This window comes from Trematomus bernacchii, unplaced genomic scaffold (assembly GCF_902827165.1).
Source record: "Trematomus bernacchii unplaced genomic scaffold, fTreBer1.1, whole genome shotgun sequence".
NCBI classification, from domain to species: Eukaryota; Metazoa; Chordata; class Actinopteri; order Perciformes; family Nototheniidae; genus Trematomus; species Trematomus bernacchii.
Genome location: NW_022987547.1, coordinates 10002754 through 10146932, shown reverse-complemented (window position 1 = coordinate 10146932; position 144179 = coordinate 10002754). Strand labels below are relative to the sequence as shown.

Here is a 144179-nt window from a genome sequence, read left to right as displayed (position 1 = left end):
GAAGATAACATGTTTAAAGGCCGGAGTAAATCAAAAAAGATTCACTCTTTTTTGGTCATTTTTTTATATGAATCTGCAAAGAAACTAGTTATTATCAAATGTGATATTTGTCTCAGAATTGTAGTGGTGTTGAAGTATTAGGTAGATACATAGTTAAAGTATCCCAGCATTGAGTAACAAGTAATACATTTAGTTACTTTCAACTATTGGCTGGTTGCCTATGGCCCCTCAAATATATATATCAATGTATCTTTTAAAATGTTCTCTCAAAGCCACCTCAGTATGCTGTTGGAAAATATTCTTTCGGAGACAACAAAAAAAGACTAAATACTTTAAAAAGAGATGATATATAAACACACACCCGGAAAGCGAAAACCCCAAAAAGCCAAATAAGGCCGCTTTTAAAAGGACCTGAATACTTCTCAGTGTTTCCCCTACCATTGTCTTGGAGGGGCCTGAAATTCAAGGTGTTTAAAAAAATAAAAAATTATAATATTCTTTTTTTTTTATATATAGCACCAAATTGCAACTAATCTATATCTACTATCACTTTTCACATTGAACATGTGCTCTTTTATTAAATAAACTAAACGCTTTCATTTTAAGTTGTGAGTTTAGTGTTTTGTTTTTGACCCTAAGAAACACTGGTGCACCAGGCAGCACCCCCCCAAAGCAGTAAACCTGGGGGAAACACTGCTTCTACATCTGACAACCCTCTAATATGAACATGGGTTCATTCTTGCCTAAAGTTATCCTCTTTAAATTCCTGATCATGGACTTAAAGCTGCCCTCTGTCCATTTTTTTCCACCGTATGGTCCTGCAGGCGCAGAGCGGACATGTTAGGCAGCCGATGGCCATCTGACCGGGAAACACTAAATCACAGATGAAACAGCGGGAGGGGGAAGTTGTAAATCACACAATACAAAGAGCTGGGTGAAAGAGCAGGAACATTGCTCCGCCATGACATCGTGCCTCGTAGCCTGCCTTCAAAGCAGGCTCGGGCAGGAAGCAGTCATTCCCACTTCCTGTCTGCGTTACCCATGGGAACGCCGGCACAACACTGAGGTGCGAAGGAAAATCATGTTTGGATATATATCTTTCTCTGCCCAAGGACATGTGAATCCATTGTGATAGGGTTTCTCGGAGCTGATGAAAAGAGTTTATAACGGCACAGGAATCACATTGGTATGGACGTGAACTCTGACCATGATGAAGCTGTTGTCGTGGAAACAGTGATGATGGGTTTGTTGGTGTCATGGTTGTTTTGGTTTAAAGTTGAACAAAGGAAGACAAAAAGGCTTTTTCCAAACTATAAACTCATCTCTTATCATCATATTGTGTACTTGTTTGTGTGTGTAAATATATACTAGATCTGTTTATCGTTAATGTCATTTTTCATTTAAGAATGTTAGAAAATGTTGTTTTAATCTCTCAAATGAAGAGAAACACATTCAAAAACGAGGGAACTGAAAGCTGTAGGACTCGTTCCTGTGCGACTCTATCGATATCACCTGCTTCTCTCATATGCAAACGGTAATAAAGGAAGTGCACTGAAGTTTTGTTTTTGCCATGGTATGATATGGTATCGACAATGACTGTTAAATCTGTGGTGTTGTGAGAACCCTACATTTTAAATAGGGCTATGAATTAAATCAAAGAAGCTTTCCAAATTAAAAAAGTAATGATTATCATGAGTAAGATTACAAACATGCTAAGAGCCCTGTTAGTATTAAACTAAGATACAAAAATTGCCCTGAATTTTAAGTCAACTGGACCAAAAACTAGACCAACATTTTACTAATAAGGACATTTGTACACAAAACTAAGACCGTTGCTAAGTGACAAATTGATATTAGTGATCTGTTTAGGGCAGAATCCCCAATGAAACACAGGCTGATTGAGGCCTAATGTCCTGCAATTTGTCTGGCAACGACTCACTCGACAATTTCAAAAATGTGTGTTAACATGTTGTGCAGGATCTGGCGTGGTTTCCTCAGCTTAGTCTCACCTGCTCCGCCTGTCACTCAGCAGTTGCCATGGCGAGTCAGCCGACACTTCCTGACACAGCGATGTGACACCGTCAACGTCACGCTGCCAAGTTCACCTGTCACCCATAGGCCCTGAGTGATTTGTCCCGTCAATCAATCCGAGGGACAAAGGAAGGTGAGGCCGCCTCTGTGAATAAACAACATCTCTATGTTAATGAACTCAAGTGCCATTATTTTAGTTTAATCCAATAATGTTGTCACGTCAGGAGAGTGAGGATTACTGTAGATCCCAGTTGATGATGATGCTCATTTGGGTGCGTTTGATTTGTCACATGCATTAAGTGAATGTGAACCCCATTAGCCCCGGATCAGCAGACTTGTTAGCAGCAGCACCTTCTGCAATAATTTACAACCCCTTCATCTCAACAGAATGTGTTTCTTGTAGAGCGTAATGGAAGTAATCCATTCTCCCTGTCAGCGCTGGAAAACACTTTGTTTTCTGTACAAATTGTGTTTGGGTGGAAGATGGTGGAGGGGGGGGCAGGAGATTTTGCCGTGGGTGTGTCTCATATATGCAGGTTTTCAGGACAAACGTGGCTCTATTTTTGTGCAGAAAGGAGGCGATCTATTAACTGTACTGTATTGACATGAATATGAGGGACTTATTTGCAGAAGACACAGCAATTGTGTTTGTTTGCCGAACAGTGGTTATTCATAGAGGGCGATATACTCATGTAATGTCCTTATGTACAGTAATAAAGTACTTGTCCCTTACTTGAGAGTTTCCATTTTATGTAATAGACAAATACGCTTGTTTTCTACAAATGTAATGTACGACTTTACACAAACAACACATTAGGAGCTTGTAAAATATAATGCATTCTTAGCATTAAGATGCTGCGTTCATAATACATTAGTGATAAAAATCCGATAAATAGAAAAGGTTAACAAAAACAACATAAGAGGTATATTCAACTTCAATAATACTACAATAAAAACAAAAATACAAGACTAGTTGCAAAACAAGGTAATGTGATGGTAATCAAAATATAATATAAAGTACGTAAAAATAGAATAATGTAACACATATACTATAGTTTAATGTAAGGTATTGTTTACACGATGTCTTGCGTTACATTTGAAAACAAGCAATTTACTCATGTTAAAAAAGCGGTGAACATCAAAAGCTACAGAATTAAAACATTTGGTCAAACATTTTTTATTAAAACTGCAGAAACTAATTAATTTCTATTTGTTTCCCTCTCAGACAAGTCAAGCAATACTGGTTCCTACAATTTAGATAACCCTGAAGAAGTTATCATCGGAATTTCATTTAGTCAAAACATCCAAGTTGTGGTTCGCAAAGACCAAAACAACAGGCTAAAAGACTTGACTGTATATTGGACTCGGATGTTTAGTGTAGTTAACTCCAACTCTATTAAACTGAGTATTAGGGCTGTGCTTATTGATAACTCAGAACATATTCATTTAGCTTGAGCAGTAAATGTATTTAATGCCCACTGCAGATGTAGCTCAATAGCTCTTTTCAAATATATCCTCTGCCAAATAAGAGCTATGGTATTGGAGACAAGCCTGGGTACAGTATAGTAAATGATGCACTATTTCTTGGAAATTAAAGTGTTCCCAAAGATTATATTTCAGCCTTGACAACAATTAATAATCACACAATTAAACAGTATTTGTTAACAAGACGAACAGCATTGATTTGCAGACTCCTGGTGTTTTTGTTTAAAGCCATTCAGCTAACTTTATTTGATCCTGACTTTCAAACCAAAGCACACCCCAAAAAAAACACAATCTATCTTTCATCCTCTCCCATATATCTCCTCCTCCTCTTCCTCTTCCTCACATCCACCCACTCTCCCCCTCATTCCTCTCCATACTGTATCTCCCTCAGCCCCCACAGTCTCCTCCATAAATCGTGGGACAGCAGCGCTTTAATGGATAATTAATTGATGCCGCTGCAGCAGAGTAATAAGACAATAAATTACGACACAGGCCGGTGTGCTGCGTCAGTGTGTGTTGCTAATGGCCCTTCAGGGCTGGGGCAGGAGGCTAATAAATGAGACAGGTATTAACTGTTGTGTGCTAAGTAGCCCTCCACTGCTAACTGCCATGTGAGGGGAGAGGAAGGAAAAAGAAAAATTAGACGAAGGGAGAAAGAGAATGAAGGAAGAGAGATTATGCCTTTATGTCGATAAGTTTAAAGTTAATTATAGAATTGTTTTGCCTAAGAAAATATCCTATATGTTTGTTTTGCCTTGTTTAGTTACCAAAAAGAAGATATTTAAGTTGTTTTTTTGTTATTCATAATTTGATTATATCTGTTTAACCCTTGTGTTGTGTTTGAAAGCTGTTACCGTTCATGGTGTTCGTGGGTCAATTTTGACCCATGATATATCTCAGTCCAAAACACTCAGAAATAATTACTATCATCCAATATAGTTTTAACATCATAACTAACTTATTATGCATTCATAACCGTACAGTTGTAATTTTATTTTATGCCCCCAAAAAAAATTACACCACATATTTAAAGTGGACCTATTATGCTATATTTGAAACATATATTGTAGGGCCATACCTATACAAAACATGTCTGTGAAGTTTTTTTTTCAAAATACCAAACCACCCATTCACCCATTGTAGCCATGCCTCATACTGCTCAAACCCCTCTTTTGAAGCCCTGTTAGAGAAACGCGGATCTTGGGTCCTTAGCTTGAAAAAAAAGAAAGAAGAGGAGGCGGAGCTAATGCCTGATCAGAATTCTACCGGAGATAAAGTTTAATTCTGCTGTGATAAAACGCCATCCTGTTCTAAACCACATCAAAGATTATTTCTGAAACAGTATGGAGCTCAAATGCTTTTTCTCTTGCGGGTTTATCACAAGGTGAGTTCCTTTTTTTATTTCCTGCTTTTTAAACACATGTGCTCTACACAGTACAGGTTAGCTCTGAGTGTTAGCGAGGCTTGCTAATGTAAACAAAGACGAGATTACGTCCAAAACACGTCAGGCATTGTTTCTGATAGCAACTTTCTGTGGGTCCGCTGACGATTTGACGTCAGTTCGGATGGAATCTGTATCCGCTCGTTGTACACCCGTTTTTATAAGATTTGGGTACGGAGGAAAAGAGAGAGGGTTTTATTTGCTGACGCTGCGTGAGTTCCCCGACGCACCGGGGACACATATGTATGTATAAAAGACATCACAAAGTGCATTTTGCATGATAGGTCCCCTTTAAGTAAAACATGTGATTCAATTCACTCATTATATTTCCTATAGTGAAGACAGTGGATCATTACGTTATCTGACTATAATAGACTAATATTAGAATACAATCTCCCCAAATCTTTCTAAAGTCAAAGATGAATCTTGATTGGGCCAAATTTGACCCCGAGTCACCCAAAACAATTCTGCTGGGTCTTCCCCGAACACCAAATTATACACTTATTTTTTTTAGAGACCTTCACACTTGGCTAAAATTGTCAAAATCAGTTTTTTAGTGTTTATATAGTTGTTGTGGAGGATATCATGAAGCCTTGTTCCGTTAAAAAAAACTAGAGCGTAGTTATTATATCATTTTAACTTGAAACGGGTCACGGGAGACCCGAACACAACATAAGGGTGGCACTAAAAATCGACCAATTGGGGACAACATTACGCATGCATGCGCTGTCAAGATTACCATCCCCCTCGGTCACTGTTATGTTAGATTTACCAAACATCGTGTTTAAACCATAAGATCAGTAAAACCAGAAATAAAAACCTAGCCCCTAATGATTCGAAGTCCAGCACACTATCCACTGAGCCACAGCCTCCCTGTATTGCCCGTTTTGCAGGAATTTGGTCATGAAAACAATTACAATTTTGATGGTTGTGCTATCAAACCAATGCTTTTGGTTTATTTTACGGCAAACCACCCATTAGATATTTGAGATTTTATGTTCAGTGTCGACATCGATTGGGTTTGGATAATAGAAAGCTTCAGCAGTTTAGATCTCACATTACGATACCTACACCTTCCACATTTAGACACAGCTCAGTGGTTAACCGCTTTGGTCTCAATGGTCTGAAGCTCTCATCATGTGGAGAGTAAGAGGTTGTGTCTCTTTCCAAAGAGGAATAACACAGCTAAGTAAACCAGGACAACAGCTCCTGCTTGGAAATGTGGAATTCCAGCAGAGAGTCTCTAATCCCATTTTAATGGTTGTCTGATTAGGAGGTGAGAAGGATTAGGTTGTGAGCATGCATGTGTTGTGTTGTATGGTTAAATGCATCCCATGTGTGCCTATTAGGAAGAAGCTGGTGGAAAACTACTAATACAGAAGATACAAAGAGAAAGCGAAAAATTGCAGACATTAGGAGAGAGCAGGAGAAGAAGAAAAATGGCGGCTCAGTTAGGTCTTACCAATTAAAAATGCTGCAAATCTCTCATCTCCTAATGTTATCCCTAACGAGCGGGGCTTAGTGGCAGTTATGTAGATACAAACTCTTTCTGATTGATTCCAATAGCCCATTGAAATTTGTTTCACTCCACCTTATTGATTACACCGCGCCTGTTGAAAACTGTTAATTAATAATGATAATAAAAGTGCCAGGGCTCATTAAAATCCACCACACAAGGCTGAACTGCAGTCTCTTCAACCATCCATGTGTGCTTTCACTTTATTTTGGCCTTTTATCCGTGGCATTTTTGTTTTGTTTTAACTATTCAACTTAAAAATTCTAACTTCAGATCCAGTGAAGTTTCCCTGCAAATATCAAAACATAAAATGTATTTAATATTAATATATTATACTTGCTATTTTCTTAACTTATTCAGTCTGATGCTGGCAGATAGGTGTCCTCCCACACACAAACACAATTTCACTCATATTAATAGTCATTTATAACAGTGTTTTGCTATTTTCTGCCCACAATCATTCCACTGATGGTGACATATTCATCATTTTATCTCATCACATTTTTTAAATACCCTGCTTTCAGCCCTATATTGAAGATAAGCTCACCCGAATTGCAATGTTTTACCTGCCTTTTTTTAGTAAGTATGTGACATAAACACAAATGTCATTATTTAGATCTGTGACAACCACAATGCCATACTGCATGGAGGCTACCAAAAATGCCTCCATATAAAACAATGTAAGAGACATTGCGCAAATAATCCCACCTTCTTTTGGTGTTGCAATGCCATATGACTTGTGTCTGTGTTAAATGTTTGGTAGGAGAAAATGCACATTAGAAATTGTAAACAAGTCTGTTACTGCACACAAAATACCTTTATTATAGTTTAAAGCATTCATGCCTTTCACTTTCAAATGAGTTGGCGTTTAGGATTTGGCTGCCATGGTCCAGGTTCGGGTCGGTCTTGGACAGAATCTCTGCAGGTTCAGGCATGATATTCTGGGCCTGACCATAGTTGGAGGCAGCCGCAGTGAAGCAGTGCTAACAGTGACTGTGGATGATGATAAAGCTGTGTGACTGGGCCATAGCCCATGCTCTGCAGAGAAGTGGAGCGCTTAATATATTATCAGTGGACATGACTGACACCACCAAAAGACAAAGTGCCCAGTGCAGAGCTTTCGCAGCCCGGGACCGGGAACATTCCTCCATATTTTTCGCTGGCTGTCAGGTCGTCTAATAAAGCGGGGCAAAATGGAGGCACGGTGTAGGAGCTGAGGGTGGATGAAGTATCTAGCACTGATGTAATATGGCTTATAAATCTAATTTAATTACCTAGTGTGGGGACAGGCTGTAGAAGCCATGACTGGATTTATTGTGTCTTAACTTGGCATCTTAACGACTTTGTGCTTTTAATATCATTACCCTGTAATTTATTATTTTTCGTTTGCGCACACACACACACTCTCACACCGAATAGCCAGTGCAGTCATAATCTTTTCAAGCAGGCAGCTTTACGGATCGTAGGACTCCTGAGCCGCGACAGCTATTGACCCATAAACTCCCACTTTGACTCATCTCATGCCTTCCCTACACTGTATGTCATTAAGGTGATATCACTGATACAAGCTTCATTTAGGACATAAAGCTACATTTCAATAGTGATAAGTTCAATAAGGATTACATGCAAAAGGCAAGTTGAAATGCATATCAGACGAACATCCACCTTTCAAATGTATGTACTGTTTCACTTGGAGCATTAGACAGTTGGACCTAATTTACACAGGACCATTTTCCATACCTTTTTAAAACTGTCCAATGTGCAATGCTAGATCGGTAGATATAAAATACTAATATAAAGGTGCTATATACTGAAATTTAGTGATTTTCCAATAATCTAATGCGGCTAAACACTCCTTCCCAACATCTGACCATTTTAGTAACTTTAGAAAACACTTATTTGGACAATTAACCCCTTTTCGCCCAGCGATTGCCCAGGGGTGCCAATCTCTCTCTTCTCATTCTCTCACAGCTACACTCGTGCTTTTTCCATTCATGACTTTTTATGTGCATCACCATGAATGCCATTGAGAGGAGATTGTCCGAAAGTGTGCACCATTAATTTTGTTCTTGGACATTTGAGAGGCAGTGAGTTGCAGCCATGAAAGCCATTAAATTATCTTAATGGTAATTGTATCTATAAGGAAACTTGAAAAATCGTGATACAATCTAGACATAAAGTTCTTTCTACATGGGAAAAACAAGCCTTGACATCTCCTCGGACACACAAATAAATACTGATTCACTAAAGGGAACTCCTAGCTTTGTGTTTTACTCAACACTGCATTCCTCTTTGTTTCCTCTCCTCCAGCAGTCATTCTACATTCTCATGTCTGTCATTGCAGCTCACCCTGCTGCTTGTCTTTATCTCATTTCATCTGTCTCCTCCCTTCTTACACTGTTCTCTCATCTTCATCCCCCCACTGGCCATCCCACGCCCTCCAGTTCAGCCTGTCAGCTTAAATAAAAAAGACAAAAAGGTGGAAAAATACACAGAAAGAATTAATAAGAGATAGAAAATGAGGGACTCAAAGGAGGACAGCTTCACTCCTCCACTCTGTTCTCCTCCGCCTCCCACCATGTCAGGCAAATAGTTTCCAGAGGCCCCTGTTCCACATTAGCTTAGTTTGCTATTCAGCTGATCCATCGACTTAATGCAATCCCCTAAATGCCTGCTGCATGGCATCACTGAAAGTGACATATTTGTTTTGCAGCCCTCTGCAATCTGATGTCTGCCACCATACTCAAGATTTCATTAATGCCTCTCCTTCTGAGTACTGTACTTGGCTGTGACTGTGTTGGCAGACCATCTCAAAGTCTTCCCTGCCTGCTATTTGTTGGCAAGGTGTTAGGGAACTAATAAGCCAAAAATATTATCTATTTGTTCTCGCTCAAGGCGATGTTTATGAAATAACAACTAGTCAGGCAACTACATGTGTTGCACACTTAACTGGTTGTTTAAATCCTGGCTTACAAACCTCAACTAGACAAGCTTTGTGATTTCAAAAACCAAAAACACAAGAGCAAAAGGTTAAGAAATGGATAAAACCGACGTCATGTAATCTGAAATTGTTAGCATGTCTGGCTTACAAAATGGTTTCTTCTAAGTTCGGGAAGCATGTCATCAGCTAATTACACTAATAACTGTCGCCAAATAAACGTTGGGAAAGCAGTCATTGTGCTATTTTTCGTAATGGAAAATGATGTCATCATTGCGAAGGGTGCAAAAATGATCAATATGACTTTTCAGCATCAGCCATTTATACACCAGCCATTAACTTGCTTATTTCAGACCTCTTTCAAACACATTCAGCTTTAAGTATTACAAAGTCAGCTGGCAAAGTCCTTTTTAACCAAATTATGGAGCTCAAATCAGCTAACTCCAGTTAACAAAATGTGCTAGCAACAGCTTTCATTAAATTCGGACAAATGAGAGGCATGGTGACAGGAACAGAGAAAGGTGGGGCTCTAGTTGAATTAACCTTACATCTATTCAGACTTATTCCAAATAAATCATGTCCAACAGGAGCTCTATGTCCTCAACCTTTTCCCATTTGACCCCTCTCTATCACTTATGTTCCTCTCCATGTGTCTGACTCGAGGCTTAGACTGATGTCAGACACAAGAACAGATCACAGCATCTGTCTTATGATTGAATCCTGCAGGTGGGAAGGCAAAGTTGAAGAGTGGACTCTCATAAGATTTGACCTCCCCGCCCCTGACATGACCCCACTGCCTCACATCTGGTGGAAGGAAATGGACGAGAGGTCAAGAAGGGAGTCATTGACCCAAATTAAAGACAAAGAAGAAAGACATTAAAACAGGGGCCTTGAGCAGCAAGCACTTTGTCTTCTGCGGGTCATTTTCTAACAAATCTCTGTGTTGCCATTATGGCATTGTTATGTTCTACCTGCTTGTAAAACTAACCGCCATTGAAATTCATACGTCCCCTCTGCAATCTAACTTTTTATTGCACCTTAGGTTGTTTTTTTCCAAGCTAATATAAAGATTTTATTCCACATTTGAACTCCATGGTGTATTTGTTTGTTTTTATGTTGTTGTATGTTACCGTTTTGCTCTGACAACAAGCAGATCGTAACTAATCGCCCCTTGGTGATATGAATAAAGTTGTTTCAAACTTGAAGGAATAACGGGAAATTACAACATGCCGTCTTGTTCAAGATCATTTAACATTTTTATGCATAGTATTTATTTCTTCTGCAGATAATTGGACACATATTTCCTTGTGCCTTTAAAATAAATCTCCCCTCTTGCACACATGTTGAAGAGAAGAGATGGATCACTTGGAGCTCAATTTATGAGGCCCTATCTTAAGACCCTGAGGCCGTAATGAGATTTATGTACAATTATGTTGTTTGGTCTCTTGAAACGTTGTTTTTTATTCTTAATTATAGGGGAACGTACTTTGGTTTTACAGCTTTTCTAACTTCTATTACTCTTAGTTGTATGCATTTATTGCCGTCACGCACACACACAATGCATGTGATACTTACACTAACAAGTACAGCACAATGTCCTCCACTGTTTTTCAGCATTGCTAATGTGAGTCACATTCACTTACACCCTGCTGCTGCCTATAGAGTTGTATTAAGGTGACATATGACCTGGGTCACACTAATGATTTATATCCTGTGGTTGCTGTTAACACAATGAGTGAGAGCCACCATGCTAGGCGCTCACACACACCAGCTCTGTCATATTTCACATCATTAAAACACCAGCTGTTACAGCACTGTCTGCATTCATTACACATAATAGGACCATTCAGCTCATATAGTGCACACACACAAACAGAAGCCAAACACACAATGAGTGCATTAAAATGATTGGACAAACATCACTCACTGTATGTGTCCGTGGATTTGCTACTAACATTGCTAAACTGTACATTACATATTTTGTTTATCCATTTCAAATCAAATTCATGTTTCCTACAAGCTGGTTTTCATTTTTGAAGCTGAAGTTTTGGCCATCATTACCTCCACCGAGGAGTTTCCAGCTGGGTTTGTTTGTTTGTTTCTCTGTCTGTCAGCAGGATTACTGAAACACTTCTGGCTTCATTTTCATGGAACTAGGTGGAAAGGTGAAGCATGGGTCAAGAAAGGACCTAATCTTAAAGCTGATTGGCCTTGCTGCAGGTCTTTGCTCTCTAAGTGCCCTACTAGATTTCCTCTGCAATATTACCACTATACTCAACACAATGTATACTGAGATTTGGGAATGCTTTGACAATAGAAGTGGACAAGAGACACGAGCAGTCAGATGATCATGCAGCAAGCGGCAAAGTTAGACAGACTTATTAAGATACGAAAGCAAAGATGAACTTCAAATTATATATATTTAATTGAAAAATGTGTTGTCTGCATGTTGTTGTTTTTTATATTTAGATGCTGCATGTTGATGGTGAAGTCTGCCTAATACTTAGGACTGGATTACATACATTTTCAAAAGCCCTATAAAACTGTTTTTCAGCCTGTACACGTTGGTTACATTTTCCCACGTCTCACATGATTCAGTACTTCTCCCACACTTTCATTCCTGGCAGGGTTGAAAAGCCTGAACCAGCACTAAACGTCTCCATTAACAACCGTGACGCTGGAATAATTTAAGCTGGATTTGCAGCTCTTACAGGCGAGTTAGTGCAGGTATGTTTTGTGCCACAGTGGAGTAAATCACATCCTCCCGCTGGTTAATTGTTTCTTCCCTTAATAATCACTGAAACAACAATAAAGAGAACATCAGGGCGGCCACTCCCCGCCCTGCCCGGCAGCCGTGGTCAACGCGTGGCCCGCTGTCAAAACACGGCCTGCATGTCAGCGCTGAGGTCAGGGCTGGGCGCAGAGGAACTGGCACTCCTCACCCTCTCTGGGCGGGGGAGGAAAGAGGGAGGTTTGTGACTGGCAGAACCCACAGGGAGAGAGTCCATCGGGGTCCAACAGAGCGGCCGGCCTTGGCCCGCAGAAAGACAGCGTGGAAGAACCGCCAGCAACGCTTTGCCGGACTGTGAGGGGAAAATAGTTTTTCTACACCGCACACGCTTCTGTTACATGTGAACAGAATGAGAGTGACCAAAGCAGATAATGTTCTTTAGTAACGTAAAAATACCAAACTGTAAAAAAGACCCTGTTTAGTAAAGTAAAGGTGCTGCAGAGAAAATGTAGCTTACAGTAAGTAAAAGTATGCAAGTAGAATAACGATTAGCACATTAAGTATTTAATATATTATTAATATGGTGAGCTAATTTTTACCATTTTTAAACTGCAACTCATTATTTTCATCATGTTTTTACATTTATTTTAACTTTTTTTATCTGTCACTCGACTGACTTATTGTAGTGGAGCAAAAATAAAATGTAAAATATTTCCCTCAGAGATGTTGTGGAGTACAAGTAGAAGTAAAAAAGACTTAAGTACAGTACATATATACTTAAGTACAGTACTGACGATAAAATGCAGTAGATTAGAAGTCAAAAGTATCAGAAAAAAAACTGAATAGTACTTTAGTCCTACAATTTAAATCATTGTACTCAGTTACATTCCTACACTGCACAAAGGGAAAAGATCCCCAGATGGTCAGGATGAAAGAGATAAAAAAAATAGACAGACCTTTTAAAAATAAGCTGTCGAGATGTGTGTTTTCTGTTCACATGTGGGTTTCTGCACGTGAGAGTGAGTGTGTGAGTGTGTGTGTGTGTGTGTGTGTGTGTGTGTGTCCGTGTGTGTGTGTGTGTCCGTGTGTGTGTGTGAGTGAGTGTGTGTGTGTGCGCTGAGAGTGATTTATGGGCCCTGTCTCCCTCTTGCAGCAGTTTGTCTCCTCTAGCATGGAGGATGAATGGCCCACTGTCAGCCCTGCCTCAACCTCTCCTACTGGTCTCTCTCTCAAATTACCTTTCTTCCTCTCTGTCCTCCCCTCTCTTTACTATCTTATCTCCCCACATGCTCTTCCTCTGCATGCACCTTGTCATCCTCACTTCCTCTTACCTCTCCTCTGCTCACTTGGTTGATTTCATCCTTTATTTCCCTTGTTTCGTGACCTCGGCTCTCCCATCTGTCACATCTCTCCTGTGTAGATCTGAGATGTTCTTCCACCAAATCCTCGACCGGCAATCTGATCTCTGATTTCAGGGACACTTCATTCCAATCGGGTGCATCCATTTCCCAAACTCTGTGTCCATATCTGCTTTCTGTAGTCTGTCTGATGATTCTCAGGCTACATGTTGAGTTTGCTTTAAGCTGACAGACATAAAAGCAAAGTGACACCTGATTATTTTCAGTGTGTTTTCTCCGACACACTTCCCCCCCCCCCCCCCCCCCCCCCCCCCTGCCTGAAACGCCCTTATTGGACTACTTCTGTTACACAGGGTATATGCAGGAATCCTGAAGTCAAATTTAATACCTTTTAAGACCTTTTTTAAGACCCTTTCCATACATTTTAAGACCTCATCGCCACTTCAAGATTTAACCGATTAAATTGGCGACACACTTCACCTCACATTGACTATATACAGTATTGATTGTCCTCCCTCCTTATCTTCCAACCATTTGGACGCAGACTTGCATTTCCCCATAACGATGTTGTTTAACAACCGGCGTAAACGGACCAGTCAGTGAGCTCGCGATGTCCTGTTCAGATGACGTCAAATCCAACGGGATGCCATAAATAAACTACACAGAATCACACTACACACCAACGCTATGATTACATTCAGGCAGACGTTAGAATACAACCTCTTTGGACAATTTATATACTTATTGAAAACAAGCTACAAAATGTAATACCTTGGAAAACGCTGTTTAATACTTTTTAATACTTTTTAATAGCCTTAATTTTCGCTAAATTGATTTATCAACTTTTAATACTTTTTAAGACCCCGCGGACACCCTGGTTACATAGTGACATCACTATGTAACACTTGTGCTTCTATTTGCTAGCGCTACAACACGTTGTACGTGATAGACTAAGGGGCCGGAAATCTCTAAGCGGTTGACCAATCACAACAGAGCCGGCCAGCTAACCAATCAGAGCAGACTGGGCTCTGGTTTCAGACAGAGGGTGAAAAGAGGTGCTGCAGCACAGGCAGTATGAGAAAAAGAAAGAGCTTTTTGAACATTAGAGCATGGAGACATGTCACAGGAGAGGAACAAACTACAAATATGAACCTGAAAATGAGCACAATTAATCAATAAAAAAAACTGTCTTTTGATAAATACATTTTTTTTTTTATTAGTGTTTAATACAAAATATATTTAAAAAAAAAAAGAAGGTCCATCCAACCAACTACAACAGTTAAATCCTGCTTCACATTAATATCAATCTGATGATGTAATGTTTAAAAGAATAACAGTGTTTTTCTTTCTGTATCTCTACAATAGAGGCAAGTGCAAAGTGAGCACGAACCATTGAGTCACAATAGCCACATTTATGGGAAATACTGCAGGTGAAATATACCAGAATTAACCTTTAACACTTCAAAAGGCATAATATAAAAGTTCAGATGGTATGAAATGGGAGCAAATGGCCAGGAAGCCTTGGTATTTCTATTCCTAATTCATCGTAGATAACCTTTAACAGCATCAGCACACTGTACATCTTCCAGCAGCTGCGATATGCCAAACGGCTGCAGAATAATGTCTCCCAGTGTCATTAATTGTGCTGTCATTATCATAATTTAACATCCTGCTCACCCCTCTCCATCTTTATCACTGCCTTTTGCTGTTCGGTCATTAATCACACTGAAAGAAGAGGGAGGGTGAGAGGCGGGCAGACAAATGAATAAAAAAAAAAATGACCTCTCTATCAATCCCATTTCCAACACATTAGAAAGGAAGCACTTTTTCTTCCACTCCCTTTAGCTCGCAGCCTTCCTGTGCTAATGGTAGATATACAGTGACACGGTAATGATCTGGCCACGGCTGCAGAGCACAGGCCGTATTGATCAGAGTCTGATTTATTGCAGGTTACGACTGATTATTGGGTCATTAATCAGACTAGGATTACCCTATCAATAAAACTGCTTACGTTTGTTTGTAAAGTGCTTGCCCGGGCACAGAGAGAAGGGCAGTGCGTGTCCAAGCATCGGTGACACACTGATACCATTTCAGCTCAAAGATTAGCTATTTAAAGAGAGGCATTACTCACCATATACTCTGAATTAATGTTTATATTGGCAAAATAAGCTCTTGTGTGTAAAGATTAAGCATTTAAGTCTTCTTCCTGTCTTTTATTAAGACGTTGAAGTAGTAAAAACATTCAAAACTAAGGCATCATGGTGACTCTGTCGAATGGGGTGCAAGGAATAATAACACCTAATTGAGTTACTAAATGAACTGTTTATGTTTGGTTGGGTTCAGGCACAAAAACTAATTGTGCAATGACTTTTATGGCCACTCTGGGAAACAAGTTGAAAACACAAATACAAATTAGCAAACAGTTGCTTATTTGCACTCCAGCAATCATGGACTAACATTCAACATCATTAATCATATTTTCTGACAATCAGATGAATGTCATACTAAAACGATATTTTTAAGCTCTGTTTTTGGTCTCAACCAACCACTAAGAATAATATCTGTCTTATTGTTACTAAATGCTTCACTTTGTGTATAAAATACTCTAACACTGTCCGTCTGCCATTTATAACTAGGTTTTTGCAGCTTTTTGCAGAAAACTACTGCCGACTACAGGGGAAAATGACACTGCAAGAGCAGAAATGTGAATTCAAATAGTAAAATGGTGCACTGGACAGCCATCTCACTATAAAGCTCTTTAGTGATTATTCTCTCAACCCCTTACACATGTTCTTATAAGAATATGATATCTGCTTAAGTATAGCTGTTAGGGAGTTATCACCATGGTCATGGTGACAAGAGAAAAGTGAGATATCAGCCCAGTAACTTTGGGACTACATTCCCTATACTACATCAAGCTTCAAAGCCAAACAACTCAATAAGAGGTTTTACGCAGCCTAATCGACGGATCATACTTCTGCCTTTGCTTTTTAACAGAAAACTGTCCAAATGTGCACAACGGCAATAGGTTGCTAGTAAGAAAACGTAAACAAGAGTAATAAGAGTTTGAATGAACAGCCAATGCAGTCATTTCTCTAATGAAAACAGCATGTCAAGTTTTACCTCTATTCTTTTTGTTATGTCACAGAAAATAATAATCCATTACGCCTTATAGGGCTTATATATATAAATATAAGGATTAATAGCTCAGTTACAAAAAATAAGCCAAAAGAATACATTTAAACGAAGTTAATGATGCATATCTAAAGATGAAGTGCTTTAAGAAACAACAACAACATTGAAAAACAAGGAAGAGCATCTCTGTATGCAGCACACACGCCTCAAACCAAACTCTTTGTCGGGATCAACAAACACAAAAAAAGCCAACACCATAAATGTAATTCACAACCTTAATCTCCTTCCTTAAATTAGCAGCCGGATAAAAAGATACTGCCACTGTCGGCCTGCCAACAGTTTTAAAGTCTGCCATAAATCGGGAGGGTGGGGGATCCTGTGGTGTTGCTTAACCCCCACCAGAACCCACACCCACTACCTGGAACACAACTTTTACAACAGCTAGCAAATTGACAGTAGTGATTTTCCTATAAAAGCCCCGAAGAACAGGGCAGCCTGGATTCGGAGAGTTTAATGAGAGGGTTTGATGGCCATCCGCCGTCAAACAGGCCGACTTCCCTGCCAAACGCTGTTCTCTCTTTTTATTTGTGAGTGTGTTCGAGTAACTGATTAAACATCCGAGAACCTCTTGGACGCGCCGCCAGCAGTCCCCTCGCCGCCTCCGAATGCCACGCTCGTAAAAAAACTGACTTGACAGTGGTCTCGTAAAGCAGACATAATGCCGTCGTAAACATGTCACGACACCTGCCATAAACATTAATGACTGTTTATGAATGAGGATGATGAATTGAAGCGCTATGGCCTTTTTTTTTCCGGGGGAGGCTGTTCAGCAGGTTTGAAGAAACACAAAGCTGTGTTATGATCCCAACTTTTGTCAGGAGACTCAAACAACTCGGTGCTTAGCAGGATGAAGTCCAACGGAAAGTCAAAGCAAAGTCATCACTGAGAAGTAATGTGATTTATATTACAAGCTGTAATTAATAATAATAAAGATCATTCTTGCTAATCTCACCATCTCCACAGTTGCTTCATGTTGAAAAAGTGAAGACGCCAAACATTTCATCTCCACACGAGCAGCTGCTTTGCGAGGTCAGACACCTTTGCATGACAAAGTGGCAGACAGCATGTGTGCTGCTGATGGAAACATGTAACTGCAGAAATCACAGGCTTGGCTCTCAGCACGCCGCAGAGGAACAGATAGCTGTAATCCCATTTTCCCACCATGCGGTCCGGCATGCCTGTCTGCGGTACTTAGAGATAAACATCGGCGTGCACTCTGCGTGACCCGGCACACACCTGCTGAGACAAGCTCTATCACACACACATAAATGCAGGTGCAAAGACAGCAAAAGACTGCTTTATGTTAACGTCAAAGTATGAGTTATGGCACAAGGCTTGACAGTTTGTGTTTAGGTGATGTCAGCAGATCCAATAAGGCTATGTGGAACAGATGTATGCACGCTTTATATACTTTGTGTGCTGTGCTGTCAGACATCCCTAAGGGGACAGTCTAAGACAAATGTGTTGGTAATTTACAAGTGTGCTTAAATACCCATTATTCTTTCCTCTGCGAGCTCTCTGAGAATCTGCTGAGCTCATTTATCATCAGCTACACATGAGGCATACACACACATAAACACAGGAAGAAAAATGAGCAGTAGTGCAATAGTTGTCGCTGTTGGGGTTGCGTCAGTGCGGAGGATTTAATGCAATATTATGTAGAAATCTGTATTTTCTTTATACAGCAACAACCCAAGACCTGGTATAGGTAATATTAAAAAACCATTATCACTGCCTGTCCAGCTCCGACATGACACCAGCACCTGAAAACACTCTCCTCCAAGTGGTCCAAAGATACTGTGCTAGCAGTGTAACAACCCAGTCTCACGGCATTTCGTGTTACAGTCACGACATTTAATCTATTGATTCGTGTTCACCAACACGATTTTCACCTTTTTTTCGTGTCACACAGAACGATTTTAAAAGCAATGTATTTCTATTGGTAGTATGTTTCATGCCTGCACCACGTCTTTTTGTCCGGTCGGGTCTTGGAAGCTGTGTGGTTCATAAAAACATAATCTTACTCAATATCATATAACGATTATTGTTTTTATTTTAAATCGTATAATGTCGGACTTTTTTTGCCGTCCGTGAGGAAAATAAATGGGGCTCAGAGCCTCAGAATACTGAAATCTGTATTTTTTAAATCTTTCTTTCCTTCTAATTTGTTATTCTTTTCTAAATAACACACTGTTATTTACTCAACAATAACACACAATTATCCTTGTTTTTATTTATTTGTTTAATTCTATAATCTCGGGCTTTTTTGCCGCCCGTCAGGAAGTGAATTTCAAAATAAAGTAACAGGAAACAGACGTAGGCCTATAAGGGACATTTTGAGCATCATTGCGATACACACCCACTGAACTGATTACCCAAGATCCTCAGCTATGGTTTAAGCTCGGTGATTGGATGTTTTAGCCGCAATGCACGTTGGGATATGGTGTTAATGCGATATGAAATCCGAAAAACATTTCGGAGTTTAGGATGGCCGAAGACACTACACTACCCATAATCCTCAGCTATCATTTGGGACTACAGTCCCTTTGTTTGACAAACCCCGTGATTAATCTTCAAGCTCTGGGATTGGATGTTGGAGTGGCAGTGCGCCAAGGTTACGCCGAGCGTCAAACAGCACTTTGAAATGGAACGAAACCACGGCAGACTTTCCAAAACTGGACTCAAACGGGCCGAACGGGTAATCAATAGATTAAATGTTGTGACTATAACACGAAATGCCGTGAGACTGGCTTGAGTGTAAACACCAACACTCCTGCTTCATGCATCCAGTCCTGGCCGAGCAGCTAAAGGCCCGGACACACCGGGCCGATTTCCGATTTCGGGCCAACATGTTGAATCGGGAGGCTGTCGGCAAAATAAATCACTCTGATTGGCTGTTCAGCTTAGCGAATCAGTGCATGAGAAGCGAAACGGAAGTGAAGAAGGCACACACAGATGGCTATTATTTTTCATTTTCCAGTACCGCACTAAACATGTTTTCGATTATAAGTCGTTGTGTGAAACAGTCTGTGAAACAGTCTGTGATGGACGAGAGTGAAAATGGAACGCACGCTATTTGTTGTTTGTATATATCACGCAGTCTGTCTTCCGGTTGCCTCTTTTGAATTAAGAATACACACTACCGCCGCTTGCTGGTAAGGAGAGTTATTGCCACTCACGCATGCGCAGTGCATACGTGCTACTTGGCCGGCGGCTGAAGTCTTTGTGGTGTGTTCCAGTGCGACTTTTTGGCCAAGACGCAGGAGACGTGAGGCGACACAACAATCGGGTCCGTCGGGACGTGTTCTTTGGTGTCGGTTTGGTGTGTCAGGGCCTAAACTGAGCTAAAGCTAACTGTCTAAGGGCAGCTACAGTTAGCAGCAGTTAGTGGTTAGCATTACTTTAGCCACATGTGAAGGTCTCTATCCTCCAGGAAACTCCATAAATCACAGACAGTCGTGGAAAAGTTGCAGGAGGACATCAGAGGGAAAACAAGATAACACATTTCTCCACATAATATGATCCAGTTTCACCAAAAAATCTACTAATAATGTAGTGGCCAATTATTTTGTGTATTGACCTAGATTTTCGGAAATGGCAGCAAGCTAAATTACGTCTTACACTGTTCAGGTGCACTCCACTACATTTTCCAAAGTACAGTGCCTCAGTTTGGTCGCCATGCAATGATTAGGATTTCCTAGCAGTTTTACGCAGTGGCATTACAGTAATAGGCTGAGAATCCCACCTAAACTGAGTTGGCACTATCAGCATTTTAGATTACTAGTGTAGGTAGTGAAGCCAATATTACTGCAGGTAGCAAGGTAGTTAGTTGGAAATACTAATATTTTATTGCACAATCTAAAACTCCATGTACGATGCTATAAATCTAAAATTAAAAGGGAAAATCCAAGTCTTTATAGGCCTTCTGTGTCTATTGACATGATTGGACAATCACTGTTCAGGGGAGGGGTTAAAGAATGGGTAATCGCCCTATAAACGAGACTGTGAGGCTTTTACTTCATCCTGAAAACTTTTATGCTTCTCTCACCACTGCCAAGCAAACATCCTCCATTGTATTCATCGCCGATGTCACTGTGCGGTGAGCAAAATAAAATGTATGATGGCGTGACAATGTGGCAACACGAAACGCTCGCTGGGAGCATCAATCAGGATGGGTGACGCTGTTTATAGCAAGGTTACAGTAAATCACACGGTGACGGTTTAATCCCGGGGAGAGTCTTACAGGAAGAGGGAGGGATTCAATTTCCTACCATGCCTAAGCCAAGGTATGCTAATACAATACAGCCTGCACAGAGTAGACGTGGGCTGGGGGGGTGGAGGTGGTGGTGTTTTCTCTGGGGTCTCACACCTTTCATGCTGTTCAGAGAGATTACATTTAAAAAATGCCACAGACAAGACAGACAGGATAATCAATCACGTGAGTGCAAAACACACAAGCCTGTGCAGTGATGTCTGCTGGCTGTGTCTGTGCGCAGGAGTCATAAATCAATGCTGTGTTGTCAGAGGGGTCTAACATGAGCTGGATGCTGAAACAGAGTCAGTCTGATCCACACATACTCCCTTTGCCTCTGAATGGATGCCAGGACCAAGTGACAAAAGGACAGATAATGCCGGGTGATCTAGTGTGTGTGTCCTTGTCGCTGGCCGCAGTGACAGACAGCCACCTCATTAATGTAGCACAGCGGCTCATAGGTGACCTCATTATTCCCGTCCACAATCTAGCTGATAACACACTACATTTGCCCTCAGTGTTTGTTTGTTTGTGTCTTGTTTTCAGTCATGATTCAGCGCTGCTAACCAACGCCACACTGTTTTGATTGCGGCTCTCCTGTTTAGCACAGTAATTATAGCGCTAGGGTTCGTGTTGCTCCAGTAAATCTCTCATCAAAATTCCAGCAAACGAGCGTCACAGCTCCAAGAAAACACAAGCAAACGCACAAGATGCCGTGCCCGTGAAACATGAGGATTATTACAGTAAAGTCTCAGTTGTTTCTACTGTAAAAACAAAAATGTTTCTTACTTAAGCGCTGGTTGTATCTAGCATGCAGATCATATTGGGCTTTGAGATAGAGAGCAGGTAGTTTTCATAGGGACTATTTCTTCAGTAGAAAGTAGTTCCAGTAAAAGACTCTTTATGCAGACTATAGGCCCTATCACACCAGTATTCATAATTTTATAGCAAAATAATTGTATTTCAATGGAATGAAATCAATGAATTGGATTGTGGTGCACATTCTTCTTTTGTCAAGGTCACCAACGTTGACCTTGACAAAAGAAGAACACGTGTTTTCATTTTCTGCTACTTCATACTTATATTCCCCTGCAATTCATAGAGAACCTTTTACTTTGGAGATTGAGATTATGTTACAAATTATTATTATCAAAAATATCATAACAGGTTAGAAAGCAGTATATGAAGGAATGAAATAGGGTCCAAGTTTGCCAGCTTTAATATTAAAGAGGACATGTATGTATTTTGATCCTCTACTGTAACATGTCTCCATGCTTTAATGTTTTCTCATACTGCCTGTGCTGCAGCACCTCTTTTCACCCTCTGTCTGAAACCAGAGCCCAGTCTGCTCTGATTGGTTATCTGGCCGGCTCTGTTGTGATGTCCCGCCCTTTGCCTATCACATACAATGTGTTGGAGCACTACTCAAAAGAAGCATAAGTGTTACATAGTGATTTCACTATGTTCCAGAAGTAAACAAAGGAGTCCAATGAAGGCGTTCCAGGCAGGCAGTGGGGGGAGAGTGTGGGAGAGACACTCCCTCTGGAGGGAACACAGGGATTTTAGCCTTTGCAGACCATTTACATTACATTACATTACATTACATTTCATTTAGCTGACGCTTTTATCCAAAGCGACTTACAATTACCAATTACAGGGACATTCTCCCTGGAGTAACTAAGGACTAAGTGCCTTACTCAAGGGCACACTAGTGGTGGTGTTCCAGGCGGGATTTGACCACCACTATCCCTATTTTCCACTATTCACAAACCTATAACACCTTAATTCATCACACATTATGCTATATAATCCAATAGTATGATGTACATTATTTTTGGATTAATTCATTCTGAATGAGTACTTTCTTTTAGTACTTGAAAGAAGCTTGTTTACTTGTAACAGTGATATTGCTGTGTTCCCCTACCTTGCACTCGCACATGCAATAAATGAAAATTACATTTTTTTTTGGTTCATTTGGGTATCCCGGCCCTTTAAGAACATACAGTGAAACAGCCACATGTTTTTTAATGCGAGACATTGAAGTGTGCTCTGTGTAAGTGCATGTTTGTGCTGTCAGGGTGATGTGGACAGCTGAGAGCTGTTGTAAGGGGATCTGCTGCTGATGACGGTGATGATAGTGTGGCTTATTGGCCTGTAACTCCGCTGTCTGCTGTAATAGCAGCGCTGACAGATACAGACCACCCACTCTCCTCTGGCCCCAACACATTCATCATACTCTGACTGGAAACATTTCTTTTTTTCCTTCCACCCCAACATCTCAGCCTGAGGCAAGACAAATATATATTCAGAACATGCACTCTGCACGTTCCACTTTTTGAAGCGAGGGGATGTTATAGATTTGCAGGAACGCCAGAATAATAAAGTATCGTGATTTCAAGTATCTGGTTCGTGTTGAGGAGTGGACCGCAGACCAGCTGGCCAAAACCGTGGTATGAAATGTGGGCAAGAGAAAGGATCTACCCTTATTCCCTTTAGCTCTTTATGGACTTATTTTTTCTTTATAATATATAACTGGAGATAAATTACATACTTCTTTTTCCTGCTATCTTCTCTGTAAATCACTCTTCCCGTTCTCTTTTGAGTAATACATCTGAAACCAAAGACATTTTATTTTTGGTTTTATGATAGTGCCCCCTATTTTTGCTTTACTTCATTTTCCAGAAGGAATGACTTGCTATTTTGAGATTCCAACCATAAACATAGCATGCTTCCTTACATTTTTTTGAAATATAAGAAACTGTAAAAGTAGAGTCAGAATTTCGCTGAGCAGTCCCCGGTCAACAAGTTGCTCATCATAGGCTTGAGACATGATACACCTACGAATATTAATAATGGAGATTTAGGAAAGCAAAACTGATTCCTTATTGCTTTTTTTTTTCTTTTTCCATTGCATTAGGTTTTGAAGATGCTAATGAATCTGAGCACAGCCCAGAAAAGAGGTATTGTGATTTGTTCGAACTGGACTTAATGTAATTGAAAGTTTGTAGATTATAATTTGTATTTTAGTGGAATGTGATTACTATAATTTCAACAAATAACATATTTCTTGGCAAAAGCCCTTGCATACATTAAGCAGTAATGTACCTACTACCTACAGCCACGTTATAGCAAACGTTATTTACCTAAGTTTATATGAATTTTGGATAATTGTTGTCAAAGGTCGTATCTGAGCATTGAAATGGGCAAAACACACAAGTCTATACAGTTAGAGAGAGTAACACAAAGCTGTCACGGAGGTGCAATTTACAAATGTGCCTGTGTTCAAGCTTTTTAACCTTTCTGACCTGTAAATATAGTATCTGTACTAGGGCTGGGCTATATTCATTTGATCAAATATCACAATATTTTTAACCATACATTTTACTTGGAGTTTGGTATTGCAACAAAAGGGTGGACTTTTGGTGTTTTTATAAAATATTTACACAATGACATTTTTGACAAATAATGTCTTATGTACCTGAAATGACTCATGGTGTGAAGGCAAATAATACAAATTATAAAAGACATCACTTTACTATAACCCTTGCCTTAAAACCAGGAGAAGACACTATTGATATTGTTTGTTCTAGTTGATTTCAATGGAATGGAGTACAGGGTACTTTTTTGAGAATTTGCCTGTTGTTTGTGAAAATGTGTCATAATGAATACTTTGTGTTAAACTACAAACAAAATCTACCTATAAGTATAAATAAATAACTTGAACCTGTACCAGAACTGAACCTGCTTCAAAATCTAACACATATCTAGTCTCATTTAACGATATTGATATAATATCGATATCTTGCCGAGCTGTAATCTGTACATGTGTACGTTGGGTTTGATAAGCTGCCTTTCCCACTGGAGTCTGAACATTTTCATGATCCATAACTCAGTTGTCTCCATGAGATATTCCGAGGCCTCTGGGAGCCGCGAGACTGGCAGTAATTCAATGCACAATCCATATGTCGGTCAGAGAGTGATGCATTTACTTCCACCTCCTTTTGACCACGATACTGATGCTTCACTGACTTGCAGCTCGAGCAGGATGTGATGTCACAGCCCCATATCATCAACAAAGCGAAGTCGCTGAACAGGTTTATTCATCTCATCTCTGGAGAGCGATTCCTGCCATGTCTGCTGCTGCTGCTCCATCTCTCATGTCTTTCATCCTCCGCCCTGACAGTGATTAATGACCCTCAGCTGCCGTGCGCTTCCTCGCTGACATTCCCATCTTTCTTCTTCTTTTTCTCTGCACAGCGTCTCACAAGAAGAGGGATTAAAGTGGGAGAATCTAGCCAAAAAAAACGATTGATGCCACATGTTCTCAGTGGGAAAAAAAGGTGGAAAAACCCCAAATGTTGGTCAATACTGAGAACGAAAGAAATCCAGGTTATTCCCAGACATGAATAAGTGTTCATACATGCCAGATCAACTCGAGGAATGTCTCTGGGCTGTGTTAGGACTGTGTGAGCATCAAAAGGTCAGCATGAGCACATCACTTCTACCTGATACTGTATGTCACACTGTATGTTAAAATGCATGAGCCTACTTAAAGGTAGGGTAGGTCATTTTGGAGAAACCAGCTCGAGATCGCTAAAATTTGAAAATACACAACCGGAGAAAATCTGCCACTTCCTTACAGAGCCCCTCCTCCAACACACACGAACGCGCACATGACCAATGAGGGCACGAGATAAGTTTGTGCACAGATGGAAGGCTGACAGGCAGGTAGGCCATCCAGTTATTTTAGCCTGGCCGGCTAAAATGATTGGTCGTGCTTTTTACAGTATTACGGCTTCCACAGATTACATTTTTTTATGTATTTGTTGTCAAAGCACTTAAGATATTCATTGCTATCGGGATGTTAAGAGCATTCCATGGAATATAACAAAAAGTGTATCTCGAGCCGGTTTCTCAAACTTACCTACCCCACCTTTAAATAATAAACGTGCAAAATGCACCAAATTACAGTATTTAGTTACATTTCACAAGTGGGTAGTTGCAAGAAAATTTCAAATAAATAGCTCGAAACTTGTACCAAATATACTTAAATTATTTTTGTAATACATTTGGTAGACTTCCCAAAGTAAACCTATTCACCTTACCTTCTGCAAATCTAACAAATTATTTTTAATAAGTTACTTTATTTACAACTCCATAAGGGCAGTTGTCGTCCCGATTAATAAGAGAGATAAAAGGCAATATCACCCATGTTCGAGGAGGACTAAACACCGGCAATGTAAAAATGTATTAGTGCCTTGTTGTTTTTAATATTCCAAGCAATAATAAGGGTTTTATTAACTGCTAATGAAGCTGTTAATTACAATTTGGTGAAATATTTCATTACATACAACGTGGTAGGGCTTGGTAATATATTGATATAATATCAATATCGTAATATGAGGCTACATATGGTCTTACATTTTTACATCGTTATATGGCAATTGTCTTCTTCTGGTTTCAAAGGCTGTATTACAATAAAGTGTTGTCATTTTTCTAATATTTAATTTTTGTCCCTACCCACTACGTTAAATATATCCATATTACTGATGATTATTTATAAAATATGTATATATATATATATATATATATATATATATTTTTTTTTAAACAATAGTCAACCCTACAAATCGTTAATGTGATATTTGACCGACTCCATAAGCTCCACCCAGCCCTACAGAGTGGTAATGGCTTTGTGAGAGAACACCCTGCTAACTGTGAGATGCTAACAGCACACAGTTACAGCTCATTCAACAGAGTGACAGTCTGGATTCCTTCAGTGTCCGACCTGTTCACTCTCAAACGAGAAGTTTCTCTCACACAGGATGTGCAGAGGATCAGCTCACCCTCCGTGTCACTTCCTGTTTCTCTGTCACTCTTACTCCTTTATTTCCCCCGATGTGTCCCGCTCCAGCTGATCCCAGGGTGTCTGACAGGGGACGGGTGACAGACAGCAGGGCAGTGAGGACGGACCACAGTGACACATCTAATCCATCTCGCTCTGTTTATCTCTCGTTATGCATTCTGTCCTGTGTTTTCTTTTTATTAGTAATTAAAATGAAATTGATTTGGAGGCAGTGTGTTAAAAAGTCGCCTGTTTTATGCACATTTTTAATTTGGCAGTAAAAAATCCTGATGGAAACCAAACAATTTAAGACCCTTTTGAAATGTCTCAGCCAACAAAATCCAAAATCAATTAAGTCTCATATTTTGATATCAATATATTAATGTATTGCCAAGCCATACCACTAATAGCTCAATTAGCATAAATAAATCCTATATTATTGTTTGATACATTCATAATAAGAAGGCATTTATACATGTTTACATTGCTGGTGTTTTTACGCCTGTACCTTGGCCATTAAATACAAAAATAAATCAAATTGAGCACTTAATGACCCCATTACAATGGTTTAGCTTATTTGAAGCAAATGTGCTTTTCTTGTTGCTCTGAGTTTGTATAGGTCTGGTTTATTGCACTTATAAGTCACTTTTGAATAAAAGCGTCAGCTAAATTAAATATCATTTAATGTCACTGAGAAGATTTGTGTGTGCAATTGAAACAAACTTGGGGAAATAAATCATTACATTACAATTAGCAGATGCTTTTACCCAAAGTGACGTAGGCTCATGACGTTGGTTTGACTTTACATCAGCGAGAGGACAGAGCAGAGGAAACGAGGGTTAAGACTTGCTACTAATGTCAGCACCTGCCTGCTGTTTAACAATCACACAGATAAATCATGAATAAATCATTGAGAGAGAGAGAGGCAGAGATAACACAGCTGACTGCGACCTCAGGATTATTTCAGTTAAAAAGCTCCCAATCAGTGTGAACAAGCAGTGTTAGGAGAAAGGGGTCCAGAGGAGATTAACCCCTGCTCCCCCCTGTATGTCTACTGAGATAGCATCACTGGGATGGTGCCACTCTTCAGGCTTTCTCACAATGCTGAAACAACAGGATTTACTCTGACTTGTGTCCTTATTTCTATCTACCACCCACTCCTGCTGGTGCTTCACCTTCTCTCAGCTGTTCAAACACAGCTCATCTATTTATATGCATTAGCCTGAGCATATATTTACTCAGGTCCAATGAAGCAGTCCCGTATGAAAGAGCACCAGTTTAGCTTGTCAAATTACCCATGAGGCCGTGCTGCGCTGCCTGCTAATGACAGATAATTGAGCTTCTGGCAGGTCCGACTGCCTGGTTTAATGTTGAGATCTGAGTCACATCGCTGGGACTTGGGGGTCATGTCAGTCTGCAGAGACTCAGCAGAAGAAACGCTGATGAATGTGTGTCAGTGGGGCGAAGTGCGCTCAAATGCATAACCATCAGTGAAGTCAGAGAGCTGCGGTCATTTGTTTCTTTAAATCAAATGCTCAGAAATTCTAAAAGCCATTTGTTACCCTTTGGATTTACTATAAAAATATTTGTAATACTTTTCCCAAGCTTCACGTCCTCTACATATATCGAAATTAAACTTGATTCCAAAATGTATAAGCATTTGTTTTGTTTTGCTACACAATATATTTTATTTGTTTGAACTTTTCCTGTCATTATAGATGAAAATGCTTGCTTGTGGACGAATATTTGACAATTATTATTTTTCTTTAGGTTGGTTGATATTGTACAAATTTGCAATATATATCTGAAGTGGACAATGAGTAACCTGCTTTTCCAAGATGTGGCTCTGTTTTCAAAACCAAAAGAAGATGGTAGCCGGATATGACATTTTTCCTAAATAAAAAAAACACATTGGAGTTCTTACTTATCATGCATCGGAAATTTTTTTTTTTATTTTAGATGCTTAGAAGACACTTGGAAAGATTTTTGAAATAACAAAACAGAGGTTAATGTTGTCAAATTCCTTCTAAGTTTTTCAAAGATTACCAGGAATTTATTTTTCAGAGCAACTCATTTTGAGCTCTGTGATATAATAATTGTACATGATATGCATGAACATGCAGGAGTCTGTGTATCAGTATTTGTATTTCCTGTACTATTTGCTGTGCACCTGCAGAACACTTCAGCTTTCTACCTACAGCGAGGGCAGAAAAGGCCGATTTATGGTTCGTTTGCTCAATACATCCAGTGTAATTTAATCCATTGCCAAGAACCTGTGAAAAAGTTTAATGGCGGTATAGAACAAAAAGAATTAGCAATACGAGAAGGAGATTAGAGAGGCATTAGGATCTGAGGGCTCGGTGCTTAACGACTCCTGTGTCCTGAACAAATCAGTTTTACAAAGCAAAGCTGCTCTCAGCAGAATTACAGCCACTGTTATCCACCTCTTATTGCCTGCGCCCATTAACCGGGTCCTACCTGAAGAGGGATTGGTGGAATAACACAATCAATTCAGACCGCTGCTTAACAAGTTAGTTCCTGGGATAAAGCTCTCCTTAAAGAGAAATGGCTTCTCTGGCTGCATGGTTTCAGCTCATATTTACAGAAAGGTGGCGCTGCAACATTGCGATGTCAATCGGTCTGTCTACCACTTTGGTCCAGACTGATATATCTCAACAACTTTCCCATGGACTATCATAAAGTTTTGTACAGACATTCATGGTCCCCAGTGGATAAATCCTAACGACTTTGACAAACTCCTAACCTTTCCTTCAGTGCAACCATGAGGTTGAAAAGGTGTGGTTCATTGTGAAATTCCTTGACAGCTTTTGTAATTTGGTGCAGACATTCATAGTGTTTGTGAACTTCTAATATCATTTGTGATATACTTATGGCCAATACTTGCAAACTAAAGTCATTCCCATCAGCCTTTGATGTGATTTGTGCTAATGAGCAAATGTTAGCATGCTAATACTCTTAACTTAGATGGTAAAAGAGGCAAGCATTGATAAAAACACAGGTGATCTGCAGAACTGTGCAGACACGTATTTGAAATATTTCACGTTTAAATGTTCAGTGATTAAGTAACGTTACCACTGCATTTACTTGAAACAGAGCATTTTTCCATACAGTTTTTCATACTAATTTGTAGAAGATCTGAATGTCTTCCATTACTGCAATAAAACACATGTTCACCTCCTCACCTAAAGATTGAATCTGAACTACTTAAATGACAGGCCAGTGTCAAAGAGGATGCTCTATTGCTGTGGACATATATCTCTGTTTTATGTTTCAGGTCCCGCTGTTCCACCTAGAAAGGGCTGACAGGCTTAGTTTCCTCACATAAACCTGGGCTGCAGAGAGCCAGACGTGAAAGAAATACAGTGTAAAGGAGGCGCGGAGGAGGAGGAGGAGGAGGAGGAGGAGGGGGAATATGTGGTGAGAGTAAAGGACTAAGGGGGGTGAGGGTGAGGCAGAGGGGGAGAGCTCGTATTGATCATCCGCCAGGTGTGATGGATAGCGCAATAAGTGGCAGCGGCCAGCGGACGAGAGGAGAGAGTGATTTCTGCTTTTCAAAGTCCTGATGAATGAGAGCGTCTGAGAGGAGGCCGGTGTCCAGAGCCCGGCACATGATGGACTGTTGTGTCAGAGGGAGAGAAATTGAAGGAGAAAAGAGAGGTTAGGGGGGGGAAAGCAGAGAAGACAAGAGGCTAGACTAAGGGATGGTGGGGGGTGGATATAAGACATCAAGGAAAAACGTAAAGAGGAAGATAAGTAGAACGAGAGGGGGTGAGATTTTAGGAAGAGGGTCAAAGGGGAAAGGAGACGAACGAGAGGGAGTTCATCTTTATTAATGGCCAAAGAGCAGAGAGGGAGTTATTAAAAAAGGAGAAAGATGAATGAAAGAACGAGTGTGAACGAGGGGAGGAGGGTGACGAAGGGAGATGTGATATATGCCCCCTCCCGGCTTTTTGAAATCCAATAACAAAACTGAGGAATGGGCCGGTTGGTGCACTTTAAGGGAGGAGGGGGGAAGCAAGTCAAATTCAGGCAGGGGCGATACTTATACAGTATATAAAGCAAGTTAGTTTCCTTAATAACCCTAATAATATGCTAATATTGTAGAAAAATACAAGAAATAACCCAGCAGCAGAAGTGAGGAATAAAACATTACCGGCTAGCATCAGATCCTGGTTCCATTTTACACTATTTCTTCATAATTATTCCCAAAATAACAGCCATGCTAGCAGCAGTGCTTTCAGCTAAATACTAATGTTAGAATGCTAATATATTCACAAAGACAATGCTAACATCCTAGAGATAAGCAGATATAACCATGATTCATGTCTAAAATGTTGCACAGTTCTACCAAGGCTGAAGGGAATGTCATTAGTTGTGCAGCTATTTGGTCATAAACCAAAGTGGATAAAGTATTTCTTCCACTGTAATTCAATATGTTTTTTGAGCAGCTTACATTTTTAAAAGGGATAAAACATTATCTGAAAGTCAGAAATTGGAACTGCAGGCTCAGAGATGTCTGCAAGAAATGATAACTGCTGCCAAATATTTTCTAAAATGTATTTGCACTTCACTTCATCGATAAAGAAATGACCTGCATCATTGAGCAAACACACATTTCAACACTGGTGGGAAGACATTCAAATCAAAGTAGAAGCTTGGAAGATTCAAATAGATGAATTGGCATCCAAAGACGTGTTTTTAAAAACCGAGGATACTGCCTTCGTCACTGCCTCTAATGGCGTTTGTGCAGCTCCAGCTTTGACTGTGTGCAGGAAGGAGCAGAACCTGAACTTGGAGATAGTATCCAGCCTTCAGAGAGGGTTAAAAAAAAAAATCACGAGAGGCAATTGCAGCACTACCAAGATTCCTGTATCTCCACTTGAAAAATGGCCTCACTCTTAGAGAAGAAGCAGTGGAGGATGACAGCTTGTCCTCACACTGCCAAGTACCGACAGACAGTCCTGAATCACCTCCAATGTGATGTGACCCTCACTGGCAACAAAAGAGAGCTTAGTTTGGCAAAAGAAAAGGTTTTACTGGTGATTTATTAAAAGAGGGATGGAGCAGTACATCACCAGAAGAGGAACTATGGGGAACATTAATCATTTCCTGAACTTGTCTGCATAGTCCGACTGTTCTATGAGCAGCTACTACAACACACACAAATCTCCACCAGTACTCCAGGCAGATGTATTATGGGTAATGTAGGCCCCAGCTTCTACCAAGGAAGAAGAATGCATAGAATGATACAAATAAAGTATCTATGAACCGATGCTACAAACATATGACATTCTTATAGAATAAGATGCATTGTTGTAGATAAAATCACCCAAGAGTTTATAAAGGAGTTCAAATAAGCACAACCTTAAAGCAATGAAATGCAATGAAATGCAACGACACTGCTGCACATGAATGCAGCCGTTTTGATCCAGAAACATCTACAATAGTAAAACACTTTACTTACATTTTACTGCACAATGACTGCTCTTACTTTTGATACTTTAAGTGCATTTTTCTGATTTAAGTATGGTTTTGAATGTTATGTATGGTGGGAGTACTTTCACAGAATGTAGAACTTATACTTAAGATAAGAATTGAAATACTTTCAGTGGAGAAAACAGTATTCTGGTGCAAAGTGTGAGTGTAAAAAGAAGAACCCTCGCTCTTTGTTTACAAGGAGGTGACAGCTGTTAATGTATTTGGTAGCTGGAAAACTGTTATCAAACTGTGCTCGAAATATCTCAATGTGACATCATGTCATGTAAATTTGATGCGGTGTTAGCCAATAAATATCAAAAAGGCTCCAGGAAAACTAGTTATATCACGAATAGTCTGTTTTTTAAAGAGCATTTTAACTAGCGTCTCAGGATGAATGTTCCCCTGAAGCCTGCCTCCTCTGCAGAGAGAGCATTTGGCATCCTGCTCTGCCGGTCTTTATGTATCTGTATCCACAGGACATCGTCCATTACAGCAGTGATTTCCAGCCTTTGATTCTCTCACATGTCTCATAAATCACTGTTTGGAACTCATTCTAAGCTGGAATGACACCAACGAGCATAAATACAAAAAGCTGCAGCTTTAAAAGCAGTCAACACGGATGAATCCTCCGTCAGTATGACTAGCCAGCAGCACAACTTCCCATGAGAAACACTGAGGAGCTGCACTGTAGAAGCATCACCTGTTTTTTCATACATTTGAACTGATCAGTTGTGTTTCTGGTTTGTCTTTGTTCTCCATGTTGACTCTTTACACAGCTGCAGAGGGCAAACTAAATATATCAAAACAACTCAAGGGCACTTTGAAAAGGTACAAATATGTGAACATTAAAGTATGTTTAAGTACAAGTTAAAGTACTCAGTGTTTCCCCTACTATTGTCTTGGAGGGGCGCTGCGCCCCGCCAACGGAGCCCCACGCCCCCCCTGAAATTCAAGGTGTTAAAAAAAAAGAAGAACATTTTTTTTCTTTTAAATGTGTATTATTTTTTTTAATTTATATATAGTTATATAGCACCAAATTGCAACTAATCTATATCTACTGTCACTTTTGAAATTGAACATGTGCTCTTTTATTAAATAAACTAAACGCTTTCATCTTAAGTTGTGAGTTTAGTGTTTTTGACCCTAAGAAACACTGATGCATTAATCAATAACAATAATCCACAGCTCCTCCCTCTGCTCCAGAGGATTTAAAAATATATATCCCAATGCCCCTCCCCGCTCAGGCAGCGCCCCCCCCAAGCAGTAAACTTAGGGGAAACACTGGTACTCATTTAGTTGGAATGCTGACACAGCATTGCAACTATCTGTTATGCTACGCACAAAATTCTTTATTATTCCGCCGGGTTATTTTACGGTTCTTCCACAAAACGTTCACATGTAACAGGTTTATCTCTCATTCAGAACAATGAAAATGCTTTCCTCTCACTAATCACCATGGAAACCTCTGATCTCTTTTATTTTCTTGTTTAGTGGGAATGCTGATACAGCAATTCTTATTATTATTCCGTCCAGTTATTTTTATTTTTATAACTTCACAGGTTTGCTAACACAGCCATCAACGCATCTAAGCGTATTATGGGATGTCATCAAATGCCGTTGGCATGGCGACAGATCATTCGCCATCAAGTTAGTTCAAAAGTTTGCATTTCAAATATTCTGCTGCTTTTCCAAGCCTTTTTACTTTCTTTTCTTCTCTCATCACACATTCAAGCCCCCAGTGTTCATGTATCATTTCAATCTAAATTATTCACTTTCTTCTTACAGTACACATTACATTTCAGCATAGCAGTTCAGCATCAGCTTTTCAGCATAAAGCATTCCCACTAGCAATTTCTTCAGGAATTGCATTCTCTAGTTCTTATTTCACATTCAAGTCCCCTCTATTCATGAACCCTTAAGTATTGCACATCTTTAAACATGACTCTTATAAATCACTTTTAAAACCAGCGATGCACTACAGTGTCAGCTTTTCTAAAATAGAAACTTCAATGTTCACATCTTTCTAAATGATTCTACTTTTCAATGACCTACAAATAATCCTAATAATAATCCCATTTTCAATCTTCCAACTGTTCATATTTTTTGGTCAATTAACAAACCTGTTACAAATGTGTTGTTCAACAAATATGAGCCTTTGCCACATTTATTTGATCACCATGGAAACCTTTGATCTCTGGACACGTCGTTAGCTCAAATATAAACACCTGTGTCATGGAACACAATGATGTCGTAACTCCAACTGACAATGTCAGAGCAGCAGACTTCAGATAATGGTTAATGGTCCTGCCCTCAACAGCTCTACGTCAATTATGGGGTGTCATCATATGCCGTTTCCATGGAAACGCATTCCTCGCCATAAAACACGATGTCGCTGTGACTCCAATGGACACGGTCCGATCATCCCCCAAACTTCGCTTGTATATCACCGGTCCAGCCCTCAACAGCTCTACGTCAATTATGGGGTTTTATAATATGCCGTTTCCATGGAAACGCATCCCTCGCCATAAAAGACGATGTCGCTATAACTCCTATGAAAATGTGTGTGCTAACAGTCCAGCCGTGAAGACATCTACGGGACAGTTTTGAGATTTCTTCAAATGCCGTTGCCATGGCAACACAATGTTCGCCATGAAACACGGTTTTCTCATAACTTCAGTGAAAATGCTCCAAATGGCCCAAAACTTCACAGGTTTGGTAACGATGCAGCCATCAACGCATCTAAGCGTATTATGGGATGTCATCAAATGCCGTTGGCATGGCGACAGATCATTCACCATCAAGTTAGTTCAAAAGTTTGCAGTTCAAATATTCTGCTGCTTTTCCAAGCCTTTTTACTTTCTTTTCTTCTCTCATCACACATTCAAGCCCCCAGTGTTCATGTATCATTTCAATCTAAATTCTTCACTTTCTTCTTACACATTACATTTCAGCATAGCAGTTTAGCGTCAGCATAAAGCATTCCCACTAGCAATTTCTTCAGGAATTGCATTCTCTAGTTCATCATTGAACCTCCCTCGTCCATGGTTTATATATTTTGTTATTGGATTAATGATATATGATGCTGCTTCTATTATATAAGATCATCAGATGTTTATAGCGATGTCATGCTGTCCTATGAGAACCAAATCATGGTGGTTTTCACTGACAAAACTCAGACCTGTTTTCAGCTTTGTGGGAAATCAGCTGACACAAAATGCTATTTTGAATAGTTTATTTAGCCAACATAGTAGGAGAATCATCTCTAAGGAACACTCCTCCCTTAAGTGTATCACAAATATAAATGTTAATGTTCAAAAAGCTATTCATATTTGTCTTTTCACCCTCTGTCTGAAACCAGAGGCCAGTCTGCTCTGATTGGTTAGCTGGCCGGCTCTGTTGTGATTAGTGAACCTCTTAGAGATGTCCCACCCTTTGCATCATAAACAATGTGTTGGAGTAGAAGCGCGAGTATTACATAGTGATGTCACTATGTAACAGAAGTAAACAAAGGACCACCAATAGCCTTTAGGCTATTAACATAAAACCATATATAACACACCAGAGGAAAGGTAAAACAGGTAGTGCTTTTCAGAGTTTGGACTTTAGTAACTGCACTTTCCATCACTGGTGGTATCAGTAGTTTTACCTAAGGAACATCCTCCACCACTGCTCACCGAGAGGTAATAATCTCCTCCCACTATGAAGCACACTCCCTCTATCATTACCTAAGCAGAGAAGAAGTGACCTCTGTCAGCGGGACAAGTAGGAAAAAAATGTGGTCGTACATGCAGGAAAAGATGGAGGCAGTCAGCTGAACGAGGGATGAGAGGTGAGGAGGAAACAGAAGGAGGAGCTGAAGCCAGACAAGCTCATTAAAGAGAGGGCAGCGGTGTGACAAATGATGCATGGAGCTGGCGGCATTGATCTCCCCCCTCCTCTCACAGGGTGGGGGTTGTCTGGGCAGGGAGATGCATGGAAAAGAGTGTGTGTGTGTGTGTGTGTGTGTGTGTGTGTGTGTGTGTGTGTGTGTGTGTGTGTGTGTGTGTGTGTGGACTGAGAAATACTCAGGTGCCACTGCCCTAATGGAGAGGCCACAGCCGCCAGCCTGTTGACAGATGACTTGTCAGAAGAGGGGAGGAGGAAAAAGAGGAGAGGTAGTGATTAGATAGTTGTGCTAATGCTTGACCTCCTCTACCCCAGTGCCTGTCCTTCATCTCCGCTGAAGAAGAGGGGGAGAAGGAGAGGAAGAGTGAAGGAGGGAGAGGATAGAGTGATAAAATAAGTGAGGGGAGAAATGCTGAGAAGGGGGGAATAACTGGCTGTCTTGGCGAGCTTCATCAGCACATTGTTCAGTGGTGAGAGCTAAAATAAATGTAAGGGGTTTTGTAAGCGTGACAGCACAGGCAGCTTAAATCTGGACTATCATTTAAAATCATCCTACATCATATCCTGTCTCATGACTCTTGCCCTTGAAGGTTTTATTAATCATTTCCGTGTCAGTGTCATTGCTGAAGAAGGATTTTTTTCAAGAATTTCCCCAAAACTATAGCAAGTTCCCAAAAAAATGATGTCTTAACGTTCCAGTGGCAAAGCTCTCTAGTGGCCGTTGTAGTTATGACGAGATCAAATATGATATAGTGTCAAAGTCAGCATAGGGAGGAGGACAACAACATATTGGAGTTAAACCTGGGAGATAATGTTTTAAACCAACAATACTCTGTGTTCTTTAGTTTGTTGTTGTTTTTTCTGACTTTAAAGCTGATAAGGACATGAAATAAGGAGAGAAGGGGGACTACCTGCAACACAAGGCATGCTCAACGTCTTCCAACCAAAACCAAAATATTTAAACAAAAACCGTGATGTTTCAATTTCCTAATATTGTTCACCTTTTTTGTCATTTCAGTTAAAAGTCCCCGATCATACTGTTTTTCAGCAATATATTACAGGTCTCAGATATATACAATCATGTCTGTGAAGTGGCTGAAATACCAAACATGTATTGTAGCATTCCATAAACCCCACTGTTTCAGAAGTGCTGATTCTGGGCTTTAAATGCTAATGAGCTGCTGCTGGTCATGCTCCCTTTGCGAGACGTTTGGTTTCAAAAGACAAAATGGTGCTCTAGGAGGAGATTCAGGTGATAAGGTGGCGGGTGTTACTTGGTTGGTTATTGGCTAATGGTTGCACAACCCAAAAAAACATTGTGACATCACAAAGTGGACAAAGTCTGATCAGCTCATTTTCAGACAGGTTTTTATATAAATGAATCAGGACCAGTGTTTCCGCCAGACCAGGGCTGAGAGGGCGTCCACCCCGAGAGCGGAGGGGGGGGGTGACGTCACGTCATGTCACGTGACTTGAATTTTGAATTGAGCCGTCCCTTATAGATACTATCTCTTTACGTATGCACACACACATCATAGACAATAGTAACGTTTGTCAATACATGATACATAATTTACCTAGTATCAAATCACCGCTGCCGACAGGGACAGCCCTCCTGGCATGGTCCTTGGAAAATGTGGCGGCGTCACAGGAACACGCTTTGCTGGCGGCGAGAAGAATCCCACCAGACTGCTTTGCCCCTCCAACAGAGGGATGTCCTTGTCCTTTTTCCTTTTCGTCATTTCAAGCGATAGAAACTCTCTTTTTTTTTTGGACGCCCTCGGCTCGAGTTCAGGGCGTTCCGAGCTGAATAAGGGCGTCAAATGATGGCAAGACGCCCGCCTGGCGGAAACGCTGATCAGGGCAAAAAGAGAGAGAATATTTTTTCCACAACCTTTCTGAAATGCAGAGGGGACACATACTGTACTTATGTATAAATAGGTCAACTTTAAGATTACAGGAAACTGTCAACCAAAGCCAGTAAAGAATAATTACAGAAGAAGAAAATGTACAGGGTATATGGGGAATGAACATAATAAATATATAGAAGAATCAATAGTAAGGGATTGATATGAATATGCTAGGAATTTGGAAGTGATAATGAATATTTTTCTGGTCATGAACAATGTTTTCTGTTGTTTATTATCTGGATGGACTCTAGAAATCAGGCGAATCTCAAGGTTTTTCTAAACATATAATTGATCTATAAAGTTAACCACTTAAAAAGCCATGAATGTCCAATTGAGATCACAGAGGTGCTAATTAAACTCTAGTAAATCCTGAAGCCAGAATCTGTGAAGGTATTGCATCGGGTTGCATTGTATTGGAAGGTATACCTTAACTATAGTCCTAAAAATGTGTGAAGACATGTTCCCGGCTCAGTGCCACTGTGGCTGGCTAAGAGGAAAACAGAGCAGACTCACGGTTTGGCAGCAGGAAGAAGGCAGCTGCTGTGAGGAACATCCAATTTCTGTAGAATATCAAAATAATATCAAAAATCAGGTCAAATGTATTACTATAACAACAAAGCACACTTCAATTTAACCCATGCGTTTATCTATAAGCAGTACAGAAACTCTGCACTTGTAAGAACACAGTTTAGTGTTTATTCATTTATTTTTCCACAATATATTATTATAGAGAAAGTTATCCGTTACTACAGGAAATACTGAATGACAATATTTTTGAATATATTGTATAGAAATTGAAAGTCAATGAAAGGAATGTTAATCTCTTCCTGTTACGAGAAATAAATCATTTTGGAAATGCGTCCTTGAAAGTAAGCAGCTTGTATAAAAGACGACTAAAAACACTGAACTACTATTAAATATTTCGTAACAAATACTCTGTAGAAGATGCATATAGTATGTATTTTTCCAATAATAACCACCAGCCAAAGAAGCTGTAATTTACCTAAAAGGAACTGTAGTAAACATGCCTGTTTAAAAAAAGTCAATGTTATTATAGGTTGCAGCAATGGGATTTCCAGGCAGACAATTGTATGTGTTTTAGTGGAAAGATGCAGTATGTTTTTGGGAGATGAGCCAAGACAACTGCAAGGACAAAGTACAAAAAATAACAGTTTGCAAAAGAAAAGCAGCCGTGAAGAGAAGGAGGGAGGACAGAGGAGGAAGAAGAAAATAAATGAGTGGGTTTGTTGCGATTCAGGCAGCCGCACCGGGACTATCATTACCATACATCAGGACAATGAATGAGGCTTTCAGCAAGCGGTAATAAGAATTTGATAAATCATGAGCCGAGAATTAACTAGACGTCAAAACAATGAGAGCACCCTGATAGATGAAGAGAGGATGATGGCATAGATTAGTCAGAGCAGAGCATGAGAGAGGAGAGAGGGAGGAGAGGGAAAAAGAGTCCAGACAAGGTCAGGAAAGGGTAAGGAGGGTCTGCTGTAAAGAAAACTGTATAGAAAACTAATGGGAGGAGAGCAAAGAGACAAATGGGACTGAGTAGGAGTCAGGGAGTGTTACAGCGGAACAAAAACTGAACACGTTTGCCTGTTGAGACGGGACTGGATGATACAATAACAACTGTGAACACCTGCACCATCCCTCAAGAAGTTTTTTTATTAAAAAATTGCTCTTTCAAAACATCTTGTAGCCTCGTGTTTGCAGATGGTCTTAAGCACTGACATGGGTGTAATACAAAAATTAAAAAACTCAACATGGCTACATGCTAATGCAGATAAGCAGATTCATTGTTAAGCATGCTAGTTTACAATGTTAGCATGCTATCACTTGCTTAAAAGCTATAAACGCAGTACAGTTTTGCAGATATTTGGTTATAAATAGAGCAAAGAAACATATTTGGACTTGGGCTGCACGATTTGGGGAAATAATCTAATTGCGATTTTTCTGACAGATATTGCGATTGCGATTCGATTTGCAATATTTGTTTTTAAGCGACCCAACATAAGTTTATTGTAAAATGCGGTCATATCTCCAGCTAGGAAGGTCGTATCAACGTGCTCCCGTCTCTAGCACCCCCGCAGCCCGAGCTACGAGTGAAATAACTAAACTTACATGAAACTTCCGTTGAGTTGCTTTAAAGTCAAGCTTCAGTTTAAGATTCACCCTGTAATAGATAACATGTGATGGAGCATTACTAACCTGACTCAGATGCTTTGTTTCACCAAACCATCTAGGAAAGCTCCATTGGAAGCCATTTGGAAAGGGCAGGCACTTTCAAAAATACTTGGCAGGTGATTGGATCAATCTGTCTATCACCTTCTATCATGGGCCACTTCTGATTGGTTAACAATGGCTGGTACATGTGGAGCACAGCACTTCTGATTGGTGTGGATGACTGACACACAAGAAGAAAAAAAAAAGATAACTTTTTTTTTTTAAATCGCAGGCTTTGCGATTTGATAATCGCATCATTTCAAATCGCGATTTCGATTTAAAATCGTTCAGCCCTCATTTGGACCTGATGGTGGCAGTGAGCTCAAAGTAAAAAGGGTACTCCACTGATTTGGCATTGCACCTGGATAACATTGTCAGACTCCATGCATAGTTTCTTTATTTAAAATAAATGCAGATATACAGGGATATCATCTTTTTGTATTCTGTGCATTCGTCTGCGTGGTCAAAACCTGGCGGCTAATGTAGCCTCAAGCCATTGGGCTACAGAGGCCTGGTACACCCCCAGATTATTTTATTTTCCAACATGGAGTCCTCAGAACCAACCAATACAGACTCACTGGAAGCCATTTGGTAACTTGTTCAACTATAGAGTAGCACTCCACAAGACAAGTAGGTCTAAAAAATGACCAATTTTCTAAGCATTCAATCAAAAATGTGTCAATATGTTTAAAAAATGCCAACTTGGAGGCACAAGGGGAAATGTCATGGAATCAAAGTCAGTAGGTTTCATCGGCTGGGCATCATGACTGTCTGCACCAAATGTAAGATATTTCAGTCTGGACCAGCAGACTGGCATAGCCATCCCTGCAGCCTCGCCGCCAGCTAAACAGCCCTGCAAGCTATTCGGCAAGAATGTCAACACAAATTTTGCGACTGATTTGACTTTGATTGACAAGTTTTCCATTAACATTCCACTTTATTGTCTATTTTACTCATGCCTCATCTCCTCTTCACCCCTCCTGCGTCGCATACTGCTCTTCTCACAGGGTGAGGGATGTGACAGGAGGATGTTTATTTAATGAGAGCAGTCTGGAGGGGGTAATGAAATCTACCCCAACACCATTAACAACCGGGCTTATCAGCTGGCGGGACACACGTCAGCATGCTGCAGCCTTTTGTTCTCTGGCTCCAGGCAGCCACCGACCTAAAGGACAGATTAAGGATTCCCTGAGCGCCGTTGACACCTACCTCCAAGAAATTAAAAACTGACCACCAATCTCTGTCGCAAACTAACTCTATCATTTTTCACTTAGCTCATTATAAAATGACATGGGTGGCATTAAAGGAGACAGGCTAAGTGGGCAGGTGTCTGACAGGTGCATGTAAGGTATCTGCAGTGTGTGTTCGAGTGTGGGAGGTTGGCTTGTTACCTGACCACACAGACACAATCAATCTCCCTCCATGTCGCCGTAATTGATGCTGATGGATTGACTTCTCTTTCTCTTACACAGACAAGGCACAAGACAGGAAGTCTGTGCTTGTATGGCAACATGTAGAGGGACAATAAACCCCCCCAATCTTCCTGCAAATATATCCAATTTCATCAGCCCTTTTTCCTTCCTTTAGATCCATGTTAGTACCATCCTATAGTGCCACTGTTCCACCCTTGAATCGTACAATTTTCAGTGAAAGGCTCATTTGCTGAGCATTACATTAGAGCGGAGCTGCTGATGGCCACACAAAAGCATGTAAATGAGCTGTGAGAGAGGCCCATCAGTCATCATGCCAGATGCGCTCTCCCATTATTATTTATGGCCATAATTGGCCCATGTTTCCTCAGGCAATGACTCTGCACTGATGGATCTGAAGATGACTCTGCTCAGCTCAACAATCAGGAGGAAGTCAGAGGAGGAGAAATGAGCATGGGCAGAGCTGATGCAAGTCTGAGAGAAACAGGAGGGTTGTGTTTACATGGTACAAAATGCCTTGGATGGTGAACTAAGTAAGTCTTGAGTAGTGGTTGAGCTGAGCCGTTGAGCCGAATACTGATGGATGTAAAAGGTGGAAAGTACTAATCCCTTCAGTTTATTCCTAATATGTATTGTACCTTGTCAAGTTTCTATTCAATGTAGCACAATTTTAAACAACTTTTACAAAGAAATCAACAAGACAATGCTAATGTTTCCATCCACTACTGTTTAGGAAATTTAGGATGCAAATATTACAAATTCAAGATTGTGATATCGACTTGACTAATGTTGATTATGGGTTTTTTCCGGGTTACATTAAACAAGAAGATTAAAAGTGTACCAGTCATATCTCAAATGAAACAAACACTTGGACATTGTTTTAACTGAGGTTTTTTGATTGTGCAATTATAAAAAAAAAATGCAGATAAACAAAATAATTGAACATCTAGTTTTTCTAAGCTAAGCAATCAACTTGATATCAAACACACTACTGCTATATCATCAAGTAAACGCATCACTGTTCACTCCACCACCACCACCACCACAACAATAGGCCCTGTTCACTTGGGTGCTGGTTCAAGCCATTGCATATAATCAAGTAGAAAAGTAGGCCAATACAATCCCTGTTTATATGGTAAATGGATCAGCAAACATTTAATGCAAAGGGTCAAATCAAGATTGTTTCTTTGGTTTTCACAGTCTTTCATTAAACTTTAAATCAGAAAGTTATCAAGTCTGATCAGACATATAGTCTCAGGGAAGAGCTTCACTGCCAAAATCTTCTGACTCTGTGTTTGAAATTCGCTCAAATATGTACTAAACATCGATACTTGGTTGTAGGTCTGGTACACAAGATACTGACACATTGCAAAAAGAAAAATCGAGTCCCTCCACAGAGTCATCCATCTTTCAAGGGTGATTAATTCCTCCTAAAACGTGGTTATCAATATGGGCTGTTGTGCGGTCACTGGCAATCTTTAAAGACAGTTTGGGGAATTGAGATATTGATTGTCAGGGGATTGACTTTGGATTTAGTTGTTTGACTCAATGATTGATAGGCAGGGCTCAGAGGTCTTTGGGTAAAGGGTCAGTATGATCTTTTTTCTCCATATCACTGTCTCTTTCTGGTGCTGCCTCAGCCATGCCTCTCTGTTGGGGCAGACTGAATGGAGTTTGTATCGAGGATATAGAAATGTTTCTTGTCAAGGTCTGTCGTCAGTCATCACAGATGTGTTGACAAGTCCTATCAGTCTGCCTCCAGCCATGCCAATTGGCAGGTGGACGACTTGTTGGCAGGTCTACTTCCCCCTTGTCTTACAGCGAAGGGCAGCATGTTATTAGAGCGTGTTGTTGAGTGCAGGTGCACAGTATGCATATCTAATATGTGCGACTGTGCCAGGCAGGCTCAGATAATGTGTTTTTGCCTTGTTCATTTGGCTCGGAAAACGCTGACCTCTCCAACTGATGATCGGCGTTTCCTCAAGGTTTTTCCCCTTTTAATGTTTTAGTTTCTGCTGAAAGACACACTGCATGGTCTTCACTTGTTGCGTGCAGATTGCCTTTCTAACCTTATTATCATTACACGGCTGACACATGAGGGGAGGGACTATTGCTGAGGACGTGGCAACAATAAACTGCTCAAATAAAAGTAGGAATAGCTTTCTATCTTCCAGAGTACAGTACAAAGCCAATGTAAGAAGCCATAGCTGTCCAAAAGGGCAGTAAAACCTGAGTAGCCTTGTTTCAGACCACAGATCTAAGAGAGAGCTGTCACCTCAGTGTGAGTCTGTTGATGACAGACGTGTAGTTGTTGTTGTCTCTATTTGGCTGCCTATACACTCACTCAGTCATGCGATAAGAGAGAAGGAAAGAGTTTTCTGGGCCATGAGCTTTTTCACATTCCTCATGCCGGGTGGTGGTGAGGATACTATACCTAAATGTTGTCTCTTAACCAAACTCATTTTGCGATGTCTGTCGGTGAATTACTGGTTCAGAGTGACATCTATGTTACCAGGATAATAAAGATGGAAGACTTTTGAGATCCCCTGACTTTTTCTCTAGTGCCACTAGCTAGCTCCAAGTGCTTTCCATTTGTAATAACTTTATTGAATGGTGTGCAATACTGAACAAAATGCCATGGGGGTGTAAACAAAATAGAACAGAGAAAAGAAGGTCAACGATCTCTTTTACTGACCAGGGGTCAGTTAGCTCACCAGCTATAGCAGTAAACACGTAACATCATGCTTCTAGATCTAAATATTTTTGAAAAGACAAATAGATTGACTTCATTTTACCCCAGATTGTGGGAAGTGTTAACATCGATAGTAAACCATCTTTAAAATAGGTTGTTTTCTTAAATACATTTGAAATATAGGAGTCACCATTTCCGTTAGCAGCACAACTGCTTTCTACAGACCCCAGCAATACAATTGTCAAATCATAGTTGTGTTTTGTTGGTATATAAATGAACTAGATGCGTTTAATGTGTGATATTAAATTATATCGTCTTACAATTGCAGGCGCCTGAATAACACCCAAATCTTTATATAATGTTGTATCTTGATGATGGTTCCTTCTTTCTGAAGTCATCGAGCTTTGAGCCATTATTTTACATAATATAAAATTCAACTTTTCTGCTTTCTGAACACTATTTGTTCTTCTCTCTTACTCCTCCCCCCTCCCCTCTCAGGCCCTTTCTGCTTCTGTATGCAACACATCTTTCAGGCAGCGGAGGAAGTCTCCCAGTCACAATGTGCTTGCTTTCCCTTCCAGCAGAGGATTGATGCATCGCTGTGACTGACAGACTACATAAACAGCTCAATGCGTGGCTCAGAGCTGTCTGGCAGCCGGGCCCCCTGTGCAGGCAGAGGCTGTACTCAACACTGATGTCCTGGGGGCCTGTGAGGGAGGAACAGGGCCGGGGGCTGGCACTGTTCTCTAACGCCTACACCCCTGATGTAGATACACAGTGTGCAAGCTGCTATTTTTGAGGAGTGCATATCATTTGGCGTAATGTTCGCATGGTATTAACTTGTAATCTTAATTAATTCATGAACATTTGGACACATTTTGGAAGCATGTGTGATGTTTCCAGTGATAAATCTCAAAGCACGCGTGTAATTCCTGCTTTGTGATGCCCAGAAGGGAGGAAAGCTAGATCCAGCCAAATTATGAGATGCAGATAAATGCAGAATTTTTCTTCTATATTTGTCAATTTCACAGAGTTTTACAAGGCACTGGTTACATTGATTTTCTCAGAGGAATTCCACCTCTTCTTTGCTTGCTAGAAAAGCTTTAACCCTGTTAGGAAAAGAGAAGGCTTGTGTCTCCCTCTGCTGGTGAAAATGTGTCATCAACCCATAAAAGCTGTGAAAGCATTACAGAACGAAGTCTTTCCATAATAATTGCCACCAACATTGTTTGAATCATTATAATGCTGTCATATTGGTTACGGCTCCCTTGGAAAAAACTATTTTGTAATCGCAATGAGACTCATTTGGTAAATTAAAGGGTAAATATGATAAAAATGCAGCACAAACAACAAGTCATATCTCAGCTCGTTGCATTAAACTTAATTTGATTGAATGAGTTCGTAATATGACCTCATGCAAGTCAGTCAGTCAGGACTGCAGAAAACAGTCAATTATGGTACCAAACTGCCTTTCGCTCATGACTTATACAAGTGTCAGCATAAAAACAGGCGGGTGTAGTGCCGAGAGAAGGGAGACGGAGGCGGTGCATCGGAGGTGCAAATCTCTCTTTATTGGGGAGCAGAAATCGACGTGCTGTCGGGTTGCAGGAAAGAAGAGAAGAGAAAGTGAAAGAGGAGGACACACAGTAGGTACCCCAGAGGTACCGTCAACATCTATGTCCGGGCGGAAACAATACCCCCAACCTGTAGTTCCCGGATTTAATTATGTAACCCCAGTGTATGAATCAGTGATCACTACACAAGCCCCCCCAGAATTCAACCATGGACACAATCCTCGCGTCGGGAGGAAGCACCACAGGGGCCGAGGAGGGCGGGGCCGCCGGCGAGGGCCGGGCCATGGAACGGGCCGTCGGAAGGGGGCCGCAGGAGAGGGTCGCGTCGTGGGGACAGGCGTGAAACACCCGGAGGTCCCCAGCAGGGAGGAGCGCTGCCCGGCCGCAGGCGAAGGCACAGCGGCGGCGGGCACGAAGTCCTCGGGAGGAAGGAGCCGTGTCCCCGGGAGGAGGGAGCCGTGGACAGGGGAGAGGCCAGACGGGGCGCCGTCGAGGCGAACCGTGAGCCGCAGTAAGAGAAGAGGCCAGGCAGGGTCCCGAAGCGCGCCACCCGCGGGCCGATGAAGGCACGGGTGACGTCCGAAACCGCCGAGGCGAGGGAAGAGGCGAGACGGGGTCCAGAAGCGCGTCACTGTGTGACGTCCGAAGCCGCCGTCGAGGTGGTGAAAACAGCTAGAGGGTCCACACGAGGCCGACCAGACATGGTCGAACCTCCTCTCAGCACCAGAAAAAGCTCAAAAATGGTCGTCCCGTCCACGAACAAAAACAGGTGGGCGAAATAGCGAGAGGATCCACGCGAGGCCGACCAGACATGATCGAACCTCCTCTCCGGCACCACAAAAAAACAAAAATAAAAATAAAAAAAACAGTCGGATGTCAGCCGCTAGCTGCTGTGGCTAGCCGTTGTTAGCTGTTGCCAGCTGCTAGCCGTTAGCAGTCGTGGCTAGCTGATCTCGGCGGCCGTTAGTCGCTGGCCGGACATGCAGCCGCATGTCCCGAACCAACCCGGCACGGCCGCATACCGGCCCCATGGAAAGCTTGCCGTCCCCCAGAGCCGAAAAGCCGTGGAAATGGCGAGCGTCGTCCGCGTCCATTCCGTGGGGCGCACCGAGCCACAGTCCGAGCGCACGTGGCAGCTACGGAGGTCTCCAAAAATCTCCGGCATTTCGAGAAAAAACAAGAGTCTTTTTGCCGTGTTCGAGTCAGTCCCGGATCCTTCGCGAGACTTATGTCAGGGTCACCAATGTAGTGCCGAGAGAAGGGAGACGGAGGCGGTGCATCGGAGGTGCAAATCTCTCTTTATTGGGGAGCAGAAATCGACGTGCTGTCGGGTTGCAGGAAAGAAGAGAAGAGAAAGTGAAAGAGGAGGACACACAGTAGGTACTGTTGGAGTAGAATACCTCTGCTACGCGCCGTTCGTTGGATGAGGCTGGATCTCTATTAAATTAAGAAAGGAATTGAAAACACCGGAATCAAAGTTATAACAAATTATCTGAGTTTACTTCTAGTAGGAAACCAAACACATATACAAGTTATACAGAGTACCCCGGGTACTCCGGGCTTTTAGATTTGTGATGCGATTCGGATAAATGCATCGGGATCAAACCAACTCATCAAACCAAAAAGAAATTGGACTTCAGGTCTGTGATGCGATTCGGACACAGATATCGGAGTCAACCAACTCACCAAACCCAAAAAGCATTTTTACACACACAAACAACAGTATTTCTATCTACTTTTGGGGCGGAGATTTGTCGATTCTTCCTTCCCACTTTTCTCCCAAGCGAACCAGAGAACGCCTGGGGAGGAGCTGTTTAGACTGCTAACCTCCCCCAAGTGTCCTGATTGGCTGGATTCGCTTCTGGCCGAGGTCAATCAGAGTTTCGAACAGAGTGAGACCCCAAACCACACTAGGTCAAAAGTCAATGTTTATCTTTACCTTATCTTACTGCTACATTCCTTCCCAGGGGATCTTTTCCTATTTTACGATGTCTTTAACGACTTAGAAACAGCATCTGGCTCTTAGTGGTGATAAGGATCAATGTTGGTGTATGAAACACAGAATCTCTGGGCCAGTGAATTTAAAAGTGAGAATAACATTCTTTTTCTAAGTGATTATACATACAACAGTTCAAACAATACATGTTTACTTCAATACAGTGTAGAATCATATCTTCTTACTTCAATCCCTCTTTTGATCTCACCTCACGAGATCAACATATAGCATTTGAAACATTACCACTGTCAATTTTCTTCTTACTGTGTCTGTTCCAACATTTATATAAACCCATCAGAAGTTGGGATATAGAGCACTTTAAACCTTTAGGAACAGTCCACAACAACAACTTATTATGACAGTGGAGGGAGAATAAAATATGTCTAAAAAGCAAAGTCCTTGTCAGCTGAGTCATCTTTACTCTTCCCTCAATGGTGGAACTGATGAGTCTAACACACAGTGAGCAGATACAAGGCACACAACAACAACCACATGTCACCAAAATGGCAATAAAAGTAGCCACAGAAATCAGAAAAGACATTATCATACTTTTCCCTCTTTTGGTAACACATAGTTCTGTAGAATAAAAAATACAAATCCCTTACATTATGGGATATAAAAATAAAGTTGAAAGTTCCTCAAAAAAATGGATTGTTCAGACAAAGTTCCACACCGGCTATATCAACCTGTTTCAGCGGGAAATGGAGTTCCCTGTGCCGTCTTGGTTTGCCATATCTTCGTCCCCCCAGCCCGCTGACGGCGGCTTCTGGGGTGCCTGCTAGAGAGATGTGGCCTGATTGTCCTCCCCCGGCCCGCTGATGGCGGCTTCCGGGTCGATGCTGGAGAGATGTCCTCCCGATCCTCCTCCTCCGGACTGCTGATGGCGCCTCCTGGGTCGACTGCTGGAGAGATGTCCTGATCCTCCTCCTCCGGACTGCTGATGGCGCCTCCTGGGTCGACTGCCTTGACGAGAGCCAGATCTGTTCTGATGTTGTCCAGGGTCCTCGCGACGAGGGCCAACTCTGTCCTGATGTCGTCCAGGGTCCTCGCAGGTGTTTTTCCCGACTGCACACTGGCTCCAGTGGTACCAGTTGTCTCCCTTTCCATCTAGGCGAACGGCATGGGAGGTCCCCTCCAACCAGACGTAATCTGCTGTGTTGGCCTTGTGTTTCTCGGGTCCCCCTTTTGACGTCAGCAGCCTGTGTGGAGAAGTCTCATACCAAGCCCTTAAGTTGCTGGAAATATGGTTTTGAAATCATCTCAAAAAATCAAAATCAAAAATCAAAATCAAAAATCAAAATAAAAATAAAAAATAGAACAAAATAAAAATAAAACAAAAAAAGGAACAAACTAACAAAACAAAAAATAACCAAAGCTAGATTATTTTAAATGTATCAATTTCTCTTAAAAGCAACAAATAAAACAAAACAAAAAATACCAAAACTAGTATTTTAAATTGATAAATTTCTCCTAAAAACGTAATAATCTCACATACATATTGTCTGATGTATATCCCATCCTTTTCCCCCCTTTTTCTGAAATAGAACGCCGTTAACGGTGTTCTTATTTTCAGAAACATCGAGCCTTATACATCAGTTATTTAATATCAGCTATATATTTATTATTACTACTACTTATATATCAGGCATTAAATGTCAGCCTTCTTCCATGATTGACCTCGTCTATATTATCTGACTTATATTGATACGTGTCTGTTTGTATTTATTTAATATACTGGGCAATTATTGATAACTTTTTGAATCTCCCTCTTTTCTTAACAACTTGAGGTATGGCTATTTTGAAATCTGACTTGGTTAAGAGATGATTTGTTTATTGGTGAAAGGAACACTCTTCCCCTCAATGGTGTGGGGGTGGATATTCAGGGAGAGTTCCTTACAATCTCCAGATCTTCCTCTCAGTGTAGAGGCCATAAAACCTTTTAATGGGCTCTGTGGTCTGTTCAGATTTAGATTTTCTTCCTCTCCAGAGGTCACGCCTGTCTTTGACCCTGTATGCTGCTTTGAGTCAGCAGCACCTCACGACAGAGAAAGGGAGATCTCTTCCCAAAAGTGTAAGTTCCCTTTTGAGCAACATAGCTCCACATTTAACACTCCCTGACTTGTTTGTAAAGCGTTCTTTAAGGCCTGAATTGAGTCTTCCGTTATGTAACGGAAAATCCCATTTCCAAAAAGGGTCAGTTCAATAGCCCTTATCATATTACCGCTCTGTGCTTGCATGCTAGGACCTATTGTCTTTGCCAGAGCTGCTGCTAGTCTTTCTACATGTATTAGCTCCATATTAGCAGGGTTCACTAACATGGTTGGTTGATCCAGTTTAAGATTTTCAATATCTTCCATTACTATTTCCAACATTCCTTATCCCTGAATAACAGGTCTAACAATGTGTTTTCCTTTAGGAGTATTAGATGGGATACTCATAAGTGGCATTTGTGAGCCCTTATCTCCTTAGGGTGGAGGTAGGGTCTCAGACATTATACCACCTTCTCGTTGCTCTCTGTCTCTCAAGTATTACACAGATTTGACTTTAAAAAAAAATCACACAGAGCTTCTCATACCTTATCATATCACATTCAGGCAAATTTTTATTGTGCGATGTTTATTTCAACAGATAGCGTGACTTCCAGAAGTAGGCTTCTACAATCTCCTCACGGTGATTGCGACTTCAGGTCAAGAGTTAAAAACTCAGTCAACAAAATCTCTTTATCGTCACGTTTAATGAGCCTGATTATCCCCACAACAGTTTTGTGATGAGATACGGTCGTTCCAAATAATTAGTTGGAGGTCGCGTCTCTCTCCTCCTCTATCACCCACCATATAACAATTACAGACATTTTATACATTTAAAGCACCACGAAAGGTAACCGCATTAATCAATCTGATCATGACCTGCGGGGAATGCAACCCTTTTTTACACCTTTTGTAGTCTTTAATTAAAGCGCTTGCAAGGTAACCGCATTAATCAATCTTATCATGATCTGCGGGGAATTTAACCCTCTTTTTCTAGCCTTGCAGCCTTCGTATTTAGTGAGTGAAGGGCTGGGATCTACCCGCCACACTCAAACACTATTTTTGCTCTAGATCCAGGACTGAATACCCTTCTCTAAGCACTAATAATCTAATTTAACTAGAATATGTATTGTATTTCCCACCGTGACTAAGAACACTGAGAACGCTGCTGACAACTCTACATTTTTTAGTATAATCAATCACAGATTTTTGATAATCAAAACAGGTGTCTGCTCACCTTTTGTATATGGCGCCTTGGTGTAGTTGTCAACAGTATCTCTGTGCCCTCCCCCTGGACTGGATTCTGTCCCCTGGCTGTCGGTGTCCCTTTCTAGAGATCAGCTCACAAACGTCGGGAGTCACCACTTGTTGGAGTAGAATACCTCTGCTACGCGCCGTTCGTTGGATGAGGCTGGATCTCTATTAAATTAAGAAAGGAATTGAAAACACCGGAATCAAAGTTATAACAAATTATCTGAGTTTACTTCTAGTAGGAAACCAAACACATATACAAGTTATACAGAGTACCCCGGGTACTCCGGGCTTTTAGATTTGTGATGCGATTCGGATAAATGCATCGGGATCAAACCAACTCATCAAACCAAAAAGAAATTGGACTTCAGGTCTGTGATGCGATTCGGACACAGATATCGGAGTCAACCAACTCACCAAACCCAAAAAGCATTTTTACACACACAAACAACAGTATTTCTATCTACTTTTGGGGCGGAGATTTGTCGATTCTTCCTTCCCACTTTTCTCCCAAGCGAACCAGAGAACGCCTGGGGAGGAGCTGTTTAGACTGCTAACCTCCCCCAAGTGTCCTGATTGGCTGGATTCGCTTCTGGCCGAGGTCAATCAGAGTTTCGAACAGAGTGAGACCCCAAACCACACTAGGTCAAAAGTCAATGTTTATCTTTACCTTATCTTACTGCTACATTCCTTCCCAGGGGATCTTTTCCTATTTTACGATGTCTTTAACGACTTAGAAACAGCATCTGGCTCTTAGTGGTGATAAGGATCAATGTTGGTGTATGAAACACAGAATCTCTGGGCCAGTGAATTTAAAAGTGAGAATAACATTCTTTTTCTAAGTGATTATACATACAACAGTTCAAACAATACATGTTTACTTCAATACAGTGTAGAATCATATCTTCTTACTTCAGTACCCCGGAGGTACCGTCAACATCTATGTCCGGGCGGAAACAATACCCCCAACCTGTAGTTCCCGGATTTAATTATGTAACCCCAGTGTATGAATCAGTGATCACTACACGGGAAACATTACAGACGTCAAACTCCGGATACAACCTGCTCAAACGTAAAGCCTCTAGTGGGCAACACAGAGCACTGTTCACCAAAACAACCAAACAAAGCAGTTTCCTTACAGAGAATAACAATTTGAGATAATTAACTGAAAACAGGTGATTTAATCAAACTTTGCACATACCTGTTCTCCGCCTGTGTATGTAGTCCGATGTGCTCGTTGCTTATATTTGAATTCATCCTTGCAGAAACATGCTTGAGTTCCTGAAAGTCTTTTTTGGACCGGGTAATATCTTTATACATCCATGGTAACATCCCCTCCGAGTATAAAACACATGGGAAGCAAAAAAAAAACATTTTCTCTGAAAAGCTGAAGTACCCTGGCCACGACAATATCCCCTCCAAATTCCTCAGAGACACAGCAACCGCCATCTCACCAGTCATAGCCATACTTGCCAACCCTCCCAATTTTCGCGGGAGACTCCCGATTTCATTGCCCTCTCCCGGTTTCCTCCCGGGGTCATATTTCTCCCGATTTCTGACAAAATCAGATTTACTCAGGACTGTTTCCACTCGGACTTTAATACAGCTACACCATTGTTTGCTTTCCATGGTAGCGTAGCGCGCGCAACTGAAAGTCTGAGAGGGTGAGGAAGATAGTCACAGCAAACAGAAGTGCACTTACAACTACAATAAGCATGTTAATGTTAATCTAATACAGCTCCGGCGATCCACTAGCACCCCCCCCGCGGTGGTTTTGGAAATGCTCCCGATTTCTGAGGTCTCAAAGTTGCCACAGACACATGCCTTCTTTATTTGAACGACCACATCAAACAAGAGGTGGACGAGGGTAAATACTGCGGCATGGTGATGCTGGACCTACAAAAGGCTTTCGACACTGTCAATCACCCCATTCTGATTGACAAGCTAAAAGCAATAGGTTTTGATAAACTATCGGTGAGCTGGATGCAATCCTACCTGGAGGGGAGAGAACAGATGGTGGAGGTAAACGGTACTCTGTCCCCCCCCCTCCCAGTGAGCTGTGGTGTTCCACAAGGAAGCATATTAGGTCCGTTACTGTTCCTAATTTATGCAAATGACATGTCATCAGCATGTGACTGCAACTTGTTCCTGTTCGCGGACGACTCAGCCCTGCTGGTCTCTGACAGGAGCAGATTGCAGGTTGAAAAAACCCTCAGCTCAGAGCTCGGCAGAATCTGCACCTGGCTCGCCGATAATAAATTATCATTACACCTGGGTAAAACAGAGTCCATTCTCTTCGGTTCGAAACATAATCTCAGCAAATCCGACGACTTCTCAGTTGCAGTGGGTGACATTATTGTCACTAGAAAGAAGGAAATTAAATACCCAGGATCTATTCTTGAGGCAAACCTCTCCTGTGACAAAATGGCATCCAATGTAATAAAAAAAGTCAATCAAAGAACTAGATTCCTATACCGGATCTCCTCTCTGGTAAACAAAAACACCCTGAAAACTCTGGCAGGAGCACTCATTCAAGGGTACTATGACTATGCTTGCACGTCATGGTACCATAGCACCTCCAAGGCGCTAAAAATAAAACTTCAAACATCGCAAAATAAACTGGTCAGACTACTGCTTGACCTTTCATCTAGAACCCACCTCACCTCTGCCCACTTTGACAACCTAGGATGGCTTAGAGTAGACGACAGAGTACAGCTACTTGCAATGGGCCTGGTCTACAAGATCCACTACACCTCTATGGTACCCATGTACATGTCAAAATTATTCCCAAAGGTCAAGGAATACCATGATCATAACACCAGAGGGAGCTCCACAAATCATGTAAAACCCAGATTTGGCACAAAAAAGGGGGAATACACGTTTCGCAATTATGCCACATCAAGGTGGAACGCTCTTCCCACAACTGTAAAGGAAAGTAAAACTATACTTACCTTCAAAACCTCTCTTAAAGAGCACCTTAGGGGGAGGGCATTGCAAAACTGGCCCCGGTAATGGTACAAATCTCAACCTGTCGTACAATGGACAGCTTCCCCCCCTGTCACAATCTTATGAAGGACCCAAATGCAGCACTCGAGAAACCAAGGAGTATTGGTAATGTACTTTATTGGTAATACTACCAGAGCAGAGGAATACCAGCAGAACAGTATCAGCCGGATGATGTGCAGGCCGACGAACCAGAGGACAGCGGGCAGAAGGTGAGTCAGGGCCGGGCAGAGGGTCAGGGAGCAGGCGAGGCGGTCAACGTAGGTACAGGCAGGGTCAGACAGCAGGCAAGGCAGGATAGTCCAAGGACAGGCAGGATCAGGGAACAGGCAGAGCAGGCAGGTCAGGGACAGGCAGGGTCGGAACCGGGTGGGCAATCTGGTAACAAACGCATGAAAGACTAGCATGAAGGCAAAGTACGATCTGGCAATGGGTGTGTGTCTGGTGAGGGTTTAAATACTGGCAGTAAAGCTAATGGGTGCAGAAGAGAAAGAGAGTGAGCAAAAACGTGGGTGTGGTTAACAGGTGAGACAGGTGAATGGAAAACTACTGGTGAATAATGGAGCAGACTGTGACAGAACCCCCCCCCTTAATGGACGGCTCCTGACGTCCCTAAACACTAATCTACAGAGGAGGGTGGGAGGTGGGGTTAGTACTCATCTGAAAAAGTTCTTTCGGCCTCCTTCTCCTGCCTCCTGTGGGAATCGGCGTCCTCATCAGAAGCAGGCCCCTCACTGTCCACCTCGGAAGAGCTGACAGTATGTGGAGAGACTCTCCCTGTGTCTCTGCCCGTCGATGTGATGGCCTTAGAAGGTTGCTCGGGATTGCGCTGATGGAACTCTCTGATGAGCCGGGGGTCCAACACATGACGAGCTGGAACCCAAGACCTCTCCTCAGGGCCGTAACCCTCCCAGTCTACCAGGTACTGGACTCCTCTCCCTCTGCGACGGGAACGAAGCAGTCGATGGAAAGTGTACGTAGGTCCGCCGTCAATCATCCGGGGGGGTGGTGGAGGAGGGACCGCAGGAACCAGTGCACTCTCTCGGACAGGTTTGATCCTGGAAACATGAAAGGTGGGATGGACCCGCAGAGTCCGAGGCAGTCTTAGCCTTACTGCTGCGGGATTGATTATCCTTATAATCTCAAATGGTCCAATGAACCTCGGTGCAAGCTTTTTCGACTCCACCCGTAAAGGAATATCCTGGGTGGACAGCCATACCTTTTGGCCCACCTGGTAGACGGGTGCCTTGGAACGTCGGCGGTTGGCAGAGGAGGCGTTATCCGGGCTTGATTCCAGGTCTGGCGACAGCGACGAATGAAAGCCTGAACGGACGGACAGGTAACCTCCCTCTCCAGGGCCGGAAACAGAGGGGGTTGGAACCCGTATGCACACTGAAATGGGGACAGCTTGGTGGCCGAACTGATCAAAGTGTTGTGGGCGTACTCGACCCAGAGCAGTTGTTTAGCCCAGGCCGCTGGGTGCTTGGAGGCTATACAACGTAAAGCCGTCTCCATCTCCTGGTTCTTCCTTTCGGTCTGACCGTTGGATTGAGGATGGAAACCGGAAGACAGACTGACCGTGGCCCCAATGAGCGTGCAGAATTCCCTCCAGAACACCGAGGTAAATTGGGGACCACGATCGGAAACCACATCGGTAGGTAGCCCATGGAGCCGGAACACATGGAGCAGGACCAGCTCCGCCGTCTCTTTAGCTGAGGGGAGCTTGGGTATCGGCACAAAATGAGCCATCTTACTGAACCGGTCTACCACCGTCAAAATGGCAGTGTGCCCGTTGGACGGTGGCAGACCAGTAACAAAGTCCAGAGAAATGTGGGACCAGGGGCGATGAGGGATAGGCAGAGGTTGTAGGAGACCAGCAGGAGCTTGGTGAGAAGACTTGTGTTGATTGCACACAGGGCAGGCATTAACAAATTCCCTGGTGTCCTCCTTAAGTGTTGCCCACCAGAACCTTTGCTGGACTACCTCCCGGGTACGTTGGATACCAGGATGGCAGGTGAGTCTGGAGTTGTGGGCCCACTGGATAACATCAGACCTCAACATCTGCGGAACGAACAGGCGGTTCGGAGGACAGGCACTGGGTCCCGGCTGGTCATCCAGGGCGGCCTTGACCCTCTCCTCCACTTCCCAGATAAGGGCGGCGACGAGCTGAGGAGTCGGAAGGATGGTGTCCGAGCCTCTGGGAATGTTACCTCCCTCCCCAAACTGACGAGACAGAGCGTCAGCCTTAATGTTCCGAGAACCAGGGCGGTAGGAGAGGGAGAAATTGAACCGAGTGAAAAATAGGGCCCATCTAGCCTGTCGGGAATTCAGTCTGCGGGCCGACCGGATGTATTCCAAATTCTTGTGGTCGGTCCACACCAGGAAAGGTTGACTGGTCCCCTCGAGCCACTGACGCCACTCCTCCAGAGCCAACTTCACTGCTAGCAGCTCCCGGTTTCCAACATCATAGTTTCTTTCCGCTGGTGTAAAACGCTTCGAAAAGAAAGCACAGGGATGGAGTTTTTGGCTGTTTGTTGCTCGCTGAGACAGGATGGCCCCCACCCCCATATCAGAAGCATCCACCTCCAAAACAAATTGTCTTTCAGGATCGGGTACTCGGAGGATGGGGGCGGAGGTGAACCTGGCCTTAAGGTTCTGGAACGCCTCCTCAGCCGAGGAGGACCACTGGAACATAACCTTAGAGGAGGTCAGGGCTGTGAGTGGAACGGCCAAGGTGCTGTATCCACGAATGAACCTCCGGTAGAAGTTGGCGAACCCGAGGAACTGTTGTAGCCGCTTCCGGGAGTCTGGAACCGGCCAGGAAGTGACTGCATCAACCTTGGAGGGATCCATCTCAATGCTCCCCTGTCCCACGATGTATCCCAGAAAAGAGACAGAGGATGTGTGAAACTCACACTTCTCCGTTTTAACAAACAGTGAGTTCTCCAGCAATCTCTTGAGAACCGCCTGGACGTGGTGCACGTGTTCTTTCAGAGTCTTGGAAAATATCAGGATGTCATCCAAGTAAATAAATACGTGTCGGTCCAACATGTCACGGAGCACGTCATTTACCAACGCCTGGAATACTGCAGGGGCGTTGGTAAGTCCAAAAGGCATCACCAGATACTCATAGTGCCCCGAGGCGGTGTTGAAGGCGGTCTTCCACTCATCCCCCTCGCGAATACGTACTAAGTGGTACGCGTTACGCAAGTCCAGCTTGGTGAATATGGTTGCTCCCTGCAGCAACTCGAATGCAGAGGAGATAAGAGGCAGTGGGTATCGATTCTTTACAGTAATGTCATTAAGACCCCGAAAGTCGATACAGGGCCTTAGGGTCTTGTCCTTCTTCTCCACAAAGAAGAACCCCGCTCCAGCGGGTGATGAGGAAGGGCGAATAATCCCAGCCGCCAGAGAGTTATTGATGTACGTCTCCATGGAAACTCTTTCCGGAGCAGACATGGAGTACAATCGACCCCTGGGAGGGCTGGTACCGGGATGCAGGTCGATGGCACAGTCGTAAGGCCGGTGTGGTGGTAGGGAAGTAGCCCTCGTCTTGCTGAATACTTCCTTAAAGTCCAGATATTCCGGTGGAACCCCTGTAACATCCGGAACTTGGCTGGGGTTCACCGAACGCTGAGGCGCGGCAGCCTGTTTCAGACAGATCTGATGACAAGAGGGGCTCCACCCCAAAATGGCTCCCGTCTCCCAGTCAATGTTAGGGTTGTGGCGGCGGAGCCATGGGTAACCCAGGATAAGCCGGATATGTGGAGACCGGAGAACATGAAACTGAATAGTTTCGTGATGGTTCCCGGACAGGAGCATGTGAACGGGTACAGTCTGATGAGTCACTGTCCCCAGCAGGTGACCGTCTAAGGCGCTGGCTGGAACTGGGCGAGATAAGGGAACCCGGTCTATTCCCAACTGCAGCATAAGCTCTTCGTCCATAATACTCGCGTCCGAACCAGAGTCAATAAAAACTGCAAGAGCCTGAGAGCTATCCGGTAATAGCAACCTGGCGTGACTCAATGGTCTCTGAGCGGGAACAAATCCAGGGGTTTGGCTCACCAGTATGTTCCCCATTACTGCTGAGCCTTGCCTTTTACCGGGCAGCGAGAAACAAAATGGCCGGCCCGGCCGCAGTAGAGACATAGGTTACCTCGTCTGCGATGTTCACGTTCCTCCAAGGTGAGGCTGGTGCGACCCACCTGCATGGGCTCATCACCCCCTGGTTGCGGCTCTGGAGTGAGGGGAGGAGTCCCAGTCGAACCCGGATGTCGGGGCGCCCAGGCATGTTGAACTCCCTCCGATCGTCGCTCCCGTCTCCGTGTCTGGATGCGCCGATCCATGCGGGAAGTCAGCTCAATCAGCCCATCCAGTGAGTTGGGCAGATCAAAAGACACCAGCTCATCTTTAATGTAAGCCGCCAAGCCACGCAGATAGGCGTCACACTGGGCTTCAGAATTCCAGTTGCTGGTGCGAAACCCAATAGCATAATCCACCACAGATCCATTACCCTGGCTCAGGCTCAGTAGTCCTCCTGCAGCGTCTGGACCCACAGACACGGGTCCAAACACCTTGCGCAGCTCCGCGGGGAAAGAAGAGCAGGCGGGTGTCTGCCGCTCCCATTCAGCTGTGCCCCACAGTCGGGCTTTCCCAGTCAGATGATTGACCGTGAACGCCACACGAGCTGCTTCAGAAGCGAAAGTGTGTGGCTGCAGCGCGAACAGGATAGAACAGTTAGTAAGAAACGGGCTGCAGCCCTCCGGTTCCCCGGCGTAACGCTCCGGAGTTCCCACCCGAGGCTCTGGGGTAAATCCCATCGGAGAGAATGCAGAAGCGGGTGACGGCGGCATGGGAAGAGGCGCTGGAGCAGCCACTACTGCCGCCGCTAGCTGCTGCACAGTAGCCGTTAGCTGCTGTAGCTGCGCAGCTAAATAGGTTAGAGTCTGGTCGTGTGTAGAGTTAGCATGATGAGCCTCGGTGGCCAGGGAGGCTATCGAGGCTTCCTGCATCTGGAGAGCGTCCTCAACTCTCTCGAAACGGTCTCTAGGTGAAGAGGAGTGCACTGGGTCCATGTTCTGGCCAGATCGTTCTGTCACAATCTTATGAAGGACCCAAATGCAGCACTCGAGAAACCAAGGAGTATTGGTAATGTACTTAATTGGTAATACTACCAGAGCAGAGGAATACCAGCAGAATAGTATCAGCCGGATGATGTGCAGGCCGACGAACCAGAGGACAGCGGGCAGAAGGTGAGTCAGGGCCGGGCAGAGGGTCAGGGAGCAGGCGAGGCGGTCAACGTAGGTACAGGCAGGGTCAGACAGCAGGCAAGGCAGGATAGTCCAAGGACAGGCAGGATCAGGGAACAGGCAGAGCAGGCAGGTCAGGGACAGGCAGGGTCGGAACCGGGTGGGCAATCTGGTAACAAACGCGTGAAAGACTAGCATGAAGGCAAAGTACGATCTGGCAATGGGTGTGTGTCTGGTGAGGGTTTAAATACTGGCAGTAAAGCTAATGGGTGCAGAAGAGAAAGAGAGTGAGCAAAAACGTGGGTGTGATTAACAGGTGAGACAGGTGAATGGAAAACTACTGGTGAATAATGGAGCAGACTGTGACACCCCCCCCATCTATGTATATACTCGCATTTTAGACTCTGTTACTAACTGTATATCTGTAGACTTGGTATGTCTTAAATGTCCGGTTAGGATGTATTAGAACGAAATCTAAAATGAAAATTGTAAATAAGCCATCTGTATGTAAAAAACCACCTGTATGTAAATTGTAAATAAGCCATCTGTATGTCAAATATGTCTTATATGTCTTAAATTATATGATGAATTGAAAATGGGGGACCCTGATGTAAACAAGACGAAAGTCTTTCTCTGGTCTGCATCCCCTTAACAATTGTATGTTTTGAGCTGTACTGTACTGTACCCAATATACAAGCTGTTAATAAACTTTTCAATCAATCAATCAAACCCCTCAATGCAGTGCGCAATGCCTAAATGTGTGAACGCGGCTATTGCTCAATGTGGGCGGGAGCTCAACCTTTCTCAACCATTGAGGCACGTGACGTCCCGACTCCCGTGTTGTGTACTTACCCAGTCACAAAAGTAACATATTATATCTTATATTATTAATATATATATAATTCTGATGTCTGTGGTTATTTAAACATTCCCTGATAAACGTTATTTCAGCGTCAATAAATTAGTGTTAATCCCAGTGTGTTTAGTGTACAACATCACATGTCATTTCACCTTAAATTCACGGTTTTCACAACGTTAGCCATATGCTAATGCTAACCAGAAATGAAGACCTTTCAGAATAAAAGTGTTAAAGGGCCCATGTCATGGCCATTTCCACTGATCATAATTACATTGTTGAGGTATACTAAAATAGATTTATACTGTGCAATTTTCCAAACTCACATTGGTTTCGCATACAGCATCTCTGTAAAGTATGTGTATTCAGCAGTATTCACTCTCTCCACTAAACGACTCGTTGGAGCTCTTGCCCCCCCCTCCCTGTGAGCCTAGTGTGCTCCGATTGGTCAGCTCGGCCACCACTCTGTTCTGATTAGTCAACCACCAGAGAGGCTGGTGCTTTTTTCGGCTCGCTCTCGGAACATCAGTCTTATAATGGCGTCGGTACAGCCGTATATTTTATACGCTAACTAACCGAACTGTACCTACAACTGTTGTTATAGAAGAGTGTGACGGCCCCAGGGCCTTTGTGCAGGTGTGTTGCAGGTCTTACGATGGGGTGGAGCTGAAGGCTAATCAGCGCGATCACGGACACCTGGCCGGAGCCGAGGTGCTATAAAGCCCAGCTGCCCGGAGTCACACGGCGGCCCCTGTCTCTCTCCAAAGCGGCTGCAGAACGACGAACTCGGCGATCCTCTCCCCTCTACCACCTATCTCTGCATTTACCACAATAAATGTGCCGTGGTTTTGTAAACTCGTGTATGTCTCCTTGCCTTTCCGTTGTGGCCTACGAGCCGGTCATAACAAAGAGTAAGTTATTTGTACCTGTAATAAACTACTACTGTTTGATGAGAAATCAAATCATGGTTTGCTATATATGAATGATATGTTATAGGAGCAAATAATTCAGGGAAGAAAGGATAGGCCTACTAAGTATTTCTATTAAACTTTATTTTTAGAAATGTACAAAATGAACGTAAATATACATATATACACGGTATATCATCAATTCCTCCCCGTTGTCGACATCTTGCCTATCGCAGCCGGGGCTTTTTAGGACGATGCATCAGTGTGGTAGTCCCGTCATGTATTGTCCGGCAGGATCTGGCTGGACGAAATCAAATGCAAATCACAAAATATTAGAGAAACTTAGTTGTTTTAGATTCGTTAGTAGTAGTTGTGGTAGGAGTGTGGATCTATCTAATCCATCTATCTAATGAACCAACACAGTCTCACGGCATTTCGTGTTATAGTCACGAAATGAATCTATTGATTCGTGTTCACCAACACGATTTCGCCATTTTTTTCGTGTCACACAACGATTTTAAAAGCAATGTAAATAATAACAAATTAGAAGGAAAAAGAAATTAAAAAAAATACAGATTTAAGTATTCTGACACAGAACGATTTTAGAAGCAATGTATTTATATTGGTAGTATGTTTCGTGCCTGCACCAAATAATAACAAATTAGAAGGAAAAAAAGATGACATAAAATACAGATTTCAGTATTCTGAGGCTCTGAGCCCCATTTCTTTTCCTCACTGACGGCAAAAAGACATTATACAATTTAAAATTTCATTTCATTTCAAACCTTTAAAATAAAAGGGATAGGGTTAGGCTTAGGGTAAGATATTGAGTAAGAACATGTTTTTATGAACCACACAGCTTCTGGTCTTCCAAGACCCGACCGGACAAAAAGACGTGTTGCAGGCACGAAACATACTACCAATAGAAATACATTGCATTTAAAATCGTTCTGTGTGACACGAAAAAAAGGTGCAAATCGTGTTGGTGAACACGAATCAATAGATTAAATTAATTTCGTGACTAATAACACGAAATGCCGTGAGACTGGGTTGAATGAACACAGTAAGCTTGCCAGCTAATATGCTAACCTAGCTTTGTTTACTTTGGTAGCTAACACGATATGAACGCTAGCTCGGAGGAACGGCAACTATAATGTAGTGTAATAAAACTACTATGAACAAAAACTAGTGGTTCATATTAGGCTAGCAATAACGTGTTTATAATTGCAATCTTATACGGGTAGTCTGCTACGTTCGGTCATTCATTGTAACTGGCATGAATACATTGTTTTGCGCTAGCATGTATAGCTAGCCTCGTTAGCTATACATGCAGTATGTACATGTACTGTCACAATGTACGGTAAATCACCCGGAGTATACTGTATGAGTATTCCGTGTGTGACTGCAGACATTCTCCTGCCATGACAAACATGTAAGGCCATCTGCTGACATTGTAGTTGATATATTTAAACGCTAGCAACGTCGTTAGCCCAGTAAGCTGGGCTTGTTTAGTGTAATAAAACCACTATGAACAAAAGCTAGTGATTCATATTAGGCTAGCAAGAACGTGTTTACAATTGCAATCTTATACGGGTAGTCTGCTACATTCATTGTAGCTGGCATAAAAAAAAAAAATTCCCGAGCAAACCCATGTCTAGCTCCGTTGGTTAGCTCGGTAGCATACACGCTACGCCAGCTATAATGTAATTACGTTTCGCGACTGACCGTACGGCAAATCACCCGGAGTATACTGTCTATGAGTATTTCGTGTGTGAATGCAGACATTCTCCTGCTATGAGATACATGTATGCAAAGCCATCTGCTGATATTAGAGTTGATATATGGAAACGCTAGCAACTTAGTTAGCACAGTTAGCACTGTGTCAATGGCTTAGCAGTCCGACACAGTTTACACATTTAAACAGTCTTGTTTGATAAATACACAAATAACAATGCAAATTTACAGGTTGTGTACCCAAATCTTCCCCTGCTCCAAACGGTCCAAACAAACTAGGAATAGCATCGTCCTTCAGTTTCAAATGCTGTGCATATCTGGCCTCAAACTGGGCAATGTTTTGGAAGCTTTCGTCTGTGAAATGCCGCGCACACAGTAACGTTCTTCGAACCTCTGAAGGAACAGTGTTAAAAAGACATTTCAACCACTGACTTCGTCGTGGTTCTTCCGTCGGTAGGACAAACAGCTCAGATTTCTCCTCACATTTCAGGAAACAGGTCCTTGGCATTGGCATGACTGGATTCCAACAGTAAATGTTAGGCTGGCAGAGGGTGCGGCCAGCGCCGCTGGGTGTGACCATAGCTCTTCCGGATTGGTCCATTTTGTTCCGGGTACCACATGACATCATGCGGTACCCGGAAGAATCAAATGGACAGTGACGTATCTCCAACGAGGCGTTTTGGGGAGGTATTTTCTGTGTTAGAGTTTTACTCGCTACAGGGTGTACTTTGAGGGTTTTGACTCTGCACACCGTTTACATGCATACAAACCTTCATAACACACAAGGGGACGGGTAATAACCGGAAAAGCATGACATGGGAGCTTTAAGTTAATAGTTAGTCTGAACTTCTGTTTTTTTCAGAATAAAACTGCTTTAAATTAAAACCCTGTATTTAATTTAAATTACGTCATATCAACATTGATTTTAATTTCTTACAGTAGGAGAGGTTTTGGGGTTTAGGTTTGGGAGGGAGGAAGGAAGATTAGGATTAGGTAAAAAGGTAGGGAGTGGTTAGGGTTAGGATGGGGGGAAGGGAAGGGTTAGATTGAAGGGAGGGAAGAGAACTGCTACCGGGAAACAGGATGCAACGCGTCATCTGTGAAGCTCCGCCCACGTTGAGCTCCCGCCCACATTGAGCTCATTGAGGCATTGCGCACTGCATTGAGGGGCTTCTCGAAAAGCTAGCATTAGCATTTCCTCCAGGAGAACCACTCCACGTCAAATCTTATTAGTTTACCGGAAGTATAATGTTTAAAACAGCGTACAGCGGTTAGTAGACCTGAGGTTATTAATATCAAGGCAATCTTTAAAATGCGTGCTGCTGTAGGCGATAATCCACGTGTTGGTGGCAGTGACTAACTTCTTGTAACAGCAAATCAGTAATTGGCAAACAGCCAATCAGATTTGAGCGGTGGGGCAACAGCCAATCAGCTTTGAGCATGCGTAATGCTGTATTCTCACGTTCAGAGCACTTGACGCTGTGATCGTGATTTTAGGCTAACTCAAGCCAAGCTCAATCAAAACACCATTTCTATTTGTTCATGTCTTGCATGAATGATTGGGATTATATATCAATATGGTACACGGCGTTTTACTAAAAACACACTTTTTATTTAGCATTACAAACAAAGTTCAGCCAAGGCTTATTTACCAATAAAGAGACATTTTATCCAATAAATGTGTTTTATTTCCTTTATGGTTTCCATAGAAACACAGACATCTTGAACACAAATACAGGTCAGTTAACCTTTAGGAAAGGTTAGGGAATAGTGAATGTGTGTTTTCCCATTGGAAGAAACATTTTCATCTGTAGTAAACTATCAAGTTCATTAAAATGTCTTATTTAGTTTTAAATACAAGGTATACGTTTTTCTTCTTTCTGGTTGTATGATGTGTCTTATTGTGTTTCAACAAAAAGGCATTTTTCCCAAAATATTCTTCCTTTTTGTTGTTTTTCTTTGAGTTTGATGTAATGAATACTTAGCATTCAGTATAAAAGGCATTATGATGAGTTGTGTACAACAGACTAGATTGTCTGAAAATACTAATGATAAATATCATACTGTCCTTCATATCAGTATGATATTTATCATTAGTATTTTCAGATTGCCATATGAATCATATGGCAATTGATTATCCATAACTTGCATAATAATAAATGTATTACATGCTGTATAAGTCAATGAGTCATATTAATCCATATCTTTAAACCCAGAGAGGCAGTTAAATGGATTATTGCAGGTTTGACACTGATTACTGTCACTACACAACCACCGGAAGGATTTCAGCAGCCTTTGTGAGTTTGGGTTGGGTTGAGTCCGATTTATTAGGACCTCCTTTCTCTGCCACACTCGTTTTGTCACAGATGTCCTGTTGGCCGCTCTGCTGGTGTCCAAATTCGAAGCTGATCCTGAGCTCCCCCATCTGACAGCGAGGCAGAACGTCAGGGATCCACTCGATCACAAACGGACTGGCATCCTTCTGATCCGCTGGTCCTGCAGAGATTTGTCAGTGTAAATATAATGCTTGCTTCATGGTATTATAAAAAGGCTGAAAACAAGCAACTCACCAACTTTGAGGAAGGTTCGGAGCTCCATCGGTCGTATAGCCTGCGGCCGATCTGTTCTGAATCCATCTGGTAGTTCTGGTTCAGGCGGAGGCTCAGGGCAGTGAAAACGTGAATACGAGCTGTCAGCGTTTTTTACAAAGCTCTGAGAGAGCTCCAGAGGCAGCTGATGGGCAGAGAGTGAAGGGGAAATAAAGAGGTGAGAAGACTGTACATTTGAATGTTTCTATGATATTAGCATGTCATATCTTCTCTGGTTTTGGCAGCAGGACAACAAGAGATCAGAGAGGTTTCGCTAAGAAAGTAAAAATGAAATTGGAAAGCGAGGGGGACAAAAAGAGAGGAGGAGGAAAGTTATATTTGTTACCTCTGAGGTGTCAAAGATGCGTTTGACCTGCATGAGATTGGTGATGTGCCAGGTGTACTTGGAGAAAGAGCCGAGAGGAAGTCCATCATTCCTCACAAACGCTGACATTCACACAGATAGGAAGAGAGAAAGAGAGTCAATACTTGATATTCAGATATTAGATGCTGTGAAGTAGAAGGTAAAAGACACAAACAATTGAAATACTAGGCAATGCAATATTAACTTTTACAGTACTCATTTCTGTCACTGTGTTTATTCTTAAGATATTGGGATGGGATGCAGTACACACACTTGTAGCACCTGTAGAGGTCCAGGTATGATACAAATAGCTTTCTTATAATAAATGTCACCTGTTGTGAAGTTGGGCAGCCTCCTCTTCTTGGAGCCCAGCGACAGGCGATGCTGCAGAGCGTTGAAGAACTCCTGGGGGACGTGGTACACCAGAGGCTGAGGTTTCCCTGTTGGAAACAACAACTTTTTACTGTGTGCAAAAAACGGAAAAAAGCCATTTGTTTAGCGGAGATTCACAGGTTTAACCAAGAATAACCAAAATAATTGTTCATTAAAGCAAGTTCAAAACTATGCATAGGACTACTTGACAAGGCAAACTGAAACTTTTGTTGAGTTGCAAAATAAATGTTTAAACTGACAAACATCATATGTGTACTTCATGATTTATTAAGATATTTTTCCCGAACGAGGTCCCATGGTAGTCCACTGGAAAGGAGGGGACTTCACCCATGAAAGTGACATCATCACGTCTAACTCTTGGCGAAAAGCAAATTAACGCAATTGATATACTATCTATTTGCATATACATGGTGAAATGATCCATAAACATGCAGCGTGCTAATAATACTTCATCTTTACCATCAAACTGGTAGTGCATGGTCTGGTGGATCCTCTCTGTGACGCTGGCCAGCCACTGCTGGAAGCCCATGGTCACCGTACGCTCATCCACAGCCTGCGTACTGCCTGAGACATGAAGACACACAGATTAGTAGAAAAAACACGCATACATTATCTTCTTTTTGTTTCTCAGTGGACCGCTCACCAACCAGATACTCAGTGTTTAAAGACTTTAGAGCTTTTGCCTGTCAACTTTCATTAAAAAGGCCTGTAAATGTTTTTGAATTAAACGTTAAAATATGCTCCTCTACAGTGCGACCCTGTTCTTTTCAATAGCAGATCAGGATTAGTGCTGCGGGATTAGACGGGGGGGATGATAAAGATGGAGACAGATGTCTAAGACGATGTAAGGCTCTTTAACAAACAGATTTAGGCAGCAGGAAGATGAAAAGGCAGGGAGGGGAAGTGCAGAGAGGCAGCACCTGGAGCTTTCAGCCCCCCAGCACCGGGGGCTTTCCTCTGAGCAGCTTTCCTCACTGACACTGCCTCCATCCCCAACCCAGAGAGAGAGGCCACTGAGGGGGCTACACGGAGGCAGGACATCAAAGAAACGCAGGTTGGATGGGACAGACAGAGAAGATTCAGACAACAATGCTTTGGAGAATCATCCTGCATTAATGAGTGATAATATGATATAAAGATGGTTTTATGATGAAGCACCAGAGAGAGAATCATCCAGGCGAAGCTTCTTTGTTGTGTGATGAGAGATGAAGGGTTCGACCTGCTGCAGAGGCTTCTCACTGAGACTGAAGAGCCTACTGGTGGCGTTCTGCTGCACACCTGAAAGGAAGAAAGAAGAGAAAAGGATTATAAGCACATTCGATATTAAACTAAAACAAATGAAAAGGAATATAAATATATCTTCTTCTTTCTTGCTGAGAGTAAAGCCAATTCGTTTGGCTCGGTATAAAGACTGGATACAGGGGTAAAAGCTAGGCTGGTTGTGTCTGTCAGATGAATAACAAACAAATGATAGACAGAATAGTACATGTTTGATTTTCTGTGGAACATCTTTGAAATGAATTCACTTTACATTTTTACCTCAAGAACTTTTCTGTGAATTATCTCGGGGTAAAAATCACATTACGGTACCATATTAAATCCACTTTTTGGACAAGATTGGGTTATTTGCTAATATCACACAATACAAATTTGATTTGATTTAAATTTGGGGTCTGCCAGGCATATCAAACAACATCATACGCCCATTTTAACATAAGTTAGATTTATATCAAATTGCAAAAATGCAACTGAAATATGATTTGACTATTTTATTACTGGGCTCTTTCAGACATAAAAGCAAAACAAATATATAAAAATTATAAAAATGAACCTATAGTGCCACATTTCTCATGACTAAGCAGCACTGTTAAATGTTTAGGGATAAGGCTTGCTTGGATGGAAATGTTGACACACAAGTGTAATGGGTTAGGATAGGGTTTATATCAACTCTTTTGCTTTGTATCAACGAATGAATTGCTGATCATTGCATCGATACAACTCTATAGACACCTGCAAACTATTCCTTTAAATATGTTGAACTGACAGAAGAAAACAGGCTCAGTTACCGTACCACTCGGGGTGTAGTTGATGAAAGCAGCAAACTCTGTTGCCAGTTTCTCGTCGCTTGCAAAGGCACACACACAGGCGTAGAAGTGAAGGCAGGGCTGTGAGCTGGGAGCTGGAGGAAGAGAGTTGGCGGACGATCCACCTGCTCCATCAGCACCAGGTTTACCTCTCCTGCTGCTGAGCTGACAGGCGCAGTGACACACCGTGTGCTGCTGCTCTCTGCCCTTCCCCTCGCTCTTAACCTCCGACAGTCCACCTGCTCCTACAGTGAGATGCAGCAGCCCCAGAGGATGCTGGGAATCTGTGTGGCACTTCACCACCAGGGTGTCTTTTGCCACGCGCTGCACCAGGGGGCCAGGAGACTCCGTGGCCAGCCTCCACAGCTCCTCCTTGGCTTGAATGGAGGCCTGCAGCCCCTCCAGCACGGAGCTCTTTAAGGTCAGTGGTGTTGCGCGACTCTGACACTCAATCGCTTGTTTAATGTGGACGCAGAGGCTGTCGGAGGACTGTTTTGAACCGGCCACCGCTGATTCTGTCTCACCCTGATTTGACCTTTGACCCTGCCTGCATGAGGGCAAGAAGCAGCGCCCCAGGTTGATGCGAGTTAGCAGGGTGGCACCGTCTCCTGTAGCTATAGCCGTATCCGTGGGGACGAGTTCAACAAAGCCCAGCTGCGTCGCTGTGGCTCCTCTGCCTTTGTGACTCACTGAAAACACCTGGACTCCTCCACCTGAGCCGCCACCCAGGACTCCTCCTGCACCCTCTTTCCCGACACTCTCCTCACTGTCTATTATCACTTTCACCACCTCCACTCCACATTTCTTGCTTTTCCTGCCCGCCGTGGTAGAAGCATTTCTGAGGGAAATCCCACAGGCTTTGTTCTTGCAGCTGAGCCCGCGGGTGCCATTGTAGACGCCACACTGCGGACACTTGCGAATCCCCCGCAGGGTGGCCCTCCCCAGGTTGGAGAGGAAGGGGGGAGTCGTGGCTGTGGGTTTTCGGCCGTCTCTCTGCTTCGATGCCAGGGTGGCCTGAGAGATGGTAGTCTGGGTAGCAGAGGAGGAGACCACGCTCACTGAGGAGGACACAGTCACCTCTGTTTCCATTTTCAGACTCTCCATTGGAAGGAAATTGATTCTAACCTGCTGAAGAGGGAAAAAAGAAACATAAATGCCATGAATATGATAGAATGAAGTTAAAGTTGTTTATTGACCTTACAGAAAATGGTTTGTGTGTGTGTATATTTATTCATATACAACACATAAATCACATGACACACATTAATTCACAAAAAAATATCAAATTAGCATGTAATACGATATTATAACAAAATGGATCCATACCATAAAAATTATGTCACTGGACTAAGTTTATTTGAAAAAATATCCACTTTTTCACATATCATATATAATGTAAAAAATAATGAAATACCAAAATATATTTTATTTCAACCTTTACCTTTTTTGACAGTTGTATCAACTTGAGAGCTGGTTTTAAAATGGGCCTGTCTTACTGAGTCACTCAGTTTTGTGACATTAACTAAAATAGCCTTGAACTTGCAGACTTCCTTTTTATATAGGAAGTCTGCAAGTTCTTCCTATATGAAAGAACTTGCAGACCTTGCAGCTGTGACCAGCTTGAAAACGGGTCACAGTAAAAACAATGGGCCTATATCTGTTTGTAGATTTAGTAGTTAACAACATAACAAATGGTAAAACTTCTTGAATAAATATGCAAATATTAATGTTGGTGAAATAGCCTACTAGCAAGCTTGTTCAAAATGTAATTAAACCAATAGTTGAATTACTTGTAGATCATTACTCTCGAACACTATTTATAAACATATACAGGCTATATATGCAAAGGCACTGTGATCCAGGTATGAACATGAGGAATTAAATGAAGGAACAAATAGGGAATCAGTAAGAAATCAGGTGGAGTAGAATATGTATAACAGTACAAGCATAATGTCAGTAATGGTATGAATTGATATGCATGTACCATACAGTGTTGGTAAAGGTCAGTTGAAAAATAGATATCAAAAATAAAAACTGCAATGTTTAACTTTATTTCAAATCACATTGCTTTCTTAAGTTTCGCAGAAAAATGTCAGTTAAAATGCTTTGCAATGCTTCAAATGTGTCGTGCACATTTTAAACTGTGCTCCACCTCGTTGGTAACACACCACCTGTGTCACTGTTATTTATCTGTGAGTGTTTTTTAGAGCAAATGTTCAAACTACCTGTGTTCGGCTTCTGTTTGGTCACATTCAGGTCTACTCTGGCCTCCAAATCCGTCTCGACCGTCGCCATTGCTCCTTACATCCCGAGAACCGCATTGCGCCTGTAACGACACTCCCCATTGGTCGGAGGCGATCACGTGGTCAAAAAAGGGGACGGCCTCTCTTGAGGCGCTGCATTGTGGGAGGTGTAGTTCATATCGGTGGATGCTGAATATTGCTTTTATATCTATATTGTAATGAGCCACTTCCACTGTATTTTAAGTGTTTATAGCAACAGCTAAAATCTCGATGTGTGAGCCTGGAGGTGCTCTGCTCTAAATACAGGAGGCTGACATTGTTTTATATGAGTTGACATGGATAACTCCTGACTATGTCAACATTGGACTTGCAATGTTTAGAGCTGATGTAAAACAGTAGCTGATGTAAAACAGTCCTCTTAATACTATTTCAGAATAATAAACACATTTTTATAAATAAGTTCACATTCTACCCGAGCAAAAAGTAAAATAAATGCTTAATATACCACCAATGTATAGACTGTTTATATTAGCTTTACATACAGAAAAATACCTAAATAAGCCTACATTATTCCATTATCTTCTGGTAACAATCTTACAAAGAACATAAAAACTCAGATTATCATATTTAAAGAATTGCAGTTTCCTTTTGCCAAATATGATTCATTCAAACATTTTGCACTAAGGTTCAAAATGAAAAAAAGCTATCAAATTGATAGATTATTATTGTATAATGAAGAAATTGGTTGTATCTATACTCAATATTGAAATACATAATATGCCACTTTTAGAGAACAGAAAAATACTATTTATATAAATGTAGATTGTAGATAAATCTATCACACCAAAATTATACTTTTTGTTAACCCTTCAAGATGCAAACAGCGTAACAGAGAGCAGTTTTAAGCATCAGCATTTTAATGGGACAAAGCAAAAACTCAAACCATGTTACTGAAGCATCAACAGAACTGTCCTTGCCAAAACATAGGTTGAACACATTCTTAGGCACCGCCTACTCTTGGATGATTTTTGGTTAAATTAAAAAGTAACTCACTGATGATAATAATAAGGCAACACAATGGATTTGTTTAACTATGTTAAAAATGATGGTGACCACAGTGCAAAAATCTGATCCTTATACGGTTGATTCTTAATCTATAAAAACAATTGTTTAGGTTTAAGACAGAATAACTTAAATGATGCATTACTTGTGAATGGAAAGGCTTTTGCATTACATAGCAATGCTGCTTGTCGTCCGAGCCTCTGGAAGAATCAAATGTTGCACCGTCTCTACTGTACACTGGACAGGGATGCTACTGTAGAACAGCCGTTTATGAAGTCCATTAGCCCAACAGGAAGCAAGCTCGCTCCCTTGATTAACATGTCGTCTTTATACAGATTCAGTACAATTAAACAGACCGTTTGGTTATTTACATAAAAACAGAAAACAACGTGGAATGCAAAAACATTTTAAAAACAAAAAAACTAGTAATTCAAATTTTGTGAAAAGATAACCTTAAGTATTTGTGCAATATTTGTCTGCCTATTAGTAAGATAAGAGTGGCAGTAATCCCTGCAATTGGTTTATTTGAGATATTGAAAATCCAATTTAAAAAATAAAGTCGACAGCCACTTAATGTTTTATAAACAAACATAAAAGGTCTCATGTGTCACATGATTTCAACGGTGTCACTGCAACATTTCTCTATAAGACAGTCCCGAAATTAAACACAAAAAAAGGCTCTTTATACAATGTCAGCATTTTAAATTTGCTAAAAATAAAAACAAATGATACTATTTCATCCGTTGCAAAAAAAATTATAATGGCGTAGTCCTTTCTGTTTCAGGGGGAGATTAATGGACATTGTTCTTGTGTGTAAAAGCATCAGTTCATGCACACACTCAAGCACACACATTTCTTATCCACAGACTCATCAGTCCGTCCCGGGAGATGACAGTCGAGAAGCGCTGAATTCTTACTTGTTTTCCCACTTTCCCTCAAACTGCGTACTTTATCTTCTCAGTGATTTCCTACATTTCACAGAATGACTTGACACACCCTGAGAACTTGCTTGGACTAGTTTTTCACTTTAGTAACATGTGGACAGACGTGAGAAATGAGAGCTTCAAATTGAGAAAAAATAAAAACAATGCACCCATTACTCAACACATCGCATGACTTCCTATGGACTACTGAGTGCTTTCTGTGGCAACGTTGGTAGCCTCTTCTCCCTGTATGATTGTTACACGTTGGTATAAAATTCTGCCCTTCTCTTTGGCTCTGAGGGGCTGAAAACAAACAGAACTAGGTGTTTTACTATCTTCCTTTTAAACTAAAATGTGGCTGTGCTAGAAATATCTTGACATGGTTATATAATTTACATTTGGCCAGATATCTGCAGGCATTACAAAAATACGCCAAACAATAAAATGGGCCCAAGAATGCAAAGGTGCATTAGCAATTAGCTGTTTTAAAAGTGTTTTAAAAGTGTCCCGGAGTGGATGGTTTTTCTTTACACTTGCAGATTTGGGCAGTGGGTGTTAAGTTATGGGCTGGTTAAGGTTGATAAAATGGCGTACCAGCCTTTCTAACAGAATTACTTTGTGTGGTTTCAGAGAGAGAGCATCTAATGCCCTCCCTCCCCCAGCAGAGTATCATCTTGTGGCTTCAGAGACTTCAGAGGCCCGCTGTGCTGAGTGATCAGTGGGTGTGGTAGCCGGCGGTGCTCATGCCGGCCTGGTTGGTCAGCACCGCCCCGTTGACGCCCTGCCCGGGCTCCACCATGGCCCCGTTGCTCACTGCGCCCACGCCTGTCCATCCGGCACCGGCAGCATGTAAATGACTGTAAAGGCAGACAGGTTATACAGTTAGATGAAAGCTAATGGAAGATGTCGTAGCATCAATGTGAACATTTCTGACATTCAATGTTGTGTGGCGCGAGGGACAGTCTGCAAACTGTGTCCTGCTTTTACATTATAGATGTGATTCAGCTATGTTGTGTTGGTCAATTTATTGAGGCTATTTCCCTACATTTCAAAACTTGTTTGTATTCAAGTGCAACACCAGCACCCTATGGACTGTTAAAGATTTAGCTTGCAGTCAGATTTGTATCAGGCAAACAGAGAGGCCAATATGTGATGAAAAGTAAAGAAATGTATTTTGTTCGATTTAGATTTGATCCCGTTAACACACATTTGCAGTGGAGGGATTTAACCAACAACCGCTGCTTTTCTAGATTCAGATGAATTCAAAACATTAATCAACACATACATTTAATTTATTATATGCATTGTATGTGTATTATATATACAAGGAGCTACAGCTTAAGCTGCTTAAATTAGACTTCTTGCAAATTAAGCTATAACTTTTGAACTTTCATTTACAAAAGTCAAAGGAATTTTCAGGACTTTTACATGTAAAAGAATGAACAAATAGGTGATGTTATGGGCAATAAAACAGGACTTATACTGTTATACTGAAAGAGATTGTCAACAGTGAAGACAACATGAAAGATGATGATAAAAAAGGTGCAGAAGTTTCTTCAATCACCAACACATATCTAGTGAAGCCATTTCCACTGCAAACCCTCTGCTCACCGTGGTAAATAGATGTAAATATTGTTATTATGTAGGCAGAACAAAATAGTCCCATATTCAGAAATTAAGCTTCCCCTGTTGCTCGTATCCCTAAGTGAGGGAGAGCATGTAAACCCGCTTTCTATTGGAAAAACAATCAAAGTGTGATATAAATAGATAACACCCATTTGGTGTTGCTGTGGTGATAGCAGACAAACTGGTTTAGAGAAAGAAATGAACAAGATGGCTGCATGAAAACAAGATTCACAAGAAATGATTTGTGCTGTGGTCACCTCTGGTACTCACTTGTAGCCCTGCTGATCCCAGGTCTGCCCGTAAACTCCGTAGCTGGGCACCTGCCATCCGTTGGGCACATACTGCCCAATCTGCTGTGCAGCTGTGTTGCTGTACCACTGACCCCACTGACTGTAGGGCTGCGCTGCGAAGCTCACCGTGTTCTGCTGACATACAAATTCATATTTCAGGAGGCAGAGTATCACGTTGCACCACAGTGAAGTGAACCAGCAGTGAAGCAGGGTTCCTTTAATGTAAGCAGTGCAGGATGGTGACTGCAGAAAAATAAATAAATGATGCGTGGGGGAATCTCCTGGTGCTTACCTGGGGCATCTGTACCTGCTGAATGGGGCTCACAATGTCTGTTGTTTCTTTGCCCCAATAACACTTAACAACATAGCCCTCTATGGATGTGCCGTTGACGGAGACAATGGCATGAGCTGCTGCTTCATGGGAGTTGAACCTGCGCACAGAAAGGAGATTAAATATATAAGGATATCTGATAAAAACATACGAGCATGATGACTTAATGCGAGGTTTTTTGAGTGACAGGTTCATCTGCAAGTCAGCTTACCTCACAAATGAGTAGCCTTTGTCTGGGAAAACACGGATTTCCATTATTTGGCCAAAAGGTGAGAAGGTCTGTCTCATGGTTTGCTCTGTGAAAAAGAGACAAATATTTAAAAGATGAGATTTTCACATGTGCCTCTACATAAGGGTGCTACAATCAATTAGTCATTAATGGTGCCAGGCTGATCATTTTCAAATATAACCAGTTATGCACGGTTTAAATCTTAATGGTAGATTTAGCAGCTTTTCAGAGCCTTTTAGCAATTATATTTCTTTAAAGCGACTAGCAACAAAATCAAAAGCAAAAAAAAACACTAGCGAAAAATAATAAATGGTTGAGTCTTTGTAAAAGGTCTACATGCACAGTAAAGAATAATATTGTTTCTGTTGAATATCTGTACATACAACTACATTTTTCTAAATTGTTTGTGCATGCTGTCAATTAACACCAAATATTTTAGGTGGGACCTGAGAAATATAACTCACCTGTGAGTCCTGTTGTGACCCCCCCGCAGTAGACGGTGCAGTTGCTGGGGCTGGACTGGTTGACCACCTCGTCAAAAGAGAGCTGCTTGGCATTGGTGGCTAAAAGAAAAGATTAGAGCAGTTTTTTATTCATTTGATGTCTTTCTCAAAATATGTATTGTACAATACAACTGTATGCATCTACTGTATGTGCTGAATTAACCATCTGATATATGGATTTTATTATTCAGACACAGACAAGTGTTCATTGGAAGAAAACAAATATCAAATGGAAAGTGGGTCCTTTTATGTTGTCAGGAGTAAATCTGGAAAACCTTTGGACTGCAAGGAGAGTTCAAATGCAGTCCATCGATTGCCTTTTATTTAATTCTAGTGTACTTACTCTCATTTGTAGTTTTAGGAGCAGGCTTCCTTGTGGCCCAGTTGGTCCTGATCTGCCGTCCTCCCAGCCACTGTCCTCCCATCTGCTGGATGGCATTCTCTGCATCCTGGTTATACAGAAAGAATACACACCAAAGTGAGTCAAAGACACCGAACACATAACGTCTCACTGTATGTAAACCCTGAGCTTCAACTGAGTCAACAATCAGAGCCTGCTAATGTTTCTCAGTCCTCTAACACATGGGCATTACTGGCACACTTACCCATTTGTTGAAGAAGGAGACAAAGCCATAGCCTTTAGATTTACCTGTGGCCATGTCTTTCACCACTCGACAATCCCTGTGACAAATATAAAAACACAGTTAGTCGAGAAATTCAGTGTATGATATGACTATCATGATATTATTTACCATTATTTTAGTTGTCTATATGGAAGGGTTTAGGGTCTATACCTAAACTGCACAGTAGCATTTCTTATGATACACTATACAGCATGTTATTGTAAATTATTATTTTTGGCAACAATTCCAATGAAATACAAAACAACAACACTGAATATTTCTGCTAACAAGTATATGTGTGTATTCATAGCCTGATATATTCTTTGTCCTTGCAAAAAATTAAAATACATTAAAAAATATAGCAAAAGTGGAATGATTAAAACCCTGCAACATAACACATTCATACACATTTACTAAAAATGCCAATGGTGTAGCCCGGCTGATCTGAATAAGCGATATAGAATAATATATAAAAGAAATTAAGAATCACACACACAAATAATGATCATGAGAATATACTTACGATATTTTCCCAAATGGAGCAAAAGCTGCTTTAATGTCATCTGTTGTGATTTCAGGACTTAGATCTCCAACAAAGACATGGAAGTGACCTAAAAAAAAACAACACGCATTCAAATTTGTATTCATACAAACAATTATTTAACACAGTAAAAACACACATAGTATGATGAGTAAAAGAGTATTGTTTTGTAGTGCATTACATAAGGAATATACAAGATGCTAGGCATTAAACAGAAATAAAAAACAAACATATTATTTGTGCATTTCTGTAGCTCTGAAAGACACGTTTTTTATTATAAAAAGTGTATAAGAACAGTATAAATATGTTCCACGTTATAACCCCTTAAACCTTGAAGAAGAAACCACAGTAATAAGGACTCACTGCTTGTGTCTTTCTTTTGGCTGGTTGGCGTCGTGGCCCAGTTGACCTTGACCTCCTGAAAGAGAGACAGAGCGAGGGAAGAGGAAACAAGGTGAGAAGGGAAGTTTCCTTGCAGAAGAGAGGAAGGTGCTTTTTCTTTGATGAGGTTTTGTCACACACCAGTTTTACTTTAATATTCTGTGATTGAGAACTTTTTAAAATAAGGTGGTCTCTGTATGCCATTAGTGGCGTTTTAAACCAACACTACAACTTGATTTATCTAAGTTTACAAACCTTTGCATTAATTAAAATAGCAGAACAAATACAGTGGAGAATATAAAAGGGATATCAAGGTTTCACCTTCATAATCAGGAACATTTCAGTCTAGTAAAAATTTGGAGAAAAACTGTAGGAAGTAAGGTCCAAATAACAAGGGACTTACAAACAAGTGATTTTTACGAACTTGTTATACTCCTCAAATGGTCCTTCAATACCTGTTGAGGATAAAATATTTTCAACTGAATGTATTTCTCTTGAAGTTGCTCTTACGTGGATTCTACGTGGAAATAACTTTGCAGAAGAACACATAGCAGTAAAGAAGTAAGGGGACAGAAGAGCATCCATTAAAGTCACATGTAGCATGATTACACAGCAGGGCCATGTTAACTCAGTCAGACAGATGGCAAGCTCACTCAAGGAAAATCTTAATTGAAACAGATAATAAAAGCCCAAACAGCTCCATGTTAACATCTATGCAAACACACACACATGTAAGTTATCAGTTTATTTGCATGTAGTGTTTAGTATTTGTTGTAACAGTGCGGTGACAACTCAGCCTAAACACACATGTTGAAAGACAATTTAAGCTTTAGAAAATGCTTTTACAATCTTATTTCTCTGTGTAAAATGTCAAAACTCTGAGTTATATTATGCAGCATCCATTCAGGTCATAAAATAAACATTATTTTAGCTAATTTTGCAAGTTAAAATGCCAGGAAACAACCAACTAATTTCAGCTTCTCTGGTGTGGATATGTGTTGGTTTTAGTTTTCTACAATCTAAAACTAATCATTATTGAGATTTAAGCTATTCATTAGACAAACAAGACATTTCAAAATGTCAATTTTGGCTTTTTCAATACTCTAATATTGATCAGACAATGTGCAATGAGAGCAATATAGCTCAAATAGATGTTTTTTTAAATATTCAGTTTTTGTGCCTGTTCAAAGCATTTCAATTAGTCTTAATTAAATTACTAATGGTGACAATATCTGCAAAATTCATAATTTACTTGTCCATTTTAAAAAGGTAAATACAATTCAAAATATATTTTTCTGAATCGTATAGCCTTTTAAAAAGGTAATCTAATGACTGATTATTTTAAATCCATTACAGCTTTTGTGTATTGAATCCAATCACTTTGTGGAGGATCTACAGACTTGTCTCAATTTGAAGTAAAAACAAAGGCTGACATTCTAGAGAAATTAGAAAATATGTTTTAAGGACTGAGATACTGCAATAACATGACAGAGATCGGTGTGGTCATTTCAGACTGTGTACAGTAGAGTAATGTGCACAGGGGACTAAACCAAATTAAGTGAAGTGGAGCAGGAACAGGGATGTGAGATAAGGTCTAAAAAAGATACAAGTTTTTTCCAGCTGCTTCATTTCACCCCTGCCCACCCAGCCTCACCGTAGTGGACTCACCCAGGAGATATGATAGCTTACCTTACCCAGAATTTTCCGACCGTTCATGGCTGCGATTGTGGCCGTGGCATGTCTATGCTCATAGAACTCCACAAAGCAGTACGGATCATGACCTGCTGTCTGGAGGGGGCAGGAAACAGATATTATTCAGAGGCATTGTCAATGTTTTTTATTGTTAAAAAGGAGGAAAACAACCACTTTTGTTGATTGCTGGAGGGGTGTGACAGTGTTTGATTGACAGCAGAGTCCCGGGGTTACACCATAGAGAATGTAAGACAATGTCAACAAACATGCACAATAACTTACATTGTGTAGCTAGTTATTGAAGAGCAGGACCAAATCAGAACTTATCAGACAAAAGAGACATTGCATCTACTTTAAAATGTTGGCAATAAGCTAACTAGGCTGCAAAATTATAGGTTTTATAGTTTTCCAGGCAGTACTTAATTGCATGTATCAAAATCAAAAAGTATCCGTCTACAATACCAGAAAGATAGTCCTTCAAACTAATGAAAACATTGTGGGCTCCATCATGAATAGGGATGCAAATGTGTGATACCAACGCCTTTTCCTAATTGAACTGATACCAATTTGATGGGTGGAAAAGCGGGCCTACACATGATTTACATCATAGATATGTATAATGTAACATACAAAAAATTGGGACTTTAAAGTTTCTTTGGCCATTATACAAGATGACAGAATTATATTTTGTTTATCCAGATAATCCCAGATGCTGGAATAAATGTGGATTTTTCGGGAAGAACGTCAGAGGAGATAAGGAAGCGACTCAATCAGATCATAAGGTCGGGGAGAAAAGTGTTGATGTATGAACTCTCATACATTGTCCGACAGTTGTCCTCGGATCGTACTACCAAATGTGTTATCTTCTCAAGCAAGCAAGGAAGAACAAGCACACACAAAAAAAAGAGTGAATAAGATGAAAAATTAACTCACATCTACTATCATTTTACAGCTCTTGCAGGGTCCAATCTGGCCAAACAGCTCCAGGATGAGGGCCTCTGTCACGTCCCGGGACAGATTCCCCACATACCTACAATGGACAGAAGACACAGACAATACTGTTAGTCGTTTTGTGATGTAACTGAAGATTTGACATCTGACAGCAGGGTCAAGCTTTTCCTTCAATTATTACTGTGGTGAGTGGTGACTAAATGAAAATCTGGCCTGGGACATAAATATCAAGTTGTTCAGCAGATCTGGGAGTGGGTTTGTTAATTGTTTTGGTTTTGTAGGTAAAAGGGTGTTTGCCTCCCCGGTGGCCAACCTAATTATTCTCAAACTGCGTTGAGTTAGTATCTATTACCCGAGTTTGCCTCAGTAGAATAAAGGGCTGGTGGTCAGTTTGTTGTATTGTATCGTGTTGTTGTGCTTTGGGTTGTAACATACAAAGTCATTTTTTAAATCCAATATCCCATAGAATCTTATCATAAGAAATGTATGGATGTGTGAATGCCAAAACTACACATTTACACACAAAAAATAAACAAATACCCAGAAGTAATCACTCCTCCCTCTGGATTCAATTACATGTCTCAAGATAATACAATTTCAAGGACGTTAAATTGCAAAATATTCTTTAGTCTGCATTAAATAAGCTATACATAAAGTGCAAGTAGGGACATCTAAGATATTTTAATGTCTGCGGCTGACCTTGTGTCACTCACAACACTGCTGGCTTTTAATAGATGTAATTTAATCCAAACCAGGTAACTAAAATAATCCGTTAACCAAATAAACACATTAACATCAGTATTAGATTATTTTGAGGAAGGGTACTGTGGTAACAGAGCTATCCATTCAAGTAGTCTACTAGGCCTGTGAATTTATGTCTCCCATGAAACTCTATGGATGATGGCACACCAAACTCCATAGAAAAATTAGGCAATTCAGTGTTCTCCTGTTCATCGTCCGACTAACAACAGTCTCTGATACATATGGCTACTCTGTGCAATACAAAACTGCATTCGGCATACATCACATTGTATCGAAAGGAATAATTATTGAATGTTCCTTTGTGAGCAGTGTGTACCCATGTACACATAGTGTATGGTTCCTACGCGTTAATTTGATCCATTTCTGGATTCACTTATGAATGAGCCGAATATTCCAGATGTGAGATAATTACGATGTATTAAGATGTTTTTAAGTCGTATTAAGGATACACCATATACACTCAAAATATATTTCTTATTGAGTATATGGTGCAAATCTCTCCGTTTTGAGACTGTAATACGCTGTATCGATGCTAATTTAGCTACGTGACGGATACAAGAGGCTAGCTAACGGTAACGCAGACACACATACACACACACACTTACAGGGTTTTGGGCTGGTCATCGTCCATTCTGTTTTAACTTGCTGGCCGAGAACAAGTCGCAAACCCTGAGAGCAAATCCACGACTGTCTCAGGCAGTTGCCCGCGACACCGTCAGGTTATTTTAATGCGCAGTATGAAGTGATAACCCGCCGATGTGTTAGCTCCGGAGTGAACAATGGGCAGCCGACAAAGATGGCGGAACGACCGGGGCCGAACCTCACGCGCATGCGCAGCTTCCCAACCAAACACAACATCAAGACATGTTACAAAATACTGTCAAGTGAATACAAAATACATGTTACACACGTTTCTTATGTATGCATATAGTACAATTTATAATAAAGTCTATTTTCTACGTTTTTTATAAACAATATGAGCAGTACATTAATATTGTACCATTAAACAGGCTAAAAAACAGACTGCTTCTTTATATTGTTTTTATTTAATTACCCACTCAAAGCATTATGTGGTTTACTCCCCTCTGAGATTCTGTCCTCAGGATGGTACTTCATTGTTCGATGATATCATAATTTTAACATGTTTACGAGAATCATACCTGCCCAAGTATTCTACTATATACTGTACTGTATACTGTACTGTACACTGCTCCTTGTACTAGGCTCCAAGTAAAAATGATGGGTTAAATGCAGAGTGTGTGCTGTGTGCATGTGTGTGTGACCATTAAAGAGGGTTTCATCCTCCAATTCTAATTCTAGTATATAATGCCACATCTATGTTTATAGACACATTTTTTCCCTTGTTTTACGAAATGTAAATGATCTGACCTTTTAATCTTTCACCAATAAAAGGCTGTTCATATATATAAATGTGATGTTTTTAATGTATGTATATATATATATTTATACTTTATTTTATTTTTTTCAGCGTTGTTTACTCTACATGGCAGTCAGTATAGTACTTCTTCAAGTTTAAGACTTGTAATGAAGACATTAAAAAAAAATGGTATGATGACTTTCTTTGACATCTCAAAATTAATTTCACCAGCTGTCAGACCAAACAAGACCAAAAATGTGTATTTTAACAGCTACTAATACCTGTTTTGGTAAGAATGCCACTATGTGTGCTTTGCTGTGTACAAGTGCGAATTGGATAGATTTAATAACCATGTATAGGATAATGGTATCAATTTATTATAGAAAACTATATGCATTCAGATTTACTTTTGCTCTTTCTGTGCAATATCCAATTACAAATCCTTTTAATTGAACTATTCACATCTTAAACTGCACTGTAACTTTTAACTTTTATCCATGTATTTTTTCTTTTAATGTTTATTTTTTTATCTTTTCTTTTTAATGACTGATTTTAAATGCCATTTTTAAAATGTCTTCCATTTTTGTAAAGCACTTTGAATTACCTTGTGTTGAAAGGTGCTATATAAATAAACTTGCCTTGCCTTGCCTTGTAGGTCTGCAATTACATTTATGAGATGCATTAAAATATATTATCGCTATACCTTTAAGTGTTTGCAAAGTGCTCACTTCATCAACAAACCTCCATACCTTACATAAAAACACAGTTCAATATATTTTTTATTGTCCCTTTTTTCTACTGTATTGTAGGTGTCTGGTATTTTCAATAAATATAACAAGTTTAAAATGTAATTTTATTTTGTAACATGTCTGGGTAAAGATTTTGCAAAAAAAACATCAGCCCTTCCAGATCAATCACAACAAAACCACCATAGTGTTTATAAAAAGATAGGAAGAACAATGTAAATTGTTTTTTAAAACAATAAAACCTGATTTATTGTCAAACCAGGACATTTAAACTACGACTTTAACCTGTCGTTATTTTTTAAAATTGAATGACAAATATATAAATTAAGTTTGCCAGCAATAAACACAAAAAAAGTCTCAAAAGGTCCAGTGGTTTCCACATGTGCGCCCTGATGCTGCTCTGATGAAACAGTCCTGAGCAGCATCAGTCGAGCTTCTCTGCTCAGTCTCTCCCTCATCTTGGGCAGACATTGTGGTCAGTGACGAGTTTCTCCATCCTCTTTATCTTGCGTTTGTTCTTGGGCATGGGTTTGTCGTACATGCCGTTCTTTAGTAAATGCTCCTTGCTATGGTGAACCTGAGCACCGTGCTGCAGCTGGAAGGAGCACAGAGCCTTCAGGGGCCTCAGCAGAACCTGGACACACAAATGGAGAAGGTGTAAAAAAAATGGTTTCTTGTTGGCGTTGCAACCTCTGTTTGTAACTCTCAAAAATAACCAAATCTATGTACTCTATTTTGATTTGGGTGACTTCTCACTGGTCAGTTTTTGACTTAGCTACAGTTAACAATGAATTAAACTATAACGTGTACGTGAAAAGGGTTGCTCATATTAATGAACCTACATGTATTTACAGCAGTTCCTCTCAGCTCTGTGAATCATTTGAAGGTCTTTCAACTAATTTATTTTGTTTTTACAGCCTGCGACTTTACTGTTTTTGTTCAGTGAATGCCCTCATTCCCAGACACAGGAAGCTGTTTTCAGAAACACAACCCCAAATAAATGCTAATGCTGCTCCATATCTGCTGGATGTGTTACTAAACAGCTATATATATTAATCATCATTATTTCATCACGTCACCTCTTGGATGTCGTCATTCTGCTCCAGTATGGACAGCGAGACAGCAGCACACTCCAGCGTGGACAGGCAGATGTTGGAGGGTTGTGTGCGGATCACATACTGACTGGAAAGAGTCCTATTGAGCTGCACCTGGTGACCCAAAGCAGAGGTGATCAGAAGGGTGAGAAATTAACTGATTTCTTTCAAATAATAAAAGTTATTTTGCCTGGAATTAAAACAGATACAATAGTTGATCTTCAATTATACCAAGTGTTTTCTACCCTTAAATTATGGGACATAAACACTTGTTACCACCAGTCCTCACTGATATCCCCCTATCAACCTGGACGAAAATGTTAAGGATTAGAACTTTTATATTTAAAATATGCACTTAAATAGTTGCACAAAATCAACTTTAAGGCCACTGAAGAGAAATGAACATTAGTCAAATGACACACTGAAAGGCAACGTTTGTTATCTCTTTTTGACAAAATGAACATCACATCAAACCTATTTTATTGTGAAAACACAGTTATACACACCTGTTTAGGCAGGTGAAACAGGCTGTTTTTTAGGAACATGTTTTTGGCCTGGCTCCAGGTGCCGTCTATAATGATCACATTGTGTTTCCCTGTGCCTACTTCCTGGTGTTGTACCAACTCGTCCAGGTTCTGGGATTTGGGACCTGGGTACAGGATCAGCGTCCTGCTGTCCCGACACACCGCAGCCAGCTCCGGGTGCCTGAGAGGGGAAAAATTGAAGAAAAAAAACTCAATATATCTGTAAATTCAGAGACAAAAGTGTTTCAATGGTGTGGCGGAGAGCTAAAATTGGAGAATGACTTCTTACTTTTCCTCATTGAATCTCCTTCCCACTATGACATTGCATTTTCCTTGTGGCAAACAAGCAGCAAGTAGTGGCACTGTGCGAAGAACTCTGCTCTCCTGAAAGTAAACTGGAGGTTAGAAAAGGCATAACCATGAGCCTCTTGTACAAATATGCCTGGTTTTCTTTAGCTATCTCATTGGAAGGAGCAGTTGATTTTTGGTTTTGAAAATTGGAAAGGACAACACATTTAAATTCATCAGCCAGACAAAAAAAAATAAACATGCAATGTAATAATACTGTATACAGGACTATTTGGAACTGGCCAATTATTAGCATTTGGCATCGCTGCTTCCATCTTTCTTATTACTTTGGACATACAATACCAGGAGCATACTTCATGAAGATGGTTGAGATAATGACCACAGTGGGCAATGCTTTAATAAAAACAAATACTATACAAATACTATATTGAATAATCAAAAATACAAAACATTGTTTGCCTTGAACTTTTTTTCCTGACCACGTATATACCTATTTTTGGTGTCTTGGGTATTCCCTTATGATGTACAAAATTACACTAATAAGAACACACTGAAAAATAAGGTATGCCAAAGCTTTTGTCTGGTACTGTATGTGCACCTAACCTGACTATTGTTTTTAATAGTATATAATGTATAAGCCTTTCAAACAGTAGTCATTGTGTGTTGGGCATGTATGCCACATTTTACATGTTAGTACTCACCTCTGCAGGATGCTGCACTATGTACAGACATGTGGAGACCTCCAGGGGTTGTGTTGGAAGAAAAGGGCAGAGACACACCTTCTGAGGGCGACTACATGGGAGGAAAGTTGAAGACTGTGATTGCACCATTACATCCCAGCCTATAAACCCACATCTCTCAGTTTCAGCTGGTCTTCAGCTTTTCTTTAACGACATTAATCTGCTCCCTCATTAAAGCATGCCAGTAACTTGAGGAGAATAAGAATGGGATGAGGAGGAGGAGGGTTTCCAACCAATCTAACTGGTTAGCTAGCTAGCTAGCTAGCATTAGCTTCACTTTAATTCAGCTCACCGGCACCGTAAACACGTCGGTCTTCTCTCGCCCACCTCGACCGGGAGGGCAGCCAGGTCGCCAAAAGCGTCGTTTAATCCATCTTCATTCGACGAGCTGTCACCGTTTTCTGCTCCGTTTTCTTCAGAAGAGACAGGAGAACAAAAACTGGGAACATTGTCCATGGTGGAGTTAGCAAAAAGCTAACTTATCACCTATGCTTATCCCATGTTGTAAAACACAGCATAGAAATACACCAACTAGAATGCCTACAAACCGGTATACTAAACTGATATGTTAGCTAACTGGTTATACGAAAAATATATAAATAAAACGAAAACTTATTTCATTAGTCTCTTTATTTTTATAATGATTACTGTATGCTTATGTATTTGGAGAATTTGGCCAAATAAAATATGTGTTTATTAGCTATGTGAATTAGCATATCTACTCTATCTACTGTATTTCTATGTCCTAATGGTAAACCATGAACTCAAAGCTGCCACCTGTCGATGTGGAGGAAAAAAGGTGACTGAAGTAAAAACTGATGGGAAATACTCATTCATAACACTGGATGTCTCCGATTTTTATTCAAACTCATAATTAGGACCATAACATATTTATATTCGGTTAAAATATTTAAAAGTATAATGCTTGACCGCACCTATACTTATCTTTGTTTCTTATTTATGAATTATTCCATGTGTTTATTTATGAATTATTCCATGTGTTTATTTAGAATTATCTGGTAGTTTCCTCTTCATATGCTTAACTAGCCTTTTATAACGATGTGGTATGATATTCTTTAGTTGTGTATTTTAAATATGTGCTGCTGCATGGCCTATGTTGTAGCTACTTACTTGTGACTGTAACTTAATAATTTTTTTTTTATCAAGTTCTCTATTATAAATGTTGAATTTGATTTATTTCATGTTGCTTATTGCTGCTCTGTGTGTTAAAAAGGTGTCGAAATACAATGAGTGCTCAGGAACACTGCAGAGCTCCAGATGGGAATCTGTGGACTCAGGCATAGGAGCAACCATATCTGCAATTCTTGACATAAACCGGCTTTTTTGATTATGTCGGGGCAAATACTGCACTGCCCAATCTTAGTACAGTCCTGGCTAAAAGAAACCCTCTATACACAGTCACAAACATGGTGGTGTAACATGGAATCAGTGACACGCAATTTTTTTTTAATTCAGCGTTAATGTTGGTTTTGGAAAACATTAAGAAGTAGAAAGTATAATGCACATACACAGGTTTTTGACTGTTTACAAGAGGTCACGTATACTCCTGGCTGAGACGAGGTGTCAGGTTTACAGCCAGAGAGGCCTATCTTTAGCTGAAGATCCCCCACTAACGTCACAACGACACATGCACTCTCACCTTTTTTATTCACACCCATGACCCTCACCTCTTTAAAACAAAACACTATAATTCATGCTCTATTGTCACAAGTCCACACTGCAGGGCCTGGGCTAACCTGGAGAAAGGAAGGAAAATGTCCTTCTCTGAAAATGTGTTCAATTACAAAAAAAAACTATTTTGCAGTCTTTATAGAAAGGTTTTTTAGAAAGTACCTCAGCTGTGATTTTAAGACATTGAATGAGTTCGTCAGGGTACTTAAAAACAAACTGGTTAAAGACACTATAGTTCAGTTAAAGAATAACACACTGTCCTTTATCTTTAGCTGGTTCATTTGACCTATCACTCAGTTTTTCTGGATTAACTTCTGTTTTCACCAATTCTGATGACGTAATATTTACTTCCTCTGGTTCAGTTTGTTTTGTAGCTGCTTCAGTTTCAGTTGTGTCCTCTTCTTCTACTGTTGTAGTGTCTTTTTCCTCGGCAGCAGCTGGTGTTGTGTCTCTGAATGTTATTTCATTGTTATCTTCTACACTTTCCGTTTGTGGGGACTCCTCAGCAACCAAGGCATCTTCCATTAGAGCATCATTGGAGATAGGTTGCATCATTTCCTCTCCATCCCCATCTCCCTCATCTGCAGTCTCTGCAGGTGATGCCGTCTCTTTCTCCTCCACCCTCTGTTCCTTTCCACCAGCCTCCTCTTTTTCCTGCATGATATCGTCAGCTGGAGTCAGAGGTGTGAGGTCGAGACATGCCTTAAAAGAGGATGTTGCCTTTCTCCTGGGAGGAGCAACTGGCTTTTGCTTTTCCAAATCTTGTTTCCACATTTCCTGATCTGTACTGACATCTTTCTCGTCCAGAGCCGCAGGATGTTCATCTGTTCTTTCCCAGAAAGGATCATCTGAGACAAACTCAAAGCTTGAGACGCTAAGTGGATCTTCTGGGACTTTTTCTACCTTAATGGAGACTTTCTTAGTTGTCTTCTGTTTGGTTTTTGTAGTTGATTGGGCTTCATCCTCTTTAGGTGACCGAGGGAAAGGATCTACATCACATGGAGAAGAGTTGTCACTGGCTCTGAAGAAGTCTGTGATTTCTTCCTCTGAATTTGGCACCCCACCTTGTTCTGGCTCAGGCAACAAATCATCAAAATCACACAGATCTTGGGCCAATACCCGAGAACCTTCCTCTGGGCTAATTACTTCTTCAGCTGGCTCCACTTCCAATGCAGGTGTCTCATCTATGAGGACATATTTCTCTAAATATCCCCTGGCTTCTCTGTCTGAATGCCTGCTGTGAAAAGACTTCTCAGATGTCATGCTTTCTGTATCCTCTTCTTTCTCCCGACAGCCGACTGCTTCCTCGTACAGGTCAGTGTAAAGGAAAGCCATGGCTTTGGGCTCCTCCAGTAAAATTTGGTCAATAATTTTGAGAGGTCCTTCTGGTAGAAAGATTGGAGTCAGGATGTCCTCTTGGCTTCCAAACAAAGTTGAACCGCTCGGTTTTGATGGGAGTCTAGAGGGTGGGCGTTCGTCTTCTTTCTCTAGAGGCTTCATATAGTTGTCTGTACCGCCGTAGAATACTTCATCTAGAAGCTCGCTGCTGATTTCCTCCAGGCTGATTGTGTCTGACTTGTCATTTTCTTTATTTGTTGTTGTGGTGGTGGTGTGGTCTTCAGTCTCCGCAGTGTCCTGGATCTCAGTCACAGCCTCTTCCTCTTCCTCTTGCTGTTCCTGCGCGATCACAGCAGGACCTCCTGGAGCCTCAGCCTCAACCAAGGTGAACGCCTCAAAGTAGTCCGCATTGCCGGCAGCTGCTCTGCCTGGAGGTCGGGCCACTGGAGCCCCAGGTGGATCCATTTTATTTGGACCAATGGAGGACGAGGGATTGACCTGGTCATCACTTGCCTCGTCCATTCCTGTAAACACCAGATCATCATAATGAATCTCTTCACTAGCTTTAGGAACAAGGCTGTCCTCTAGATAAGAAAGGTTGTCCACCATTACTTTGCTCTCCTCTTCATCCACAGTGGCCATTTTCGGAGGAACGACAATGTTTAGGATTTCAGAGCCCTCAGACACTAATCTAAACAGCATTTGCTCTTTATCCACCATTGGATCGTTCGCTTCCTCTTCTTGTCCGTCTTCAGTTTTTACATTTGGCTGTGAAACTTCGAATAACTCCGGTCTTCCTGAGATGTTCTCAGAACTTTCTACAACTCGTTGTCTCTCGGATTTTCTCTTCCTCTCTTTAGTTCTCTTCCGTCTTGAGAACAGCTCGTCGTCCATGACAAAGATGATTTTCCCTGCAGGAACAGACCCAGGTGTTGCAGGCCGCACTGCGACCGGAGAGCTCAGATCCACAGTTCCAGCTTCAGAGGTCCATGGCGTGCTGCTGCGACTCGGGGTCGTTTCCCATGCAATGCCGCTGTCCTCGCCTTGCATAGTTACCATGGAGAAGGAGGGGTCCATCATCAGGCATTGCATCTTAGGTTGGACGTTGTCATCGCTGACAACCTCTCGTAAACTAAAGGCAGACAAACATAAGATAGTCGATATTAGAGATAATAATGCACAATCAAAGCGGGTGTTTCTATCATTTCTGTCAGAAAGTAACTTTAAACCATGTTTTTTTTCTTGTGTTTTGAAAAAGTCAGTCCGGTAAAGCTAATAATGTTAGCCAAAACGGGAAGTAGCATCAGATGAAACCCGGGTGAAATGAACTTATTTTAAAATAACAGCTTTAAATGGCCTAGATTTTATAGTTTGAGCTTTTTTGTTAACTGGATTAGAACAATTTAAATATGAAAAAAGCTACAAAATGAATAATTTAGCTACACAGGAAATATTGGTGAGTATTTTTTCCAGAGTAATTACTATTTTGCTCTGAAATAGTGATATTTAATCATTTTGGAGTGTATTTATTACTCATAGTTTCTAGAGTGCGATCAAAAATGCAGAGTCAATTCTATTGGAGTTAAACCATGACCACGCTGTAACGGAGGTGATCTCTGGGGCCATAGATCTCTGGGGCCATTGATCTCTGGGGCCATAGATCTCAGTCTCCGTTACGGATTATATAGCTTCATTATTGGCGAAGTATATTCATTTGTTCCACGCTAAAACATTGCACAGGAAGCATGTATATGTAATTGATGCATATATTTGTCACGATCTGTCTATGTTTTAGTTTGTCTGTCTCTGTTTCCTGTTTTAGTTTGAAAAGTGTTCCCCCCCCCCCCCCCCCCCCCTCTTGTCTGTTGCTGGTGATTGCGTTCACCTGGTGCCCTGTGTTTCTCCTCCCTCCTCACCTGTGTCTTGTTGGTTTGATTAGTCCTGTGTGTATTTAGGTTCTGTTTTCCTGTGTGTGTGTGTGTGTGTGTGTGTGTGTGTGTGTGTGTGTGTGTGTGTGTGTGTGTGTGTGTGTGTGTGTGTGTGTGTGTGTGTGTGTGTGTGTGTGTGTGTGTGTGTGTGTGTGTGTGTGTGTGTGTGTGTGTGTGTGTGTGTGGTGTGTGTGTGTGTGTGTGTGTGTGTGTGTGTGTGTGTGTGTGTGTGTGTGTGTGTGTGTGTGTGTGTGTGTGTGTGTGTGTGTGTGTGTGTGTGTTCACGTGAGACAGTCATATTGAGGCTGTGTATCCTGTACCACAAAGAGGAATAAATGCCCACACCGGGTTGTATTTGAACTCTCTGCCTCTGCCTCCTTGCTTGGTCGGGCCGCTCAATGGTCAGCTTCACACACGCCCACTCATGTTCCTTAAGCACTTTGGTTTATTGACCTTTTTTATTGTAAAGATCATTATGGTTCATTTATTCTATTCTGAGTAAAATGACCTTCTATTATGAGTAAAATGGCAGTAGAGTTGTTTTTAATATACACTACATAGAGTAAATAACCATTAAGCAGAGTCAAATCTAAGCACATAATAGAGTAAAATGAACTCTAAAAATACAACTCTGAACAAAGAGTACATTTTACTCTATATAGGTTGGGACCAAATGTAATATTTTTAGAGTTACATTTTCTTCAATTTGAGTCAATTTTACTCAGAGACATGTACTGTGTTACTTTATTATCATTGTGGAGGCTTTGGTTTGAAGTGTTGTTGAACTGTATTGATTATGGTGTCTGTGTTTTGTCCACCCCTAGGCCAAAGGACAGAAAGCCCTCTTTGTGTAACACGATTGTAAAGTTAAATCAACACCATGTTATAACAAGTTCAAAATGTAACTTGGTAATGAATCCATGAAGGGAGAATTCATTGTAGCCTATTAGGTTACATTAATTTAAGCTAGCTGTTCCTAATAGACTGAATGTATACTAAGCACTTATGAGCGACACACGTACAGGTTAGTCACACTAAAGAAATCTCATATCATACGAAAAACAGATCCAATTGACTTGTGTAGAATGAACCTCTGGAGACTTGTTGAAAATGAAATAAAATTAACCATATTACACAGAAAACTTTGACTTTGAGCTGAAGTAATGTTTCCAAAAAACAATATTTAGAATAACTGATCTGTACCTGTTTCTAAGGTTCTCCACTTCATCACTGGCCTCGAGGTTTTGTCCGGTAAAATCTTCGGGTGTCAGCGCTGTCATCTCAGGGTCCACATCCGACGGTGCCACTTCTTCTGTCAGAGCATCCATTGTTGTAATATCTTGATTAATCTGCTTTCACCTCTCAACACAACTCAGTGCTGCTCTGTTGATCTCATTCTAAGCCAAGCGTGTTCCAGTTGAGACTTCATGCTCAGCGTAATCTTGAAATAGAAGACTGGTCTTCCAGTGTTTCATCTCAAGCATTTGTAACATGCATGGAAGTTAATTTCTGTTTACACAGGATGAACCCTTGCATTTGGCATAAACAATAAATAGGTGAATCTGGGTTAGTTAGTTGTGGCCTGTGACGAATTTGAACTGTGGAAAATGCAGCATCATGTAAAATGCCTGTGCTTTATGGTTCTTACCACGTCTAAATATAATGTAGCCTGTATCCAATGTCAGGAGCCTGTCTGTTATAGCCCCACAAGTTCTAATTTGTTTTTTGTTGTTGTTGTGCAAAACCAATAAGGGATAAAAAAAAAAAAAACATATTAGGCTTTAGCCATGTTGTGAGAAAAACTAAATGGGTAAATAACATATTTATCAAATTTGTACCCAATAAAAACACATATGAATGGCCTAATCTAATACTTTAATGTTTAAGATCAAATCTGCATAATGTGTTTTAAATTCTACTTTTCTTGACCCATGATTCACCCAAGGCAAATATCAACCTTGCACCTGTTTATGTCTATCCTGCTGCGTGTCAGGGAAACTGTGTGAGAAATGAAGGACAGGAAGGTTAGGGGGGGTTTACTCAACAGGTCGTATCTGTGCACAAGTTGTCTTCATGTGTAAAATACCTTCTATAAATCAAAGTCTTGCTCAATGGACATGACAAATGTGGGCTAAATGGTACCGTATTAAACGTGAACTCCCTTTAATACAAATCACATGCATAGTGGTAGATTACAAATATGTTGTTACAAGGACCATATTCCAAATCTTATAAAACTATTAGCAACAAAGTGCCAAAAGTAAGAAAAATCTTTAGTCAATCAATATATAACAAATATTTTCATCATCAATTAAATCGCCAATTAATTGTTTGGTTTATTAAAAATATTAAGGATCTGTGCATTTAAGTACTGCCAATATCAATATTTGTCCACAAGATGGCAATCATCAGTAGCATATAATGTTGAAATAATGTGTTTAATGCATACAATATACAATAATATAATGTGTTTCTGCGTCACTGATAACTACTTATCTCTCTATACTACATACATGTCCCACATTTTTATAAATTGATCATAATGCGGTCTTGTAATGTTTTTTGGACAAAACAAAGACATTTAGTGATGTCCCCTTGTGCTCTAGAAAACAGTGTTTGTAATTATTCATTGCCATGAAAACAAATATTTGTAAAGAGTAGGCCTACCAGGTTTTCTTAAAATATATAAATCCTTAATACAACTGTTTTTTCACAGATATGCATACATAATGAATGAATAATTACAATTCTTAGTGTTTTTTGAGTGGATAACGACATTGTGCTTCCATATACTGTATGCCTAGTTTGTATTTTTGGAGTGAAATTAAAGGATCTTGAATCCAATAATATAATGCTGAAATGGGTCATTCTGTAAAAGGGTTACTCTTATTTGTAACAGTGTATTTCTACAATGAGGTTTTTTTAACTATCTATATACTACGAGTACATCTTTCACCACTGCAACATGCATAGCTTTAGTATATTTGAAAAAGACACACCGGATGTGAGGAAACACTTTTGCCAATTACGTCAACATTTCAGCGGTGACGTGGTGACGTCGTACAGGGCAGCAGTGGTGGATGGAGCCGAGTTAAATGAATGAGATGCGGGCTGATATGGACCAGACAGGCGGATGATAAGAGGATGAACCGGCCGATGGAGCATCAGGATCATCATTTGAATCCCGGTTCAACATTTGAAGAAAAAGAACAGTAAATTGAATCAGCTATTTTTAAATCAGTGACTGCAGATACAGCCCTATACATTTTTCGGTTAACATTAACGTCGGTGAAGCTGGAGCTGTCTTCGTTGGTGATGATAAAACCCTGATTATGCACCAAGTGTTTTCTCCCAAACAGCGGGGATGAGGCTCTCTCTTGAAGCAGGATACCAACCATCGCAGAGCGGGGTTAATAGAGGAATGGGTTGCAGCAGGGAACAACTCTTTAATGCCAAACTCGGTTGAAGGAATTTAATTTAATGGCACAGCGGACTGCACGAAAGAGCCAGCGTCTGAAAGCGGGATTTATGAGAAGTCGGTTTATTGGACGTTTTTTCGGCTGAGGATAACTACATCTACATCTGTCATATTTCAGTGTTGTGTTACATTGTTGTTCACACAAGCAGCAGCTAACGGAGTAACGTTACTTTAATCCTGCTAGCAACGGGTGGATCATATTTTGCGCAGTTTTACCGGTTAGACAACATTTTCGTTTGTCTATTCCGAATAGTTTTTCTTTTTATTTAGGCAACTTTAACAGCCTAAATGATGTTATAAATCACACTGCCTTTCCTGCCTGTGTGGCCCCGAGTTTAGCCCGCTAATCGTGGTTTTATGAGGAGTTTTATTTAGCTAACGGTTGCAACTACTAGTTAGCAGTCAGTGCTGCCGCTGCTTTCATCATGCATGCACAGACACGTTTGCTTGGATGAAACCATCAGACAAAAATGTACTCAAACAAGGGCATGACAGAAACAACACCACCACCAAGCCCATGTCTGGACTGAGAGGAGCTCCGTGGCCGTGAAGCCACAACAACCACAGCGGCGTTAAGTTGGACACACAGAGAAGGGGCATCAAAAGCTGAAGCTAGGCTGTTCACATCGCCCTCAAGAGACCACCGAGAGGATCATTTTCGACTCAACGAAAGAGGCAGAAATACAGCAAAAATGGGGTATGTAACAGGCATTTCAAGGTGAAGTTCTCCACCTACATGTCAGTGTATGACTGACTTTGTTTTTCCAGATTTTAGCAGGGCACCAACGCTGAAACACTTTTAGCTTAGCCACCCATGGCTAACTAAATGAAGACTTCTCCTGTCAGCTCTTATGACATACTAAAGAAAATGCTTACACCTATAAAGAAAACTTACTTACAACAAATAAAACACATTCAAAAGAGGTTGTCCATCAGTATATCCACTTACAGCCTCCATACCAAAAGATAGAGGATTCAAAGGCTTTATTGTCATATTCAAAGTAGCTACAGTGCAGTTATGGCAATGGAATCTGCATGCTTCTCCAACAATGCATATATAAAACAATGCATATATAAAACAAATAAAGAAACAATAAAACAGATTAGAAATAGAAAAAGGTCAAGAGAATGTTTCAAGACTAATGTGCAAGTAATGCAGGAGAAGTGAAATACATGTAGAAAAGAGTAAGATGAGCTAAGGATTAGGCTGTAATAAAGCAGGCTACTATTGGAGAAAGGGTCAGAGGTCAGACTGTTGCTTATTTTAGTACAATGTGATTAAAAGGTTGTAACACAAAAAGTATGCTACTGTATGAAATAAATGCAAATAATTTATTTTGTGCCGCCAAATGGAAAGCAAATGTACTTAAACTAAATTATGGTCTGGTGGGGGAGCAGACCATAATGATCTCCTTGCTCTTGGCTGGTGTAATGCATGTGCTTGAACCTGCAGATGTATGGTGATTCTCCTGATCAAGAGCGACCTAGTTCTTACTCCAGAGGACAGCAGATGATGTAGCATGTGATTGGTTTGTTGTCATATTGTGGGAGGGGTGGGGTGGGGGGTCGAAGCACATCCTCTGTAATTCTCAAGGCCATTATAATCCAGTCCCACAATCAATTCCACAGAACCAGAGCATGTCCTATGTGTGCACTTACCCCTATAATTAGCAAGTCACACTTAGCTGTTCAAACAAGTACTGGAGCTTCAGTTCTTGTATAATAGATGACCGTAAACAAGCCGTCCTCCTCAGACTTGGCACTTCTGAATAAAACAGTGTCCGGGGAATATTTTCTGCTTAACCAGTTTGGAAAGTAAGTCAGAGTTCAACTTGCATGTTTTCCGGTTAACAGACACATATTCTGGAAGCACAGGAATTTAGGTACAAGGAACAAGCGATGATTTTATCAGATGGTTCTGCACTTGAGTGTTTAACTTTAAAACCATTTGATAATATATGATTTGTTGAAAGATCTCCAATTAATTAATGTAACAACACATTAAGAATGAAACATTTCAGAAAATCTAAAAAGAAAGGACACTTCTTCCTTTTTTTTTATCTCAGGAGTTGTGAGGGACCTTTTAAAGTTACACTTAAATTACTAATGAAAGCTGTCAATCATTAATAAAAAATGCCCTAGTTCCAATTACTCAAATTTAAATATATTCGCAGTTTCTTCCTCACATTATGATGATATAAGCTGACTTTTTTTTGCTTTTGGACTACAGGTTGAAAAAAACAAGACCTTTAAGGATAACACTATGTGAACTTGTGAGGGCCTTGTTTTTGCTATTTGCTGACATTCTACCACACTATATCACTATTAAACCAATGGCTCAAAAGAGAGAAAATAGTAGATTAAACAAATGAAATAATCCTTAGATGCAGCCCTAATAATTACTTTTACCACCAAGGAGGGTTGTGTTTGATTTAGATTTTCATAAAACTTGTTGTAAGGGTCTAGCACGGGCCAAGGAAGAACCCATTACATTTTAAAGAGCGGATTCAAATAATGCGACAGATACACAGATTATTTCTTACCTATGGAAGCTACTTTGGTGGAGGTAAGTGCTCTCTGGGTTCATTTCTGTCTCAAAGTGTTTCTGAGCTGATGTTTGCAGGATTGTCAATTTAGCTGAGTTGGTTTCTGTTTCTTGTTCACTTTCTATACGAGTCTTGTCATATATTACACATATTACAGTGTGGTCAAGAAGTTATGTTAAAAGGTGTCAGACATACTGTAACTTTATTTTACTTATACCCAGACAAGGGTCCAGCCATCAGTGCATCCCTGTATCTTGAGAAATTGTATGAAAAATAAAGTGTCTAATTTCTTTTTTTAATACACACACACACACACTTTCCTATGACTTCTTGCCGCTGAGAGCTGCGAGCCCCCGGTGGATGACATATGTGTTTTTAAACTGGAGGTTGTGCTCTGCCAAGCCCCTGCTGTCTCCCTCTGATCGAGGGTTAACCCAACAAGGGATGCTGGGATCGGATTGGGCCAGAGAGCATGTGCTGGGAACGAGGGGGGAGAGAGAGAGAGAGAAAGAGAGAGAAAGAGAGAGAGAGAGAGAGAGAGGAAGAGAGAGAGAGAAATAGGGTTGGAGGATGTTTGCAGCTCATGCCCAGCCGTGGGTCACATGGCTGTTACCATGACAACGCAGCAGCTGAGTTAGTAATGCAGGTTTATTTCTCTGCAGCCGTCCGTGCTCAAACACGGTATTTGATGAATGAATGTTAACTGTTTTCTATTGTTAAATTAAAATTCCCTTTTTGTGAAGTGAAGCGTAGGAAGGCATTCAATTGAGAATAAAATGAAATAAGGACGACATTTGTTTTAGAATTGTAAGAGTTTTGGTCCCAAAGATTTATTTAGCCAGACGTTTTCTGATGCTTTTTCATTTTGACCAATTTTCCTTCCTTTCTTATCTTATGAGTACATTTCTAGTGAACACGAGGTTGTTTGCAAGATTCTTTGTCGAGATTCTTGGATATTCAGATCTGTCGATTAAATCAATCGAATAGTCGTGTGTCAATAAACTAAGAGTTTCTTTAGTCAAAGACAGCTCTCACAATTCTTCCATTAATCAATAGACGATGCAGAAAAGTAATCAGAAGGTGAATATTTGTACATACAATATCTGGTTTTCTTTGTCTTTCATGATATAAACTATGTAATGACCTTAAGATTGTATGACACACAAAAAGTTATTTATGACTCTTTTCTGATATTTAATTGACATACAGCCATCAATCAGTTGATCGAGAAAATAAACAGATCAATTGATGATGGCACTTGAAGAAGTACCTGTATCAGTAACATACAAAACAATTAAATTAAAATGACTCTTCTTGGATGTTAGGATGCACTTTAATGTCATTAACAAAAACTCTTTTTGCGTTGTTTAGATAAAAACAAAAGACATTAAAAGACATTCAAAAATTAGATTAGTGTACAGGAAAATAAATGGTTAATTGCAGCCCTACTTAAAATGTACGTCATAAATAAATACTCTTTCACGATTCAGGTAAAGAGGTAGACAGAGTGCAACCTTTATCATAAATAAGGATAACATGACTTCTCCCATGAATCCAAGCTGACTCTAAATATGGCATCAACAGGACTCAATGTCCTGAGTGACTGATTTGCAACTGTCGCCATCAAATCTGAGCACATGAACTTTAAGCCGCAGACACTACATGTCTTTGTTTCCTGGTATGCAAACAAACATTTGTGTGTCTGTGTGGCTTCTGTTTGCTGCTGCTTCTAAGTGGAGAGCTGCTGATTTGATAACATCTGCGGTCAGATTCCTCTGTCAAAGCTCCCGTCATTGAGACATGAATGCCTCAGTATGTTTCATTGTGACAAGGGATTATGGGCTAACAATTGCCTCACACTCATTGACACACACATGCGCACACACACACACACACACACACACACACACACACACACACACACACACACACACACACACACACCATGAGGGCAGATTCTGATCTAGGCCACGCTGTCAGACTAATGACACCCTGAAATGTTAAATAACCCGCTAAATGTGGTCAGGGCACACACTCTGAAGTCATAGTGTTTTCCAACAATCAAATTAAAGAAATGACTGAATCTAGTAATGCCTCTTATGCTGATTCATGTTTTTCATCTTAAAATGATGCTAAAGCTGTGTTTTGTCTTACTAAACCCATGAAAGGACACAAAGTATTTGTTGTGATAAATTGGCCCCATACAGATAGCTGCGGTAAGAATGAACAAGCCTACCTGTATTGTTTTTGTTCGCCTGCCCCTGACGTCTTGCTGCATTTGTAGGTTGCCGTAGTAGAAGGACACTTATCTTGTTTGCATCATTTCATTGTGTTTTACCATTTTGTGGTATGAAGACAACTACTTCTCTAGTGGTTAAAACACACTGAGGCCACAAACATGTGTCAACGTATTACTTGATTGTGTGTTAACATTTGATATGCCCCTGTCGTGGCCAAAATCATAAATAAATAAAACGGATAAGTTAACCCAAAATATTACTGCCGCTAAGGCACCAAAAAACGAATTGTAAGTAGGAATGACCCAAGTCCAGACAAGATGGTAGTTTCGTACATTTATTTGTCGATCAAATATCATCCAAAGTACAACATTTCCAATATGTTCCCTGTGCCTTTCCTATGCCGTGCTTGTTTCGTCCTGGTAAAAACGATATGCCTACTGGTGCTCTGGCTCCCAACACCACCTGCCCCAATATATACTATTACACCAGGTGTAAGATGCCATCAAAATAAAAGTATTCAAAACGACTTTTACAAACTTAAATAAAATCAGGAAATAATAATACATTTACTATAAACAGAACAGCAAGAAAATACATTTGTAACTATTAAATAATATAAAGCAACTAAAGCTCTAAAATCCCCCTTTTAAAAGCTAAATATATTTATTTTTTTGTACCCAGAAAATATCCATATTGAATCCAAAAATATTTCCAAACTAGATCTCACGTTAAATTTGTGTTGGCTGAATTAGTTTTCACACAGATAACTCATTGGCTTTCTATGTTCCTTTTGAAAGAGAAGAATACAAATATATGCAAAATTGTATTGAGTCACCAACTTAAGGCTTCAGCTAGGTCTTCTACAGATATGAGAAATATCATTCACTCAAATCATTGTAGGAAGTTGGAACCAGCAGTCAGGGACTACACATAAGAATCCTGACTATTATTGACCTCTGTGTGAAAACAATAACCCATTGCATTTCAATAGAAAACCTGCCTCTGTTATCATTGGTAATGTGACAGGCAAGGTGAGAAACTTTTAAGCCAACCTCTCAAACTCTCCTTGTCTTTAACCTCGCTGGTTTTACATACCAACTGTGATGAACATGTCCTGATAGACAACATGGAAGACTGGTTTTAAGCAAATCATGTCCGAGGAAGTGTAATATCTTCATCATGCTCACACGGAAAAACCTCCACAGCAATGATGACACAACTACACACAAATTACATGAACTCTCAAAAGAGTGTATCAATGGGCAAATGACAGATCCCAAACATTTTATATTTTTTTACTTTCCTACTTTTATTCTATAATAATACATATTCATTTATTAATTCACCATATTTTATGTTTTCAAGTGTTTGGATCAGCAATGTAACTTAAGTTATCAAATCAATATAGTTGAGTGAAAGCATAATATTTCCATCTGACATGTAGTGTGGTAAAAGTATAACTTAGTATCAAAGTAAAGTATCTCAAAATTGTATTCGCAGTACTTACTAATCTACTTTTAAATTCCACCCTTGGTGCTGTTCTACTGAAATACTATTTAACATACTCTGTCAGATATAGTACAGTATTTCTCTCCTGCGTGTTTGAGCTGGTGTGAATCCCGTGTGCACGCCCTCGTGTTACCACCATCTCTTTGATTAACTGTGTCTATCTTTAAATAACATCTGCTGACTTAATTAACACACTGAGACGTGAGCACAAGATCCCTCAGAGGCTGAACAACTGCTGTGTGTCCCAGAGGGGAATGCCAGCCGACCAATCAAATGTACCTTTCCTGGACGACTGTATCATCTTGGGACCAAAACTAGATCATTAAAAGAGTTCAGTCTCAAGATTAAGTTGTTACTAATGTCCAGCAGTGGAATATAAATAAGTGAGTTTACTCAAGAAAATGACTTGGGTTTTTCCATTTTATACTACTATATAATCTACATCTCAGACTATTGAAGGTTTTACTCCACTACTTTAGTCTCATAACTTTAGAGATGTTTAGGTTATATTTGTTAACACCCTTAATGTCCAGTGAAAACCATGTGTGTAAGATATGTTGCATTTGTTTGTTTTTGATGAACTGAAATAACGCTTTTATATGGCCAAAATGTTCTTTTATGATTGGCTCATTAAATATTGAAATGTATATATCATGATATAGCATGTTTTCTGTTAATTCATGTCATTGATTTTGGACATTTCCAAACAAAGTCGGGTCAGGACATCTCCATGCATGAATCTGCTCTTAGTTTCTTATGGATTTATTTAGAAAGTTCCAGGATTCTTTTAGCTTTAAATCCAAGACCTTGCACATTTCTTTTCATTCATAACAATGTTTGGAAGCCGCCCAGAGCCCGCTGATCTCTGTCTGTCGGGCCAGGTGCCTCCAGGTCACCTTTACTGTCTCAACGTCAGTGTCCTGCTGTTCAGCTCTGGTCTGCACACATTCACACATACAAGGCCTCACAGGGGACATCCTGATGCTTCTTCCTTTGGCCAAATCATTGGAGCATGTCACTTTTTGCACTGCCTCTGTAGCAGGTAGAAAACAGGATCTCCACAGCTACATCAGCCACACAAAGAGAAGAGAAGAGAAGCATATCTACTCTACAGTATCGATCTGAGGCCATGTGATCTCAAATCAATTGACCCGCTGTTTTGCAATTAGTCAAATCTCCGTTTTGTCATGCGAGGTGTTCGGGAGCTGCACCAGCATTGAGACATGTAGAGCATTCACTACACATTTACCACCAACACACAACATCTCTAGTCTAAACTGTCATATAATTCAGGAAACAGTCAATGGTACAGTTCCTGATGGTTCTCCATGTCTGAAACGGCTCTGCTGCAATTGTTCAGAAACTGTTTCCAAAACCATCTAGAAGCAAATTAGAATGTCTGCAATTTTTCTTTCGATGAATAATTCCTGTTTGATTAAAGAAAGAAATCTTAGGACCAACGCACAAGGTTTATAATTTCTATTATTCATCCAAGTAACATCCTGCATTTCTTATTCAACGTTTTGTTCAAGTGTTTGATTTAACACAAGCATCAAAAACTAGAAATGAGCACACACCTACAAAAAACCAACGGTATATTAAAATGCTCCTCGGATGGTCACGTTTCCAAAGTCGGAAAGACGTTTTTCCGACCTGGTCATGAGCTTTAAGCCGTTATGTGTAAACCACATGGACGCTACAAACAAGATTGATGCTATGTATTTGCTCAAGGCATTTCAAAACACTTAGTAGAATTAACATAAATCAGGAACAACATTTTGCAATGTTTTCCTACACCACATAAATGCAGCACAAATCTTGGAATTGAAGTGTTTTATTTAATATTTTGCATTTCTTGTTTTACTGTAATTGTGATATACAGCAGAATAAATAGATTCTGATAGCCAAAATACGATCTTCATGATTGTTTGTATGACATTATCTTTGTCAAGCTTCAATGAGGCTTTATTTGAATCTAATTCATTTGTAATGACTTGATCCCCCCTGGCTGTAAAGGTTCATTAACTCTGTCTAATGGAGTGATCCTGGAGTTATTAGGAATGTATTTGGGTTTTGGAACAATACTGAAAATCTACATAATGAAGCACATTTAAATATTTGCAGATGTATTTGATTTTACACCATACATTCTTTAATGTATTTTTCCTACCAAATCACTTTTTGCAGATACAATGTGAATTGAGTATGCTTACTATCTGTCCTCATGTGCCACCTTAAAGTGGACCTATCATGCTATATTTGAATAATATAGTGTAGGACCATACCTATATAAGGCATATTTATACTTTTTTTTTTGTGCAAAATACCAAACAGATCATGCATTTTAGCCATGCCTCATTTTGCTCAATTTGACATTTTTTAGCTCTGTTTTTGCAAGGGCAGATTCAGTGAGAACAGCACCACCTACAGGCCTGGCATATGTACTACAGCGTCTCCAGCGCTTTCGAACGGCAATGGCCGTGGCTGTCTCCTCCTGATTGGTGGAGTTGGCCCAATAGCCGTAGCGCCACTGTCCTGACGTCAGGACAGTGTTCAAATCTGGATCAGTTTTGATCAGATCCGTTGCAGCCCCTTTTTTAGAGATTTGGGTATGGAGGAAAATAGAGAGGGTTGTGTTTTCTGACACTTGGTGAGTTCCCTGGAACACCGGGGACACATATTCATGTATAAAAGACGTACAAAAGTGCATTTTGCATGAAAGGTCCCCTTTAAGCTATTCACCACAGCCTTTTGTACATAAACCCACTTGTTCTTGTGAAGGCCTAATGGCTGTGTGTGTTCCCCCCTCGCTCAGTCACTGTTAGTGCAGCAACACAGCCAGCTGGTGAATTATGGATGTGCTGGGATCTGTGAGCTTTTTTCTCTCACCTTCCTCTGATTCAACACATTCCTCCATACTCTCAGTTCCTCTGGCAGGGCGGTGTTATTATTCACATGTTTACTGGTGTCCTTTAGCCATGTCAGCGATGCAACTCTAGGAATGGTCCTTTGGCTCTAACATCGATTGGATAGATTGTAATGACCTTTTTATAAAGACATGTTCATGTTCCCTTGAGGATAAAGCACACCCAATGTTATGATTCCCAGATGTTTCTTCTTGCGCCACCATAAGGTTGAATTATCCGTTTTTTGGTGAATGTCTGAATCAAATAGTGTAGCTACAGTTACATTTTCAACAGACATTCATTGTCCCCAGTGGATAAAGCCGACACACACTGGTGCTTCCCTGACTTCATTGTGAGGTGGACATTTACATTTTTCAGTGAAATGTCTCGAAAATAAATCACTAAATTGCCACAACATTTGGTTCAGACCTTCATGTTCCCCTTGGCAATCCATTTTATTTTTGAAATGCTTTGGTTTCTGACCAAATATCTGCTTAACCAATGACATTCCTGTGTGCTTCCGGTGCTTAGATTACTAATAACAGATGTTTGCTAAAATGCTAAACTATGATTTTGAACTTGGTAAACATAAAAAACGTAAACGTAAAGTATTAATCTGTCTACATGCACACAACCGTTTGCTGAAATGTGTCAGCAGGAGTGATTTAAGGGTTTCTAACTTTATCTATTATGGTGTAACCAAGCTTATTTCTTCTCTTTAAAGGCCGGTATTTAGTTACGGCATATTTAAAACTTAACTGCAAACTTGAGGCCCTATGCACAGATACTCTTACTGACTCTTCCATCTCCCCCTCCTTCCTCCCCCCTCTCCCACAGAGAGCAGCCCATCTTCAGTACCCGGGCCCACGTCTTCCAGATCGACCCTAACACCAAGAAGAATTGGGTTCCCACGAGTAAACATGCTGTCACGGTCTCATACTTCTTCGACTGTACCAGGAGTGTATATCGAATCATCAGTCTGGATGGATCTAAGGTGTGTGTGTGTCAAGCATTCACTACCGTGTGTGTGTTGTTCCTTCTTCTAATGCAGAACCAGAGAGGACTCAGCCCAACTTTACTTATCTGGTGCCATAACTACACGTGATATTCAATATTTCCCACGTCTGCTCCCAGTTCCTCTGCCTTGTTTACCTCGGCTCTGAGGCAGTGGAGGAGGCGTTGGGGCTGTCACATGTATCTTTGTGGCAGTGATTATTTTAGTCCTGAGCGGGGTGCAGGGGTGGGGTTAGCATGGTTATGTAAGAGCTTCTCTGGGTGACTACTGCTGTGGTTGGAGCAGCAAGTTTCTGCTGTGTTCTGCTGGAAATAGCAGAGATCGGGTGGGCCGGTGCTGGAGGACTTTTCTATCCAGACAAACAATACGTCCTCTCAGCAGAGAAGAAGAAAACAGAGACAGATGCCACACAGAGAGAAATGTTCCTGGTGGGACCTTTTTTGAAAAGACTTACCTCAGATTTGTTAAATGAAAATGCCTGTAGATTTCCTAGACCAGTTTAAAGTTGTGATCCCATAAAACAAAGCCTTATCCACCACTTGTTTTCAGTGCAGCCAAAGACTGGCTTTTTAATATCAGTATTCATTGACTGATTATTTCTTTGCACATGCATCACTGTTGTTGTTCTAGCTTTCAGAGATTTTAGTAATTTTTAGCAATATATAGACAAGGGATTTTTTCATGGAACCCTGAGACTGAAGTCTTTAGAGAACAGCCGAGAAACAGTGTCAGAGAAATATTGATTTGTTTTGTATATGAAGCTTCTTTATTAAGCATTTATACAAGTTTAAATATCAAAATCCTTTTGTTTTAGAGAACAAGAGATCACTACCTTCTCTTATTGCTTTGAATGAGAGAGCCCTGATGGTTGAAAACAAAATATTTCTTTATACTTATGGATTTGTTTTGTCCTCCGCAGGCCATTATCAACAGCACCATCACCCCCAACATGACGTTCACCAAGACGTCTCAGAAGTTTGGCCAGTGGGCCGACAGCCGGGCGAACACCGTGTACGGCCTGGGCTTCTCCTCTGAGAGCCAGCTGGCCAAGGTGAGAGTCTGGTTTAAATATAAGTGTTTATACTTTCCCATTTGAAAACATTAGCGTTGTGTTTTTGAGCGTCAGTTTTACCATCTCCTTATTTTTTAGTTTGCAGAAAAGTTTGCTGAGTTCAAGGAGGCGGCGCGGTTAGCGAAGGAGAAGTCTCAGGAGAAGATGGAGCTCAGCAGCATTCCCTCTCAGGTAACACCATCAACACCCCTGCTACCTCTAGCATGAAACACTGCTCACGTGTACAGACATATGTTGCTTCTAGCTAGCATTTATATTTCACTATGTAGTGTTTATGATTTTGTATCTTTTGAAGAACTGCAAAAAGGAGTCCAAAACAAATGTCCTTACAAGGATAATAAAGTGTTTTTTATCATAGCTAACATGACGATTAGTGAGTGAAAAATGGCAGCAAATAGAGATAATAATGTAAAAAATGACATGTGAAGCCCCTCCTTTTTACACAAGTAACATTAGCATTACAAAGTGTTGTGAGCATGTATGTATTCCTTTTGTTTCGGCTGCAACTGGAGTGTAAAGCATTGAGACATCATAATTCTGGATGTATTACGTCGGTATCTTTTGTACTTCCTGCTGTTAACCATCAAAATATACCAGACTGCTATAGAGCCAGATGTCTATGCAGAAGCTCATAAAGCAGCAGAAAGTTCATATGTACCTTAAAACAGATGTTTCTTGATCTTTATTTTCAGTGCAAAACTATCCACCACTTTATTCAAACTCTCTGCCCAGATAGCTAGTTGCTAACAGCTACATCTGCACACTGACACTGACACACTTCTTCCTGAGATTTAGAGGTTGTTAGTTTCTAAGATTTTGAAATTCAAGGCACAAAAACTCTTCACCTGGATCTCCTCTTTAGCACTGATTCTTTCTGGTTTAGTATGTTTTACAGTGGAGCACCTTTTCCTTTTAGAATCAGTGTTAATTCAATGTTAATAACCTTAGTAAGGAGTCTCAATTCGACATCAAAGCCAACCTAGAATAATTAGAAATGGATTGAAACTAATGGTAATGTCACATACTGTGCTGATTTGTTTTTCACTCATATCAGCATTAGCCTCACAGTAAAGCCACTACTCTAACACCTCTCTGCTCTCCCTAATGAATCCTCCTCAGGGTGGCGCTGTAAAAAGGAATGTGTTGTCAGTCAAACCTGGTAAAAAGAAGGTAAAGAAGAAATGAAATGAACCCTTTTCATGACTCCGATGGCCCTTTTCCCCCAAGTCTTACCCCCAGTTCATGATTCAAACTCCATCCAGGTGTCTCCCATGCAGTGTTATTACCAACAAATATTTATTTCTAAACGATGTGATGGATTTCTGCATATGTATTAAGTCCAGGTTTATCACTTGTTATTGTTTTTCAGGAGAATCACATTTTTAATGACCATGATCTCCTTAAGAATAACAGCCTAACTACCAGAAGAACCCAGTCTTTGTGAATTCATCCCACATAACCCTCCGGTTTTCCTTTCATGCTCTCAGAAAGTGACAGTGATCTGCACTAAGGGATGTTTTATCACCTGACACATGACAATTATATGACATTTCTTTAGAGGAATTCAATCAAAGATCTAATATGCATGTGCAAATGTTTCAAATATTCAAGTGTTTAGAGATGAACTGTAATGTTAGACCAGTAGAATAGGCACAAAAAACAACCCTAGCTTTAAGCCTCGCTAACTACATTCCCGCAGAACATCCTGTACATTTTTGAGAGCACAGAATGATTTACACTTTCATGATTGTTTGTTTGTTGTGTCTCATGATCCAAATTTAAAGGGATAGTTCAGCTTTTGTGAAAACATGTTTGTTCCCGCTTTTTGCTGATGTTTGGAGGAGAAGATACCACACCGCTATCTACATTAAACATGAAGCTACAGCCAGTTAGCTTAGCTTAGCATAAAGACTGTACACAGGGGGAAACAGCTAGCCTTGCAGTTTTTGATTCATAATCAGCTGGATTTGAAAGACCAAGGCTAGCTGTTTCCCCCTGTTTCCAGTCGTTGTGCTAAGCTAAGCTAAGCTAGCTCTCTCCTAGCTTTATCTTCATTTTCAGCATGGCAGCGAACACATTTTTTCCTCAAATGTTGAACTGTTCCTGGAACAAATAATAACATCATTTTCTTTTCCCCCCCCATGTGTCTCAGCAGGAGTCCATCCCGGGGGATCTGCTGTCTCCTTTATCTCCAGACACCATCAACGGCACGGAGCTGGAGCGTGTCACACCTGACACGCCTCAGCACATCGAACCCAGAGCAGAGCCATCCCATAAAACACTGCCTCCCTCACACAGGTGAGCCACAGCCAGGTTGACCCAGGATCAGTCAGAAACAAAGGGAAGCTAATGTCACCAAGTATTGTCTTCCTCTTTGTACAGTAGTGTGTATTTAACAGTTTTCACCGCTGAGTGGCAGTAGACAGTCGCAAAGACAACCACCGTTTCCGTTGACCTCAGAGCCGAGCATCTACCATCAGCACACACTGCATTTAGTTTTCTTCAGTTACTTTGGTTGATCCACTGTCCACCATTTTTGTTACTAGGATGGTGGCCAATAGCTACCAGCAAAAAACAGAAGCAAAACTCTACCCCTGCTTTATTTGCGCAATTGTTGGCGCACTTTTACTGTACATTTTCCTTGGAGGTCATACAGAGAAAAATGCATAGTAAAAGCTAATTATTATTATTAGGGAAACTAACCTAAATGCAGATGATGTCATTATTATTCAGACATTACATTGTGAAATCAACTTCTCCCCCCTATCTCATGACCAGTTTTAACTTCTTTCTGTTCCATAGTTTACGGTCTTCTCATTTTTCATTGCACCTGTGTTTTTTGTTTTTTCAAGAATGTTTTTTTATATGCTTGTAGGTTTCTTTTTTTTATTGTAAAGTGTCTTTGTGTACTTAGAAAATATTATTATTATATTCAATATATACTTATATTTACTTCACATGATACGTTCAAGCACAAAAATCGCCTATCGTCTTTTCTTCTCTTAATAACGTTTCAATTGTAATCCTGATCATATAAAGATCCCGTTCAGGACTGTGTGTAGCTTCCTGTCCGTTAGCGACTCTGTGGTGCTGATTTAAAATGGAATTGGCACAGAGCGCTGCGGCTCCTGTCGATTCCTGCATTCATTATTAATCTGGTCCCCGGGCCTCCGGACAGCATTAAAGCATTACATTAAAACACTACACATGCTTCCTATTAATTATAAACCACTGGATGAGTGGAGATAGTTTTGTCAGCTGTGCTTCAGGGGATATTAATGCAGCAGGAAGACTTTAGAAAGTTATCCATGTAGAAATGAAAGCTCTTTTTTCTCAAATACCCACGATAATCACACAACCTTTTACTCCAAGTTGGACATCAAATGTTAAAGAGCTTTTCTAATGGTCTCTCCCTCACATCCCAGTTCCTCCAGTATGAATAAGCACTGGGAGGCGGAGCTGGAGGCTCTGAAGGGGAACAACGCCAAGCTGACGGCCGCTCTGCTGGAGTCCTCGGCCAACGTGAAGCAGTGGAAGCAGCAGCTGGGGGCGTACCAGGAGGAGGCGGAGCGGCTGCACAAACGGGTAACACTGCACACATGATCCCATCCTTTGAAAGCTCACCTATCATGCTATATTTGAACAATATATTATAGTGCCATATCTATACAAAACATGTCTCTGAAGTGTTTTGCTCAAAATACAGATCACCTATTGTAGCCATGCGACATACCCCTCTATTTCAGCCCTGTTACAAAAGGGCCGATTCTGGGTCAGTAGCTTCAAATGTAACCGAGCTGCTGCTGGCCACGCCCCTTTGGAGCGTGCAGGCAAGCAGTGAGAGAGAAGAGAAGAGAAGGATGATAACTCAGCAGATACTCAGCTAAACTCTGCCGTGATTAAACGCCATGTTATGTTCCAAACCACTTCAACGATTATTTCGGAAACAGTATGGAGCTCAAATGCTTTTTCTCTCGCCGGTTTACCACAAGGTGAGTTCCTTTTTTTATCCGGCTTTTTGACACATATTCTCTCCAGTACAGGTTAGCTATTGTTTCTGATAGCAACGTTTCTGATAGGGCTGTGGGTGTAAAGCCAGCCCACATTTGAGTAATGTCGTCATGACCGCAGCAAATCCGGATCGGCTCCGTTGTTCCCCCCGTTTTTTAGAGATGTGGGTACGGAGGAAAAGAGAGAGGGTTTTATTTTCTGAAACTTTGTGAGTTCCCTGGCACACCGGGGACACATATTTATGTATAAAAGAGATTAGGTAGGTGACCTTTTAAAAGTTCATTTTGACTATGTTCTGATGAAGATTATTGTTTGTGTTCCAGGTGACGGAGCTTGAGTGTGTGAGCGGCCAAACCACAGTGATCAAATCCCAAAAGACAGCACTCAACCAAACCATCGAGGAGCTGGAGGCGGCGCTGAAGGCCAAGGAGGAGGTACAGGGCGTGTGTTACTAAGACATTCTAATGAAGTGTTACACAGCTTGTTTCATCTTTCATATTCATTCTTTCTCTTTATAACCTACAGGAGTTAGAGAGACTTAAAGAAGAGGTGGAGAGTGCCAATGGCTTTCAGTTTAAGAAAGAGTCCCTTTCACAGAAACTACAGGTGAGCAAAGCGTTACATGATAGCATGTGGCTGCTAATGCTGCATTCAGGTTCTTCTGAAAAGGCTATGTATAAGCGCAGCTAATACTCCGCCTTTATACACTTTGTGAATTTATAACTGCTATGATATCTCAAACTTTGCTAAAAGTGCTCAGAAGTCTTCACAAGCTGATGCTAAATTGGCCACTAAGCCACCATTTCCTGCAGTGCGTTGAAAGTGAAATACATTTGAAAAATCCATACCCCAATATTGGCTCTGTTGCAAATATGTTCTGTCTGTGTGTATCACCCTATGACAAGACATTTCAGTGCAACCTGAAATATCCAGTATCGGTAACGCTATTAAACATCAGACAAGCCATAGTTGAGAGTTCTATGTTCACACTTCATGTACATTTTTAACAGCATTACGCATTTTAAGATATTTTAAACTGTTGAAGCCTCAAATATATAGTGTATATCGATATAGATTTGGATCCTGTTTGATTCATTTTAAGATGTTCTGAGTTAAAGACTAGTTTGAAACTACCTTGATGCACTAAATCTTTAACATCTACGGTAAACCTGCCCGTGTTGTTTTGTCTCCAGGACACGGAGTCCAGGAACCAGGCGTTGGAGGCACGGCTGAGCGAGCTGGAGCAGCGCCTGGAGGGCCAGCAGCAGGAGCGCGAGGCGTTCAGGGACAGTCTGCGCTCGCTGCTGGAGCTGCTGGACGGGAAGATCTTTGAGCTGACGGAGCTGCGCGACACGCTGGGGAAACTCCTGGAGAGCAGCTAGAGACGAAACACTGTTAACACATTTCATCATCATCGTCATCATCACAGCCAGCGCCAGGAGGAAGAACACCTGCATGTTGGCCCTCACTGACAGAACTTGAATTAGTTTTCTCTCCACATGTATACGTGTGAAAGTTTACACACAACCTGATGCATTTACGGTACACACTTTTTTTGCTACGTCAGATTTGTACATGTTTACAAACCAGCCGAGCGAACGAGGCTTTGCTTGGATCATGCCTTCCCTCTGGAATATTCTTTACATAAAAAAAAAAAAATGGAATCTCCGTTTGCGGGGACATTTTGCTTCTTCAATCATGTAGACTTTTTATTATCGAGCTAACGAGCTGCGCTTTATTTTCCGGGCTTCACTTCGGTGCATTCAGCAGTCACCTGGAGCCGGGGATTGCTCCTTTTTCCTTTTCATCGTCAGCCAAATGAACACTAGGAGTCAGAGGAGAAGGACTCGAGCTTTTCTTCAACACTCTGATTCATTTTTAAACTCTTGAGGAATGTCATGAAGAGAAAACTACAAATGTTCCCGTGACTGAAATCCATCGAGGGACTGCCAAAAAAAAGAAAAAGACTTATATTCTTATACAATAGTTGAGCAATACAAAAAAAGGGAGCATCAGAGGGTAACAAACACTTTCCACTCTCACTTTCAGGTACTTCTACTCCTCTCTCAGACATGTTTAGACCACAAGCGATTTTATTCACTTTCTTTCTATACACTTTTTTTAAAGAATAGTGCACTTGTAAAAATGGAGTTTGTGTGTATGAGTGAATTCTCTCCTCTTGTTTCTGTTGCGACTTTAAGTGCAATGATTGAATCCTTTTTTTGTCGTTAATTATTACTAACTGTTACTGATGATGTACGAAAGCAAAGGACTTTATTTACATCTTGTTTTCACGTCATCTTTTTTTATTGTCTGGTACGTGGGTGTCGATTGAGTTTTGTTTTTATCGGAAAAAACTGGCAATATTTTTGAACTATTTATGAAAATGAAAGGAGAGTATAAGGAATGAAGCATAGGTTGGGTTTGCAGAGAATCTATTTTCTTTTGCCAAATAATGTTTTCCTGTACAGATTTGAATTGTTGCTGATGTTGCCTTTGACATGCATCAATGGTAGCAAACTAGCGGTACTTTCTTTTTTGTGGGATTTACTGTTGCCAAAAATTCAGCGACGTTAAGAGGAATGGTATATAATTCACCTGAAGAACACTATTTAAGGGCTTGTTGTTAGTTCGGGTACATTTGGGAGACTTGAATGATTTTAGCGTTGACTTTATCACGTTGAACATTACGAATATTGCAGCTTGAAAGGGAAAAAAAAACATTTGAAAAAACTTTTAAATGTTGACTATACCACATGCTTAAAAAACACAAAATTGTAATTTTGAGTTTTTAGTAAAAGAACAGTAAAATGAAACTAATGAGGTCGTGTCTTATTTTCACAAACTGGTCTTCAACACTTTCATGTTGCACATTGGCTCCTATTGGTGGAAGAAGTATGCAGATATTAACTTAGCTACAAGTAGCAATACTACACGCATTCAAAAATACTTAGTGACATCACTATATGTAACACTTGTGTTTCTATTAGCTTGTGCTTCAACACATTGTACGTGATAGGCTAAGGGGCGGGACATCTCTGAGCGGTTGATCAATCACAGCAGAGCCAGCCAGCTAACCAATTAGCAGGCTCGGCTCTGGTTTCAGACAGATGGTGAAAAGAGGTGCTGCAGCACAGGCAGTATGAGGAAAATAAAGAGCTTTTTGAACATTCAAGCATGGAGACATGTCAGAAAAGAGGCACAAAATACAAATATGAACCTGAAAATAATCATACTCTTTAAAACTACATTTTAGTGAGTTACAAAGCATCTTTTAAATAAGTTAAATGTTCAACCTTGATATAAAAAGAAACCTTCAAAGACATGTTGGAGCTTCATTTTATTTTGAAAGGAAAAAATATATAGAATTGGGATATAGAAAGCAGAGAGGAATGTCGTGATAGGAACCAAAAAAAGCAACAGAAAAGAAAACTTTATAAAGTACATTTACATTTGTACGCTTTTCAAAAATCATTTTAAAATATGAAGTCTCAATAAATACTTCAATACATTTAGGCATGCGGATATATCTTTACATTTCATTACAGTATTTGATTCATAAAAATTACTTTTTCTTCTTCATTATTGCACTTACGTTGTGATGGGTTCGTCCTAAAACCAGTCACATGCATAAGGTCATGAAAGGTCAAAGGTCAAACTAGTGTCTTGTTCAGGGTTAGAGAGAATCTACAAGTCTAACAGAAGGGTGTTTCTTTTTAAAAAAAGCACAAAGGTACCCAAGCTCAAATAGAAAAGTGACTCAGCAGAGAGGGAGTTTCTGCATCTGCTGCTGTTCTGTTACACATTATTAAAAAATGATTATGAAAGACTTCTGGGGAGGAAAGAAAGCAGAGGCTGAGCCGCGATGTCGTGGTGCTGCATGCAGAATGTTCTCAAGTCACACAGAGTTCAACACTTAGCAACAGTTTTCTGTTTGAGTGGCAGCTGACATTTTGGAAACAACGCTTATTTGCTTTCTTGCAGAGAGTTAAATGAGATGCTCAGACACCACTCTCATGTCGGTACGTTCAATATGGAACTGGTGGTTTATCAAGAATTACACTCCCAACATTAAAATCATCACATTTTAAGTTTTGAATTTCATATTAATGGTCCTTTAACTCTGGTTTTGGTCTCAACCACCTCCTGAAATACAGATAACCACAAAAACATGGTTGGCAAAAACTGCTAATGAAGCATAAATCTCAGCTTTGTGTCGTGTAATTGCATGTTTTCAGTTCTCAATACTGCCCCATGTGGCCAAAAGAAGGTGGTTCAATGTCACACCCTCCAAAAAGTAAAAAGATTATTATTGGAATATTATTAATCCATTTAAACAGCTTCTCTAGAAATATTGTCTTTTGTGGAATAAGGGCATAAACTCAATATTGTGTGCATGTAAATGCTGTCAATAAGAGTATTCCTTACCCGAAAAACACACGAAAAGGTTTGAGCTAGCCCTTTCCCCCGTGACCATCTTTATACTAGATAAACTAACCCTAGCTTCTTATTTCGTAAAGAAAGGAGTGGTCATCTTCTCATTTAACTCTCATCAAGAAAGCGAAAGGGCGACTTGTAGAAATAAGTCAAACTCTGTCTTTGAAATGGAGCCATGGTACTTCATGATTGACTGGTTACATACAGGAAAGTCAATGTGAGTTTCAGTTAAAAGACAGCTTTGACACATAATAAGAGACTGGTATAAAATCACACACACAACAAACTCAAACAACACAACTCCAGTGAGTAAATGAACTTGGAAAGCAAATGAAGGCAGTGGAAAGAGAAGAGACTCTCGGGTTATTAAGAAGACGGTAAAATAAATATAAACATGACACGTGATCTGAATGTTTTCAATCTGTCACCAGCAGAGGGCGATGAAGCCTCTTCAGCTGAATGGAGACACGTTTGCATCATGGATCCAAACTATAAATAGTATCTTCTTAGTTTGCTATCCATGTGTTTGAAGTATTTCAAATATTGGGTGTGCTTTTGCCCAGCATGTCCCCATGGAACAACTTGAAACTTAATATTTATCTGCACGTAGTTTTCTTTATGAATTATAAGGCTTTAAAATAGGGCCAAAACTGGAAGAAATTCTCTTTAAAGTGTCATAAAACAGAAAAGCAGTCAATTGTAACATTGGAAAAGCTGCAAACAGAGAATAAATTGCATGTTTGCTTTATAAAAAAGTGACTCAAACTATTAACCTATTGTTTAAATAATTTCAGATGTATTTCCTGCTGAATAATTTCACATAATATTTTAACAGTAGAGGTCCATAAAGTAGATTTTTATCTGTCTGAAAAACTTGTTGCAACTTGTAAATATACTATTTTAGTGTTCTTTTTGGTCGTATGTATTTGGATCTTGTAGAGTAATTTATTGGTAATGTGTTATAATGGATGATCAAAATGGAGGTTAATGGTATTCTTTAAGGGTGACAATCCTCTTCATACATTATATTCTTACAACCATCCATTCATTTTCACTCTCAAGTGTGACAGCAACTTCAGCCGATCACAGAGAGCGACCAAAGCTAGATTCAAGTAATCGTTATAGTTTAAATTGGTGCTGAATATATATATTATATATTTTGTCGAAAATACTGACTAGGTCATGATGGCATCGGTGGATGAGAGAAAGCAGAGGACGCACAAGTCAACAGATGCTTGTTTGTTTGTTGATTATCTGAAAACCTTTTTATTTCTGAGCCAGCTGAGCTTCTTAAAGTCTGCAGGTATAAAGTTTATTTGGATCTCATCACATGATCTCTCTCATAATCTACAGCACCATCAGACACAGCAGTTAAACTAGATCAGCTGTTTTCAAAGTGACAATAATAAAGTATACGTTAAATATTTATAGGATTTTTTCACCACTATTATTAGAACTATGCTCTAAGTTTTGGAATTGCATTTCCCATGGAGCCTTGGGGCGGTAAGTCAGTGAGCTGTGGGCTACAACTTAACATCGTGTTCTGAACTGAGCCTCTTTGAATTAGAGATATCCAGCAGATATATGGAGGTTTGTTGGCATTTGAAATGTATATATATATATATATATATATGTATATATATATATGTGTATTATGTCTTTCTGTTTAGATGAGTTGTGACGAGATTATAACTAACTTTCTGTTTTCAAAAACAGATGGTAGAGATTGAAATTGTAGTTTGATATCCTTCCTCCAAACTCCTTTGCTCTTGTTATATCACATCTTACTCTATATGTCACCTTTTCCATGTATTAGATTATTATTTTTATGTTTGACATGGTTTGTGTTCTCTTCTTGACAGGATGAATGTCCCAAATCAGCAAACTAAAGTATAAATGTAACGTTTTTGGGAATGACCTTTTTAGTATCTGTTTTTGCTGAGCTCAAGCTAGCAGTAATCCCTTCCAAAATGTCAAACTATTCTCCTTTGAAAGGTTTCCCATGGTGTACACGTTTAGGCATTTGAATGCACTGGAGTATACAGTACAGTACAAATGGTTGGAACTTAGTTGAATGTAAAAGTGTACAGCTCACATATATTCATAGAAGAGTCAGAATGCTTACTGTGTTGGTGTAAGCGTGAGAAAACGTGAAGAACTACTCACTTTCTAAAACAAACCCATCACAGCAAGCTACAGTAGGACTCTGCGAGAGGACTGACTTCTTGAGAGGTTAGAGGTTGTATCCTCGCCAAGAACGCCACAGCAACGACATACAAAACAAAGATTAGTGGTCCATCTTTACAAACAGAAGTATGAATACAAAAAACACATACTTCCGAGCGGTTTTCTGATATAAAAAAATGAAGGGTTTCTGTTCAAAGTGCACCAAGGTCTCTCCAGGTGGTTTAACCCCGGCTTGTCCGCTTGTTTTCTCCTCATTTTGGCTCCACGTATCCACACACGTCCAATGAGCTGATCTAGATCTCCCAGTCGGTGCAGGGCAGGCCTTCGTCCTCAGACTCAGACTCGGACTCGGGGGACGCCTCTTTGATCCTGCGCAGCGCCTCGTGGATGCTGCGGGTCAGAGCGTCGGCGGAGTGTGTGTAGCTCTTGGCCTGCCGCTGCTGCTCGGGCCGGGCCAGAACCTTCTTCAGCCGGACGCCCTGCCGGATCTGGGCCAGGATGTTGGTGCTGTCGTCGTCCGGGTCGGGGCCCAGCACCCGCAGCTCCGCCTTCCTCAGGTGGAAGCAGCCGCGCTTCAGAGAGTTCAGCACCTCGTCCATGGGGGAGCTCGCTGCTTAAAACGCAACGGTAACACAGTTAGAACTTCACAACACAAAGAATGTACTTTATTAACAGCTTAACAATGAACCCGGCCAAAGTATCTGTAAAGTAAGATGGAGACACCGGAAGAAATCATATGTTTCAGTTCTTTCTTAACTTTTTTAACAATAATTCCTAACAATTTACCTAAGAAGTTAAAACTACATGAATAACTGGTGAGTAAAGCATAACAAAAAGGTATACATTAATTAATGATCATTTTAATTGAATATTTAATTTTAAGTACAGTTTCTTCAAGAGACACTATAGGACAGACTTCATTTGAATAGTTTGTATCCTTGAGGTCATTGAATCTTTCTTAAAGTTTTCTTTATTTGTTTTAGTGTTCTTTTTTGTATTTTTAAAAATGAACACAACTTGATGAAGAGCACTTTAAACTGCAGTGTATGTATGACAGCTGCTCTACAAATAAATACTATTATTATTATGTATTTTATAAGATTTCCATGAAACCTAACCCTCTTTTTGATACCATTTCTTTTTCAGCAATAGTCCTTCTCTGTATTTTTCACAATAAAATAACTCTCCTTATATCAGTTTTCATTGTTAGCGGAGACGCGCTTTTTATCAATATTTTCTTTGTTATAATAAATGTCTCAAGAATGAAATGAAAGTGAGTCTCCTCCTCACCTCTCCACTGCGTGGAGTCCAGCGAGGATGTCTTCTTCAGCTTCTTCCTGGCCGTCTGCAGCTGACTGCTGTCGAAGAACCGAGGGGAGAAGGCGGCCAGAGGCAGAGACTCAGACTGTCGTTCATGACGCCGCACCGGGCTGGGGGGTTTCTCCCTGCCCTCACCCTGCTGCTGCTCCTCTGAGGGGGGAGTTGGAGGAGGAGGGGGGGGTGGGGGAGGAGGAAAAGGTGGCAGCGAGAGGAAGGGATGCGTGTCGAGGTTCCCCAGTGGAACTGTGGGTAGAGAGACGCTGTCGCAGCTGAAGGGGTCGGGGGGAGGAGGGGCGGAGAGTAGGGGGAGATTGGAGCAGTCCGTCTGGACGCTGGCTGAGTGAGTGCTGGCCGGCGCCCCCCCCCTCCTCCGGCTGGGAGGCTGGAACTGATGCAGCCGGCTGGACTTCAGGGTCACCTGGCCCGGGTAGCGCTGAGGGGAGACACAACAACAACAAAACAAGTGAGACACAAGATCAGTCACAGGCACGGGGAATACCACAAACTAAAAGATGAAGTTGAAAATATTGTCATAAACAGTTGGTATAAAACAGAACCTTAACCGAAACTAAATTAAACCCAAATTACCTGGTTAAAAAATTGAACGGAAAATGAACACTAATGACTTTATGACTTTGACCTAGATAGTTTGAAACTTGACCTTCCAGGAGATGGCGCTACGCTGTAATCGATTCCCAGTGAATCCCTATTGTTATTAACAATCCGTCTAGTGTGGAAATAACAAGAACATGATTTGAGTATTGTCAAATGCCTTTTAAACAAGCTATTCAGCTCAGGTTTTTAGTTAACATACTGTGGTTAGGATGACGTTTTTCTCCGAATGTGGTAGTGAGGAGTAGTCGAGTTTATTCCGAAGTATTTCAACATTAATGCCCATTTCTTACAAAGTTCTCCAACCATCTTTTTGGTATGTATATGAAGCTCCATAGGTCTGAAACATTATACAAAATAAATCAAACTAAATGTATAAACCTCCCTGAAGAAGTTAAACTAAAGTAAAACTCACTCTGAAATCTAACTAATACCAAGCTAGAAAAGTCAAAACTAAAATAAACAAAAACAAATGAATAATACCAGACTACAGACTAGGATCATTATGGGATGTTCTCACCAGTTTGAGGCTGCGCAGTCTGTCCAGAGTCCTCTGTCTGTCCTGACTCACTCTGGCGTTGCTCCTGGCCTCGTCTTCCTCAGCTTCTCCTCCCTTTATAGGAAGTGACAGAGATGACCTGATGTAGTAAAGTGTGATGGCTTGGTTTGGCTTGGTTTGGCTTGGTTTGGCGTGCTCGTCTGCGTAAAGCGGTTCATTTAGGAATTCGGGTGATTGAATCAACCACACCACAACCTCTCAAAAAAGGAGGCTGTTTTAGGTTTGTTAGTTTGTGGTATGAAAGCAAAGCATGCAGCATGAGAGGATTCTTGCTAATCAATCAGAAAGAAGCTAGTAGGTATTTGTTGAATTCTTGGCCTTTTTTGGTCCCAAGTGCTGGTTTGGTTTGACTCAGTTAGACTTGTTGCATCAGCCCAGCCCAACCCAAGGCTACGTGCTTGAGGTGTGTCTTAACTTTGGATATGAGCAGATATAAATCCATAGATGGGACAAGTGGTCAACAGCTGTGTAAACATCATTTCCCTTAAATTCTACTTGGCATGCTTAAACTGCAAAGGGAAACTGAAATAAACACAACATAGTTTGGCTGTAAAGGCAGAAAGTGCCAATGGAAAAGCTCCATTTGTGTTCTACCCCATGTATTTTGACAGTTCCTTTTTAATAACACACAATAACTCCGGACAAAGTGACACAGCAAGATACCTCTTTTCACTATTATTGTTCACAATGCATTTCTTGTGTGGGAAAAACAGCAGTGAGCTTTTATGAGGGAGACTGTGTTCTCTGTATGCCTGGAATGCGTTTTTTCACTGCGAATGACTAATATCTATTTCCTACACCAAAACCTTATAGAAATAAATATGAAAACTATTTGATATTGTGCGTACATCCTATCAGATGCAGCATAAATATGGATTCTTACGTGTTGCAGTGTCTGCGGGGAATCATCATGGCTGCCTCGCTGTTGTATCTTCTGGTTGTGATTGACAATACAGATTTCCTAGACAGAAAGAGAAGACATAAATGACGCACTGATCCAGCCTGTTCAGATAAATGACTCTCCAGCAGCCTCAACAACTGACCACTGTAAACTCTAGCTGTACTTCAGCTGTGCCTACCTTCTTGTTTTTGAGGTAGACCTTCTTGGTGGTGATGCGGCCCCTGCGGGCCTCCAGCTGCCGGGTCCTCTGCTGCAGGACGCTCAGTTCTTCATCTCGGAGGGGGGACGGGGGGGTGGTGTGATCGTCCTCACCCTTCATGGCATCTGGGCTCTCAAAGGCATCGTAGTACACCACCTCATCCTGCCGCTCTGATACAACATTAGAGCAGATACATTTGAAATGTTTTAGTAAACACTGATGGAATTACATTATAAGTGGTACAAGAAATATTTTCTCTTTGTTTGAAATTGATCTATTTTTTTTTCATGGGTCCTGATAAATAACCCACTGTACTGCTTTATATTACTCATATTATTTTCCTCTGATAATGTGTACAGCTTATCTCTTTTAATAATATTTACATCTGATAATATCCACGTTATGATCATTATGTGTATAACTATAACTGCATTTTTTGATATTTCTTAAAATGTTGAATTATTGTGTTAAAGTACTTCTCTACATACATGCCTCTTCAAACCCATGGGGACAAACTCTTTTGAATTGAATTGCAATGTCTTGTTACTCATTGTCATATATTTACGCTGATATCAACATAACTTCAATATCGCCTGTTATATCAGTAAGGCTTTATCAGAAATGTGCCATTTATAACCCTTCAGTCTGTCACCCCAGGCTTTACAAAGCCCTTGAATCCCAGAGCAGGTGCTCACCTGTCATCTGCCTGCGCAGACTCTGCAGCTGGGAGTTGAGCAGCAGCTCCTCGCAGCGCAGCACCTCCGCCCCGATGTCGTACAGCTGCAGCTGCAGCTCGTAGTACAGCGCCTCCAGTTGGTCCACTCGCAGCATGGCGTCCTCTCCCTCCTGCAGACTCTGCATCTACAAGCCACAGCACAACACACAATGACATCACTCTTCCACCACAGTCCAGAGGGCATATGCCTCAGGCTTCAGCAGCACTTCCTGTGTTCCATCTGTTTTGAACAGAAACGGAAATGGAACCAGACACAGTTTCTCTGTTCTCGCTCTCTTTGTGCTGTGCTGCACCACTCCTGCATTCAACAGGTACTTTCCACAATGTATTTACATTATGTAAGGCAAGGGTTTGACCCCAACAGTCAGTCCCATGAGTCATTTTGCTGCTGTACACCAGGATGTTATTCACTCCATTACAGGATGTCTGAGCCATGAGGTCACTTCACTAACATGTCCATTATCTGCCTTTTTCCTTCTCCCTCAACTTCTCCTAGTCCAAGTGTTTGTGTCACTCACTCATGTTATTGTCAAGCACATTTACTCTAGTACAGAAATAAGAGTAAGGGTACACTTTTGAAGTACTTGTACTTGAGTTTTATGCACATTTCTACCTCTGCTCCACTACACTTTGGACAAAATATTGGTATTTTTTCCTCCTACATATATTTTTATATAAGTTTCTTTACAGATTCAGATAAGTAAAACAACATTTAAATCAACAGATCAATTCTGATATGATATCGTAGACGAAGTAATACATTTAAGTATTTTTTTATGCAATTAATTAGACACTTTAACAAAGTAAAGTTAGTATTTTTAATAGTGGCATTTTCTATTTATACTGCATATTTCTTCCATCAATGGCTTCAAAAGAACCAGCGAGTCTCACAACCTTTGTTATGATGCTTTATGGGAGGAGCCTCAGTGGGTGTGTCGTTGTTTACCTCCTCTTTCAGGCCGTGTTTCCTCTGCTCCAGGCAGATTTCCTTGGCCCTCATCAGCTGCAGGGTTTCCTTGGAGACGGCGTACTGCAGCTGCTCCATCCGCTCCACCGCTGCTGCCCAAGCAGACTTCCCAAACTTCTTCTGGTCAGCACGCATCCGCTCAAACAAAGCTGCAACACAGATTATAGATAACTGTCAGAAATTGACTAAAGCTACGATTAATAGTTGTCATTACATCAGATGATTGACATAAGTTAAATGGGGACTATTTTCCTGATTGATACATCTTTAGGAGTTATTTCTAAAGAAAAATAAGCCAAAATTCCTTGATCAGAGGATTTTCTGTTTTTTCGCTGTTAATATCTTTTATCCTGAATATCCTTAGTTTATGACTGCCGACAAACAAGAGATTCAAGCTGAAACCTTTCACTTCATTAATTAAACATTTTATAGACTGACGATTAATCAATGAATCAAGAAAGTGATTAACAGATTAATCTAAACATCTTTATAATCAGTGGAAGGCCTAAACTGGGCACTTAAGCAGTGTTTTAGATGTGAGCATGAGTGCTTTGACTCGAGGTAAGTGAAGCCTGTTTCATGCCTGAACAGAAATCAGGTTGCATGTCTCCGAGCAGTTCATAGCTGAGAGGGTTTGAGGATTAAAATACTTTTGGAGGAGGGGGCCTTAGTATGTGAAAGGTCCTATATGGAGTGTTAACTGACCTGTATGGAGTGTTAACTGAACTTTGTTTTGGATTAAACACACAACACCAAGGTTCAAAGGTCACAGTGAGACGAAAGCTGCTTTAAAAAGAAAGGAAATGCCTCCACGCGTTTACCTTTCTGTGCGCGAGTGGTGGTCTCAAAGAACTTGACAGTCAGGTCCTGTATGGAGAGAACTGCGGCGTGGGCTTTCTTCTGCCACTCCTCGTCCTCTCTCCTCAGGCCCTCCAGCCGGCGAGGACCCAGGCGCTCCGTCTCCAGAGAGATCTGATGGGGTCAGAGCAGGGTGTCAGGAAGGGTAAACTTAGCATCAGCACAGATAACAACGTGCAGACAGACAGACCACATGTTATTTACTGAGTGAATGAGTGAATTGTGTATGTGTGAACAGAGTAATATGATGGCGCTACTTGCAAGAATCAGGATTGGAAATGCCTTTGTTAGCTGTGTGTCAAAGAGTGACAAACTACATTCAACTTCTAGCTGTTTTTAAAACACCAGCATGGTACTGTCCCTTTCACTTCACACACCTCTCTTTGATTGAACTCTCCCCTGAAAGCCCCTGGTACAGACTGCAGTGCTCTGTAATACCAGTAGGTTACAGCAGGTGGGGGTAATAGCGCTGTCTGGCAGCCTGTCCATGTTTATGTTTAGAGTGACACTAACCCAGTGTCCCCTACTGGGCTGCTGGAACAATAAATAAAGAACAAAAAGCTCTGAAAACAAAACAAGAACAATCTTGCAACACACTCTGGATGGGGTTCATATCACATGGCAACCACAGTTCACTTTTCACCAGCTCATGTTAGGCCATGTGAGAAAAAGTGAGAAACAGGGAAAAGCAGTGCCACGTGGAGTCCTGTCAAACCCCTCCTCCACTGAAATGTACACACACATTAACTCCCTCTGAGGGCCTCATGCACACACACTCATGTATTAATGTGTCAATGTAAAACAGATGTGTGTAGGTGCTTAAAAATAAACACCAACTAACCTCAAAGGCCTTGATTTACGTAAGCCATCAAACTCAGTGCTTTGTTGTGTGTGGATTCGTATGTGTGTATGTATGTATGTGTGTATGTATGTATGTATGTATGTATGTATGTATGTGTGTATATATGTGTGTATGTATGCATGTATGTATGTGTGCACGTGAGGCACAAGAACAGAGGAGTGGTTTTGGGGTGAAACTGCGAGTGAATGGGGGAGGAGAGATTACGTCACAGACGAGAAAGAAAAACAAAGAAAAGATGAAATCACTTCAGGAATGAAGGAAGTCGAAAAACAGAAAGAAAATATTAGCTGAAACACACGGTAAGGATACAGTACCAACATGTGAGAGGAGAAGAGCAGGCCTGACACCCACAGAGCAACAAAAGGTGGAGAAGTTTGTCCTCATCGGTCAGACCTGGTTTAAAAGCATCTGTCGTTCAACTCCTGCGTGTGTTGTTTTGTCAAAGTAAAGGAAAACATCAATGTATCAAGTCGCCCTTAACTGTCAGTCTGTTGGACTGGTTTTATGAAAAGCAAAAAGGATTTACACAACTGGCAAAATGCTTATTTTTGTTCTTGTTATTCTGATGAATGTTCCATAGTTTATCAAAGCACAACCTGGCAGATATTCAAATTGAGGGTGAGGGTCGTTATTAACCTTATTGTTAATCCAAGCCCCTTACAGATCTAAAAGTCTTTACGTTATAGTTGTAACATGTCCGTCTCATATCTAAATGAGCAACCTTTTCACTTTTACACACAGAGAAAATGCTGTTAACAATCATAAAGCACACTGTGATTCTTCTCATATCTCTAGCTCACAAGAGCATGTTTACAATTCCCGTACAGATTCAGTATGGCGTTTCCTTAGTACTATCAGTCTAACAATGACCAAACATGTATTCATATACTAATCTGTATATTTATATTAGCAATAGACAGGACATTTTGGTTGGGTTAGTATAGATATGAAGCTTAAACCAGAGTGAATCAAAAGAGAGGACGATAAAAGCCTCAGAATAACTCAATGTTAACACCACTCATCCATCACTTCTCATAATAACAGTGTGAGACAGAGAGGACGGATAAGGTCAATGAGGAGACACACTACACTTAATGTTGGTTTGTCACATATACTCGCTATCATATTCGACACCCTGAGCTACCAACTTGTCTTTTTGTTTTTACAACCTTTCTTATTTGCAAATAAAAGCAGCCAGGAAGTGATGGGGGAAGATGTTTCTGTGGTTGGTTTACTTTAACACCTCTGGTCGACAGCTGACGGTGACAAAACACTGAAGTGTCAAATGTGTGGGGATTACAGCATAGACACCGTCATGGTGGGGCCTTATCTCATTTGGTTAGAATAGTTTCAGATACTAGGCTGTGTTTATCAGGCAGCTGTGGGGGATGGGTGGATAAAACACTGGTGAGCTCAACAAACAAAAAGGTTTGGATGATGGACAGCAGACATTTAAATATGCTTTCTAACGAAGAGTCCATAACAAACAATGGTGTATTGTGTGTGTATATTATGAGCCTGATACATCTTCTTCCTCTGTGCCACAGAGTTCCATTGTAGTCCAAAAACTATTACAATCGCATCAATGACCCACATTGTTTTAATAAGTTTCTTTATCATCCTAACACAGCTAAAAAAGTTCCCAGGGAAGCACCATTTTTTTGTGCAAGTACATTTTGTTCAAATATACAGTTACAGGAAGATCTAAGCTTTTTACGAGATGTACAGGTGTAGAACAAAAAACTGTCTATTTGAAAGCTGTTCTTAAACAAATATGTCTTTTGTGGAAAGTATTGAGTCATTTGGGTTTTTTTGATTGGATATTATGACAAAAATAAAATAAAATCAGCCTTTTTATTTTTAAACAGTGGACTCTTGGGACAAGTGATAGGTATCACTAGTGGATACCTGAGGAAAGTATTCAATTAATCGATATGGAAATAATTGTTAATAGGGACCCTTGAGGAATAACTTGATTACTTATACACTATACTGTCAATATATAAATGTATTTTTGTAATTCATAAAAAGCTTGGGATACATCAACATTCAGACTAATAACTTATTTAAAATCTTGCAAATTTGCATAATATCTATCCAAATGTATGTAAGATTTGCCCGTCAGCTAAGGGTAAACACAGCAGGTGTATAAGTAACCGCCCCGTGACGACCGTTGCCATGTGATAATGCAGTCGAAACAGTAACTGGAGCTCACTGCGCTACAAAAGTATAACAAACCACATTTTTTATTCATGTCTGCCCTCTGACCTTCTGGGCAGCAGGACACTGCAGTCCTCCAACACGCATTAAGGCTGTCCAACAATGCTCCATTCAGCAAAATACTTGACACCTTTTGTTGAGGATTCATTCAGGTGAGCTTTCATTCACCGATCCATCTGCTCTCTCATTCATTGATTCAGTTGAGCTTAGATGTCAACTACTCAGAGGAGTACAAAGAGATAACGATACAGAGAAGAGACAGCTGATTATTTACTGTACACCGACAACACTTAGTCAATTAAACATTTATTCCATCGACAGGAAAGTAACTCTATTGACAATTGATTCATTTTTTAAAGGTCCCATGTCATGGCCATTTCTACTGATCATAATTCCATTGTTGAGGTCTACTAGAATAGATTTATATTGTGCAATGTTCCAAACTCACATTGGTTTCTCATACAGCATCTCTGTATAGTATGTGTATTCACTCTCTGTCCTACACGGCTTGTTGGAGCTCCTGCCCCCCCCCTCCCTATGAGCCCAGTGGCCGTCTGCGAGACAGCGAGACACAGCGAAACCCAGCCCGAACACACACACACACACCTGCAGCCTGGCTGGGAGTTTGTGTGTGTGCTCACACACACCGACTCAAAGCCTCGCCGCGTCCCACCGTCTCAGGGAGAAGAAATCGGCAGAGCTGCAGCTGAGAAAATATTGAGTGTGTGTGTGTGAGGAACATAACGGCTCCGCGGACGTAACGTAACGGCTCCACGGACCAATGGGTCCATTTGGGTATGGGCACGTCACTGTACCCAGGAAGAAAACAATGGAAAAAGAAAAATCTCCAACGAGGCGTTCTGGGGCAGCATAGACAGGTCTTTTCTGTGTAAAGGCCCTGACACACCAGGCAGTCACCAGAGAACTCGCCGACACCGACACCGACAGTTCCATCGACGAGTTCTCCTGCGTATTGGCCGTGTGTCGCACTGGAACACACCGCAAAGACTTCAGCCGAGCACGTACGAACTGCGCATGCGTGAGTGGCAATAACTCTCCTTACCAGCAGGCGGCGGTAGTGTGTATTCGTCATTCAAAATAGGCAACAACCGGAAGACAGAGAAGAAGAACAGACTGATATAAACAAACAAATAGCATGTGCGTTCCATTTTCACTCTCGTCCATCGAAAACATGTTTTAGAATATAAAAATACATGAATGATGAAATGAGCACATAAAGTGCAGACATACTATAAAATCACAGTTAATAGACCTGCATCTGATGATCGCAGTGTTCTGGCGGGTGTGTAGTTTATTGAGTCAGCAATGTAGTAATGTATGTAATGTAATAATGGCCACTTCTTGCTAAATTTACATTTCCATGTGATGCTTTTATCCGAGGCGACTCACAATAGGTAAATGAACAGCAGTAGACACTATCTCATTTACTTAGACACTGTACTTAAGGACAATGTTGAGGTACTTGAGACTAATCCTGCAACTTGACCAAACAAATCACGGAGCTCTCAGCAGAGGACAGCCGGGGACGCTCCCGCCGATATCAGAGATGTCCCTGCTATGTGTGGGAGGTAAGAGAGGACATTTAAGGGCTATGTTTGATGTCTTTAAGTATCACCTGCTGGGGTTTAGCTGCTGTCCTGTGCCTTAAATCGTTTGTTTACGTCCCTCACTTCCGTTTCGCTTCTCATTTGCTAGCTGAACAGCTGATCAGAGTGGTTTCTTGGCCCGATAGCTTGTGTCCGTATTTTGGCCAATTCAACATGTTGAATCGGCCATGTGTCAACCGTGAAAGGCCAAATTAGGCGTGTCACGGCCGAGGGTTCGGGACACACCAAATTGACTTTGGGCGACAAGGAACGCGTTGTCGCCAGACAACCGAAGACGGCCGAATACGGCCTGGTGTGTCAGGGCCTTTAGAGTTTTACTCGCTACAGGGTGTACTTTGAGGGTTTGTGACTCTGCACACCGTTTACATGCAGAAAAACCTTCATAACACACAAGGGGACGGGTAATAACCGGAAAAGCATGACATGGGACCTTTAAGTAATTTTCTAAGCAATATTCTCAAGATCCGGCAGGTCATTTGTGAGAGTTTGCTGCTTTTCTCTATTTAAGCCAGCGGTTTTCAAAGTGTGAGGCGCGCCTCCCCTGGGGGGCGCCAGAGAGCTTCAGGGGAGGCGCAGCGTGAGAAAAAATAATAACGAGAAAAAGACGAGTAAAGTGACACTTGCACACTTTTGGCTGTCTGTGGAGACCGAGTTCCCCCACCTCGCCAAAAAGGCTGTAAAAGTGCTCATTCCCTTCATCTCCACCTACCTGTGTGAGTACGGGTTTTCCGCATTGACTCTGATCAGAAGCAAGTGCCGGTCAAGGCTGCAGCCAGAGGATGATCTGCGTTTATTCCTGTGTGCATCAAAGACGCAGACTCATTGTTCCCACTAAAGTAGGGGTGAGTGTAATAAGGAGGCAAAGTTGACGTTCAGTGTGTTGCCGGGAGCATATAAGGATTTATCCACGATGTTGAAAATGTAAAACATTTAAAAAAAATATGTGTTGAGAACACGGCGTGCGAAAATATACGGGTCATGCTGCAGCTAGATGTGCCTGTCCTCTGTAAGAAGGTGTCGGCGACTGACATGCAAGGAAGAACGGCTGTCCACAGGCTGTTCCAACTTTAACAACTTTATTAACTTCCAGGGTAGTGAATTGAACATGCTATTGTAATTGGGTGTGTGGTATATTTTCGTGCACGGACACGCATGTTCCACAACACACAAACTGAACAACACTCAATTGTACGATGCTACCAGTGTCCTTGCGATCTTGTTATAACAAGTCAACAAGTGCACGTTACTGATGCAATATGGTTGAGACCATTCGGGCTTATTCTAGAGGGGTGCAAGGAATAGTCCAAGTAGTGGGGGAGTTTTATACAATATGTTTAAAACATAAAGATAAAAAGGTTTTAAAAAGTGATTGTTTAATGTTTTAAGGAGGTGACGCTACTCAGCCAATGAAATCGGTGCAGTCAGTGAGTCAGCACGATAGATTCAAACACACTCACAGAGACGAGACAAGAGGAGAGAAACAGTCGGAATAATTTCAAATGGCGGAAGGTAGACAGCGAAAACAGAGCATTTAATGACATGTTCTCTTACTGGACCTCTTTGAAATGCAATTTAATACCCCTGCATTATAGCAACAACAACAATAATAATAATAATAATAATAGCAATAATAATTGGGAGGGGGGGGCGCGGCTGTTCATATGTTCTCTGAGGGGAGGCTCACCTTCCCACACTTTGAAAACCCCTGATTTAAGCAATAACACAGTTTTTTTAACAGCACTTTTTTAAGAGTAGAATGAAAAAGAAATACCCCATAAAAACATGTTATAGAATGTAATGGAAAAATGATTATAAAACGGACAAGTAAAATCAAGCAATCTGATTGGTTCTTAGCCGTGGTATACTGAGCGTATACCACGGGTAGAATTGTAAGTTACTTTTCACAACAACTCAGTATCCCTCCGCGTCTGAGATAAACAGTATACAGTTGGGCTGCAGTTTGCTTTTCAAACTGGAACAAGAAAGCAGCGGAGAAGTAACGGGGCAGAAACCCTCCTTTTTACGCAATGGTCCAGACATAGACATCAAACGGCAAAAACATATTCAGTGTGCAGTTCCTTTGGCATTAGGGCAGGGATATTTAGATACTTTCCAAGGTTTGACATAATGAATTGTGCTACTTTTAAAGCGAGCAACGATGTTTTCAAATCTGTAATCAAAAAGGTCCGCAAAAACATTTAAGCACAAAAGCACCTAAACGACGACATGTAGAGCTACGTGAAGAGCAGGTCGACCAACTGGAAAAGTATCACCATTCAAAAGCTTTCTGATGCGGGTCTTGAAACAAAGCAGAGAAATTATGACCGTTAGTGGCCACAGGTGCGAAAGCTCTCTCCAGAGCTACTGGAAGCCGAATCTCGGGGACCGGAGAAAGTGGAGCAATATTCTCGCCACACCAAGCAACAGCCTAGAACAACCTCAGCCTATACAAGTAACCACGTAAGCCATGCTGCTGATGCTGGACAGTTTTTCAGTGGGTGCACAATAAACGGCAACATGACGTGGTGACGTGGTGAATAAACGGCAACATGACGTGGTTCGACCCTCCGCTTCGCGTCGGGCCGAACCACGCCCCTTAGCTGTGATATAATGAGCATATAGCACGGCCTGTCGTGAGCTATTGCTTAAATATATAACCGATCTTTAGGTTATTTTTTGTAATTGTATAGATCAAAATATGTTTTGAAACAATATAGTTCTGTAATAAAAATGTCCCTAATAGAACCCTACTGCTAAAGTCAGTCTGAGAAGCATCTGAATACAACGACAGCACTAAAATATCAACACAAGCAAACACAGAACTCCTCCACTACAACATTTGCTCTACTGTTTGACCCATTTGATTGCACTGTTGAGGCTTTGCAACATCCTCACAAATGTCCGTGTGTATTCACACTTGCAGATAAAGTCAGGAGAGCTTGTAACTCTATCAAGCTGCTGATACTCGGTTGCTCTGAGGCTTTTCACATCACCTTTGTGACATTAAGTCGGATGCAAACTGCATGTAAATTAAAGTACCTGACCTGCTCTACTTCCCTTTCTTCTTTCTCATTACGCATAGGATTTGTTAGTCTCCTGACTCATCAGTCTGGAAGAAACCAACCAACGCTGGCATCAAGGATTCATTTGCATACAGCTTTGTTTTCAGCCGTTGGATCGCCCTGAGGGGAGCAGGTGTTGGAGCTGAAAACGTTGGCAATGTGTGGAGTTCAGATTCTCAGACAGAAAAAGCTAAGGGTTGGGGGAAGGTACACCTCAGGTCTTCAGGTAAATGAGACTTCTACCATCTGTTAGGGGACCTACAAGATACGTAGGTCTGGATATCCTGCCTTGTAGCCTCTAGTAAGCTCCAAAAACACAGTGTACTAAAATCCCATAATGCAACTTCAAAGTATTTGACCTCTCTGCCTCCTAAAGGCCCACTGTTTTCAAATATGAATCCACTAGTTGGAAAGGGACGTCTGCACAAAGGAAATAAGATGGATCTCTGGGTGGTTTTCCATAAATTATGAATATATTTCTGATACATCTTTAACAATATCAGCATTATTATTAATATAACAAGATATTTCAGGATTATTCAGTTGTAAAATCATCTTCTTTTGGTCTTCTATGACAGATTTGTTTTGACAACCGTGGCTTTGGAAAACAGAAATACCTTTCTCTATTCTACTTTATAGTATATTATTATTATATATTATAGTACAAAAGATGAACTGATTAATTGACACAATATTCTGCAGATTTAATCATGATCAAAACTATTATTAATAACAGTCAGCTTAGTATATCTGATGCTTATTTTTTTTTACTGTCAGCAAATCCCAAGAAGAGACAGACACAAACAATGTCTCTAATATAAAACACACACACAAATCTTTATTTTAATTTCTTAATTAAAGGCTAAAACAGCTGGACAGTATTTTTAACAATGTCACTCAAAAGGAGTAAATAGTTTGTTGGGGACTACTTTAAACAGTGGAAGGATCTACATGGGGCTCTGGTAAGTATTTGGACGGTGTATGTGGAATTGAGTTAAAAAAGAAACAGTGTGTGTTCATAGTAATGAGAACCAGGTCACCCAGTACAACAGTGAGGCTCATTGATGTGGGTTTTTTGTAGTTTTTTGACAACAATAGAGCTCTTTGGCACAGACAAAGAAGATATGGCAGGCTTTAAGAAACACACAATTCCTGTTGGTCGGATCAATTCATTGATTTGGTGATGTTTTTAGAGAAAGATGATCCTTAAATGTTGGTGATTCAGTGAAAGGCCTAATTTAGATCAGCATCCACCCAAGAACCCTAATCCCATCCTACTGTAACCAACACATAGAACACACCCACACAGTGACTAGTGTTGGTTAGTGACACGATGCTGGAGGAGCATGCTGTGTGAGGAATGTAGTTCAGAGACGGGAAAGTTCTCACAACAAAACAGAGGGGTGAAAGGGTTTCTGAAGGGAGAGACCGCATGGGTCCAGTTCAACAGCATTCAATACTTTGTAACATAATATGAAGGCTTGCACAATCCACTCAGACTCAAACTGCATTTCCTCCCTAACGAGATGCAGACGTTCGGCTCATGTTATTTACACTTTCTCCTCTTGTGGGATTTTTCCGACACAATGGTTTGGAGGGGAAAGGACACACCTTTACGCAGTCAGTGGTTATTAGAATTACAAAGGCTGTGGCGGAGAATAACTCCCTATACTACGGAGCATCTGTGGAGGAATAGATTGCCAGGAAATCTCAAAATCGTAAGCAGCTTGGGAGGCTTCAAGCTGGCGTTTAAGAATTGGCTTAGAGGATATTCACAGTGGGATGTTTTGTCTGATAACAGGTGTTATTCTGTTTGTATTTGACTGGTTCTGTATTGTTGTACAGTGAATACGTTGTTGAAGTACTGAGGAGGAATTGGTGATGCAATGCTACCTCTCATTCATTTCAGTGGAACCTAATATTTACATTGTCATTAAATCGGTTGGTTGGCTAGTTAGTGCTGTGCTTTCATAACTCAATGAGGAATATTCAGATTAAAAAAAGCTAGAATTGTAGAACTTTTTCCCCTTAAAGTACGACTCAAACGGGTAGTTCAATCATTAATGAATAAATACATTAATTATGAATAGGACAGGTGCATGCTGGTCATCTTTAAGCAACAGGAGGTGATTCAGTCCTCACTAAGTTAAGTCTGAACACACAGACGTAAAGCACATATTTTTATATTCAGCATGACTCACTCACTATTCTGAGAATAGCATCGTCTCGGATGTGCATCACAAACAATCGTCTAATAAATCCGCTCCAGAAAATCCAGAAAGCACAGAGAATCCTGTTCCTTATAACTGCAGAACATTATATTTTGAAGTTCAATAAAAAAAATGGCTATGATTGGGACATTTCGTCAGCAATTATCAAGTGATGTTCTTTGCTCTCAGGAATACCCGCTATGATATCAGACAGCATACATTAAACGCCCAAGTAACTCAAGCAGCAGCAAATTGCAAAGACAGTAGTTGTAGTTCTGATGCCGTATTTCTGTTTATTCAAATATGTAATTTAATATTTGTATTGTAAAAGAAAACATAATATTCCTTCACCCAGCAGTTTTGTTTCAATATGATCATATAGATTTGGTATACAACATATTCTTGCTGAGCTGTTAAAGGAGTAGTCCAGTGTGTGTGAAGGACCCCCCTATTGACCCAAACCATGCGTGTGTTAAGACTGAACCCAGCTTAATGAGACAGTAGAGATTACCTTGAGGATTTACTTCCCTTTTCAAGCCTCTAATAAAGGAAAACAACAACAAGTGAGTGCAGAAAGAGTGTGGAAACAAGAGTGTGCTGAGGCTGCAGAATGAATGAGTGGTTTAGTGGCTGCTGTAATAATACTTATGCTGGTTGTTAAGCCGCTCTGGGTGGAGGGAAAAAAGCCTCTCTGGCTGATCCTCTGACCTGCGAAGCTCCCGGATGAAAATCTACAGGGTAGCACAGAGCGGCTACATCATCGTCATCATCATCATCATCATCATCGGCACATGTATCCTCAGCAACTAATGTCATTTCAGTGGGCTTAGTGGGCTCCATGAAGGACATTACCATGCAGCGGTGCTTGTTCCCAGCACTAACCATGGCTTTTAAAACCTAAAGAACAGCATCTAACTGGTGCAGTCAAAGTGTGTTCCAGGACAGACCAGTTAGCAGTGAGGTCTAAACCTACTTAAATGAAGCCCCAAAACAGATGGTAGTGGTATCTGCGTGTGTGCGAGTGTGTGTGTGTGAGTGTGAATTACCTTAATCTGCTGTCTGCGCAGCATGGCCAGCTCCCTCATGTCCCTGAAGGGCTGCAGCAGGTAGTGGTAGAGCTGGGTTGTTGCCTCCAGCAGCTCTCCATACGCCTCGTCCTCCTCCGGGTACACCTGCAGCAGCTCCACCATGCTGTCCAGGGCTTTGTGTTTATCCAGCACCTGGGACAAAACAAGAGGAGAAAAGATGTGGCGGTGAATATTGGTGCAGTCAGGGACACACATGTAGCAACATAGTCTTCTCCGACTTTAAAGGGCAAGGATGGTGTTATTTTTAGATGTTTTATCGTCTATAAATCCCATGGAAAGACCACAAATAATGATTATGCGTTAGTCCGCCTCTTAAAACAACTTCACCGAGCCCGTCTGTGGGATTTAGCCCAGAGCCTATTTCTGTCTAATGACATTCATTCATTTTGATGATCTCCATTTTAACAGGCTTCTGGTTCTCAAATGTGACTATTTGCTATATTTGTGAGACATAATTCAATGTAAACTCAATACATTTGGACGCTTTTTTTACAATTTATAAACCAAATGATTAATCTAGAAAGTAATCTGTTATTAAAGCAATAATGCAAATCATTGGCTGCCCCTAGCTTTAGAAAACTTAAACAGGGGTAAATAGTTCATTTGTTGGAGACTGTTTCAGCTGTTTTGTTTGTTTTTTTATAGGATTTGTTGACAAAAGAAAAATGAAGAACAACACCAAAAAGTTTCCTTTCAACGAATCCAACTAAGTCGAAATGTTTTGAGAAAAAGAGATACTTTTGATGTATTATCTCGACATATTGCCAGGTGAAGAACAAATAAGGCTTTTCCATGGAGCTAGTTATAATAAGACCATGGTTGTGACGCTAGCTTTGCTCATTTCACACAGGAAACTGCATTTTGTAAAGTGATTCTAATCCATGATTACAATGGGTCCTAAACGTAAGTGAGTTCCTCTGTAAAGATGTGTGTGGTCAGATACTATAAAATATCTTGTTGAGTGTAGTACAATGAGAATAAATTGTCCCCAACTGTTGCTTATCCGTACCATATGTCCTGCTATCCACAGACTGCTCATTGTTCCAGAGATAAACGCTGCTATCAAAACAGCTATTGTACACACAAATACAATTCATCTTCAGAAACCAGTAGCTCCAGCTTCATACAACACAATACTGCTCCTTCACTTCTGCCTCAGATAATATTGAAATGTGCCTCCACCCAGTCTTCGAGCAAAGCGCTGGATAAAGTGCTCTCCTCTCTGCAAGGAGCTATAGATATGAATAGAGACTCTTATATTAACTCCAGGCTGCTTTTCCAAAGCCCTCCACGTTGGGGAAAGACACTGCACGATTCAGCTCGAACACTGCGCCTACTGTTTACCTTGGGCCTGTGTCTCCGTGGTAACCACTGGCCAACCCGTACAGCGCCTCCCTGACCCTGCAGTCGCTGATAGCTCAGAAAACTGTCCTGCCTGGACTCTAGCTACGCAGAGCAACTAAGTGTTAGCTTTCTTTTGCTATTTCACTTACAAACCTTTAAAAGATTGCTGGAATAAAGAGTGGATGTTCTATTACTACTTCCTTTTAAGTCAGATGTTTCTTTAATTTCCTGATTTAGTTTTATTTACATAGACAAATCTATGTGTTGATGATGAAAGGAATGAAGCCAGAGGGTCAGTGAGTGTGAGCTAATGAGTCTGCACTTCAAGAAGCCAGCAAGACTCTTAATTAGAGACAAAACAATGAACTGAATAATTGATGAGATGATTGACAGTACAAGCACTTTGTAGCTATTAATTATTTGTATTATTTAAGTATTTTTAAACCCAAGATACCAAACAGTCCCCTCCTCACAGCTTCCCAATCTTTAGGGATGTTTGAGATGTTCGTTGATATAAGTGTACACTGATTATCTTTTAGTTTTGGATAAATCTCAGACAAATGATTCATTTATCTTTGGGCTTCAGGAAATTGTTACGGAGATATTTTTAAATAAGTTCGGACTTTTTAAAAACAAACAAAAAAAGATCAGTTACAATCAATAATTCAAATAATCTTTCGCTTCTGTCCCAAATTAAACTTTTGATTGATTTTGCCTCATGTGATGTTGATGGTTAACGGGTCAACGAAGTGGAAACAAAGTCATACATTGACTTTCAGTGAAGTTATATCTTCTCATACCATGTTATAATTGGTCAAAAGCAATGTTTCCAAGCAAATAATATACAGTATATACACTCACTGGCCACTTTATTAGGTATACTTGTTTAACTGCTCGTTAACGCAAATATCTAAATCAGCCAATCACATGGCAGCAACTCAATGCATTTTGGCATGTAGACATGGTCAAGACGACCTGGTGAAGTTCAAACAGCATCAGAGCGGGGAAGAAAGGTGATTTAAGTGACTTTGAACGTGGCATGGTTGTCGGTACCAGACGGGCTGGTCTGAGTATTTCAGAAACTGCTGATCTACTTGGATTTTCACTCACAACCATCTCTAGGGTTTATAGAGAATGGTCCGAAAAGGGGAAAATATCCAGTGAGCAGCAGTGCTCTGGGAGATAATGTCCTGTTGATGCCAGAGGTCAGGGGAGAATGGCAACAGTAACTCAAAGAACAACCAAGGTATGCAGAAGAACACGTGGAACCTTGAAGCAGATGGATCATACAGGGGCCACTCCTGTCAGTTAAGAACAGGAAACGGAGGCTACACTTTGCTAGGGCTCATCAGAATTGGACAATAGAAGATTGGAAAAATGTTGCCTGATCTGATGAGTCTTGATTTCTGCTGCGACATTCGGACGGCAGGGTCAGAATTTGGCATAAACAACAAAAAAGCATGGATCCATCCTGCCTTGTATCAGGGTTCAGGTTTGTTGTCAAGATATTGAAATATAAGTGGAGACAAACTGCACAACCCATCATCCAAAAGGCTTGTCTAGAGTCAAAGGCTGCATCCAGGCCCTGAGACAGTTATCTCTTCACATAGCTTATGTATAATTCTTAGTCTCATACCTGCTTTTAAATTGAAATATATTGTATTCTTTCTGTTGATGCATCAAACACTGCTTCCTGTTTTTCCCAAAAACCCTGACCTACCCTAAGAAAATTGACAGGACTAAAAAGGTCAACTACAAGATCAAATGCACTCAATTCTCTTCAAACCAATTTGAATGAGGTCATTAAAATATACATGAGCATGTGTATATACAATGTGCATCAAAAAGCAGTCCTAAGTGCAGTGATTCCGTAATTACTGGAGTGATATGAGCTCTATCATCAGGACTACCTCACTTTTCCAGTATGTCAGTTCTAAATGTGCACCGTCTTGCAGGAGTAATCTCTGCCTTTTAATTGAAATGTCTCGCAGAAGGAACACGCCTCGACTGTAAACCGAGCAGACGTTGTGTAATAGCTCTTTAATTAACCTGAATGCTAAGAAGACAAACATGCAAGATGGGTCTAAGGAAAACTAAACCCCAACTTGAATCATGCAATGTAAACACACTAAGCTGAAATGTTTTCCAACAAAGCCACAGTATGGCAAACTAATCCCACGATGCAGCTAGTGTGCACACTCACCATGACTAAACAAAAGCTTTGTGCGTAAACACATTAACATAACACAACTTACAGTACATAACCTGCCTATTATCCTTTTTGTGACTAAGTCAGTGTTAATTGAGTTAGGATGTAAAGGACATTAGAGCTGAACACATTGATCAATTAGCCAGAACATTTAACAGCAATCATTTTGATTTCCATCCTTTTTCAAACAACAATGCGAAATATTCTTTGCTTCGAGCTTTTCAAATGAATGAAATAGTTCTTATTGTCTTTCATGAGAAGTAAAGTGAATATCTGTGGTTTTGGAGAGTTGATTGAACAAAACAAGCCATTTAAATGGATCAACGCAAGGGTCAGAAAACTAATCAGCAGAGGAATTTAACTGCAGTCTTAATGTGCATTAGCAGGTTTGCATTATACTCAAGTCTAGTTTAATACCAAGCAATGACTGTTTACTTTGGCATTAATAACTAGGATTACCTGTTACATGTGTTTGCCAACGTAAACACAATATCCCAGATATGTACATAACCAGGACAAGCCTCCTCAACAGGTGATTCATGTCCATGTAAATGCACTCACATTAAGCCTGCTTTGACCATGCCGCTTAACTTTAACCACCCCTCATTACAAATGTAGTTCATGTTTAAACAGACCTCTTTACACTATCATCACACATAAACAACTACAAGGTGATGTCAATATAATGAAACGATTGGCTTGCAACGTGTCAGGTTGACTTTTGGCAACCTAATTCTGTCACAGTTAAGGAAAACCTAAAAGTCTCAGGTCAATGATTGACCGATACATGCCCTACAGCCGTAGATCGTTTTCCATCGGTCTGTTTTTTGGCATATTTGGCCCAGTTATCATCACACACCTGGCTGAGATTGGGGCTGCATCATGTGATACAAGGCACCACAGTGAATCTCCAGCTGCTCCCTACACAACATTGAAAAAATGGGTCCCAGAAAACAAACACACCAGTGGAAGAAATCTGCGTCACGCTGCGATACTAAAATATGTTGTGCTTCCCTTATCTCTAACGGGCAATACTCACAGCGCTTGTGAGTACCTGAGAATTATTTTCCGATTTGTGTTTCTGATTCTTTGTTTTTCTATACATGTAGATGCGTTGTACAAAATCCTGGAGGCTAGACACATTTTTTGTCCAACCAAAAGTCCAAAACCAGAAGATATTCAATGTATAATAACATTCAAATCCTCATATTTGAGAATCTGGAGCGAGAAAATGTTGCTTTAAAAATGTATTCAAAATGAATAATGTTATCAAAAATATTTGCAGACTCAGTTTCTGCCTATCCACTAATCGTTTAAATTGTATCATTTTAGTTCTACTGCCGACTCTCACTTGGACCTCCCTTATCACCGTGTTTTGACTTATTCTACCAGTAACACAGAAAGTCATCCCTCACTTGCAACAGAGAATCAATGAAACTCTTACATAACAATAAGATCCACCCGATTTTAGAGCTTCAGCAATTAGAGGATTCATTGATCGACGGAAAAACTGTGTGAACAGTTGGCCGGCATTGGTATACTTAATCTTTCATTTAGTAGGCAGAGCGTACCAATGGATGTATTATGCAGTATGCCATTTCAAACACAGCCTGTAATAAAAGAATGACTTCCTGGTTGGGCTTAACCATTACTCAGCTGTGTGTGTGTCATTCAGTTGAACAAAACAACAGGTGAAAGACCCTGCCTGAGGCATTGTCTCCTCTCCAAAACACACAGTGACTGTGATTTTATTCAGAGTTCACAGTAGTTCCACAATGCGTGTTTACGTTTATTCTAACTGCTTGGGGATATTTGCAGTGGTGAAATGTATCTTAGAACATTTCATCGAACTTGAGTTCTTGTATTTTACTTGAGTATTTCTAAAACATGCAACTTCAATTAAATTGTCTGACAGCAAATGCTCTTATCCTTTCTGTCCAGTGAAAGGCATTTATCTCAAGACTTGTTGATTTTGAAAGGTTGTAAAAAAAAGTGAAGGGTCACTTGTGTTCCTTTACAGGTTAAGAAGATGTCCTATTACTGCAGATACATAAACTTAAAACCCTTTTGGATCAGCTGTAAAAACAATGTCACAAAGATTAAACCAGAACAAACAGTATTTTAATTTAACTTTTACCACCACTTGCACATTCCCTACAGACTTAAATGAAAACATATGTTAGCTTCTTACATGCTTTTTTAGCTAAAAACACAACTTCAGCTGTCAGGAAACAATCTCAACAGCTGTGGTGACACGTCGTTTCTGTAACTCCACCTCCAATTGTTCTCCTATTTTTTTTCTAGGAGACTCCCTTTAAAGTGTTCAGCCAACTGGAGTGTGATGTGTGGCCGGAGCAGATCATATTACAGGCCTGAGACTGTGCAGCAACAGATGGTAGATCACAGGGGGACAAAGGAAGAGGAGGAGAATGAGCAGACCATGAGGCTCAATTATGCTCTCAAAACGACATGTTCTTTGGAGTCTGTGGTTGTTCTAAAAAAATACCTTCCCATGTAATATAAGGCTGGCTTTAATGAGTGTAAAAATGTGCTTTTCATAAAGTACAAACAGATTCATATCACAACTGCATCTCCTTCAAACGTGGTGGACGAAGTACTGAGATATTTTTCACTATGTAGAAAAATGTTACATAAAGTGTGAACGTTTTAGCTTTAAAAATGTACTTGAAGAACAAAAAGTACTTATTCTACAAATCGGCCCATATCAAAAAGAATACATGTTATATTACTGAATTATACTAATTGATGAATTATTGTGTTCATCACCTGTATGTGGCAGCTGGTAAAGGAGGAGTTTATTTAATGGTTTACTGCCAGGTAGCTTGAGAATCTCAACATGGGATTATTATCTTCAACCATAATAAATAGATCCTTGATTATATTGTGTATTATTAATCTGAATATTCAAGTTTTAACATAATGTAGTGGGGGAAAAGTAGGGGTTTTTGGACATGACTTTATTATTTCAAAATTGAATTTAAGAGCAGTAGATGATCATGTAAGAATAAGTGAATTCACCTCTTGCTTGCATATTCTGGCTCTCTCTTCTATTATTAATCTGAATATTCAAGTAATTAAAGTTGTAAAATAATGTAGGGGAGTAAAATAAACTGGAATATTTGGATCTGACTTGCAGTTTAGTAGAAGTATAAAGTAGCAGGTAATCGACACACTCAGGTAGAGAACAAGTATTTCAGAATTGAACTTAAGAACAGTACAAGTGCATTAAAGAATATGTGAATTCACCTCTTGCATGCGTCTTTTGGCCCTTTCCAGAGCATCTTCATAGCCCTTCTGCCTCAGCTCGCTCAGGCTCTCGTAGTACTCCTCCGTGTCTTCGCTCTCGGAGAAAAGCACCTCGGAGAGGATCTTCCAGCCGCAGGTGTCCAGGGCATGGCCCAGGTACACCTGCAGCTGGTAGCACAGGGCGTCTGTCTCCCGCTGGGACACACCTGGGGCTCCGAATATCACCGACCACACACCGGACTGCTCCTCGGGAAAGGAGGGTAAACACGGCTCCAAGTCCGAGTTGACGGCGGTCAGCTGGAGGTGCGCTGCCCTCAGGTCCTGGAAGGAGAACAGCCCGGCCCAGCTGAAGTCCTCCCGGCCGCTGCTCTCACAGTCCCCTAGGTCAGCATCATCCGGGGAAAGCGGCACATCCACGGGGTCCAGGATCTCGATATCTATTACTTTCGGTGTCACAATATCCCAGGACCCTTGTGTGGGACTGACACACTCGGTCTTTGAACAGACGGGTTTTAGAGCGTTTTTGTCACCAATAACAGTCTTTGTTTTGGGTAAAGTGTGTGGTCTTACTTTACCCGCTTGGCACGCTTCATCTTTCTTACTTTTTGTGTGTTTCTCTGCCACGGAAGTACCGGGGGCAGGAAGGTCCATGAAAGGGTCCAACAGCACGGTACTCCGCCTCTGGACGGTTCTGTTGTGGCAGGTTATGGCGAACTTTCCCTCGATGTCGTTCCAGGCCACGATAAAGATGAATTTATGCCTCTCTTTTTCGTCGAAGACTCTCGGTCTGACGGACACCCACTCGGACTCCAAGTTATCCTCCATCGTGAATGACATCTCATGCAGCCAGTAAAAAAAAGAGATTAGCTAAAAATAAATTAAAAAAAAACCTAATGTCGACGCTAACAGTTAGCTTACGTTAGCTGGAAAAGTAAGATTTGACGCAGGTGAAGTGAATCCTCCAACTAGGTAAATTAAGAAGGGAAACAAAGGCGGTCCAGCTTTGTTTACCCGCTGCCAGCTGCGTGTGAGCTGGAAAAAACACCGCAGCCAACGTCGTTATCCCTCCACACGGCCGGATTTGGGATCCAGACATTAAAGAAGTTCAAGCGGCCGTACGATCTCGCACACAGCGGCGCAAACCACTGAGGAAAGTCAGATCCATAATGTCCGTTGTTGTCATGACACCACCTGCCCGTTTCTCGGCGATAACTAACCGTTGCTCTTTGTCCGCTTGCAGACAATGCGGTCGCGCGACGGTGTCACGTGTGAGCTTCTGTTTACAAGCAAGACAAGGTGCGTGCGTGCGTGCGTTTGACAAATCCGGGGAGGGATTTAAATAGTGCACCCCCTCCCCCCTCTCAGTGTTGCGTTCATGTTTCATGATTTGAATAGCAAATGATAGTGTTGGAGAAAGAAGCCACTGTAATTGTGAAATGAACGTGATGAAACAAAATAATACTGTTGTACAACATAGTATAATATTGATGTTAGGGAACTAAGTACATTTACCCAAGTACTGTACTCAAGTCTACCATTCAGAGCTAAATGGTGTACTCCACCACATTTATTTAATACCTTTAGTTACTTTTCAGATTTGGAATAATCATAAGACATTTAAACAACACTTAAATCAGACTTTAGTCACACCTGGAGAAAATCCACATGCTACCCTGCAGTATAAACAGGATTTAAAATTAGCTATACATTTACCAGCTGTGATAAACACAGTATTGCACACCAATAATTATAATCAAAACAAGTAATATATATAATTCTTTAATGGGCCAATCTGCCCTTTTGGTACTTCAAGTATATTTTGATGCTAATACTTTTGTATTTTTTTCTCATGTAAGATTTTGCATGCAGGACTTTGTAAAAGTATGTTTACAATGTAGTATTTGTACTTGTACATAAGATAACATCTGAGTACTCTTTCCACCTCTGGGAAACAATAATATTGTTTTATAATAGCCTATTATACAATCACTTTGTAATATTGTTAAGTAAAGTGCTATCACAATGAAATATATGTATGTACAGTTTAAATGTTGTGTAACATCTTGACTTTTGTTTTGAAGGATTATAATAAATGTTATAGTTAAATCATTCATATTTGATGTATGCGAAATACATCATTCTCAAATCACAATTTTAAGGTAAGACATGTTTCGTGCTAGTAAGTAAACTCTCATAAAAACATTTTTTTCCATAGGCCCTGAAGGCAGCACAATTGTCCCTTTACTTGGAGAGTTTATCAAACCGAACGTCAGGCAAATGCAATGCTTAACATTAATCTGCATTATTTTGTTTTCTAATTCTGTAATTGAATGTCTTAAAATACATTATTTGTCAGTTCTCCTCTATTCTCATTCTGCTTTCTTCAAGTCGCAGTTTCTTTCCGCCTCTGTCCCATCATCCCATGGATGTATAATAGCTCTGTCCCCTGGAGACGTGCACGAGGAGCATAAACATCTGCACGTGGGCAAATCCGTGACGTAGGAGCGCAGAACGTGACGACGGCAGGATGCTGTACGGCTAGTAAACAGGGACAAAAGACATAAAGATAAACAAAGCTTAAAAAATAAGAAATATTACATTTTCACAAGTGTCTGTTAACAAGCAAATGTGTATTTGATACATATTTTAGTTGAAATTGTACCTTTTTTTATCCCTATTTTCTTTATATTTCTTTCATTATTTCCATATATATATATTTTTGTTCTATATGTACCTATCTACCCTACCCTTGATGTCAATGTTTAGTATGCATATAATGTTTGATGTACAACATCTGGAAGTTGTCTGGAAACAGTACACGTAAACCATTTATCACTCGACCAAGGCCACATATTTAAATTATAATTATAATGGATGAGGACCTTTAGTTACATGGTAAATGTGGTTCACTCGATAAGCATTGTGAATTATTATTATACCCTTTTTTTTCTTTTTTTTTTAAAGTTTCTTACAGAGTAATACCACGTCCTTATATTCCCACACTACTGTGCAGACAACTACAGGAAATGAAAATCCCCGAGGTAGTCCAGACAAAAACATACTTTCTCACACACAAATCCCAGTTTTATAAACATTTTGTGTTTTCATGCACTAGAGGGCAGCAGCAGCACATATAAAATCTGTCTTTATACAGGGAACAAAAGATTAACACTGCTGTTATTTGCATTGTTTGATACCATAGAATCAAACAATACTTAAATTATCAAAAGTAAAATAAGTCACTATGCAGAATGTCTCATTTTATGCAATATATTATAGGCTATTAAATTATAACACAATAATATACTGTACCAGTCTAAAGTCCGAACACACCTTCTCATTCGAAGGTTTTTATTTATTAGATGTTTTTTCTACATTGTAGATCAATACTGAAGACATCAAAACTATAAAAGAACACATATGGAATTCTCTAGTAAACAAAACAGTGTTAAAAAATCCAGAATATGATTTATATTTTATATTCTTCCAAGTAACCCCCTTTTGCCTTGATGAAAGGCTTTGCACACTCTTGGCTTCTCTCAGCTTCAGGAGGTCGTCTCCTGGAATGGTTTTCAAACCGTCTTGAAGGACTTCCCAGAGGAGCTGAGCACTTGTTGGCTGCTCTTCCTTCACTCTGCGGTCCAACTGATCCCAAACCATCTCAAATTGTGTTGAGGTCGGTTGATTGTGGAGGTCAGGTCATCTGACGCAGCACTCCATCACTTTCCTTCTTAGTCAAATAGCCCTCACATAGCCTGGAGCTGTGTTTGAGGTCATTGTGTGTTGAGAAACAAATGATGGTCCCAGTAAGAGCAAACGAGATGGGATGGCATGGCGCTGCAGAATGCTGTGGTAGCCATGCTGGTTAAGTGTGCCTTGAATTTAGAATACATCACCAACAGTGCCACCAGCAAAGCTCCCCCACCATCACACTTCCTCTTCCATGCTTCACGGTGGAAGCCACACATGCAGAAACCATCCGCTCACCTTCTCTGCGTCTCACAAAGACACCGCGGTTGGAACCAAAAATCTCAAATTTGGACTCATTCAAAATTCACTGGTCTAATGTCCATTCTGTGTTTCTTGGCCCAAACTATTCTCTTCTTCTTGTTGTTCATCCTCAGTAGTGGCCCTTTGCATCAATCAACCATGAATTCCTGATTCACGCAGTCTCCTCTGAACAATCTGAATGCTGAGATTTGTCTGCTCCTTGAGCTCTGTGATAATTGATGTGGGCTCTAATCTGACGTGCTTTAATTTGAGGTTTCTGAGGCTGGTAACTCTTATGTATTTATCCTATGCATCAGAGGTAACTGTTGCTCTTCCTTTCCCGGGGGGTCCTCATGAGAGCCAGTTTCAT

The 144179-nt window shown here is 40.8% G+C and overlaps 6 protein-coding genes across 12 annotated transcripts; 1 reads left to right on the top strand and 5 right to left on the bottom strand.

The window, feature by feature from the left end:
- Window positions 1-64719: 64719 nt before the first annotated feature.
- cunh2orf42 (chromosome unknown C2orf42 homolog) lies at window positions 64720-70771 on the bottom strand. Of its 2 annotated transcripts, none has more exons than XM_034122772.1 (8): window positions 70696-70771; window positions 68458-69598; window positions 67545-67664; window positions 66846-66950; window positions 66326-66433; window positions 65976-66076; window positions 65612-65774; window positions 64720-65537 (listed from the first exon to the last, which is right to left on the bottom strand). In XM_034122772.1, the coding sequence occupies exons 2-8, from the start codon at window positions 69572-69574 to the stop codon at window positions 65305-65307; spliced, it is 1947 nt and encodes a 648-aa protein (XP_033978663.1). In that variant the 5' UTR covers window positions 69575-69598; window positions 70696-70771; the 3' UTR covers window positions 64720-65304. The 2 variants fall into 2 exon arrangements, with proteins under 2 accessions (XP_033978663.1, XP_033978664.1); XM_034122773.1 differs by having other exon boundaries at window positions 68458-69595; window positions 70696-70765.
- Window positions 70772-71612: 841 nt separating this feature from the next.
- Window positions 71613-81424, bottom strand: LOC117476549 (nucleolysin TIA-1-like). Of its 4 annotated transcripts, none has more exons than XM_034123176.1 (12): window positions 81233-81424; window positions 79848-79944; window positions 78912-79010; window positions 77205-77259; window positions 76824-76911; window positions 76283-76358; window positions 76021-76126; window positions 75639-75737; window positions 75157-75241; window positions 74907-75045; window positions 74582-74749; window positions 71613-73555 (listed from the first exon to the last, which is right to left on the bottom strand). In XM_034123176.1, exons 1-11 carry the CDS (start codon window positions 81256-81258, stop codon window positions 74591-74593), a joined length of 1029 nt encoding a protein of 342 aa, XP_033979067.1. In that variant the 5' UTR covers window positions 81259-81424; the 3' UTR covers window positions 71613-73555; window positions 74582-74590. The 4 variants fall into 4 exon arrangements, with proteins under 4 accessions (XP_033979067.1, XP_033979065.1, XP_033979068.1 ...); XM_034123174.1 differs by having other exon boundaries at window positions 74595-74749; XM_034123177.1 differs by having other exon boundaries at window positions 74582-74746.
- Window positions 81425-82844: 1420 nt separating this feature from the next.
- Window positions 82845-85922, bottom strand: dtwd2 (DTW domain containing 2). Its single transcript, XM_034122693.1, has 6 exons — window positions 85711-85922; window positions 85380-85470; window positions 84659-84753; window positions 84352-84550; window positions 83831-83959; window positions 82845-83385 (listed from the first exon to the last, which is right to left on the bottom strand). Exons 1-6 carry the CDS (start codon window positions 85872-85874, stop codon window positions 83206-83208), a joined length of 858 nt encoding a protein of 285 aa, XP_033978584.1. The 5' UTR covers window positions 85875-85922; the 3' UTR covers window positions 82845-83205.
- Window positions 85923-86840: 918 nt separating this feature from the next.
- Window positions 86841-91834, bottom strand: si:ch1073-398f15.1 (cardiomyopathy-associated protein 5). Its single transcript, XM_034122810.1, has 2 exons — window positions 91580-91834; window positions 86841-89580 (listed from the first exon to the last, which is right to left on the bottom strand). Exons 1-2 carry the CDS (start codon window positions 91702-91704, stop codon window positions 87351-87353), a joined length of 2355 nt encoding a protein of 784 aa, XP_033978701.1. The 5' UTR covers window positions 91705-91834; the 3' UTR covers window positions 86841-87350.
- Window positions 91835-93436: 1602 nt separating this feature from the next.
- Window positions 93437-111956, top strand: LOC117476650 (homer protein homolog 1-like). Of its 2 annotated transcripts, none has more exons than XM_034123331.1 (9): window positions 93437-94551; window positions 103893-104049; window positions 104990-105121; window positions 105221-105313; window positions 107298-107440; window positions 108568-108727; window positions 109477-109587; window positions 109679-109759; window positions 110347-111956. In XM_034123331.1, exons 1-9 carry the CDS (start codon window positions 94547-94549, stop codon window positions 110533-110535), a joined length of 1071 nt encoding a protein of 356 aa, XP_033979222.1. In that variant the 5' UTR covers window positions 93437-94546; the 3' UTR covers window positions 110536-111956. The 2 variants fall into 2 exon arrangements, with proteins under 2 accessions (XP_033979222.1, XP_033979221.1); XM_034123330.1 differs by having other exon boundaries at window positions 107295-107440.
- A 518-nt stretch (window positions 111957-112474) lies between these two features.
- jmy (junction mediating and regulatory protein, p53 cofactor) lies at window positions 112475-141094 on the bottom strand. 2 transcript variants are annotated; one of them, XM_034123076.1, is made up of 10 exons: window positions 139820-141094; window positions 132958-133131; window positions 121893-122043; window positions 121051-121220; window positions 120064-120229; window positions 119348-119538; window positions 119152-119229; window positions 118230-118322; window positions 117068-117530; window positions 112475-116390 (listed from the first exon to the last, which is right to left on the bottom strand). In XM_034123076.1, exons 1-10 carry the CDS (start codon window positions 140654-140656, stop codon window positions 116071-116073), a joined length of 2643 nt encoding a protein of 880 aa, XP_033978967.1. In that variant the 5' UTR covers window positions 140657-141094; the 3' UTR covers window positions 112475-116070. The 2 variants fall into 2 exon arrangements, with proteins under 2 accessions (XP_033978967.1, XP_033978968.1); XM_034123077.1 differs by having other exon boundaries at window positions 112475-116387.
- Between the last annotated feature and the right edge of the window lie 3085 nt (window positions 141095-144179).

Coding starts and splice junctions, on each gene's coding strand:
- dtwd2 (XM_034122693.1), bottom strand. CDS start 85,874: ATGGACAATGTTCCCAGTTTTTGTTCTCCTGTCTCTTCTGAAGAAAAC. Junction 85,471..85,710: donor CCGACGTGTTTACGGTGCCG/GTGAGCTGAATT, acceptor CCTCCCATGTAG/TCGCCCTCAGAAGGTGTGTC. Junction 84,551..84,658: donor AGGAGATTCAATGAGGAAAA/GTAAGAAGTCAT, acceptor TTCCCCTCTCAG/GCACCCGGAGCTGGCTGCGG.
- cunh2orf42 (XM_034122772.1), bottom strand. CDS start 69,574: ATGGAGAGTCTGAAAATGGAAACAGAGGTGACTGTGTCCTCCTCAGTG. Junction 66,951..67,544: donor CCTGGATGATTCTCTCTCTG/GTGCTTCATCAT, acceptor TTCATGTCTCAG/GCAGTACGCAGGCTGTGGAT. Junction 65,538..65,611: donor CCGAACCTTCCTCAAAGTTG/GTGAGTTGCTTG, acceptor AAATCTCTGCAG/GACCAGCGGATCAGAAGGAT.
- si:ch1073-398f15.1 (XM_034122810.1), bottom strand. CDS start 91,704: ATGGATGCTCTGACAGAAGAAGTGGCACCGTCGGATGTGGACCCTGAG. Junction 89,581..91,579: donor GTGGAGAACCTTAGAAACAG/GTACAGATCAGT, acceptor GTCTGCCTTTAG/TTTACGAGAGGTTGTCAGCG.
- LOC117476549 (XM_034123174.1), bottom strand. CDS start 81,258: ATGGACGATGACCAGCCCAAAACCCT. Junction 79,945..81,232: donor GATGACCAGCCCAAAACCCT/GTAAGTGTGTGT, acceptor TGTCCATTGTAG/GTATGTGGGGAATCTGTCCC. Junction 76,127..76,282: donor TCTCCTTCTTCAACAAATGG/GTAAGTGTGCCA, acceptor CTGTATAACCAG/GATGCAGAGAATGCCATCCA.
- LOC117476650 (XM_034123330.1), top strand. Junction 105,314..107,294: donor TCAGCAGCATTCCCTCTCAG/GTAACACCATCA, acceptor CATGTGTCTCAG/CAGGAGTCCATCCCGGGGGA. Junction 109,760..110,346: donor CCCTTTCACAGAAACTACAG/GTGAGCAAAGCG, acceptor TTTTGTCTCCAG/GACACGGAGTCCAGGAACCA.
- jmy (XM_034123076.1), bottom strand. CDS start 140,656: ATGTCATTCACGATGGAGGATAACTTGGAGTCCGAGTGGGTGTCCGTC. Junction 119,539..120,063: donor TCTGCGCAGGCAGATGACAG/GTGAGCACCTGC, acceptor ATGTTGTATCAG/AGCGGCAGGATGAGGTGGTG. Junction 117,531..118,229: donor GACTGCGCAGCCTCAAACTG/GTGAGAACATCC, acceptor GTCTCCCCTCAG/CGCTACCCGGGCCAGGTGAC.